This window comes from Heterodontus francisci, chromosome 46, assembly GCF_036365525.1.
Source record: "Heterodontus francisci isolate sHetFra1 chromosome 46, sHetFra1.hap1, whole genome shotgun sequence".
In the NCBI taxonomy this organism is placed as follows: Eukaryota; Metazoa; Chordata; class Chondrichthyes; order Heterodontiformes; family Heterodontidae; genus Heterodontus; species Heterodontus francisci.
In genome coordinates this window covers 12,520,373-12,664,551 of record NC_090416.1, presented here as the reverse complement: position 1 = coordinate 12,664,551, position 144,179 = coordinate 12,520,373, and the positions used below count along the sequence as shown (strand labels likewise).

General features: G+C 47.7%; 3 protein-coding genes across 4 annotated transcripts; all 3 read right to left on the bottom strand.

Annotated features, from left to right (window-relative positions):
- Positions 1-34,685: 34,685 nt before the first annotated feature.
- Positions 34,686-51,044, bottom strand: ensab (endosulfine alpha b). Of its 2 annotated transcripts, none has more exons than XM_068022685.1 (3): positions 50,779-51,044; positions 38,077-38,202; positions 34,686-36,771 (listed from the first exon to the last, which is right to left on the bottom strand). In XM_068022685.1, exons 1-3 carry the CDS (start codon positions 50,833-50,835, stop codon positions 36,601-36,603), a joined length of 354 nt encoding a protein of 117 aa, XP_067878786.1. In that variant the 5' UTR covers positions 50,836-51,044; the 3' UTR covers positions 34,686-36,600. The 2 variants fall into 2 exon arrangements, with proteins under 2 accessions (XP_067878786.1, XP_067878787.1); XM_068022686.1 differs by having other exon boundaries at positions 34,686-36,768; positions 50,779-51,043.
- A 4,051-nt stretch (positions 51,045-55,095) lies between these two features.
- Positions 55,096-55,387, bottom strand: LOC137356710 (large ribosomal subunit protein eL39). Its single transcript, XM_068022417.1, has one exon. It carries the CDS (start codon positions 55,376-55,378, stop codon positions 55,223-55,225), a length of 156 nt encoding a protein of 51 aa, XP_067878518.1. The 5' UTR covers positions 55,379-55,387; the 3' UTR covers positions 55,096-55,222.
- A 9,844-nt stretch (positions 55,388-65,231) lies between these two features.
- On the bottom strand, positions 65,232-110,081 carry LOC137357000 (one cut domain family member 2-like). Its single transcript, XM_068022928.1, has 2 exons — positions 109,032-110,081; positions 65,232-65,689 (listed from the first exon to the last, which is right to left on the bottom strand). The coding sequence occupies exons 1-2, from the start codon at positions 109,975-109,977 to the stop codon at positions 65,382-65,384; spliced, it is 1,254 nt and encodes a 417-aa protein (XP_067879029.1). The 5' UTR covers positions 109,978-110,081; the 3' UTR covers positions 65,232-65,381.
- Positions 110,082-144,179: the final 34,098 nt, after the last annotated feature.

Sequence of the window (144,179 nt, the reverse complement as noted above, 5' to 3'; positions counted from 1 at the left end):
GACTACTCTGCTGCACTTTGGAGCAATTTCAGTTTTTGTTTCAGAATGTATGTATGTTTGCTTTGAAATTACACACACCCAGGTTCCGGCTGACTATATATGGCTCGGGTAGATTTTGTTTTAAACTCTCTTTTCCTGCCCAGCTTCCGGTTTTTCCAGCTCCAGATCATCTTAGCACAAGGCCCTGCCAGCCCTGGCTTGCACCCCTATTGTCCCGCCTGGTTGGAGGTTGCCCGCTGCCGAGCTGTTTGACCATGGAAGTCGGCGCAGCTGAGTTTCCTCGCCTTGACCAGACCCCCTTCTCAGCCCCTAGTTGCTCAATGGGAGTCACGTGACAGTGATCAGGTGTCAGGGGCCATGAGGGCTGTTTTCAGCTATTGAGCAGCACCTCTTCTGACTCCAACTAGTGAATGCCTAGGTGTTTCGAACCTCCTCCAGTCCCTATAACCCTCTGAGAGCTCCTCCAATTCCGGCCTCTTGCGCACCCCCCCCGATTCCCATCGCTCCACCATTGGCGGCCGTGCCTTCAGCTGCCTGGGGGCACTAAACTCTGGAATTCCCTCCCTAAACCTCTCTGCCTCTCTCTCTCTCTTCCTTTGAGAGTGTGGGGCAGTGGGATTAGTTTGTGATTGATACAGGGCTATGGGGAGAGAGCGGGGCAGTGGGATTAGTTTGGGATTGATACAGGGCTATGGGGAGAGAGCGGGGCAGTGGGATTAGTTTGGGATTGATACAGGGCGGCGCAGTGGTTAGCACCGCAGCCTCACAGCTCCAGCGACCCGGGTTCGATTCTGGGTCCTGCCTGTGTGGAGTTTGCAAGTTCTCCCTGTGTCTGCGTGGGTTTCCTCCGGGTGCTCCGGTTTCCTCCCACATGCCAAAGCCTTGCAGGTTGATATGTAAATTGGCCATTAGCAATTGCCACTGGTATAGGTAGGTGGTAGGGAAATATAGGGACAGGTGGGGATGTGGTAGGAATATGGGATTAGTGTAGGATTAGTATAAATGGGTGGTTGATGGTCGGCACAGACTCGGTGGGCCGAAGGGCCTGTTTCAGTGCTTTATCACTAAACTAAACTTAAAACCAACCTCTTTGACCGAGCTTTTAGTCGCCTGTCCCCCTAATATCGCCTTATTTGGCTCGTGGTCAAATTCTTTCTAACAGTGCTGCTGTGAAGTGTCTTGAGGCAGTACAAGCTGCTAGTCCCCAGTATTCCCTCGCAGGCGTGAGGGACAGCTCCCACTCCAAGCTTCCGAGGAGATGGAAGCTGAGAATCGTGAGCGTCTCTCACGCCTGCCTCTCTCTGCCCTCTGCGGCCATTTTCTCCTGCGGCATTTCCGCTGCCAGCTCACAAACGGGGAAAGATTCAGGACCTTGGCTGGCGAGCAATTAAATATTTACGTTAAATATGCGTTAATCCTCCCGGGCGTGCAGTCATAAAGCTCAGGTAGATATTTTGACCTGAGGAACATTCAGGAACATTCCTTAGAGCTCCCCCTTCTGCTCAGAAGCTGCCCGAAGCAAAGGAAAGTGCCAGAAAAGTGTGGACGCTCAAAAGTGTGGCGGTGCCTGTGGGGTGTGCACTCTGCACACACAGGGACGCACAAATCTGACGCACCTTAAGACAGGGGGGAATTTGCGTGGAGGCTGCCAGTGGTTGTTTATAAAATTTGCACAGCTTCCTGTCCCGTGCCTGGCCAGACAGTTGGGGCATTTGCTCACCGGGTGACCTCACAGTCCAGGAGAGATTCTGCAGTCATATAGCGCCTTTTGCAAACTCAGGACATTCCAAATCTCTCTGTGGCCAATGACACATTTTTGAAGGATTGTAATGCAAGAGGTGCAGCAGCCAACTATGTACCCGACAAACAGCAATGTCATAATGACCAGATAATCCGTTTTAGTGAGGGATGTGCATTGACTATAGGAACCAGCTGCTGTAATTGAAAATAGTATCCCTGGGATCTTTTACATCCGCATCGGCTTTACATATGATTGGGAGCAGGATTAGGCCATTCAGCCCCTTCGAGCCTGCTCCGCCATTCAATAAGATCATGGCTGATCTGGTCGCGGCCTCAATTCTACTTTCCTGTCTGCCCCCCTGCCCCGATACCCTTTGACTCCCTCGTTCGTCAAGAATTTACCTGCCTCGGCCTTAAGAATATTCAAAGACCCTGCCTCCACCGCTCTCTGGGGAAGAGAGTTCTAAAGACTCACGACCCTCTGAGAGAAAACATTTCTCAAACCGTGTCCCCGAGTTGTAGTCTCCCCCACAAAGGGGGAAACATCCTTTCAGCATCCACCCTGTCCAGCCCCCTCAGGATCTTATATGTTTCAATAAGAAACTCTAATAGATACAGACCCAACCTGTCCAACCTTTATTCATAAAATAACCTCCCCGTCCGCCGCAGCCCAGGTATCAGCTGAGTGAACTTCCTCTGAACTGCCTCCAACACACTTATATCCTTTCTTAAATAAAGAGACCAAAACACAGAACTCCAGATGTGGTTTCACCAATGCCCTGTACAACTGCAGCAAACCATTCCTACTTTTACGTTCCATTCCCCTTGGCAATAAACGATAACATTCCATTTGCCGTCCCGCATTTCATCCGGAAGACGGCACCTCCGACAGTGCGGCACTCCCTCAGTACTGGCACTGGGAGTGTCAGCCTGGATTGTGGGGCTCGCAACCTTCTGAGAGACAACCCATCAAGGCACAGCACAAGTGTCTAAAATTGTCCCGGGGACCCCTGGAAATCTGTCATGAAATCAGAAGGGTCACTGTCCTGAAACGTTAACTCTGCTTCTCTCTCCACAGATGCTGCCAGACCTGCTGGGTATTTCCAGCAGTTCTTGTTTTTATTTCAGATTTCCAGCATCTGCAGTATTTTGCTTTTATCCTTCCTCGGGTATCTGCACAATACTCCAGGTGCGGTCTCACCCAGGCTCTATACATTTGCAGCAAGACATCTTTACTCCTGTACGCTATTCCCCTTGCAATGAAGGCCAGCATACCATTTACCTTCTTAATTGCTTGCTGCACCTGCATACTAGCTTTAAGTGACTCATGAACAAGGACACCCGGGTCTCTTTGGACATACAAACATACATCCATACTTCAAGTGTACTTCATTGGTTGGAAGGCACTTTGGGATGTCCTCAGGTTGTGAAAGGCGCTATAGACAAGCAATCCTCTGCTTCTCTTTCTGGCTCTCTCTCTCTTGTGGGACCCCATAAACCCTTTCCCCATTGTATAGAATGAAGTATGCCCACCATCAGCTGGTATAAAAGGGCGTGTTTTTATCCTTTCATGGATGTGGGCGTCGCTGGCCAGGCCAGCATTTATTGCCCATCCATAATTACCCCTTGAGAAGGTGGTGGTGAGCTGCCTTCTTGAACCGCTGCAGTCCATGTGGGGTAGGTACACCCACAGTGCTGTTAGGAAGGGAGTTCCAGGATTTTGACCCAGCGACAGTGAAGGAACGGCCGATATAGTTCCAAGTCAGGATGGTGTGAGACTTGGAGGGGAACTTGCAGGTGGTGGTGTCCCCATGCGTCTGCTGCCCTTGTCCTTCTAGTTGGTAGAGGCCGCGGGTTTGGAAGGTGCTGTCTAAGGAGCCTTGGTGCGTTGCTGCAGTGCATCTTGTAGATGGTACACACTGCTGCCACTGTGCGACAGTGGTGGAGGGAGTGAATGTTTGTAGATGGGGTGCCAATCAAGTGGGCTGCTTTGTCCTGGATGGTGTCGAGCTTCTTGAGTGTTGTTGGAGCTGCACCCATCCAGGCAAGTGGAGAGTATTCCATCACACTCCTGACTTGAGCCTTGTAGATGGCTTTGGGGAGTCAGGAGGTGAGTCACACTTCAGACTGTTCCCCAAGGGTGTTGCACAGTGTCAACTCCCCAGTTGCTTACTAAATGAAGACAGCGGGACTGAGCTGTACCAATCAGGAAGTTCCCATGATTAGTCTCTGCTTTGCACTGAGATCCCAGCCAGCAATTTATCACAGCATCCCCTGGGCTTTAGCTACTTTAAAATACTTGAAGGAAAGAAATTTGCAGGGCTATGAGGAAAGCACAGTGGGAGTAGGATTGAATGGGCCAATTGGCCTTTCTGCTGCTGTATAATTCTCTGATAATAAACACTGTGTAAAGCTGTGGACGAGTTGGAGATCCCCCTGATTTAAGTTCCAGTATTACGCCTCGTCAGCTGATATTGATAATTGCAGGGGTTTCTATACCAACATGATACCAACAGCCTGGGACTTATCTCAGGTAAGTACACGGCATTCCAAATGACTCCTGACAGTGGAATGCCCCTTTAATTAAAGGGCACCCCCCCCCTACCCTGCAGTCCAGAGACTTGAGCCCCAGAACTATGCCAGTATTGAGGGGCATGCTGCACTGTTGGAGGGGTCAGAGGTAGCACAGTGAGGTGTGGCGGAAGGAGGGAAGAGGAGAGATGTAGCTGACAGAGAGAATGAAAAGTCATGCATCCGAAACTGCTCCAAAGCTCAACCTGGTCGGCCAGTCACCCGTCCCCTATAAGCATGACCAACTCATGCTCAGGCGCCACGCAGCAGCCAGTTTCCACACAGCAAGATCCCACAAGCAGCAATGTGACAACGACCCAGAGAGCCTGTTGTTGAGTGATGTTGGTGGAGAGATAAATATCGTGACGGGCACCGGGGAGGATGCCCCCTGGTCTTTCTCCAGTAGTGGCCAAAGGATCTTTGGCATCGATCTGAGAGGGGCAGACAGGGCCTCGGTTTAATGTCTCATCCAAAAGATGGCACTTCCGACAGTACAGCACTCCCTCGGTACTGTCACTGGGAGAGTTGGTGTGGATTTTGTTCTTAAGTCTCTAGAGTGGGGCTCAAAACCACAACAGATGCAGAGGTTGGGGACGTGGGGCGGGGGGAAGAGGCTGAGAGGTTTAGGGAGGGAACTCCAGACAGCGGAAGGCATGGAGCGATGGGAATCGGGGGGGGGGGGGGGGGTGGGCAAGAGGCTGGAATTGGAGGAGCGCAGAGATCTCGGAGGGTTGTAGGGGCTGGAGGAAGTGACAGAGATGAGGGGAGGGGGAGGGGCGAGGACCATGGAGGGATTCGAAAACAAGGATGAGAATGGAGGCATTGGTAGACCGGGAGCCTGTGCAGGTCAGCGAGCACAGGGTGGGGGAATGGGTGAACGGAACTCGGTGCGTGTTAGGACACGGAGTTTTGTTTGAACATGAAGGATAAAGGCGTATGAAGGATAAAGGGACCAGGATGTTTTAACAGTTACCCACGACAAGGGTTTACACTCTCAATCACAAACCTAGAGGGCCAGGAGAATAATGTCAAATTATTATCCATCCCCCCCCAGTTCCTTCAGTAACCCTCTCCACCCACCGACCACCCCAACTCCACCCCCAGCTCTGAAATTCCCACTGGGACTTGGAAAGGCCACAGCTGGCAAATCTCCTCCAGCACAGGTTAAATCAGTGTTCGCAACAGAGACACTGATCTCATTCATCTGTTACTGAAAACCCACAGAGATGTGTAAAAAAAAAGCACAGTACTGCTTTTGTGATTACAGCCTTATAAGGACACAGCAAAGAACTTGGATTTCTACAGCGCCCTTCACAAGGTGCAGCACATCCCAAATCACTTCACGAGGCCTGTATTCCCTCGAGTGTAGAAGATTAAGGGGGTGATCTAATCGAGGGGGTTTAAGATGATTAAAGGATTCGATCGGGTTTTTAGGTGAGGGAGAGTCCAGAACAAGGGGGCAGAATCTATAAATATACAGGTAAATATTTATTCTGCTGCTTCGTGCTGCGTGTTGGCGACAAATTCTCACAGGTCCAGCCATGCCAAGTCAGTGTGACCACATCCGGCTGCAAAAACGATTTGTACCTTAAACCGGTCCCCGACATCATTCCCTCCTCCGGATGTTTGTGTACAACATTGCTCATCCTTTGCAAAACCACACAGATCCCATTCCACACTTGTCCCAGTGTCCTGCCGAAAGCCAGCGCGCCCACTAATAACCAAGGGTGACGTCGCCTGGAAGCCACTGAGGTTTTCACCCGTCCAATTACATTTTGTAAACTGAGCTCAGATGGGTACGGGACGCCCAGACATCCATGACGGAGCAGTCTGAGCCTCAAGGTCCCAAGGGTTGATTCCTGGGCTGCCCTGGAACGGGAGGTCTCAGTCACAACAGCTGTCACAATTGGCCCCTTCTGCGTCCCCCGGGGATTGGGAGGCTCGGGGGCGAGAGAGGATATCATAGTGGCGCAGTGGTTAGCACCGCAGCCTCACAGCTCCAGCAACCCGGGTTCAGTTCTGGGTACTGCCTGTGTGAAGTTTGCAAGTTCTCCCTGTGACCGCTCTGGTTTTCTCCCACAGCCAAAGACTTGCAGGTTGATAGGTAAATTGGCCATAGTAAATTGCCCATAGTGTAGGTAGGTGGAAGGAGAATTGAGGGGATGTGGTAGGGAATATGGGATTAATGGAGGATTAGTATAAATGGGTGGTTGATGGTCGGCACAGACTCAGTGGGCCGAAGGGCCTGTTTCAGTGCTGTATATCTCTAATCGAGATGTGGGATGATGCGAGCATGGCTGAAAAGCCAGCAGACATTCACAACCTCGGCTGACGAAGAAAAGCTGGCTAATTATGCGAGTCAGCAAAGAATGACTGGCGCCCTCAGAAACAAACCCAAAAAAAGACTTCAGGGAGACAACCAGTGGAACCTTCAATTAGATTCCAGTCTGCAACTCACTCCCAGGTATCTGTTATTCTATATATAAACCACCCGAACCCCTCGATTAGATTCCAGTCTGTAACTCACTCCCAGGTATCTGTTATTCTATATATAAACCCCCCCGAACCCCTCGATTAGATTCCAGTCTGTAACTCACTCCCGGGTATCTGTTATTCTATATATAAACCACCCGAACCCCTCGATTAGATTCCAGTCTGTAACTCAATCCCGGGTATCTGTTATTCTATATATAAACCACCCGAACCCCTCGATTAGATTCCAGTCTGTAACTCACTCCCGGGTATCTGTTATTCTATATATAAACCCCCCGAACCCCTCGATTAGATTCCAGTCTGTAACTCACTCCCGGGTATCTATTATTCTATATATAAACCACCCGAACCCCTCGATTAGATTCCAGTCTGTAACTCACTCCCAGGTATCTGTTATTCTATATATAAACCACCCGAACCCCTCGATTAGATTCCAGTCTGTAACTCACTCCCGGGTATCTGTTATTCCATATATAAACCCCCCGAGCCCCTCGATTAGATTCCAGTCTGTAACTCACTCCCGGGTATCTGTTATTCTATATATAAACCACCCGAACCCCTCGATTAGATTCCAGTCTGTAACTCACTCCCAGGTATCTGTTATTCAAAATATAAACCACCCGAACCCCTCGATTAGATTCCAGTCTGTAACTCACTCCCGGGTATCTGTTATTCTATATATAAACCACCCAAACCCCTCGATTAGATTCCAGTCTGTAACTCACTCCCGGGTATCTGTTATTCTATATATAAACCACCCGAACCCCTCGATTAGATTCCAGTCTGTAACTCACTCCCGGGTATCTGTTATTCTATATATAAACCACCTGAACCCCTCGATTAGATTCCAGTCTGTAACTCACTCCCGGGTATCTGTTATTCGATATAAACCCCCCGAACCCCTCGTTTAGATTCCAGCCTGTAACTCACTCCCAGGTATCTGTTATTCGATATATAAACCACCAGAACATCTCGATTAGATTCCAGTCTGTAACTCACTCCCGGGTATCTGTTATTCTATATATAAACCACCCGAACCCCTCGATTAGATTCCAGTCTGTAACTCACTCCCAGGTATCTGTTATTCTATATATAAACCCCCCCGAACCCCTCGTTTAGATTCCAGCCTGTAACTCACTCCCAGGTATCTGTTATTCTATATATAAACCACCCGAACATCTCGATTAGATTCCAGTCTGTAACTCACTCCCGGGTATCTGTTATTCTATATATAAACCACCCGAACCCCTCGATTAGATTCCAGTCTGTAACTCACTCCCGGGTATCTGTTATTCTATATATAAACCACCCGAACCCCTCGATTAGATTCCAGTCTGTAACTCACTCCCAGGTATCTGTTATTCTATATATAAACCACCTGAACCCCTTGATTAGATTCCAGCCTGTAACTCACTCACGGGTATCTGTTATTCTATATATAAACCCCCCGAACCCCTCGATTAGATTCCAGTCTGTAACTCACTCCCGGGTATCTGTTATTCTATATATAAACCCCCCGAACCCCACGATTAGATTCCAGTCTGTAACTCACTCCCGGGTATCTGTTATTCTATATATAAACCACCCGAACCCCTCGATTAGATTCCAGTCTGTAACTCACTCCCAGGTATCTGTTATTCTATATATAAACCACCCGAACCCCTCGATTAGATTCCAGTCTGTAACTCACTCCCGGGTATCTGTTATTCTATATATAAACCACCCAAACCCCTCGATTAGATTCCAGTCTGTAACTCACTCCCGGGTATCTGTTATTCTATATATAAACCACCCGAACCCCTCGATTAGATTCCAGTCTGTAACTCACTCCCGGGTATCTGTTATTCTATATATAAACCACCCGAACCCCTCGATTAGATTCCAGTCTGTAACTCACTCCCGGGTATCTGTTATTCTATATATAAACCACCCGAACCCCTCGATTAGATTCCAGTCCGCAACTCACTCCCAGGTATCTGTTATTCTATATATAAACGACCCGAACCCCTCGATTAGATTCCAGTCTGTAACTCACTCCCAGGTATCTGTTATTCTATATATAAACCACCCGAACCCCTCGATTAGATTCCAGCCTGTAACTCACTCCCAGGTATCTGTTATTCTATATATAAACCACCCGAACCCCTCGATTAGATTCCAGCCTGTAACTCACTCCCAGGTATCTGTTATTCTATATATAAAGCCCCCGAACCCCTCGATTAGATTCCAGTCCGCAACTCACTCCCAGGTATCTGTTATTCTATATATAAACCACCCGAACCCCTCGATTAGATTCCAGTCTGTAACTCACTCCCGGGTATCTGTTATTCTATATATAAACCACCCGAACCCCTCGATTAGAATCCAGTCCGCAACTCACTCCCGGGTATCTGTTATTCTATATATAAACCACCCGAACCCCTCGATTAGATTCCAGTCTGTAACTCACTCCCGGGTATCTGTTATTCTATATATAAACCACCCGAACCCCTCGATTAGATTCCAGTCCGCAACTCACTCCCGGGTATCTGTTATTCTATATATAAACCACCCGAACCCCTCGATTAGATTCCAGTCCGCAACTCACTCCCGGGTATCTGTTATTCTATATATAAACCACCCGAACCCCTCGATTAGATTCCAGTCCGCAACTCACTCCCGGGTATCTGTTATTCTATATATAAACCACCCGAACCCCTCGATTAGATTCCAGTCTGTAACTCACTCCCGGGTATCTGTTATTCTATATATAAACCACCCGAACCCCTCAATTAGATTCCAGTCTGTAACTCACTCCCGGGTACCTGTTATTCTATATATAAACCACCCGAACCCCTCGATTAGATTCCAGCCTTTAACTCACTCCCGGGTATCTGTTATTCTATATATAATCCCCCGAACCCCTGGATTAGATTCCAGTCTGTAACTCACTCCCGGGTACCTGTTATTCTATATATAAACCACCCCGAACCCCTCGATTAGATTCCAGTCTGTAACTCACTCCCGGGTACCTGTTATTCTATATATAAACCACCCCGAACCCCTCGATTAGATTCCAGTCTGTAACTCACTCCCGGGTACCTGTTATTCTATATATAAACCACCCCGAACCCCTCGATTAGATTCCAGTCTGTCACTCACTCCCGGGTACCTGTTATTCTATATATAAACCACCCGAACCACTCGATTAGATTCCAGTCTGGAACTCACTCCCGGGTATCTGTTATTCTATATAAAAAGCCCCCGAACCCCTCGATTAGATTCCAGTCTGTAACTCACTCCCGGGTACCTGTTATTCTACATATAAACCACCCAAACCCCTCGATTAGATTCCAGTCTGCAACTCACGCCCGGGTATCTGTTATTCTATATATAAACCACCCCGAACCCCTCGATTAGATTCCAGTCTGTAACTCACTCCCGGGTAGCTGTTATTCTATATATAAACCACCCCGAACCTCTCGATTAGATTCCAGTCTGTAACTCACTCCCGGGTAGCTGTTATTCTAGAAATAAACCACCCCGAACCCCTCGATTAGATTCCAGTCTGTAACTCACTCCCGGGTATCTGTTATTCTATATATAAACCACCCGAACCCCTCGATTAGATTCCAGTCCGTAACGCAGTCCCAGGTATCTGTCATTCTATATATAAACCCTCCGAACCTCTCGATTAGATTCCAGTCTGTAACTCGCTCCCGCGTATCTGTTATTCTATATATAAACCACATGAACCCCTCGATTAGATTCCAGTCTGTATCTCACTCCCGGGTATCTGTTATTCTATATATAAAACCCTCAAACCCCTTTATTAGATTGCAGCCTGTAACTCACACCCGGGTATCTGTTATTCTATATATAAACCCCCCGAACCCCTCGATTAGATTCCAGTCTGTAACCCACTCCCGGGTATCTGTTATTTGATCGATAAACCACCCGAACCCCTCGATTAGATTCCAGCCTGTAACTCACTCCCGGGTATCTGTTATTCTATATATAAACCACCCGAACCCCTCGATTAGATTCCAGTCTGTAATTCACTCCCGGGTATCGGTTATTCTATATATAAACCACCCGAACCCCTCGATTAGATTCCAGTCTGTAACTCACTCCCGGGTATCTGTTATTCTACATATAAACCACCCGAACCCCTCGATTAGATTCCAGCCTGTAACTCACTCCCGGGTATCTGTTATTCTATATATAATCCCCCGAACCCCTCGATTAGATTCCAGTCTGTAACTCACTCCCGGGTATCTGTTCTTCTATATATGAACCACTCCGAACTGCTCGATTGGATTCCAGTCTGTAACTCAGTCCCGGGTACCTGTTATTCTATATGTAAACCACCCCGAACCCCTCGATTAGATTCCAGTCTGTACCTCACTCCCGGGTACCTGTTATTCTATATATAAACCACCCCGAACCCCTCGATTAGATTCCAGTCAGTAACTCACTCCCGGGTATCTGTTATTCTATCTATAAACCACCCGAACCCCTCGATTAGATTCCAGTCTGTAACTCACTCCCAGGTATCTGTTATTCTATATATAAAGCCCCCGAACCCCTCGATTAGATTCCAGTCTGTAACTCACTCCCGGGCAGCTGTTGTTCTGGAAATAAACCACCCCGAACCCCTCGATTAGATTCCAGTCTGTAACTCACTCCCGGGTATCTGTTATTCTATATATAAACCTCTCCATTAGATTCCAGTCTGTAACTCGCTCGCGGGTATCTGTTATTCTATACATAGACCACATGAACCCCTCGATTAGATTCCAGCTTGTAACTCACTCCCGGGTATCTGTTATTCCATATATAAACCCCCCGAACCCCTCGATTAGATTCCAGTCTGTAACTCACACCCGGGTATCTGTTATTCTATATATAATCCCCCGAACCCCTCGATTAGATTCCAGTCTGTAACTCACTCCCGGGTATCTGTTATTCTATATATAATCCCCCAAACCCCTCGATTAGATTCCAGTCTGTAACTCACTTCCAGGTATCTGTTATTCTATATATAAACCACCCCGAACCCCTCGATTAGATTGCAGCCTGTAACTCACTCCCGGGTATCTGTTATTCTATATATAATCCACCGAACCCCTCGATTAGATTCCAGTCTGTGACTCACTCCCGGGTATCTGTTATTCTATATATCAACCACCTTAACCCCTCGATTAGATTCCAGCCTGTAACTCACTCCCGGGTATCTGTTATTCTATGTATAAAACCCCCAAACCCCTCTATGAGATTCCAATCTGTAACTCACTCCCGGGTATCTGTTATTCTATATATAAACCCCCCGAACCCCTCGATTAGATTCCAGTCTGTAACTCACTCCCGGGTATCTGTTATTCTATATATAAACCCCCCCGAACCCCTCAATTAGATTCCAGTCTGTAACTCACTCCCGGGTATCTGTTATTCTATATATAAACCACCCCGAACCCCTCGATTAGATTCCAGTCTGTAACTCACTCCCGGGTATCTGTTAATCTATATATAAACCACCCGAACCCCTCGATTAGATTCCAGTCTGTAACTCACTCCCAGGTATCTGTTATTCTATATATAAAGCCCCCGTACCCCTCGATTAGATTCCAGTCTGTAACCCACTCCCGGGTACCTGTTATTCTACATATAAACCACCCAAACCCCTCGATTAGATTCCAGTCTGTACCTCACTCCCGGGTATCTGTTATTCTATATCTAAACCACCCCGAACCCCTCGATTAGATTCCAGTCTGTAATTCACTCCCGGGTAGCTGTTATTCTATATATAAACCACCCCGAACCTCTCGATTAGATTCCAGTCTGTAACTCACTCCCGGGTAGCTGTTATTCTAGAAATAAACCACCCCGAACCCCTCGATTAGATTCCAGTCTGTAACTCACTCCCGGGTATCTGTTATTCTATATATAAACCACCCGAACCCCTCGATTAGATTCCAGTCCGTAACGCAGTCCCAGGTATCTGTCATTCTATATATAAACCCTCCGAACCTCTCGATTAGATTCCAGTCTGTAACTCGCTCCCGCGTATCTGTTATTCTATATATAAACCACATGAACCCCTCGATTAGATTCCAGTCTGTATCTCACTCCCGGGTATCTGTTATTCTATATATAAACCACCCGAACCCCTCGATTTGATTCCAGCCTGTAACTCACTCCCGGGTATCTGTTATTCTATATATAAAACCCCCAAACCCCTTTATTAGATTGCAGCCTGTAACTCACACCCGGGTATCTGTTATTCTATATATAAACCCCCCGAACCCCTCGATTAGATTCCAGTCTGTAACCCACTCCCGGGTATCTGTTATTCTATATATAAACCACCCGAACCCCTCGATTAGATTCCAGTCTGTAATTCACTCCCGGGTGTCTGTTATTCTATATATAAACTACCCCGAACCCCTCAATTAGATTCTAGTCTGTAACTCACTCCCGGGTATCTGTTATTCTATATATCAACCACCCGAACCCCTCGATTAGATTCCAGTCTGTCACTCACTCCCGGGTATCTGTTATTCTATATATAAACCACCCGAACCCTTTGATTAGATTCCAGTCTGTAACTCACTCCCGGGTATCTGTTATTCTATATATAAACCACCCGAACCCCTCGATTAGATTCCAGTCTGTCACTCACTCCCGGGTATCTGTTATTCTATATATAAACCACCCGAACCCCTCGATTAGATTCCAGCCTGTAACTCACTCCCGGGTATCTGTTATTCTATATATAAACCACCCGAACCCCTCGATTAGATTCCAGTCTGTAACTCACTCCCGGGTATCTGTTATTCTATATATAAACCACCCGAACCCCTCGATTAGATTCCAGTCTGTCACTCACTCCCGGGTATCTGTTATTCTATATATAAACCACCCGAACCCCTCGATTAGATTCTAGTCTGTAACTCACTCCCAGGTATCTGTAATTCTAGATATAAACCTTCTGAACCCCTCGATTAGATTCCAGTCTGTCACTCACTCCCAGGTATCTGTAATTCTAGATATAAACCACCCGAACCCCTCGATTAGATTCCAGCCTGTAACTCACTCCCGGGTATCTGTTATTCTAGATATAAACCACCCGAACCCCTCGATTAGATTCTAGTCTGTAACTCACTCCCGGGTATCTGTTATTCTATATATAAACCACCCCAAACCCCACGATTAGATTCCAGTCTGTAACTCACTCCCGGGTATCTGTTATTCTAGATATAAACCACCAGAACCCCTCGATTAGATTCTAGTCTGTAACTCACTCCCGGGTATCTGTTATTCTATATATAAACCACCCGAACCCCTCGATTAGATTCCAGTCTGTAACTCACTCCCGGGTATCTGTTATTCTATATATAAACCACCCGAACCCCTCGATTAGATTCCAGTCTGTAACTCACTCCCGGGTATCTGTTATTCTATATATAAACCACCCCAAACCCCTCGATTAGATTCTAGTCTGTAACTCACTCCCGGGTATCTGTTATTCTATATATAAACCCCCCGAACCCCTCGATTAGATTCCAGTCTGTCACTCACTCCCAGGTATCTGTAATTCTAGATATAAACCACCCGAACCCCTCGATTAGATTCCAGCCTGTAACTCACTCCCGGGTATCTGTTATTCTAGATATAAACCACCCGAACCCCTCGATTAGATTCCAGTCTGTAACTCACTCCCGGGTATCTGTTATTCTATATATAAACCACCCGAACCCCTCAATTAGATTCCAGTCTGTAACTCACTCCCAGGTATCTGTTATTCTATATATAAACCACCCGAACCCCTCGATTAGATTCCAGCCTGTAACTCACTCCCGGGTATCTGTTATTCTATATATAAACCACCCGAACCCCTCGATTAGATTCCAGCCTGTAACTCACTCCCAGGTATCTGTTATTCTATATATAAACCACCCGAACCCCTCGATTAGATTCTAGTCTGTAACTCACTCCCAGGTATCTGTTATTCTATATATAAACCACCCGAACCCCTCGATTAGATTCTAGTCTGTAACTCACTCCCAGGTATCTGTAATTCTAGATATAAACCCCCCCGAACCCCTCGATTAGATTCCAGTCTGTAACTCACTCCCAGGTATCTATTATTCTATATATAAACCACCCGAACCCCTCGATTAGATTCTAGTCTGTAACTCACTCCCAGGTATCTGTAATTCTAGATATAACCCCCGCCCCACCGCCGCACCATAAATTGGTTCATTCCCTATAACAGCAATTTGCATTTATTTAGCTCCTTCACCATTGTAAAAATTTCCCAAATGGTTTCACAGGAGCGTTATCGGTGACAAATGCAACAATGGGCCTTATCGGACGATATTGGCACAGCTTGGTCAAGCAGACTGGAGCATCTTAAAGGAGAGAGAGCGAGGTGGAGAGGTTTGGGGAGGGAATTCCAGAGTTTAGGGCCCCAGGCAGCTGAAGGCCGCCAGTGGTGGAGCGATGGGAATCGGAAGAAGCACGAGAGGCCGGAATTGGAGGATTGTAGGGTTGAGAGTGATGGACATGGAGGGATTTGAAAACGAGGCTGAGAAATTGAAGTGGGACTTTCCTTGTCTATTTGCTTCAACTGATCAGCAAGCCAACAATCCTGTCCCTTTCTTGTAGTAATGGGAGAGCTTGGAGTCAGATTACAGGGTGTGTTTCAGTTCCGGTGTCTGAGAACATAAGAAAACTCTCTCTCTCTTTCCTATTCTCTCTCTTTCTCTCCTCTTTTCCCAGTTGATTGTCTATTTTAGGGAGCACCAACTTCTGCCTCCATCCTCTGCTGTACTGAATCTAGCAGAGTTTCTGATATTTCTCTAACCCTCCCTTCATCCCCCTTCTCAACACAAAATGATCCAGCTCCTTTTTCAAATGGGCCTAATCCAGCCAAATGAGGTGCTTTCTCGGGGAGTCTGTTCCATACCTCTTTGAGGAGGATTACAAGGAATAGTCAAGAAATAGCTGTGTCTGTTACACCTTTTTAAAGGGGCATGCCCCCCCCCCCCCCCACCAACCCAACCCCTGCTCCATTTGTCGAACCCTGCCCGACACGGGTCACCTTCAAAACAAAAACGCCGCCCCTCGCCGCGCGGCAGAAGCGTTGCCGCAGAGACGTGAGGAGAGAGGCCGGCCGGGCTGCGATGCCCCCCGAGGGCGAGCAGCCTGCTGTAAGTGACCGGGCTGAGGGACCAGCCCCAGTCAGCATGAAGCCGCAACTTCAAAGGTACCGGGGGGAGAAGCACTGGCAGCGGAGTGGGAAATAATTCACGAGTTTGAGGGAGACGGACTCGGAGATGAAACACCTTGAGGAATCAACGCAATGCTCCTGCAACTGGTGTTGGTTGAAGGACTATTTGTGTGGTCAATGGCAGGACAGCGGAGTAACGGATGCCTTGGGAGTGAGTTTACAGGAAGTAATCCCATTGAATAGTTTCCGGTGGTTTAAAAGCAGAACAATGGATTTGGGGAGCAAGCCACTAACATTTACAAGCATTCCAAATTCAGTCTATCCAACTGAATTCTGCAGACAGGGAGGGGCGGGGGGGGGGGGGGGTTGCGTGCCCAGGCTGCAATTCAAACTCACGACACTGAAGTTAAGAACCTTAAATCAGTGTCCTCCATTTCTCGACCATCTCCCCATGTAAATACTAACCAGGCCCCATCTCCTTCTCCGACTATCGCCACAAGATCAGACATTTTTCGAGTGCTTTGGACATAGGTGTTGCTTGCCCTCCTTCGAACTGGTTTAGCCTCAACACCACTGGAATGTGTCGTGAATGTACAGGATGCAATCCTGTAACGCCCTGGAGATCTAAAGGCGGAAGAATAGTTACCGGGGGAGTGAGTTACAGCCTGTAATTAAATCAGTAGTTTCATTGAGTATCGGGAGACGCTAATCCAGGAACAAGGTGATTGGCAAAAGCCAAAGTTCAGGTGCTCCAAAGTGTCAGCAGCATGTGCCACCCACTGTGCTCACTGACCGACATTCTCATCCTTGTTTACAAATCCCTCCCTATCTCTGTCACCTCCAGGGGCTACACGAATGCAAGTTGTTGTCGGAAGGGTCAGTAAGCTCGGTGGAATAGCCCTCAGTGCGTGGGGTTAAACTGGGTTAAATCACATTCTGCACTATACTTCAGTGGCAAATAGCTAAGTGTAGGGTGTTTTGAGAATGGAATTCTAGTTGTCTGGACTAGCGCCAAAGAGTCTGCTGGGAGGTAGGGCGTGCGATTAAAGGCTAGGCCTCAGTGTAATTGTGTCTAGAAGCACAAGGAAGTGAAGGTCAAGAAGGCTAACTTAGCTGGTCATTATCACTCACTGTGTCCAAAGAAGAATCAATTCATAATGTAACCAGTGAGCATGCATGAGGGGGTGTGGGGAAATGTGATTTGTTAATGCATATGTTTACTCACCAAGGGACTAGAAAATTGTGTGCCCCGTCTCTCAGGCATGGGGAAGGGGTGACAGGTTGTGATTCGTGATTCCCCCTCCCTGCCCGCGGCCTTTCAACTCAAGGTGGGCACAGTTTTGGTGTACCCGGTTCCCGAATTGCGCCGAGCGGCCGCCTGGCTGCTCCTCTCGTCTGGAAGCTGCCTCTGCGCGCAGCAGGAGGGCCCGGCAGCGTTGCCTTGCCGAGCACGGGATCGAGGCAGCCCACCTCTCTTAAAGGCCCCCACTGCCTATTGTTAAAGGAGGACTGCCACGCCTGAAATCACGCCTGACGCCACGTTGTTTTCGCCCTTTTCAAGGAGGGCTCCGCAGGCACGGGAGAGGGCTCCCCGGTTCACCGACACCGCTCTCGAGGCTCTCGTCAGCACGGTGGAGTCCAGGCGAGGTGCAACGTTCCCCCGGGGCAGAAGGAAGCCCTCAAGGCTCAGCCGGAGGAGGGAATGGGAGCTCGTCGCCCGGGAGGTGAATGCCCGCAGCCTGGCACCACGAACGTGGCAGCAGTGCTGGAAGAAATACAATGACCTGACACGGGCAGTCAAGGTGAGTGAATGCAAACCTCCCGGTACATCTCAAACCCCCACACCACACCAGCAAGCTCTCACCCCCATCCCTCACCCAGCGGCACTCGCTGGCACTCAGGAACCCCCCCCCCCCACCCCCCGGCCAAACGTTCACCTACTCCACCTCACGGGCCGCCACATCACCCGGACACTTCCCAACACAAACGCTGACACTCTGGCCCCTCTCTTGCAGGAGAAGGTGGCCCGTAACAATAGAGAGAGGCAGCGGGCCGGTGCTTGGGACTCGCGACTACATCCGCTGAGCTCCCTGGAGGAGATGGTGCGGAGCATCATGGGACAGGAGGCAACTCAGCCAGTAGTGTCTGCTTTCAGATACAGAAGGACAAGACCAGCAGACGCAGGGAGAAGGGGAGCTGGCGCCCGCAGGTGACGCCGGGGACTCCGATGAAGGTATCGACGGGGTGGCATACAGGAGTGCCCTGATGGTGATGCACGCCAAGCTGCTTGGGGCATTGGCCAGCCTGCCAGAGAACCTCCTGTCGCTGTCCAGGAGCACGGAGCAGTCGGGCTCCATCATGGCAGAGGGCATCGCCCAGAGCCTGGGCCCCATCCTATCCCACACTACGGCAACGCTGCCGGGCCCGCCCAGCATGGAGAGGCTGGTACCTGCCGCCGCGGCTGGCACCGCAGCACGGGCGGAAACCCCGGGGTGTCTGAGCGCTGCGGTGGAAGCCCAGGCGGAGGTCATGAGAGCCATGGTTGCTGCCCATCAGCGCTCAAAGGGGAATCCCAGCTCCCACAGCACTCGGGCAGTCCTTGCTCCGACAGATTATTGGGATTGCTGAGGCACCGCAATGGGGCGACAGCATTCGTGCTGCCTCTGCTGCCACTCCGCTCGGACCCTTGCCTTTCAGCCATGCCGGAGGTGGGGCAGTTCCAAGCCGGGCACCCTGCAGCTGCACGGCCCAGTCCTTCGGGGTTCTGCGTACCGGATTCGCGGGCCGGATGCCCCGTCAGCGAGGGTTCGAATCCAGCCTCTCCGTCCGCGCGACGTCAGGATAGTGGCGGATCGAGCTGCGCCCTTCTCCTGACCCCGCGCCGCGTGGGCCACGTAGGAAGTCGCCGGCATCACAGGCCGCTCCCGTCCAAACAGCGCGGTGCAAACGAATTTCTACCGCAGATTAACCCCACATTATTTACCTCTTGTAATTATAGAATACACGTCCCCAGGGTGGGGATACAGAGGTTGAAGCAGAGGCTTGACTCCGCTCCCGTCTTTCGGAACCCGGTGTCACCTTTCCGGAGTTGCCTTGACCCTAAAAGCATTCTCAAAGCACTCGTTAATCTATTTGTGGAATATCTCTTAACCACAGTGTGTGGTATGACAGCATCTTCAGCTGTGAATCCACAAACACAACTGCTGCAAAGTTCAGAAGCTCGATACCATCAGCTACTTTCAGGTTAGTTGCTGATTGGTTTCTGTTGGCTATTGCCACGATTATACAAGGGTTTGTTGCTTTCTAGAGTCCTATAAAGTTGCAAAAGACGACAGGGAGGGTGTGTGGAAGGACTTGGTCCCAACTTCAAGGCTTCTGCACAAACCAGTTGCTGCCAGACATGGGTGCATCAGTAGGCATTCCTCTTGGAATGCAGCTCGCCTGGGAGAATGGACAGAGGCCACACAGAGCAGGACAAGCTGCTGGAAGAGGGAGGAGGACGAGGAGGAGGAGGGCTCTCAGCAGGAGTCCATATCCACCCAGTGTGTTCGGGGAGTGGCTGTCCTACCTGAACCTCGGCGAGGATTAACATCCTGACTGAAATCTGCCTCCAACTGCAGCCCCGAAGCAGAGCGAGGACGGCGTTGCCAGTGGCTGTGAAGGTGACCCGGGCCGGGAAACTCCTACGTGTCGGGCTCCCTCCAGGCCGGAGCTGGAGGCATTTCCAATATCTCGCGGTTTGCCGCCCGCTGTTGCAGAAGGGCGGTCCCCCGAGGCCCTCGATTTAACGAGAGCGTTTTCGAGCAGCAGGCGGAGCGAGCGTGCGGCTCCACGGAGAAACGCAGCCGTCCCCGTGGTGCTACCGACGGCACGCACACCGCGCGGCGACTCTGGGGGGATGTACCGCTGCAACCGGAGGGGATTACAGTCCCTCATCGTCCAGCTGGTGGGCGACCACAGGCAGCGAATCACGCGGGTCAATGCCCGGACGTCGCGATGCCTTCTTTCCGCCGCTGTCCGCTGTGCCAGCTGTGTTTGAGCCACCGGGACAAACCGGAGGGCGGCTACTGGGCGACGAGGGCTGACCACGCGGCTGATGACTCCGGTGCACGACCCATGCACACGTGAGAAACCAGGCTGCCGCAACAAATGCGATTGAGCTGACCAGCAAGGTGCGGGGAGAATGCTTCTGCTGCCTGGACCCCCCCCCACCCCCTCAGCAGAGTGGGTGTCAAGATAGGCAGCGGTCTGCTACGTGCTGCACAATCTCGCCATCATGAGGGCACAGCCCTCACTGCCAGCTACACAGCGAGCAGCTAAGGAGCAGGAGGAGACAACCTAGACTGCCCGTGATCGATTCATCCAACTGTGGTACCAGGGGTTTATTCCTGCATCACAGTCCCTGTGCGTGTGCCTGTTTTTGGGGTCTATCAGATTTAACCCCAATATCTAATCACATCGAATTTCCAGCACAGAAACAGGCCATTCGGCCCATCTGCTCCGTGCTGGTGATTCTGCTCCGCACCGAGCCTCCTCCCACCCCCTCTTCATCTCTGTGAGAGAAGCAAGAATGTTAAGCACGTCAGTGTCTCAGAACAGAATGTACTGGCGGTGGTTGCCAGGCACCCCGGATTAAACAGGCATGTACTTGCAAATATTTCCTGCTTGAATTGAGATTTTCAGTGGAATTCATTCTCTTGTTGTGGACGGCACCCATCCTCTGCTTGCCCCCTCGAGAAGGTGGCGGTGAGCCGCCTTCTTGAACCGCTGCAGTCCATGTGGGGTAGGCACACCCCACAGTGCTGTTAGGGAGGGGGTTCCAGAGCTTAGGGGCCCCCAGGCAGCTGAAGGCACGACCGCCAATGGTGGAGCGATGGGAATCGGGGGGGGGGGGAACGGGCGAGAGAGGCCGGAATTGGAGGAGGGCAGAGATCTCGGAGAGGTGTCGGGGCTGGAGGAGCCCCAGGTAAATCTAGTGAAGGAGAAAGCTTCAGATGCAGTTCGATGCAGCAAAAGGGAGGTAGGATCTGTCTGGATGGCGGTACTCAGAGAGGGCTGAATGGCCTGCCTTAGCTGTAATCATCTCGCCGAAAACGATGCTGACATTGGTTGAAAAGACTGCCAAGTAAAGGGATGAGAGCACAGAGCCGACTGCTCATTCCTCCTGAGGACCTGACTCTTTGCCCTACTGTGAGCCTGACGTGTTCTCAGCCCAGATATTTTGCGGCTTTTCGAGCTGTCTGTGAGAAGCAGACCCGAGTATTTTTTTTTAATGTGAAAGACAAACAAGCGAGCCACAGACGGGATTGGCTGCCAGGCTGTACCGCAAGCCGTCAGCTAAGTAACAATCAACAGCTGGCATTTGTGCAGACGCAGAGTTGTGCAAAAACCTTTTTTTTTTTAAAAAACAAAAATTAAAGAGGCTTTGCTGCTTCTGCCCGCTCCTCTTCCACCGGGGCATTGTCCCCCTCACCCGACCCGGCTGTTGTCCACGCCCGTGCTGTGGTCTGAAATTCGACCGGGTGGGGCATCGCAGCCATTCCCTGAGACACGTGCACATGGGTGCACTGTCCGACAGGGGGCTGTAGATGTGGCAAACCTGCCTCTCCTCCCTACCACCCCCTCCTCCCTACCACGCCCCCCCCCCATTCTCTCCCCCCCACCCCCCCTCGATTGTTCTTGCCTAGCTGCATTGAGAAAGTTGGCAGAGCCCCACCTAGTTGAGCAACACAGGCCACGAGGGCGTGCCATCTGATGTGTCCTCTTGACCCTCATTTCACTATCAGCCGGCTTGAAGCTGCTTCTGCGGTCAGTTTTGCAAGGAGGATCTTGCATTTCCGTAGCGCCTTTCACCACCCCGGGACCTCCCAGAGTGCTTTACAGCCGGTGAGCTACGTCTTTGAACTGTTGTGGGAAACACGGCAGCCAATTTGTGCACAGCACGCTCCCGCAAACAGCGGGGCGAGAATGACCAGTAATCTGTTTCAGCCACAGGGCGAGGCCCTTCAACCATCGTGTACGTGCCAGCTCCCCGCCAGAGAAACGCAACTAGTCTCACTCCCCGCTGCCTTTTCCTCAAAGCCCTGCAAATTTTATCTGTTCAGCTGTTTATCCAGTTCCCCCTTTTGAAGGCCTGGATTGAACCTGCCTCCACCTCACTCTCAGGCGGTGCATTCCACATCCTCACCACTTGCTGTGTGGAAACATCTTTCCGCAAATCACCTTGGGCTGTATTGCCAGTTGCCTTCAACCAGTGTCCTCAGGTTCTCGACCCTTCTGCCAATGGGAACGTTCCTCTCGATTGAGACCCCTCATGATTTTGAGGGAGGGCTAAATATCAGCTGCCCTTCTTCCAACAGCGCCCGCGGGATCTTTCACATTTGTCCGAGAGGGCCTCGGTTCAACATCGCATCCAGAAGGCAGCCCCCCCCCCCACCATCCCCGCAACACGAGAGTGTCAGCCTTGACTTCTGCACTTCAGTCAGCGAGTGGGACTTGAACCCAGAACCTGATGATGGAAAGGCAGCAGCATGACCCCACTGAGCCACGTCTGACACCTTGAGCAGCCCGCGCTGAAGACAGACCGTTAACCCATTCCTTTGCCCGTTTCCTCTCCGCAGAGAGCAAACCGGGTTTAAATAACCAGCCAAGGAATGATCATGGATGGCCATGGACAGACCATCCCATGATCAGAGCAAGGAGGAACGAATGCAGCTTTAAATGTGCCTGAGACAGGGCAAACAGTTCCCGCAGCATCTCATCACTGGCTCAGCTGTATAGTCTTGTGACACCCGCCCCCCCTGCCTCCCCCACCACCAGGCAAAACTGCTGACTACATTGATGTGGTGACTTGTTCCGGAGGTAAGGCCCAATGGAAATACACCACCGGAGCCAGTATCTGCAGCTTGTGTGGACTGAATAATCCTCATATCCTTTTTTCTAACCGAGAGAACTTGCATTTCTGTAGTGCCTTTCACAACCTCAGGACTTTTTGACACGTAATCACTGTAGTGCGTACTGCGTGCGGTTTTGGTCTCCTTATCTAAGGAAGGATACATTTGCCACAGAGGGAGTGCAACGGAGGTTCACCAGACTAATCCCGGGGGATGGCGGGATCGTCTTATGAGCAGAGATTGCGGGCCTGTATTCTCTCGCGTTTCAAAGAATGAGGTGATCTCATTGAGACTTACAAATTCTTACAGGGAGTGACAGGGTGTGGATGGGATGTTTCCCCTGGTTGGTGAATCTAGCACCAGGGGACACAGTCTCAGAATAAAGGGGTAGGCCGTTTAAGACTGAGGTGAGGAGGAATTTCTTCACTCAGAGGGTGTTTGGAATTCTCTACCCCAGAGGGCTGTGGAAGTTTAATCATTGAGCATGTGCAAGACAGAAATCTGGATACTAATCAGATCAAGGGATCTGGGGGATCGTGGTTGATGATCAGTTATGATCTGTTTGAATGACAGAGCAGGCTCGACGGGCTGAATGGCCCACTCCTGCACCTATTTCCGACGTAATGTTGGAGACACAGCAGTTGATCTGCGCACAGCAAGCTCCCACAAACAGCAAGGCTGATAATGACCGGGATAGATCAATATCAGGGCAGTATCAATATCAGCACTCCCTCACTCAGGTTTAGGGAGGGAATTCCAGGGGTGCCTTCAGCTGCTTAGGGGGCATGACTCGTGCGGAGCAGGAACACCAGCACGGAGCCATGTGGGGCCGAATGGCCTGTTCTGTGCTGGAAAGGTCCATGTAAATCTATTTAAAAGCGTCGGGAGCAAATTATTTTCAACCCCGCCCCCCCCCCCCCCCCCCCCCCCCACCGCCTCCGATGACTTTACTCCTGTTGCTTACAGTGTCCATGAGATTAGGAAGCGTGCAGGGAAAGGGTTAACTTTCACTCTGTTCCCTGCTTTTTGAGTCAAAGGCAGACTCTAAGTATGAGATCATTCTTGGCTCTGGGACCTGCGATCATAGGACAGCCATTTCTTGTAAATCAGCTGATTTCTGTGGGCGGGTATTGAGCCCCACCACTCTGGGACAGAGGAACAGGAGGAGGCCATTCAGCCCCTCGAGCCTGCTCCGCCACTCAGGTGAATCATGGCCGCTTTGTCCCTCCTTTGCCCCCATCTCACTCGCTACTGTCAGCCAACGGAATCTATCCCTCTCAGTTCTGATTGACCCACGCGGACTTTTATTTTTGGGGTGGGGGGGGGGGGGGCGGGGGGAGAGTTCCAGATTTCCGCTCCCCTTTGTGTGATAGTTTCTCCCTTTCCACTCCATCGAATCATTTCAACATTTTCATAAGAGCAGCGCCCTGGTAACAGGAGGAGGTCAAAGGTCGGGGGGAGAGAGCGAGAGAGAGAGAGAGACTGAAAACCTCAACCTCCATTGAGCAGAAAGCTTTGCCAAGTACTGTCCTGTTTTGAGTCACAAACTTCCTGTGCCTGTGGTCAGGGAACACTTGCAGCCACAGACTCTATTGTGGCTCATTCAAGGATTTGCGCTATTTGGAAACAGCTGGCCGCTCTTAAAGGGGCCTCGCCGCTCGTAGCCTCTGCCTAGCTGCCAGCTGATCGCCTGTGGCATTGCCCGCAGTCACGGCACCTGCTTGGCAGCAGGGTGAGCCTGGGTGAGGAGGTGGGGTGGGTTGGGGTGGGCATGATGGGGATCGTGTGACTTGCATCTCTCTAGCGCCTTTCACAGCCTCATACATCCCAAAGCGCCTCGCAGCCAATGAAGCACGTTTGGTGAGGTGCGGTCACTGTCGTCATTGTCGGAAACGCTGCAGCCAATTTGCGCCCAGCAAGATCCCACAAACAGCAATGTGATCATGACCCAGATCGTCTGTTTTTTTTTAGTGATGTTGGTTAGAGATAAATATTGGGCCCCAGGACACCGGGGAGAACTCCCCCTTCCCCCCCCGCCCCCCCTCACTCTTCTTCCAATAGCGGCCGTGGGATCTTTTACATCCACCTGAGAGAGGCCCCTCCGACAGTGCAGCACTCCCTCAGTACTGGCACTGGGAGCGTCGGCCTGGATTATGGGCTCAAGTCTCTGGAGTGGGGGCTCCAACACACAACTTTCGGACTCAGAGGCGAGAGAGTAAACCAATGTCATCTGATGTACTTGTTTTGTTTACTGTGATTAAAACAGGCAGTTGTGGAGTCAACAAGCCAAACCGTCTCTTTAAATATTGACCAACTCAGGACAGAATGTTCTTTGTGGCCTTAGGAACAGGAAATAGCCATTCGGCCCCTCGAGCCTGTTCCGTAATTCAGTGAGATCATTGCTGTTCTGTATCTTAGCTCCGTATCCCCGCCTTGGTTCCTTAACCCTTAATCCTCTTAACCCAACAAAAATCTATCAATCTCCATCCCCCCCAGCCTCGATAGCCAGCACAGGCTCGATGGGCCGAAAGGCCTCTATGAATTAATAGGCTGTAAAGCACTCTGGCACATGCTGAGGACACTAAAGGTTGACAAGTCTCCAACTTTTCTTTTAAGCTATTTTGCGGGCCATTCGGCCCATTTATTTAAAGAAAAACTCCCTCTTGCTGATCTCCTTCCCCATCTCCGTTCTTTAACTCCTCGTTTTTGGAGCCATTGAGGAAGGGTTGGGCTCCACGGCTCGGCCCACCGGCGGGGAATTCCCAGAGTTTTCCGATTCACCTTCCCAGCGCCTTTTCCTTTCCCACACTCATTCACTGCCCCAAACCCCCCATCCCAAAGAAGTGCACATTTTAGCCCCGCTCCACGACGCTGTTTTTCGCACTCTCTTCCGCGACGAATGGCCCTCCTGCCACTGGAAACAGTTTCTCCTTATTCACTCCATCAAAACCCTTCCTGATTTTGAACGCCCCGATTAAATCTCCCCCTTAACCTTCTCTGCTCTAAGGAGAACAATCGCAGCTTCTCCCAGTCACCCAGTTAAGGAGGAAACTGAGGAGGAGGAAGTGGAACTGCAAAGGGTTAATGTTGGGGGTCCCAATGAGGTTTTAAGGAGGTTCCTGGAAGACCTAGGGGACATAGCGAAGTAGCTGGGATTTGGCAGAGAGCAACAGTGTTGTACTCCTGGCCTGCCATATTAATACAGATTTTAAACAGCACCAACAACAACTTGCATTTACATAGCGCCTTTGATGTCGTAAAACCTCCCAAGGTGCTTCACAGGAGCGTTATCAGACAAAATTTGACCCCGAGCCACATAAGGAGATATTAGGGGACAGGCGACCAAAAGCTCGGTCAAAGAGGTCACTTTTAAGGAGTGTCTTAAAGGAGGAGAGAGAGAGAGAGAGAGAGGCGGAGAGGTTTAGGGAGGGAATTCCAGGGGTGCCTTCAGCTGCTTAGGGGGCACTGGAGTAACAGCAAGTGGGCTATCAGCACGGTTGCAGACTGCGTCAACACGGTGTTCTGTCTGAGGGACCCCACCAATTTCCTTTCTCCCCCTACCCCCGCCGACACACCCATCCACTGCGCCCACACTTCCCAACAAACATTGAGCGGCAGCTGCAGTCAGGGTCTCTTAAAAAAAAAACACGGGGATATTCCGACTCGTGTTCGTACTGATTGCCCCAGGCACCGGTGTATCAGAGCGGGCTGCTCTGTAAGGAAAGACTGCATCACCATCCCCTGGCTGGGTTCTCCCTCTGGGTGCTGAGGGCACTGGGACCCTGAAAGTCAGAGGCCTGCTGCCCTCTGCTGGTTTCAGAAATGATCATCAGGGGTCCAGCTGACGGAGAGGAAACAGGGTGGGGAAGTTCTGCTCAGGGCTGGGGAACAGACAAGTAGAAATGGAATACAAACCAAAGCCACTGGCCCCAGCTAGTTATTGAGCCCATCTCAATTCACCCCAAAGCACCCCATTGCTGAATTGTCATTTCTCCCTTGTTTTCTCATGCCCAGCTCCCTCTGGGAGTCCGTTTCCATGTGTTGCTCATCCATGCAGTGTCAAGGACGTCCTGGTAATCAGTCCTAAATTTACCTTTTACCGGTTTGACCCCGTGTCACCTTGCCCCCACACTCCCACCGTTTAATATCCCAGATTAATCTTTATCATGTCCCTCACTCTCGAATGCCCCTCGATCACCCCTCAGGACCCTCCATTCCAGGATGCATGTTCTAACTGCACTTTCCCACAACTCCCAGAGTAGCAGAGATACATTTAAGGGGGAAGCTGGATAAACACACGAGGGAGAAAGGAATAGAAGGATGTGTTGATAGGGTGAGATGAAGGGGGGGGGGGGGGTGAAAGAGAGGAGGCTCGTGTGGGGCAGAAACACCAGCACGGAGCAGATGGGCCGAATGGCCTGTTTCTGCACTGTACAGCCTGTGTACCTTACTGTCCTCATGATATGCTTCTACATCCATTGTTCAGTCCACTCCAGTATTTTGTTCAGCTCATTCTGTAGTCCCGGGGTTGCCTCTTTCTGTCCCTCTGCACTTCCTAATTTGACACCATCTAAGTTTGACCCAGATAGCATCGAGTTTCAGAAACCAATTCACTGATGTAGGATTGGAAACAGTCATGAACTCTGAGGCATCACACTCAGTCTGTTCCCCTATCCCGACGTCACCCCCTTTAACCAGATTCTTATCCATACCCCAGTTTACATTGAATCTTCCATTGAGTGCCAGCTGTGGCTCAATGAATAGCATGCACTGCCCCTCTCTGAGTCAGGAGTGGCGCAGTGGTTAGCACCGCAGCCTCACAGCTCCAGCGACCCGGGTTCAATTCTGGGTACTGCCTGTGTGGAGTTTGCATGTTCTCCCTGTGTCTGCGTGGGTTTTCTCCGGGTGCTCCGGTTTCCTCCCACAAGCCAAAAGACTTGCAGGTTGGTAGGTAAATTGGCCATTATAAATTGCCCCTGGTATAGGTAGGTGGTAGGGAAATATAGGGACAGGTGGGGATGTGGTAGGAATATGGGATTAGTGTAGGATTAGTATAAATGGGTGGTTGATGGTCGGCGCGGACTCAGTGGGCCGAAGGGCCTGTTTCAGTGCTGTATCTCTAAACTAAACTAAACAAGACCCACCCAAAGACCTGCATAATGCAGGCTGACACTCCCGGTGCCAGTATTGAGGGAGTGCCGCACTGTCAGCGGTGCTGTCTTTTAGATGAGACCTTAAACTAAGGCCCCTTCTGAGGTGGATGTAAAACAGATGATCTGAGACATGCTGAGGTGATGATAGTCACTATATAAATGCAATTCCTTTTCTTTATCGCAGCATTGAGATTAATTAGTAACCTTTGGTGTGGGCCGTCTATCGATGTTTTTTGGAAATTCACAATGCCATCAGAGTTTTCCACAGTCCACTTGGGCTGGCAGTGCCTAAATCAAAGCAGGGAAGTTGGTGAGGTTGGAAATTCACCCATAAAGCTGGGTTGGCTACTGTTTACTGCCTTGTTATTATACAGATAATCCACTTTACTCCTAATCAGCCATTGCATTTTTTTTTTTTACACGGGATTGTAGCCCTCAGTATTTTCCCAAATGTGGGCGCTACCTCAGCTTGTTTCCAACCTATTGATACCCCCTCCTGCCCTTGTCCAGCGACTCCCTAATAATGAGCCAACAACAACTTGTATTTATATGGCGCTGTTACGACCAGGTGAGCAATGTGTCTAGGGGTCGTTTGCTGTCTTTACCTGGTCTTATTGTGACAGGGTTTAATGTTAAACACACTGTGTTTTGAGCTCCCCCTTTGTGAATCCCAGTTCACAACTTTTGGAATGGGACAATAAATGCTGGCCTTGCCAGTGATGCCCACATCCCATAAATGGATAAAAACAATTCGAGCCAGGCCGTTCAGGGATGATGTCAGGAAGCACTGCTTCACACAAAGGGGAGCGGAAATCTGGAATTCTCTCCCCCCGAAAAGCTGTCGAGGCTGGAGGGTGGTCAGTCAGAAATTTCAAAACTGAGATTGATATACATTTGTTGGGTTAAGAGGATTAAGGGTTACAGAATCAAGGCGGGGAGATGGAGTTAAGATACAGATCAGCCATGATCTCATTGAATGGTGGAACAGGCTCGAGGGGCTGAATGACCTCCTCATGTTCCTGGATATATTTACCAGGGAAACTGCTGATTTGTGATGTTTTCATTCTCACAGCAGAGACCAGATTAATTTTTTAAAATTCATTCATGGGATGTGGGCGTCACTGGCCAGGCCAGCATTTATTGCCCATCCCTAATTGCCCTCGAGAAGGTGGTGGTGAGCTGCCTTCTTGAACCGCTGCAGTCCATTTGGGGTAGGTACACCCACAGTGCTGTTAGGGAGGGAGTTCCAGGATTTTGACCCAGCGACAGCGAAGGAACGGTGATATCGTTCCAAGTCAGGATGGCGTGTGACTTGGAGGGGAACTTGCAGGTGGTGGTGTTCCCATGCGTCTGCTGCCCTTGTCCTTCTAGTTGGTAGAGGTCGCGGTTTGGGAGGTGTTGTCTAAGGAGCCTTGGTGCGTTGCTGCAGTGCATCTTGTAGATGGTACACACTGCTGCCACTGTGCGTCGGTGGTGGAGGGAGTGAATGTTTGTGGATGGGGGTGCCAGTCAAGCGGGCTGCTTTGTCCTGGATGGTGTCGAGCTTCTTGAGTGTTGTTGGAGCTGCATCCATCCAGGCAAGTGGAGAGTATTCCATCACACTCCTGACTTGTGCCTTGTAGATGGTGGACAGGCTTTGTGGAGTCAGGAGATGAGTTACTCACCGCAGAATTCCTAGTCTCTGAACTGCTCTTGCAGCCATGGTATTTATATGGCTACTCCAGTTCAGTTTCTGGTCAATGGTAGCCCCTAGGATGTTGATAGTGGGGGATTCAGCGATGGTAATGCTGTTGAATGTCAAAGGGAGATGGTTAGATTCTCTCTTGGAGATGGTCATTGCCTGGCACTTGTGTGGCGCGAATGTTACTTGCCATTTATCAGCCCAAGCCTGGATATTGTCCAGGTCTTGCTGCATTTCTACACGGACTGCTTCAGTATCTGAGTAGTAGCGAATGGTGCTGAACATTGTGCAATCATCAGCGAACATCCCCACTTCTGACCTTATGATTGAAGGAAGGTCATTGATGAAGCAGCTGAAGGGAATCATGAAGGGAATTAAGAGTGAAGCTTGATCCAATTACTTCCGCCACCCTAATCTCCCCATTCGCCCCCCCCCCCCCCTCTCCTCCTGCAGCCTCTTACGCCAATTGATTCTCCTCCCGAAGTGCGGGGATGCTGAGGCCTGCAGCCTCATCAAGTCCAAATCCTGGTGAGTGTGGGACTTCTGCACGCGAGGGTCACTGGAGTCAGGGAAGATTTTACAGCCATTTTAAATCAGCTCAGTTCATCCCAGAGCACTTCAGGAACAATGAAGCTGTTCTGAAGTGTGAGCACCACTGATGTAGGCAAACATGGCAGGCATGTTGTGCACAGCAAGCTCCCACAAAACATTAAATGACAAAAATTGAGCATTGCTTTTTAAAAAAAAAATACTGGTTGGGGGATAAATATTGGGTCCCCAGGACACTGGGGTGAATTCTTGCCCCTTCTCTCCTTCCAGTCGTGGCCTTAGAATCCTTTACATCCACCCGAGAGGGCAGATGGGGGCTACGGTTTAACGCCTCACCCCAAAAGACGACCCCCCCCGCCCCCCATGCAACATCCCCCCTGGCCTACAGGGCTCGAGTCTCTGTGGGGTGCCAACTCGAACCCACAACCTTCCAACTCCAAAGCGAGTGCGCTATCTAGCTGTGACTTCATACCCCCCACCTCAGGCGAGAAAGAACAATCGGTCTTCAGTCCTGGGGAAGCACCGACCGTATCAGGAACACACACTGGATTACCAGTAAAAGGATGTAAAATTTATTTAAAATACTGACAAAAAAAATTATACTCGCAGGTTCTAATCCTAACCTATGAAACAAGTCATTTTACATTATTATCAATGATATTAAGTCACATGAAACTCCAGAGCTCGAGTTTTCTTCGCATTTACCCCTGTGGGGGTCCTTCTGCATTACTTCCTCGCTCAGACCTCTTGGTACAGGAGCTTGGCTTCTGAGATTCATTGCTCTTTGAGCACCCACCCTTCTCCTCCTCACCATGGGTCCCTGCTGGCTCATTCTAACCTAATTCTTACCAACAGATGCACACGCACACACCTACCCACCCACTCCACCAGTCAGTGGGCAGAGATGAGGGCAGTCTGGGTTCGAATGGTTGCCTGGGATGGGATGGAGCCAGTAAACAGGCTGGTCGCGCAAGGACTGAACAGCGGACGGGATTCCCAACGGCAAGTTGCTGTCGGAAGGCAGGAGACAGAAAAGTAGGCCTGATGCTAACCTCAATTGGTTCGATGGGAGGGTAGACCCTGCCCAGTCTCTCCAACCTTCCGCCTAATGTCAAAGAGCCCTTTCACCCTTCAGCCTAGGTACCCATCTCGCCATAGAAAGATATGGCACTGTAGGAATCCATTTGGCCCATCGTGCCTGTACTGGCTCTTTGAAAGAGTTATCCCATTAGTCTCACTCCCCCCACTGCTTTCCCTTCAAGTATTTATCAATCTCTTCACACCTTGTTGCAAACTAGGCAACACTCGATCCATGCAAATTAATTCATAGCAGCATTTCCAATCTTCACCATCCATCCTTCAAATTGGACCAACAATGGGACTGCCAGCAAGGTAGGCAAAGCACACCCACTTACTCCTCTTAATCATCTTTGAAGAGCGCTGGTAGATCATCCTTGTGATACGAAGAAATATCCTGCTTTCGGGCTCCTGTACTAGATAGGGGTTATTTCTGGAGCAGGTCTAACTGGTTGGATGCCTTCGTCGTGGGCTCGCCCGACCCCTGTGGAGAAGCCTCTCTGTAGCCCTGTGCAAGTGGACACCTGAGGTGACACCCCAAAATGCCCACGGTTGTTAATCCCACCCCCCACCCACCCCAAGAGTCTCCAATCCACCATCAATTGACTTGTCACACTGAGCGGCAGGGAGCAGATTCATTCCACTCACCCCAATGCCAGACCATGGGGCAGAAAGGAATGTGTGATTTAAGTTTATGTGCAGTATTAGATTGCCAGGATTGAGGTTCAAGTGAATGGAGTGTCAGTTTAAAAGACGAGCATCTGCATTGTGAAATATCACTCGGAGAACAGTTCTAACTGTGTCTCTCTGTGAAACACTGCAACACAGTAAAGTGCTCCTGCCTCACTGTGCGATCAAGGAGTGTTGAGCATGATTAGTGTCTCGCTCTCGCGCTCTCTCGCGCTCTCTCTCTCCCCCCCCCCCCCCCCCCCACAAACAGTATTGACGCTCTGTCTGTCGAGTAGTGCAGAAGACAAGCTCCTGGTACCAGAGAGGTCACAAACAACCAGCCACAACCTTCCGACCTAAACTCAGCTTCTTCTCAGCAGCAGGTTTGTCTGGCTGACTGGCCCTTGAGGCAGTCAGTGGTGCAGTAGTGTAAAACACAACAAAATGGGACAGGAGGGAAGGGTGGGTGGGTGGGTGGGGGGGGTTTAAAACCAAGACAGAATCAAAGCTTTAATATATTTACAATGCGACCAAGACGAGTACTGCAACCTTCGGAGTGCTTACAGATGGAGTCAGCCAGCGGGAGGGAGGGAAGTGTGAGAGACATGCAGCAAGTGCTTTGTTTTTGCACCAAGGGGGCACTGCATGCGGAAGTGAAATGCTGTCGAGTCAAGTTTTGCAGAGCGGCTCATGGGCCACTGGAATAGGTGGAGCTGCCGTTCATGGGCAAGGTGGTGGGGGGAGACCAGCTATCGGAAAGCACAAACAAACGGTGCGGAGCTCATACAATCCCAGATAGGCCACTGACTCGAAATGGGCCCACCGATTCCAGACCTCCACATTAACCAAGGCTACAGACTATGAGTAAGAGTAAGCAGGTGGGATTCACAACCCTCCCTCGCCCTCACTGGGTACACTGCCTTTACAGGCCCCTGGATACAAACCCACACTTCAGCACCTGTCCAACTGCTGCAAATCGCCACCCTTCTGCCACCAGTTACATCCCTCTACTAATCACTTGGGGGTGAACTTAGTCATCAAGGTGGTCAGTGCCAGGGAATAAAGCACTTCTCTCCATCAAACACTGCCAGGACAGGTACAGCACAGGGGTTAGATAAAAAAAAAACGAAAAAAAAAAAAAAACGGGGGTTAGATACAGAGTAAAGCTCCCTCTACACTGTCCCCATCAAACATTCCCAGGACAGGTACAGCACGGGGGTTAGATACAGAGTAAAGCTCCCTCTACACTGTCCCCATCAAACACTCCCCAGGACAGAACAGCACGGGGGTTAGATACAGAGTAAAGCTCCCTCGACACTGTCCCCATCAAACACTCCCAGGACAGGTACAGCACGGGGTTAGATACAGAGTAAAGCTCCAGAAAAAAAAAAAAAAAAAAAACGGGGTTAGATACAGAGTAAAGCTCCCTCTACACTGTCCCCATCAAACACTCCCAGGACAGGTACAGCACGGGGTTAGATACAGAGTAAAGCTCCAGAAAAAAGAAAAAAAAAAAAAACGGGGTTACATACAGCCACATTGAGCAAAGGAAAGCTTCAAAGAGAAAAACAAAATGAAAATAAAACAGGGTTAGATGCAGGGTAAAGCTCCCTGTGGTCTACCCAATGTGCCCTTGCCCCAACCTCAGAAAAATGCTGCCAACTGCAATATTTATTCCAGATGCCACATGGGCCATCCTGTGCTGGCAGACTCTGCCAGTTGAGTGCTGAATGAGAAGGTCTGTGCAGTGGGTCCAGGCAGAGTGGGGACTCATCCTCTTGGTCTGAGCTGGGTTTGAAGCCAGGCCTGAGGCCAATCTCCCCCCCCCCCCAACCAACTCCATTGGCAGCAGTTACCCCAAAATCAGGCAGAACCAAATACACCATTGGCAGAGCTCCAAAGGCTCTGTCACTCCAATCACCTCCCATTCCTTACGGATGGTCAAGCAATGCAGTGAATCACAGCTCCCAGCAGCATATTAACAAAGCGACAAAAGATCTCCACAAGATCACACACATGAAGGGCCTCCGAAGGTTGAACCATATCTGACAGAGTTTTTAAAAAGAAAAGCCATCCCCTCGCACAAACACTCCCTGTCCCTGCAGGTTACAGGGGCAGGGCTAGTGCCGAAAGCGGGAGGCCAGTGTGGGTTTAACCCCAACCTCGTACGCACTCGTTTGCTGACCAGCAACTTCTCGCCAACCCATAAAGCAAGTTTGAAGCGGCAGAGAAACACGAAAACAAACTCTGGATGGAATTTAGTTTGGGTGTGGTCTACTCCCGCACACATGCTGCAAAGAACCTCCCGATTTTACTTGCGGAGGAAATAAAACGTCACAGCAGCAGTGGGGAGGGGGTGGTGGTGGGATGGTCAGAGTGCAGCCCGAGGGGCGGGGCTGGGGAACACTCAAACCGCAGCGGCTGAGCACTAGCACTGGAGGCCAAGCTACAAGTAGGAAAACTGCCTGAGGCAAAGCCAGCAGCTCATCCCCAGAACTTGACCAACAAGAGCCGGGCTACAAATACAGCCCCGTCGGGATCCTCATTTCAGAGGCCGATGCCACCTCCCCTCCCCCCTGTCCCACAAACACCCCCCCTCCCCCCACAACTGTAAACCTCCCTTAATCACAAAAATTCATCCAAAGTTTGTGCGTATCTTTTTTTTAATATAAATATCTGCAGCTTCAAAGGGGAGCAATTTTACGGTGGGGGGTTTGAATAAATAAATACAGTGATTGCTCATGCAACAACTTCTGCGCGTTGCACGTCTCCCCAGGGAAAAGAATTAAACCACCGCAAAAGGTTTTTGAGAGAGAAGAGCAAAGATCCGACCGTGGCGGAAGTGAAACGGAAGCCGTTCTCTCCCCCCCTCCTCCCCTCCCACCACCATAAAGCTTCTCGTCACCAGATTTATCGCACCTACTTTCCACTCCGCCGCCGCCACCCAGTGCAAGCCATCAACTCCCAAATGGAAGGGCCTTTCCTCTCCCCGCCGCCGTCAAAAATACTTGCAGACAGAATTCAAGTCGCACTTTCGAGGCGTCACTCGCCGCCCCAGCTCGCTGCAGGGCCAGGGCTTAAAAAGGGATGAAACCCACTGGGTTAAAACCGGCAGCTTCTCCGTGCCCACAGCTCACCTGGTCACGGGCTGCCAACTTGGGGAAGGCTCACGAAATCTGCACCCAAGCCGAGGCCTTCTACAAGAATTTTTTTTTTAAAAAGGCGGGGTGGGAATTAATTAAACCAACAGGACCAATAGGCTTTCAGTTTCTGGACTCCTTTAACAGCTTGCAACCGGTGCCATCTTTACTTGACTGGGCCTCTAAACGGACATGAACTCTCAACACCATCTATTAAAGCTAAAAGCACCCAACAGGGTTAACTGCTTCAGTGTATTATATGTCAACAGTCACGCTGTAGTTGCAGGCTCCAGCCACTAGGTGGAGTAAGATCCCCTCTTCCCCCAACTCCCTTGCTACGCTGTATACACTGACTGTGTCTGAGGCCAAGGGCAACGTACTAGCAGAATTCTTCTGCACCACCATTAGCCTCCGGCTAAAATGTTGAGGGCGGGATGAATTTGCCGCCAACGCGTTCATCGCGGCTCGGCAACGGGAAAGCAGGCGGCAAAGCTCGCATCTCATTTTCACTGGGGCCTGTGCCAGATGGGGCCGGGAGCAGGCAGCAAGTCCATCCCCGTTTTCCCTTTAACAGACGACACACGGCTGGGTCCGCGCGAGGTGCTGTCTCTAAAGGGAGGGGACACGGGTCCGTGCACCAAAGTGGTAACACAGACACAGGGCGGCGGGAGAAGCCATCACAGGCGGGCTATTTTTTAAAACGATGTGAGCCTTGGCCACCGTCTTCCGGGAGAGTCTTCCGGCAGATGCCCTCTTGCACCCCCCCCCCGGTGCCAGCGCGCGACCCTCGGCCCTTCCGAAGCAGGAGTCAAAAGGCTTATGCACCAAAACAAAACGAGCAGCAACCGCGGAAATCTAATAGGTTTCAACAGGCTAAACAAGTTACTATAATAAAAAAAAAACACATCAGAAGTACACATCATGGGAGAGAAGTTCCCAGATGCCCGTCACTCTCTCAAATACCCCTTGGGGTTATGTTTAACTGAGCTCTCAAGCCTTTAAAAAATAAAAGAGCTGGCGGCAATTTCTAGATGTAGGGATTGTTTTTTTTTGATGCAGGCGATGGGGAGGGAAAGGAGGAGAGGTGTAACAACTTATTGTGGCCATCAGTTCCAACCCCTACCCCACTCCACAACCGAGCATCTTTGCGAGGACTGGAGATCAGCGCCTCTGGAAGCTGCTAAGGGCGTCGGATGGGGGCGGTGGGAATGGAGTAAAGCCCGAGTGGTTCTGTTGGTTCACGAGTGAGGCGGCTGGGATTCTTTCCTTCTCCCCCACCCCTGCCCCCTTTTTCCTTACATAGGTACATAAAAAAAAAAAACACAATTATTTAGATCGAACTTAATTTTCTCCCCTCCTCCATCAGATATGGTAGAAAAGCGTCCATCCCAGCCGGGAGTGCGCAATGGTCTAGCTCCTGTCAGCCCGCTAGCTTGCTGGTGACCAGCGAGGACTTCCTCTGTGGCAGGTCTTCGGGCGTTGGAATGTGGTCTCCCGTCACCAGGTTCTTGTCTGTCCCGCTGTTTGGTGGCGGCTTATTCTTCATCTTGGCTTTAGCCATGTTGTAATCCCCGGAGTCAAAGTACTTCTGCTACAGAGCAAACAAAAAAAGGGGGAAGGGGGGGGGGGGGGGGGGTTGTGGTGGTGGTGAGAAGAGAATAGATGATGAGAGGCTTAGCACAAATGCTGCCTGACCCGCTGAGTATTTCCAGCATCCACAGTATTTTGTGCACGCTGCCTGAAAAGGCAGTGAAACAGATTCAATAGTAACTTTCAAATTGGATAAATAGATGGGGGGGGGAGGGAGGAATATTTGCAGGGTTATGGCATGAGTGAGACTAGTTGGACAGTTCCTTCAAAGAGCTGGCACAGACACGATGGGCCGAATGGTATCATTCTATGCTAGGACAGCAGATGCTGGCAATGGTTTCAGTGCTCTTGGGTTGGGGGTGGGGGGGAATATCAGTCAGGATTCTGCTCCTTCTCACCATCTAAGGATTCCTCCTGCAGAGTTACATCGAATGTACACCACAGAAACAGGCCATTCAGCCCATCTGCTCCGTGGTGTTTCTGCCCCACCCCCTCTTCATCTCACCCTACCAACATACCCTTCCATTCCTTTCTCCCTCATGTGTTTATTCAGCTTCCCCTTAAATGGATCATTAATAAAGGTCATAAAAAAGCAAATTAAGCATTGGGATTCATTTCTAGAGGACAACATTGAGAAGCAAAGAAGTGATGTTAAACTTGTACTGAAACTTGGTTAAGCCACACTTGGACCATAGCCCTGGTCCCCATATTACAAAAAGGATCTCGAGGCACTGGCGAAGGAGCAAAAAAGATTCACAAGGATGATATCAGAACTGAGAGGTTATAACTATCAGGAAAGACTGAACAGGCCGGGGGCTCTTTTTTCTCTCGAAAAGAGAAGGCTGAGGGGTGACCTGGTAGATAAAATTATGAAAGGGTTTTCGATAGGGTAGACGTAGAGAAGATGTTTCCACTTGTGTGGGAGAGACCGGAACTAGGGGGCCATCAATATAAGACAGTCACTAATAAATCCAATGGGGAATTCAGGAGAAACCTCTTTCCCCAGAGAGTGGTGAGAATGTGGAACTCACTACCACAGGGAGTGGTTGAGGGGAATCGCAGTGATCACTAGCCAATAAACCATGCTACAGTAGCAAGTGCGTGGGCCGAGGGTCACAGTCCCTCCCCAGGCTCAATAGCAGGCAGCTGTCCAAAGGGCTCCCTGGGATCAGACCCTAGCAAGTCAGCACTGGGGGGGGGAAGAGGTGGCGAGTAACCGTTCGACTGGTGGGTGATGGGGGTGATCTCCCCACTGGGTTACAGCTTCACCTGACAAAAAAAAAGGTCTGTAGTGCGCTCTCCTTACCCCTTTCTGCAGCCTCTTCATTAGGAACTCCGAGCCTCCAGGTCTTAGCCCCAAAACGGGATACTTGGCTTTTAGCTTGACTTCCTCTGCTTTCTCGGGGCTCATCGCCCCTTTCTCCTGCGTGTCCTGTAAATTGGTGCAAGAGAGTTAATGAAAGAAGCATTTTTTTTTTCACATCCGTGAAACAGTAAATACTAGCCACAATGCTTGTGCGCGCTCCAACTGATTATGTGTCTCCAGCTGCTTTCACTTTGGTAGCTACGTGTTGGGAGGCTCAGTGACTGAATGAACACAATCATAAAGAACACAAGAAATAGGAGAAGTCGGCCATTCAGCCCCTCGAGCCTGCTCCACCATTCAATAAGATCATGGCTGATCTGATTGTGACCTTAACTCCACTTTCCTGTCTGCCCCATAACCCTCGACTCCCTTGTCGATCAAAAATCAGTCTAACTCAGCCTCCACTGCTCTCTGGGAAAAAGAATTCCAAAGGTTAACAACCCTCAGAGAAGAAATTCCTCCTCATCTCCGTCTTAAAAAGGAGATGCCTTATTCTGAAACTGTGCCCCGAGTTCTAGATTCCCCTACAAAGGGAAACATCCTCCCAGTATCCATTCTATCAAGTCCCCTCAGAATCTTATACATTCAATAAGATCACCTCTCACTCTTCTAAACTCGAATGAGTACAGGCCCAATCTGCTCAACTTTTCCTCATAAGACAGGAATCAGCCAAGTGAACCTTCTCTGAACTGCTTCCAATGCATGTATATCGCTCCTTAAGTGAGACCAAAACCGTACACTGTACTCTAGGTGCAGTTTCACCAAGGCCCTGTACAGATATAGCAGGACTTCCCTACTGTTATACTCCATTCCCCCTTGCAATAAAGGCCACCTGCAGCTCAAGAGATGTTCTTCCTCTTCAATCTTGTTGCATGCCCCACTGGAGGGCCAATGGGATGAAGATTCATGTTTTGCACTGATTCCGACTGCTCCCGTGAAAATCCAAGACATCAGGAATCTCGTGTACACCGACAATGTGCTGCCCGCACCTTGCGTGGCCACCAATGGCACGTTAATGTACAAGGGCTGATCAGCCGCTATGAATTATTAGGGGACATCCTGAAAATGTGGACGGATTCCATGCCAATGTATCAAGAGTCCAGTTAGATATTACGAGGTATACAGGGACAGGAGGAGGCCATTCAGCCCCTCACGCTTGTTCCGTGATTAGATCATGGCTGATCTGTATCTTAGCTCCATCCACCCGCCTTGGTTCAGTCACCCTTAACCCAAAAATTTATCACTCTCATTCTTGAAATTTCCAATTTCCCCCCCAACTTCGACAGCTTTTTTTTTTGGGGGGGGGAGAAAAAGAGTTGCAGATTCCCACTCCCCTTTGTGTGAAGAAGTGCTTCCTGACATCACCCCTGAACGGCCTGGCTTGAATTTTAAGGTTCTGCCCCCTTGTTCTGGGCTCCTCCCCCACCAGAGGAAATAGTTTCCATGAAATTCTCAATGAGATCAACCCTAATCTTCTATACTCCAGGGAATACAAGCCTCATCTGTGCAACCTGTCCTCGTAATTCAACCCTGTTAGCGCCCCCCCCCCCCCCCCTTCACTTGGTAGATTTTCCTCTTCAGTGCTAGGTAAATAGCTTAGTTGAGAAAACGCCCTCAAGATGGATGGAAAATCATGAGCCCAAGGAGCTTCCTGCGGTAAATAAGACTGTACAGATTCAAGCTGACTGCAAAACACGGTCGACAGGACCCCAGAGAATTCAGGCCTTCCCGTGTGTGCGGCACCTAAAACTCTCAACAGTTTTGTAAACAGCAGTGAACAAGAGCACAGCAGGTAAATGCACTGCGCAGTGCCACAGCAAACCATACAGAGTAGAAGGTTCAAGCCTTCAGCCTGTGCTGTCATCTCAGTCAGGGAAGCAGATGGGGATTGAAGGGGGGGGGGGGGGGGTGGAAAGGAGTAAGAATGTCAGGGTTCCTGCCCAATTCTTACCGCGAGCCCTGCTAAAAGGTGCATGAGAGAACAGGGTAGAACTTGGCTGTGAGGCTACCACTCACTAGTGATCAGAAATCCCGCCCATTCTGCTGCCCGCAGGCTCACACGATGAAATAAACCTTGCATTTCTATAGCGCCTTTCACGACCTCAGGACGTCCGAAAACAATTTAAAACCAATGACATTTATTCTGAAGCGTGTTGTAATGTGGAAAACACGGCAGACAAATTGTGCACAGCAAGCTCCCATGACCTGGCAAAACAACCCAGATCATCCTTTTTTTTTAAAAATAAGTTGGTTGAGGGATAAATATTGGGCCCCAGGACACCGAGGAGAACCTCCACCCCCCCCCTCTCCCCCTCCCCCTCCCCCAGTCTGCCCCCGTTCTTCTTCCAAAAGTGGCCATGGGATCTTTTCCACCCACCCGAGTGGGCAGACGGTTCCTCAGTTTAATGTTCCTACAGACATACACGCAAACTCCTTTGCCGCAAGGTCTTGGCTAGCTACACAAATGACAGCTTTCCCTCAGCCAGTTGCATAATATTTGCTTTAAAAGAGGGGCCAGAGTTCTGTAGTTCTCTATCCGGAGACAGACTGTAATGCAATATATCCAAAAATGTACAGTACAATTACTATAACTTCCGTTGCCCTGTCATAATCACAAACCACAGACATGCCAACAAATTAATTGATGCATCAGTTTAGCTCAGACTAGGTCCATTATGCACTATGAAAATTTCTGATCGAATATTCTATCTTGCTGTATCTACTCTAGACAGAGACCGACTGATCTCCCTCTGAGCTGTGCTGGGAGTGTCGGCCTAGATTACGGGGCCTAAGTCTCTGGAGTGGGGTCCTGAACCCAGGGCCGCTGACTGAGGGACAATGTGCTACCAGCCAAGCAAATGTGGAAATCTGAAACAGAACCGGAAAAGGCAGGAAACAAAGCCGGCCAGGGAGCACCTGCCGAAGGAAGAGACAGGGTTCAAATGTCAGCAGCTCTGGCCTGCTGCATATTCCCACCATTTTCTGGTTTTCATTACTGTGCATTACTCCCACGTACGCGACACAAAAACGTAGGCCACTGGAAGTGGTGGCAGTAATGGGTGGGTGTTATTTTATACGCAGGCCATTGTGGAGTACGACCTGCCCTCCAGTCTGGATTCCTACTGCCAAACCCCTGCACCAGTGCAGTTCAGAGGTTTCTTTGCAAATGAGAAGAGGAATTTTCCCTGTAGTTCCCACTCGAGTCAAATCTGGATCTATGGACCAGCAAGCGTGTGTATCCTGTTGAAAGAACAGTGGTCAGAACACCAACACCTCAATTTTAAATTCCCTCCATTGCCCTGGACCCCCCCCTCCCTATCTCTGTCACCTCCTTCAGTCCCTACAACCTTCCAAAATCTCAGCCCTCCTCTAATTCCAGCTTCTTGCCCATCCCCCTCCGATTCCCATCGCTCCACCATTGGCGGCCGTGCCTTCAGCTGCCCGGGAGCCCTAAGTTCTGGAATTCCCTCCCTAAACTTCTCCGCCTCTCTCTCTCTCTCCCCTCCTTTGAGAGGCACCTTAAAACCGACTTCTGACCGAGCTTTCGGTCACCTGTCTTAAGATTGCCTTATGCGGTGCAGTGTTAAACTGCAGATAATGCTCCAGTGAAGTGCCTTTTACTGCGTTATGCAGGACATTGTTGCAGAACTGAAATGTCAGCTTGCAAATCCAAAGCCAGAGACATTTTGCCAAACTGCAACTGCCCACCCTCCTCCCCAGATAGAGTCTCCATTTTTAATCCCAATCTTGACCGAGGTGTGGGAAGCCTGGGAGCTGCATGGGCACCAACCCCTCCAACACCTGCCCCTCGGTGAACGAGATCCAGGCTCACTCCGTCTCAAGCCAGATTCTTAGCCCGGAAAAAATCAGGTAAACATAAAAATCACACAATGGGGATCAACAGCCAGATAAAAGGGACAGCGCCATCAACAATACACTGAAGTGTCATTTTAGATCATGAGGTCAGATTCCTGATTTGGATCAAGAAATCAAAACAAGCAGAGACAGAGGGGAAAGCTCGCCACCCATTACAAAGACAGTAATCACCAGCCTGCAAAAACACTCTCTTGATATCCTCCCCACCCCACCCCCTCACTTCTCATAACGCTGATGCCCTTTCATCACGACACACACTTAACCAAAGGTTAGAAACCATAAAAACAGAGCAGTAAAAATGCGTGGAGTTAGGCTGTGGGCGGGCTGGAGCAGCAGCTAAACAGGGAAAGCAAACAACAGAGGATTGGAGACCTGAAGGGGAACACACTGATCTAACATCAGTGCTATTAGTAACATAATCTAGGAGCTATTTGGGGCCTGCTAGGTCCTTCACCTGTGACCCTGAGTGGACTTGCTGCTCCCTGTGTCTCTATTCACAGCCTGCCTGCGTACGGGAACATAAGAACGTAAGGAATAGGAGTAGACCATATGGCCCGTCGAGCCTGCTCCGCCATTCAATACGATCATGGCTGATCTTCGATCTCAACTCCACCTTCCTGCCCGCTCCCCATATCACCCTGATTCCCTGAGACACCAAAAATCTGATTATATTTAAGGCTGGGATAGACAATGATGGAGCATCCACAGCCCTGTGGGGCACAGAATTCCAAAAACACTCACTCCTTTGAGTGAAGAAGTTTCCCCTCGTCCCAGTCCTAAATGATCGGCCCCTCATCCGGAGACTGTGTCCCCGTGTTCTAGATTCCCCAGCCAGGGGAAACAACTTCTCAGTGTCTACCCTGTCAAACCCCTTCAGAATCTTGTCTGTTTCAAATCATCTTTCATTGTTTTAAACTCCAGAGAATATAGGCCCGATTTACTCAGCCTATCATAGGACAACCCTCTCATCCCACAGACCAATCTAGTGAACCTTCACTGTACCACCGTCAAAGCAAGTATATCCTTCCCAAGATATGGAGACCAAAACTGCATACCAGGTGCGGTCTCACTAAAGTCTTGTACCACTGTAGCAAGACTTCCATATTCTTGTACTCCAATCTCCTTGCAATAAAGAGCAACATGCCATTTGCCTTCCTAATTGGGACGCTGACTGCACGAGGGCTCTCCTCATCCCTTCTTCTCATTCCTCCATGTGTTTTCTGTTCCGTTTCTTTCTCATCAAAATGGAAGGGAGTGGCATTAGGAGGCATTGCTATCCCTACTTCCATATTTACAATTACAGCACAGAAACAGGCCGTTCGGCCCATCTGCTCTGTGCTGGTGTTTCTGCTCCACACGAGTCTCCTCCCACCCCTGTTCATCTCACCCTGTCAACATATCCTTCTGTTCTTTTCTCCATCATGTGTTTATCCAGCATCCCCTTAAATGTTTCTCTGCTATTCACCTAAACCACTCTTACGTATTAAACTCTGAAGCGGGTTTGACTGGGTAGATGCTGAAAGGCGGCTTCCCCCCTTGGCTGGAGAGTCTAGAACTAGGGGTCACAGTCTCAGGATCAGTGGTCGGATATTTCGGACTGAGATGAGGAGAAATGTCTTCACTCAGAGGGTTGTGGATCTTTGGAATTCTCTACCCCAGAGAGCTGTGGATGCTCAGTCATTGAATATATTCGAGCGAGAGATAGAGAAGGAGAGTGACAGAATATTGGATACGAAGGGAATTAAGGGATATGAGGATAGTGTGGGAAGGTGAGTTGAGACACATCGGCCATGTCTTATTGAATGGCGGAACAGGCTCAGGGCTGAATGGCCTCTTCCTGCTCCGGTAACAAGCTCCACATCCTCACCACTCAGGTGAAACGCAGCCACTGGTCCTGGAGTCTCTCCTTCCCTCGCTTGCAGTTGCCAATACAGTGATTCAACCAGAACAAAGAGCTCACGGCACGGAGAAACAGTAGGCGCAAAAGTGCACCCTGCCATTCAAAAGCGCAGTATGGTTGAGAGTGGCTATCAAACCGGGTACCAGCTGGGCTTCCAACTGAACACTAGTGATGATCACAGAGTTGGCCGCACACTGGAGCCGTAGAGTGATCCTTTCCAAGCTCAGAATCATTTACAGCCACGACCCTGCGCAAAGATATAACAAGCACCACCCCACCCCGCAAAAAAAACAGCAAGAGAGCGCAGAAGGCACTTCCTCTGCTCACCCCAGTTACTGCCACCCGCACCGTTTCCTGGCCTACAAGAGTAGCTCTGGTTCCAAAGAAGGGTCACTGACCCGAAACGTTAACTCTGCTTCTCTTTCCACAGATGCTGCCAGACCTGCTGAGTGGTTCCACCATTTCTTGTTTTTATTTCAGATTTCCAGCATCTGCAGTATTTTGCTTTTATTTTAGTTCAACTTCAGATTCTGTCCTGTGGACTAGCTGTGGAGAGCACGGTCAGCTTTACGTCCATACAGTCTCCACTGTATCACAGCGATTGCTGGTCCAATACAGAGACTTCTATTAAGACAAAGACAGCTAAGAGGAGGTCTCTTAGAGGTGCTTAAAATGAGCAGTTTTCAGAAGATGAATGGGGGAGAACTATCCCCGTCGACTTCGACAGCACAAGAATGGACAGTTTAGGAGAACATCTTGAAGAACAGGGCCTACCAGCAACAGTGATGGCAGCAGAACCCATTACCGCCTTTATAAAGGGAAGGGTAAATATTGAAACTGGTACCAAGGAGAAAGACTTCAGAAATGGGTCTATGTGGAGTGCTCTTTTGGGGAACTGTCCCCGGTTAGATGCGGCAAATAGCTCTTTTTCCCCCAACACCCCAACCCTGCCGCTGTGCCTTCACATTCGGTCACTAAACCCAGATTACCTGGTGATGGTTACCTTGTTGCACTTCGTGGGAGCTTGCTGTGCGCAAATTGGCTACCGCGTCTCCTACATTACAACAGTGACTACACTTCAAAAAAAAAAGTACTTCATTCATTGGCTGTAAAGGCATTATGTAAATAATGGGGTGTAGGATAGTTATAGTGGTTATGTCACTGGACTAGTAATCCAGAGACCTGGACTAATGATCCAGAGACACAAGTTCAAATCCCACCACGGCAGCTGGGGAATTTAAATTCACTTATTTCAATTAATCTGGAATAAAATGGTGACCATGAAACTACTGGGTTGTCCTAAAAAGCCACCTGGTTCACTAACGCCCTTTAGGGAAGGAAATCCGCCATCCTTACCCGAGCTGGCCTACGTGACTCCAGACCCACAGCAATATGGCTGACTCTGAAGGCCCTTTGAAATGGCCCAGCAAGCCACTTTTATATTCAAGAAGGCAGCTCACCACCACCTTCTCAAGGGGCAAATACGGATGGGCAATAAATGCTGGCCTGGCCAACGATGCCCACATCCCATGAATTAGTGTATGTAGTCAGTAGTTAGCTGGTGCCCACCTTGCAAAAGAACGTGCAGGACTTGGCACAGTGAGAATGCAGAGAGGAGGAAACTTGGGAGATCTGGGGCGCAAGGAGGATAAAAGGAGACAGTTCAGACATGGGGTAGTGGTCACAGAAGACCAATGGTGACAGCAGTACTGAGAAACTAAAGGGATAGCCAAGGAAGGTTAGAGGCTGACGTGCTACTCTTCTGTCTGATCGTCCATTAGTGCAGGAAATAAGGACAGCAATTTGAGGGTGATGTGTTCAAAGAATCAGACAGGAAGTGAGCTACATCCTCTCAGCATCTACCTCTCAGAATCTTGCATGTTTCAATGAGATCACCTGTACTAGTCATACTAATGCTGAAGTACTACTGCTGAGCAGTCTCACTGGCCAAAGTTAACACCTCGTCATCACTTCCTCACACGTGGCACAGCTGGTCAAGTCTGACATTTCCTTCTCTATCCCAGTGACCTATGGCTTCTTCACCAACCTCAAAGGATCTGAACGAACACTGTGAAGCAGCAGTTTTCATTAATGCCTCATCAGAATACAGTGCTCCCTCATCGTGCATCGTGCCTGTGCTGATCCCTTTGGTAGAGCTACCAATTCGTCACCTTCCCCACCGCCCTGTAATTCTTTTTCTCCCTTCAACTATTTCAAGGTTTTGTGCTCACAACTGTCGGACTCAGAGGCAACAGCACTACCCACTGAGCTGCAGCTGTCTCTGAATGACTGACACAATGGACACCATGGCAAGCTCTGCAGCAACACACCGTGTCAAAGCCAGGCAGCGTACAGGGATGGTGAGCGAGGTAAAGAATGGGCCCGGCTGTCGGTGTAATCCTGGCAGCTAACCCTGTAGCTAATTAGCGCGACAGCTTGCCTTCGAGTCCTCAGCACAAACCGTGGGTCCCAGAAGGAAGAGAAACAGCGCTCATATAATGAACTGATGGCATTATCCAGGTCCTGCCAGCCAAAAGTTTATAGTGCCCCAATACATGAATATCAAACCAAGAAATTGAGTTAATGTTTATTGAGGGATCAAAAGGAGCAAAGACCTCACTTCAGACTGTATTTGTTCTAACAGCACAATTCTCAGAATTCAGGTCAAACACATTCTCAGCTCAGAGAAGCTTACACTGGGCTGCAAATACCTGCAGCCTCGACGAGAGCTCCCAACATTGATAGGTAACTCTTTGAAAGAGTATATAGCGGCCTTTCCATCAGCACAACTGAGCAGTTTAAAAGATTCAGAGAAGCTGGGATTGTTTGCCTTAGAGCGGAGAAGGTTAAAGGGAAATTTAATAGAGGTGTTCAAAATTATGAGGGAGACTTATATACTGTTTCCAGTGACAGGAGGGTCAGTAACCAGAGGGACACAGATTTAAGATAATTGGTAAGAGAACCAGAGGGGAGGGGGGAGGAGATGAGAATTTTTTTTTTTTAACGCAGTGAGTTGTTGTGATCTGGAACGAGCTGCCTAAAAGGGTGGTGGAAGCAGATTCAATAGTAACTTTCAAAAGGGAATTGGATAAATACTCGAAGGGAAAAAATCTGCAGGGGTGTGGGGAAAAGAGCAGGGGGAAGAGTGGGACTAATTAGCTCTTTCAAAGAGCCAGCACAGGCACAATGGGCCAGATGGCCTCCTCCTGTGTTGTATGATTCTATAAGCGAAAGCACCTTTCTCTGACCATCGTCTCTCCTTTCTTAATGCAGACTCTTGTGAAGGAACAGTTCCACGGGCACCCAGCAGCCCTCTGCTATCTACATGTGCAAGTCTAGACAGTATGGCAGCCAGTTACTCCACCATGAGGGTTACACTGAGAGCCCAGCCCAATCCTATCCCCATCCAATATCCATACATGTACAGCATAGACTGGAGAGTCACATCAAGAATCTTCCCAGTCCAGATGGACTAGCTTCTTGGGAACTTGACCAGGACCCCTAATCTGAAACAAAGGATGAACCATCAACATCTCTGTGTTCACTGATCTACAACAGCTCCTGCACTGGCAACATTTCAATTGTAAAATCCTCATCTCTGTTTTTTTTGCAACCCCTCCCCAAATGTCACCTGCTCCAGCCCCTACAACCCTCCGAGATCTCTGTGCTTTCCACCCCCACACGATTTTCATCGTTCCACCATTGGCAGCCGTGCCTTCAGCTGCCTGGAGCCCTAAGCTCTGGAATTCCCTCTCAAAACCTCTCCACCTCTCCTCCTTTCAGGCGCTCCTTAAAACCGACCTCTTTGACTGAGCTTTTGTGCGCCTGTCCCCAACACCTCCTGATGTGGATCAGCGTTAACTTTTGTTGGGTAACGCGCCTGTGAAGCATCTTGGGACATTTTCCAAAATTAAAAGGTGCTATATAAATGCAAGTTTTGTATATGCATGGCCGTTCACAGCTGCGTGACATCCCAAAGTGGTTCACAGTCAAAATTCTGACAAGCTGTGTCACAAACAGAGGTCACACCAGTCAGTCTGATTTTCTTTTTGGTGATGTTGGTTAGAGAGGAATGTTGGCCAGGACTCCCCCCATTCCCCTTCCAATCATTGCCATGGGATTGTCAACATCCACTCCGAGCGGCTGACTAAAATAGGGCACCTCTGACAGTGCAGCACTGCCTTGCTGGGGCACTGGTGAGGGATTGCAGAGCTCTGAGATGCAGAGGGATCTGGGTGTCCTTGTGCATGAATCACAAAAGGTCAGAATGCAGGCACAGCAAGTAATTAGGAAAGCTAGTGGAATGTTATCGTTTATTGCAAGGGGAATTGAACACAAAAGTAGGGAGATTATGCTTCATCTATACAGGACATTGGTGAGACCACATTTGGAGTACTGTGTACAGTATAGGCCTCCTTAGAAGATTTGAGTACAGGAGTAGTGAAGTCAATTGTATAAAATCTCGGTTAGACCGCACTTGCAGAACTGTGCACAGTTTTGGTCCCCTTACCTTAGGAAGGATATTATTGCCATAGAGGGAGTGCAACGAAGGTTCATCAGACTTGTTCCCGGGATGGCAGGACTGTCCTATGAAGAGAGATTGGGGAAACTGGGCCTGTATTCTCTAGAGTTTCAAAGAATGAGAGGTGATCTCATTGAAACCTAAAGGGACAGGACAGGGTAGATGCAGCTAAGATGTACCCCCTGGTTGGGGAGTCTAGAACCAGGGGACACAATTTCAAAATAAGGGGGAAGCCACTTAGGACAGAGATGAGGAGAAATTTCTTTACTCAGAGGGATGTGAATCTTTGAAATTCTCTACCCCAGAGGGCTGTGGAAGCTCAGTCATTGAGTATGTTTAAGCAGAGATTGACAGCTTTCTAAATACAAATGACATAAGGGGATAGAAGGATAGTGTGGGGAAAAAGGCATTGAAGTGGATGATCAGCCATGATTATACTGAATGGTGGAGCAGGCTCAACGGGCTGAATGGCCTACTCCTGCTCCTATGTTCCTTATTCAAGCTACGAAGTAAATGCATTGGAAACAGTTCAGAGAAGGTTTACTAGACTAATACCTGGAATGGGCGGGCTGTCTTGTGAGGAAAGATTGGACAGGCTAGGCTTGTATCCGGCTGGAATTTAGAAGAGTAAGAGGCGACTTGATTGAAACATATGAGATCCTGAGGGGTCTTGACAGGGTGGATGTGGAAAGGATGTTTCCCCTTGTGGGAGAATCTAGAATTAGGAGTCACTGTTTAAAAATAAGGGGTCGCCCATTTAAGAAATTTTTTCTCTGAGGGTCGTGAGTCTTTGGAATTCTCTTCCTCAAAAGGCAGTGGAAGCAGAGTCTTTGAACATTTTTATGGCAGAGATAAATAGATTCTTGATAAACAAAGGGGTGAAAGGATATCGGGCGTAGGCGGGAATGTGGAGTCGAGGGTACAATCGGACCAGCCATAATTTTGTTGAATGGCGGAGCAGGTTCGAGGGGCCGACTCCTGCTCCTAACTTGGATGCTCACAGGGAGAGTCAGCCTGGATTATGGGCTCCAAGCCTCCGGAGTGCGGAAGGTGAACTTTCAACCTTCTAACTCAGAGTGCTACTGAGTGAATTTTACCATTCAAACACTGTAGGGAGAAGAGTAAATTTTAAATTATTTGTCATAGAACGATACAGAGGAAGCCATTCTGCCCATTGTGTCTGTGCTGGCTCTTCGAAAGAGCTATCTAATTAGTCCCACTGCACGCAGCTGCCTGTCCACACAGCCTTGCAAATTTATCGAATTCCCTTTTGAAAGTTACCACTGAATCTGCTTTCCTTTCAAATCGTAGCACGCTGCCTTAAAAAAAATTGTAACTACCCCTTCACCCCAGTATTTCAGCCATTCACTGCAAAATTTTAATGCACACAATTTACAACAAAAACCTGTATTTACATAACGCTTTTCAAACAACTAAACACCCCAAGGCACTTCGCAGGGGTGTCATAAGGCAAACTCCAACACCAAGCCACATAAGGAGATACTAGGACAGGTGACCAAATGCCGAGGGAGAGAATTCCAGAGCTTAGGACCCCAGGCAGCTGAAGGCACAGCCGCAACGACGGGAATCGGCGAGAGAGCGGAATTGAGGGGTGCAGAGATCTCGGAGGGTTGTCAGGGCTGGAGGGGGCGCGGGCCACGGAGGGATTTGAAAGCGAGGATGAGAATTTTAAAATGGAGCCAATGTAGGTAAGTGAGCATAGGGGGGGCGATGGGTGAACGGGACTGGGTGTGAGTTAGGACGTGGGGACGGTGCTATTTTGGATGAACTGAAGTTTACAGAGTGCAGAATGTGGGTGGGTGGGAAATGACCAGGAGCGCATTGTAATAGTCAAGTCTAGAGGTAACAAAGGCATGGATGATGTTTCAGATGATGAGCTGAGGCTGTTCAACGTATTCTCTCCATTTAGATTTATATTTTTAAAAAAAGCCATGGGGGCTTTTCTTTCCCCCAGGCCCGCCCGCACAACACACCCACCGGGGCGCCCCTGCGACCCACTCAATTTAAGTGGGAATTTCTTGCTCCTGACGCCCGCCCGCCGCCTCCGCGCCGATTGACGGCCACGGCCGGCCAATGGCAGAGCGCCGCCCGCCCCAGCCGCGGGGCGGCTTCGCCAATCAGCGGCGCGGCCAGGGAGGCGGGACCTCCGGAAGGCAACGACGTCGCCCGCCCACCCGCCCCCCTCCTTGTGCAGCGTCTTCAAAAGACGAATTTAAAAGACGCCCTGAAGTTAAAACCGCTCTTTAAAAAAACACACACACACACGAAGCTCCGGTATTTTCGGCTGAAAAGGCTCAAATGTAAGATTATATTTTTTTTTTACCTGCTTCTCTTCGCCGGTTTCCTCCGCTTGCGTCTCCAGCTCGCGATTTTCCGACATGCTGAGGGCGATTTGATTTATTTTAATGATAACCCCTCGCCGCCTTTTTTTTTCTTCCCCCCCCCCTTTAATCCAACCGATTCCGCGATTTTTTGTTCAGGTTATTTAATAATTTTAAAGGGGGGGAAGAGTGAGAAGCGCTAACCCGACCTCTGGGCGCTGCTAACCGACCGCCAAGATGGCCGCCGCTGTCACTCGACGTGACCGCCCAACTGGGCGCAACCCAACGCGTTGGCGCCCGCCCCCTGATTGACAGCCCTCCTGGCCAATCGGGCGCGGGTTCTGAGCGAGTGCCCTGGTTTCCCCCCTTTGACCAATTGCTTGGAGGGGTGGGCGGGACTTGTTAGCCATGCTTGGTTGACGTGCACTGCGGCAATCAAGGGGGAGGGGGAAGCTGGTGGGATATGGAAGGGTTTTTTTTTCCAATTTCCCTGTCCCTCCATTTCTTTTCCACCTCCCCTCCCAAATAAAGAGCTGCAGGGGAAATCCACCATTCCCCCCCACCCCTTGCAACATGCAATTAGAGTCATACAGCACAGAAACAGGCCCTTCGGCCCATCGTGTCCGTCCCTGCCATCAACTACCTAACTATTCTAATCCCATTTTCCAGCACTTGGCCTTGTATGCTATGGCGTTTCGAGTGCTCATCTAAATACTTCTTAAGAGTTTCAAGAAAAAAAACTTGCACTTGTGTTATTCTGACAGGCCACCAACCTGATAACCTTCACTCTGCACGGGATCCACCTGCTGCGCCGAAACTTTTTCCAGCAAATTTTTTTTCCTGGTTCTTATTTCGAACTCCGGGCATCCGCATCCGTCGAGCGCCTTTCACGACCTCAGGAGCGCAGTCGCTGTTGTAAAAAACGTACAAAACGCGGCAGCCGACTTGCAGGTAGCAAGAGGCTGAATGGCCTCCTGCTGCGTCGTGTTATTATATAGCAATCATAGAATCCCACTACACACATGCCGACTTTTTGAGAGAGGTAGCCAATTAGTTCCACTCTTGGCCCATAGCCTCGCACAATTTTCTGCTCTTCGGGTATTTATCCAGTTCCCTTTCTAAAGTTACTGTTGAAACTGCTTCCACTGCCCTTGCAGGCATCCAATCAGGAAATGAGGAGAAATCTCTTCACTGGGAGCGTGATGAGAATGCAGAACTCGCTACCACAGGAAGCGGTTGGGGTGAATAGCAGAGATGCTTTCAAAAAGGAAATTAAACGAGTACATGAGAGAAAGGGGGATAGAAAGATATGCTGAATGGCTGAGATGAAGCAGATGGAATGGGAGGAGACTGGTGTGGAGTTTAAACAGCAGCACAGACTAGTTGGGCTGTTTGTCAATTCAGTGTATTTCTAGTTGGTCTTCCACAATGGGCAGTGAATTCTCCCTGATGGGAACACCCACTGTCAGATCACTGTTGCGATGTAAACTTCTGCCAGACAGTATAGGAAGAGTCGTTATTAAGAATTTTATATCCCAGTTGGCACAGAGCTTTTTAAATCCTACCTGCCCTACATACGACTGAAATTATGTCAGATTCACAGGCACACAAAACAGCTGCAAAATCAGCCTAAATCTGCCTTGGTTTTTGCAGTCATTCAGCTTTCAGTTGTGTTCTAGATCATGTAGCTAATGCTTTCCTCCTTACTAGCTTCCATCCTCTTCCCTCCTCTAACTCTCCCCCTCTAAATTTGATCCATGGCCAATTCTTCCTCTCCCTCTCTAACTCTCTCTCCCTCACTCTTTCTCCTCTATCTTTCTCCCTTTCTCTGCTCTGTCTCCCTCTCTAACTCCCTCTCTCTCTGACCCTCACTCTTTTTCTCTTTTTCTCTTTCCCTCTTCTCTTCCCTCAGTCTTTTTCTCTCTCTCTTTCCCTCTATCTCTCTCTCTAACTCTGTCTCTCTCTTGTCTCTCCCTCCCCCTCCAACTCTTTCTGTCCCTTTCTCTATCTGTCTCTATCTCTCTCCCGCCCCTCTCTCTTCCCCTCTAAGTCTCTTCCTCCTCTAACTCTCTCTCTAGCCGCCTCTATCTCTCTCCTCTCTCTCTCTCTCTCTCTCTAACTCACTCTTGCCCTTGCTGTAGCTCTCCCTCTGTAACTCTGTCTCCCCCTTTAACTTGGTTCTTCCCTGTTCCTTCCTAAACACTCCCTTTCCATCTTTCTCTTCTGAAGCCCACCCTGCCCAATTTCTCTCGAAATCTCACCCTGACCCGTACCGTCTTCCTCCTCCCTGTATCCGGATTCACTGCACCCATCTCCTACTCTAGCTCATCCTTTCCCAGGACCTCAAAACTGTGGAGCCGCCTCACCTCCCTCGGTCTCCCCTTGGTACAATTTTCAGGCAGGCTCGGTACAATCCCACAGCCAATTGTTTCCTACTCTTTTCAATCCCAGCAGTATGCAGCGTGTCAAGGCTGGGCAGTGGTAAAGATGGCTGATTTTCCCCCTCCCTAACTTCAAGGTCATTGGGAGCATTCCTATTGCCCTTCCCAGGCTGCGATCAGCACCAATCAGGGGTCAAGCCTGGGTGCTCTCGCCTGCGGCTATAAGGGTTAATTAAGAGGCGACTCAGCTTGTATTCATTCCCTCGAGTGTAGAAGATTAAGGGGGTGATCTAATCGAGGGGGTTTAAGATGATTAAAGGATTCGATCGGGTCGATAGAGAGAAACTATTCCCTCTGGTGGGGGGAGGGGAGTCCAGAACAAGGGGGCAGAACCTTAACATTGGAGCCAGGCCGTTCAGGGGGTGATGTCAGGAAGCACTTCTTCACACAAAGGGGGAGTGGGAATCTGGAACTCGCTCCCCCCAAAAAGCCATTGAGTGGTGGGGGGGGGGGGGAGGTGAATTGGAAATTTCAAACCAGTTCGTGTTGGTTAAGGGGATTAAGGATTACAGAGCCAAGTTGGATAGATGGAGTTACGATACAGATCAGCCGTGATCTGATTGCGTGGCGGAACAGGCTGGAGGGGCTGAATGGCCTTCTCCTGTTCCTATCTTCCTTTTTAGCCGATGTGGCTGAGTGGGAGCAGCATCACAACTTGACTACCGTGCTTCCCCCTCTTCCCCCCCCCCCCCCACCCCCCTCCTCTCGGCCTCCCCCCAACCCCACAATCAGCCACTATGCACCCCACGGCTGAATAGTCTGCACTCTTATCTACTCTCGCACGCACAGAGTGGCCATTCAGGTGAACAGCCAATCCCCCATTAACTCAGCAAAGTTTTCAGGAGAGGAGAAAAAAAAGAGGGATGTTGCATAACGCTTCCACCTCTGCTTTCACACCCACCGCATCAGCCCTTCGAATTCACAACACCTCAGACATCACATAGAAAATATTTACTTATCTGTATTTACTCAGCCAGAGCTGATAGCATTGTAAAACAAAGTTGACTAATTCTTTCGCAGTGGCCCATTGCCAGCATTGAAACTTGCCGGTATTGATCGGGAACCCTGCCACCCCCACACAAAGAAACAATGGCACTTGCTCATAATCTTCCATCTTGCCTGGATCTAAGGAAGTGTCGGGATCGTTAAGTTAATAACTGACGGGCAGATTGCGTTGGTACCCTGGCACATCCCAGCACGAGAAGGGTGATGTCGCCGGTGAGCACGCTGGCCTTTCACCGCTTGAGGGACTCATTCCTTTAAATTCAACTTGAGAGGGGAGTCCGAACGTCGCCTCCCTTCTGCTGGCTGCAATGAGTTTGCGATTGCCTCAATGCAGTTCCGAGCGGAAGAGGGGCTCACAGCACTGAATGGCCCATAATTTGATTTGGAAATGGAGGATCGCAGTGAAAATGGCCATAACACGGCTGGTTCGGGGGGGAAAAATAAGAAATGTCACACGATGCAGTAACGTCATATTGGAGGCTTAAAAGAGGAAGCGTTCAGAGGGGCTTATTCTGCATCAAACTCCTGTTGTACCTGCTGGCTGGGTACCTGTCTAGCTCCCTGCAGAGTTATACTCCCACTGCATTATTGCATCAGATACTTCCAGGGCATTTTGTGTTTGATGGGGACAGTGTAGAGGGAGCTTTACTCTGTATCTAACCCCTGTGCTGTACCTGTCCTGGGAGTGTTTGATGGGGACAGTGTAGAGGGAGCTTTACTCTGTATCTAACCCCGTGCTGTACCTGTCCTGGGAGTGTTTGATGAGGACAGTGTAGAGGGAGCTTTACTCTGTATCTAACCCCGTGCTGTACCTGTCCTGGGAGTGTTTGATGAGGACAGTGTAGAGGGAGCTTTACTCTGTATCTAACCCCGTTTTTTTTTTTAAGTTGATAAATCTAATTTATTTTCCACAATAGAAAACAAAAAAAATGTCTTTTGCCCCACATGGTCCATTGAGAAATAGCTGTTGATGGTAGTGTGCCAATGGTGATGAATCCCTTTACAAGCCCAGCTTAGTCCTTCTCCAGTGTCTCCTCTTGGAGTTGTACCTGATCTTGTTGCCAGTTTTCATGCGGATCCACTGTGGAATCGGCCTGTTTTGCTTCATCTTCTTGGCTAGGAAGCGCTTTATCCTGAAGGTTTTGTGGGATGGCATGGCCAAAACTCCCCCGTGCTGTACCTGTCCTGGGAGTGTTTGATGGGGACAATGTAGAGGGAGCTTTACTCTGCAGGGAGCTATACAGCACATTGAATCATAGTAAAACATCCCAAGGCACTTCACAGGGGTGTAACCAAACAAAATTTAACACCGAGCCACATAAGGAGATATTAGAACAGGTGACCAAAAGCTCGGTTTAAGATGTAGACGTCTAAATGGAGAGAGAGGTGAAGAGGTTTAGGGAGGGAATTCCAGAGCTTAGGGCCCCCAGGCAGCTGAAGGCACGGCCGCCAATGGTGGAGCGATGGGAGTTGGGGTGCACAGGAGGCCAGAATTGGTGGAACGCAGAGATCTGAGAGAATTGAAGGGCTGGAGGAGTTTTCAGAGATAGGGAGGGGGCTAAGACATGGATCAGAAGTTTAAAATCGAGGCGTTGGTGCAGTAATCATTATCTTCCTGTTCACAAGGGAGAGTAAGATTAAAGAAATGTTAGTGAGCCATCTGTGTAGCTTTGAAAAGCGAGCTTGTCACATTTACATAAAGCCTTTCTTTAGGGGTCATCAGGTCTCCTAATGTTCTATAAACTTATCAGGAAGTCAGGAGAGGGTGCTGATAAGTTTGTCAATTTTAGATAGCAGGCAGCTGTTTTGAACCTTTGAACAATGCAACAGTGCCAGGCGAGAGTGTTGTACAGCACATTTTGAGCCAAGGATCTGTACAATGCATGACTTGATACCAAGCTGTAAAATACACAGGGAGATCAGGACCAGTAGGCTAAAGAGCCAGTCAAAGCTGTATAGAATAGTGAATTCAAGAACCCGTATTCCAGGACAACAACAAGAACTATATTTATGTAGCACCTAAAACATCCCAAGGTGCTTCACAGGAGCATTATATAAAACAAAGTATGACAATGAGCCACATAAGGAGAAATTAGGACAGGCAACCAAAAGCTCAGTCGAAGAGGTCAGTTTTAAAGGAGGAGAGAGAGAGGCGGAGAGGTTTAGGGAGGGAATTCCAGAGCTTAGGGCCCCCAGGCAGCTGAAGGCACGGCTGCCAATGGTGGAGCGATGGGAATCGGGGGATGTGCAAGGGAATTGGAGGAGGGAAGAGATCTCGGAGGCTGGAGGAGGTTACAGAGATTGGGGGGGAGCCAGAGGAGGGTGAGGACCAATGGAGAGATTTGAAAAGAAGGGTGAGAAGTGTTGCCGTACCAGAAGCCAGTGTCGTTGGGCGAGCACAGGGGACGAACGGGACTTGGTTCGAGTTAGGATATGGGTAGCGATGCTTTGAATGAGCTGGGTTATATAGAAGATAGGAAGAGATGGCCAGGAGAGCATTGGAATGGACGAGTCTGGAGGAAACAAAGGCATGGATGTGTGGTTCAGGAGCCGATGAGCTGAGGGGGGGGGGAGGGGGCAAAGACGGGTGGTGTTGGAGAAGCTTTAAGGTATTAGAATGCCCGTGATTGTTTTTGGGATGTAGAGCAGACACCACGCTGGCAGGTTTAACATTGGAACATCCTGTGTCCGATCTGCACAAGCTTTCTGGCCACTGCTAGATTTGTTACACTCATATCTGCAGGCACCCGGGTTGCCTCGAAACAGGCTTCAGGCCCCTTCCATACATTAATCAGGGGTCTAGTGAAGGGTTGCAAAATTTGCTCAGAATTCTACAGTGACCACTTCCGAAAGACGGCACCTCCGGCAGTGCTGCACTCCACCAGTACTGGCACTGGGGAGTGTCGGCCTGGATTATGGACTCAAGCCGAGTCAGGGGCAGAATGGGCAGCAAGCGCTCCCGCTGAAAGCAGCGCGTATTCGAAGGCCGGGACGAGGACAGAGTTCGGCCTCAGCACTGTGAAGGCCCACACGGTCAAATAGTCCGCTGCTGATGGGAAGCAAAACTGCTGAGAAAAAGTAGTATTAAAGACATAAATTCCAAATTAAAAGCCCTAATTATGATGGTCCTAAGGGGGAAATCAATCTATTATTTTAATCACTCTGCTCATTCATCAAATTTAATTGACTGAAAAATATCATTAAAATACCCTAACAGCTAATTGACTTGCCCATGCCAGTGTGTGTCGGTCACATTGTTGCCTTGAGCCATCTCGGTCAGGAAGATCCCGGGACTGTGCTGAGCTAGGAGGGAGCAGTGCTACAATTGGTCTCAGTTACCTCGGGTTAGATGAGGCATTGGGAGCGGGAGGGGAGCCCACCAGGGTTGCTGGTCCTGATTTACCATCCAATGACTCCCACTGAGAGGTGGATGTGAGGGTGGCTGCAATGCGATGCCTTCCAGGGCCAGGTAGCCAGCCAATGCTCAGTGCCCGGGAAGGTGGGGGGGGGGCGTTCACACTAAATGAATGGGGCACTTGCAGGCATATCTGCATTTCCCTACTCGGCATCTTGGGAGGCCATCGAGTGGGTAGCCAAACTGGACATCCCATAATAAGCTCCCCCCCGTCACAGGAGAATAGTGGCGGTGTCCCCCAGAACATCATTTTATTGGTGGCACTCAGGAACTCCGCAGCTTGCTCTTAGGAATGTAGAAACCAGAGTATGTCATTCAGTGTTAATTGTATATTAACCGTGTTTAATTGTATGCAGGTATTAAGTGGGGCTTCTCTTGAGCCCCCTCTAAATAGACGTAGACGGAAACTGTGGTTGTTGGGTTCGGAGGTGCATGCTTGTAATGCATAACTTTGTAATTACATATAAAAGTGTGTAAAGGTTGACTCCAGTTCTACCCTTCCCTAGCTGTCTTCCTGGAGTATAACATACACCATCTTGAGCCTGTTCCGTAAATAAATTAGATTCTGTCTGATCTGCATTTTAACTCCATCTAGCTGCCTTGCTTTCGTAATCCTTAATACCTTTAGCCAACAAAAATCTATCCATCCCAATCTTGAAATTTCCAATTGACCCCATTCCCCCACTCCCACCAAGCCCCACAGCCTCATAAGCTTTTTGGGGGTGGGAGTTCCCGATTTCCACCACCCTTTGTATGAAGAAGTGCTTCCTGCATCACCCCTGAATCTTCCGATTCATTCCAATCTCTCGGGGTTTGTTTATCGGAATGATTAGTGACACTGTCTGGCCGCTTCCAGGTTCTGGGCCTTGGGTGAGGTTAGATTCCCTGGAGTTCAGAAGAATGAGAGGTGATCCAGTCGGAACATATGACATTCTTATATCTGGTTCAGCCTCAGGCAGTGGCCTGGGAGTGGGACTGAGTCAGTGGCCAGGATGCGGTGTTTGTGGCAGGAACTGCAGACAATGGCTTCTATCCACCCAATATTTAGTTGGAGGAACTTTCTGCTCATCCAATATTGGAGGTTGGATAACCCGTCAGCCAACTTAGAGACAAAGGAAGGGTCGACAGAGGCTGTGGTGAGGTAGAGATGGGTGTCGTCAGCCTACACATAAAAGCTGACCCCATTCTTTCTGATGATGTCGCTGAGGGGCAGCATGTGGACTTATTATATTACAAATCCATTATATAGTGTTATGTCGTATATACAGTACAGAAATTGGCTATTCGGTCTATGCTGGCGTTTCTGCTCCACACGAGCCTCCTCCCACCCCATCTTCATCTCACCCTATCCCCATATCCTTCTATTCCTTTCTCCCTCATGTGTTTATCCAGCTTCCCCTTAAATGTATCTCTGCTATTCCCCCTCAACCACTCCCTGTGGTAGCGAGTTCCACATTCTCACCACTCTCTGGGGAAAGAAGTTTCTCCTGAATTCCCCATTGGATTTATTAGTGACTGTCTTATATTAATGCCCCCCCCCCCCCCTAGTTCTCATCTCCCTCCACAGTGAATCATAGAATGGTTATAGCACAGAAGGAGGCCATTCGGCCCATCATGTCTGTGCTGGCTTGCAAGAGCAACTCACCTAGTCCCACTCCCCTGCCTTTTCCTCATAGCCCTGCAGATTTTTCCCTTCAGATAATTATCCAATTCCCTTTTGAGTGCCTCGATTGAACCTGCCTCCACCACACTCTCAGGCAGTGCATTCCAGATCCAAGCCACTCGCTGAGGAAAAAGGTTTTTCCTCATATCGCTGTTGCTTCTTTTGCCAATCAGTTTAAACCGGTGCCCTCTGGTTCTCGATCCTTCCGCCAATGGGAACAGTTCCTCTCTATCTACTCTGCCCAGACCCCTCGTGATTTTGAATCAAATCTCCTCTCAACCTTCTCTTTTCCAAGGACAACAGCCCCAGCTTCTCAAACCTATCCTCGTAACCTGTCAGTTCTGGTATCATTCTAGTGAGTCTTTTTTGTCACCTTCTCTAATGCCTCTGTATCCTTTATATAATGAGACCAGAACAGTTCACAGTACTCCCAAGTATTGTCTAACTGAGGTTCAACATAACTTCTCACAGATCAGTGGATGAGGGCGTAGTTCAGTGTCCTGGTCTTCAATGTCCTCGCTGGTCTCTGCCAGGGCAGTTATCGAGCTGTTACAGTCAGCATCATTAGGCGAGGAAAGAGGACACACAACATAGGAATCTTACTTGTGACTTCTGTCTGTTGAATGTATGTAGGTCCCAAACCCGCAGCCATTTAGAAGGACAAGGGCAGCCGGTACATGGGAACACCACCGCCTTCACGTTCTCCTCCCGAGTCACACCTGACTTTGAAATATATCGGTCATCGTCACCGGGCCAAAATCCTAACCCCGTTTTTTTTTGTTTTGTTTTTTAGTGTAGAGGGAGCTTTATTGTGTATCTAAACCTCCCTTCCTCACTTATCTGAAGGCCAGTGGGACACCAGATCCTTAATCAGACCTTAGTTGCAAGCTAACTGTTGCTTGTGGCAGCTCAATGTAATTGAGGCCCAATATTAGGTGGGAATGGGGGGGGGGGGGTGTCTCTCAGGTGCAGATGCTGTCCTTTGCCCCAGGCCACCCAATTTTCTAGGCCTATAAGGTCCAAAGCAGCCATCAAAGAAACAACCATCAGCTCCAGATTCAGGAGTGGCACCAAGCAAGCCAAGCTGCCATTCTGAAGGGACGGCCTTGAGGGAAAAAGGTTAGTGAGAAAGCACAGCTGAATCTTGAATCACATTTATTGTTTCTTTTTGGCATGATGTCACCGCAAACGGATACAGCCATGAGGTATTACAAAGATCTGATTGGAGAAAAGAAAATAACACTCACACACACACTTATACACTCACTCACTCATACACACACTATTATACACTGACTCTTACACTCACTCTCACACACTCATTCTCACACACTCACTCTCACACTTACACACTCACTCACTCACTCATACGCACACTCTTATACACTGACTCTTACACTCACTCATACTTACACACTCACTCACTCACACACACACTCTCATACACTGACTCTTACATTCACACTCTCACACTCACACTTACTCACTCACTCACACACACACTCTCATACACTGACTCTTACACTCACTCTCACACACTCACTCACAAACTCACTCACTCACACACACACACACTCTCATACATTGACTCTTACACTCACTCTCACACACTCACTCACACACTTACACACTCACTCACACACTTACACACTCTCATACACTGACTCTTACATTCACTCACACACACTTACACACTCACTCACTCACACACACACTCTCATACACTGACTCTTACACTCACTCTCACACACTCATTCACACACACGCATTCTCACACAGACACACTCACTCACACACCCACACTCACTCACACACCCACACTCACTCACACACCCACACTCACTCACACACCCACACTCACTCACACACCCACACTCACTCACACACCCACACTCACTCACACATACACTCACTCACACATACACTCACTCACACATACACTCACTCACACATACACTCACTCACACATACACTCACACACACATACACTCACACACACATACACTCACACACACATACACTCACACACACATACACTCACTCTCACACAGACACACTCACTCGCCCACATACACTCACACTCTCTCACACACACACACACTCACATACACTCACTCACTCACTCTCCCACTCACACATACCCACACACACACACACTAACTCACAAACTCACTCACTCACACGCATACACACATGCTCACTCAGACACCCTCGCACACTTGCACACGCTCGCACACACACACACTTACTCTCACTCACCCACTCACACTCTCACTCGCACTCACACACACTTTGCGTTCAAAATCTGTGCAGGTCCCATTAGCAATGTGTTCAACAATTGGATCAAATAAACTAACCCCTCCCCACCCCGCCAAAAATAACATTTCTTTGGTATCAAATGTTGATTAATTTTCTTTGGTCGAGTTATGTGTTGCCAGAAAGCTTCCCTCAATAAAACTTGGCCTTCCAATGTTGTGTTTTCGCTTTGCACCTCCTTCCCTCGTTTTCTTTCATTCTCTTAAAGGTGTTGGGGTCCAGTTCCAAAGGCATCATCAGCCCTCCCAGTTAGCTTGAAGCCCAGACGCTGAGAATCGGTGGACTATTCAACTGAGGAGGGCGTCGCCGAACGGGCCACCCCACCTCCCCCCCCCCCCCCCCATCCGCATTGGCAGGAGGCACTCTTGCCAGCAAGGCTCACTGGATTGTGGTCGGGAGTGGGACAGCAGGAGTCTGGAGCAGTTGGCTAGGCCACTACATTGCCAACGTTCCCAATCTAGTCATCTTTGAACTTTGACCCTTTCATTGTTCTGTTCCATCTGACCACAGGACCTTCCATTGCTCTGGCTGGCAAGGAAGAAAATTAACAGTGGAAACGGCTCCCTTTTACGAAAGAACATCCCTTAAGCGCTAAATGGCGCAGAGACGTAAAACATACAGTAAAATCTCTTTGGTATAGTGTCGCGTGTGTCAGGAATGACAAGAGAAGAGACGAGGTAGTGTCTTCCTTTCACACGCTGACCAGAATCGACTTCAGCATCAGATACCTCAGCGACAATTGTTTCTTCAATGAAACTTTTTTTTTCTTTTCTCTAAAAAGCTGTTCCAAGGAAAACGCAACGAAACCCACCTCCAAAAGAACAGTAACCGTGACGGTCTACTTACTGAGTGAATGAGGCCGCCCGGAATAAATTGTGACGGGAGCCAATGAGGAAAAGGAGGAATGCTGCATTCCTTACAGCACCTTTGCGTGTCCCAAAATATTTCATTATGGTTTACATTTGAAGTGTAGTCGCTGTTTCTACGTAGCGATTAATGACCTGTTAATCTGGTGATGATTGGTTGAGGGATAAATATCGGTCCCAAGACACCGGGGAGAACTCTGCCCCCCCCACCACTACCGGCACCACCCCCCCCCCCCCCCGCCCACTGCTCTCCTTCCAATAACGGCTGTGGGATCTTTTACATCTACCTGAGAGGGGGCAGATGGGGGGGCCTCGGTTTGACATCTTGTCCGAAGGGCTAGCACCTCAGGATTATGCGGCACTCCCCCGGTCCCAGCAGCCAGGACTGGGGGCTGGTCTGCCTGGACCTTGGCGGGGGTTCCCTAGTGGACCAGAGTTGGAGCTTTCACATTCCGCTTGACCATTCCAGCACTCGTCCTTGTGTTTTTCCCCTTTAGGATGCCTGATGGTCAATTTCACCCAGTAGAAAAAGGACCGAGATTTAACAAGACTTTAGAAACACTCCCACACCAGTCAGGTAGTGAGATGCAATAGAAACGCCAAGATTTGCTTCCTCCATAGGAGGAGGCCATTCAGTCCCTCGAGCCTGTTCTCCCAGTTACACCCTGGCCGATCTGTATCTGAACTCCATCTCCCTGCCTTGGTTCCGTATCTCTTAATCCCCTTTAACCCAACAAAAATCAGCAGTTCTGAAATTTTCAACCTTTTGGGGGAGAGTGTTCTAGATTTTCTCCGTCCTTTGCGTTGAGGAGTGAAATTAGGAAACACTTCTACACGCAAAGGGTGCTAAAAGTTTGGAAATCTCTTCCACAAATGGCAACTGATGTTGGATCAATTATTAGTAGATTTTTGTTAACCAAAGGTATTTTGTTTTTAAACTATTCATTCTCGGGATGTGGGCGTCGCTGGCCAGGCCAGCATTTATTACCCATCCCTAATTGCCCTTGAGAAGGTGGTGGTGAGCTGCCTTCTTGAACGGCTGCAGTCCATGTGGGGTAGGTATACCCACAGTGCTGTTAGGAAGGGAGTTGCAGGATTTTGACCCAGCGACAGTGAAGGAACGGCCGATATAGTTCCAAGTCAGGATGGTGTGTGACTTGGAGGGGAACTTGCAGGTGGTGGTGTTCCCATGCATCTGCTGCCCTTGTCCTTCTAGTTGGTAGAGGTCGCGGGTTTGGAAGGTGCTGTCTAATGAGCCTTGGTGCGTTGCTGCAGTGCATCTTGTAGATGGTACACACTGCTGCCACTGTGCATCGGTGGTGGAGGGAGTGAAAGTTTGTGAATGGGGTGCCAATCAAGCGGGCTGCTTTGTCCTTGATGGTGTCGAGCTTCTTGAGTGTTGTTGGAGCTGCACCCATCCAGGCAAGTGGAGAGTATTCCATCACACTCCTGACTTGTGCCTTGTAGATGGTGGACAGGCTTTGGGGATTCAGGAGGTGAGTTACTCACCGCAGGTCCAGGTCTTGCCTCAAAGGTATTAAGGGATATGGGGGCAAAGGTGGGTAGATGGGGTTAGGTCACAGATCAACCATGATCTCTTGGTGCTACTCCTGTTCCTATAGTCCCAGGAAGTGTTGTCTGACTTTGCTCCTGAATAGACTAACTCTAATTTAAGGTTATTCTCCCTTCATTCTGGTCTGTTTACCCACCCACCCCCCTCAACCCCTGCCAAAGGAAATGGTTCCTCAGTATCATTGGCAAAAGAGGCTGAAACTGGAACAGTTGAGGTGACACATTTGCACAACGGGCTAGAGGTGATCACGGGAACTTGGCAGGCTGTGGGGAGAAGGATTCCGAATTCAGTCAGGTTGGGGTTGACTAGAGAGGGGGCCAGTGAGAGTTGGGTTGGACAGATTTTTGGGGAAAGAGATCTCACCGTGGCTGTGGTGGAACCTGGTGGGCTTCAAGCTATGTTAGGCACTCACACTAACTAGGTGGCACCTGACCTTTTCTTCTTGCTTTGACGCAGACTTCCCTCCCATTCTCTTCACCCGAGGTAGTGTCTCAGACCTGTGGGCCTTAGCAAAGTTCCATAAAAAGATGCACGGAAACAATGGACTTGACGTCGCCAATCTGTGATGGTGTCGGGTGGTTTTTTTTTTTGTCAGGGCCTGCACTGTTCCACAGCCGACTCTGGTTCAGCTGAACTGTCTTGAACCCGTGCATCCCAGAACCACACGTAGGAAATGAACGTCGGACTCTCCACCGTCCACTGGTGGGCTCATTCATCTTTAATGAATGATCACATTACCTTTGCATGGCCCCCTTAATTTCTTCTGCCTCTCTCACTGAATGACAAGCAGGGTCCATTGTTCCCAGTGACATGCCGACGTCACAAAATGACCATCCCACGAGGTTGCAAAATGGCTGCCCCACTGAAGCCACAAAATGGCTGTCACACGAGGCCAGAAAATGGCCACCCCCGTCGTACACATTCTCCCTCCAGGTAGAGCAGATTCGGAAGCTGGAATGGACAAGACTGATGCACGATCCCATCTCCCGCCCACGCTGGATGAGACATATCCACCAGGCAGTAGAGGACCTCCCTCGCCTAACTGTTGGAGAACTGAGGTGAAAATGTTATTGGGGATGAAGAATTTTACCTCGCGAATTTCCACCCAACCCCTCCCCCTCCAAGACCCCATCCTCCCCACCCACCAACCCACCCAATTAATAAAAGCCAGGCTGAATAAAAGTGGACGGAAATCTTGCTGGAAGTACAGAAAAGAATATCTTTGGTGCTCAGTTTCAACATAGTTCTTTTGTTGCTTTTTTTTGCGGGTGGGTTGTTATCTCGCCCTCTCTCCTCTCCCCTCCCCGCCCCCGCCCTTCCCTCGGCTCACGAGTTGGCGTAGGTGCTCGCTGATGACGAGGTTGAGGTGGCGGAGCCTGTGGAGCAAGGCCCACCCTCCACCAGCCACTTGTCCAGGCTCCGGCGGCGCGAGTTCATGAAAAAGTTGCCGACGGTGGAGATCTCCAGGCCCAGCTGCTGGGCGATGGTCACCTGCAGCTCCCTGTTGGGGCGGGGGTTCTCCTTGAAGATGGCGAGGAGCGTCCTGCGCTGGACGTCGGTGAAGACCAGCCGGTGTTTCTTGGGCAGGTGGTTGCGGTCACCGCTGGCCTGCTCGTGCTCTTTTCTTCTGCATGCTGTGAAGAGGCAGGGAGGAGAGAGAGAGAGAGAGGAAGAGAAGAGAAGAGATGTTGAGCAATAGAATTGCAAACCCGTTCAAGGAGTTCTGACCCATTCCTCCCCCTCCTCCCCACTCACAACAAGACATGACTTTCGGTCATGGGGTAGAACTCTCTGCCGCCTCTGAGTCAAGGTTCGGCCTGGAAAAACAGGCGCAAGTATCTGGAGTGGGGACTCGCACCCACGATATTTTGACACGAGACCCACTGAGCCATGGCTAACTCCGCAAGAATTCCCATGCCGAGTCACACTCAGATGTTCTGTCCTCTCTCGCTGTCCATCTACCAGTCCTTTCATAATACATCCTTGAGAGGTGGGCAAGGCGGGCATTTATTGCCCATTTCTAGTTGCACTGAGCAGGTGCTGGCAGTCGTTGAAATTGTTTCTACAGCTAAATGGCATGCTCGGCCTCGACGAGAAGTTCAAAGTCAGAATAGGACAGAGTTAAGAACCTTTGAGAGATACAGAAAGGTTATCTGACAGAATCAAATGAGAAAAATATGTGGATTAATGGAATTAAAGGTGGCCAGTAGATGGAGCTGAGTACCTTCTACTGCGGAAAGGTACATTTCCACACTGAGTAACCCTTACACTGCTGAATAAACAGTGACTCTGTACAGTTACACTGAGTAACCCTTACCCTGCTGAATAAACAGTGACTCTGTCAGTTACACTGAGTAACCCTTACCCTGCTGAATAAACAGTGACTCCACACAGTTACACTGAGTAACCCTTACCCTGCTGAATAAACAGTGACTCTGTACAGTTACACTGAGTAACCCTTACCCTGCTGAATAAACAGTGACTCTGTACAGTTACACTGAGTAACCCTTACCCTGCTGAATAAACAGTGACTCCACACAGTTACACTGAGTAACCCTTACCCTGCTGAATAAACAGTACTCTGTACAGTTACACTGAGTAACCCTTACACTGCTGAATAAACAGTGACTCCGCACAGTTACACTGAGTAACCCTTACCCTGTGAATAAACAGTGACTCTGTACAGTTACACTGAGTAACCCTTACCCTGCTGAATAAACAGTGACTCTGCACAGTTACACTGAGTAACCCTTACACTGCTGAATAAACAGTGACTCTGCACAGTTGCACTGAGTAACCCTTACCCTGCTTAATAAACAGTGACCACGCAGTTACACTGAGTAACCCTTACCCTGCTGAATAAACAATGACTCTGTACAGTTACACTGAGTTACCCTTACCCTGCTGAATAAACAATGACTCTGTACAGTTACACTGAGTAACCCTTACCCTGCTGAACAGTGATTCTGTACAGTTACACTGAGTAACCCTTACACTGCTGAATAAACAGTGACTCTGTACAGTTACACTGAGTAACCCTTACCCTGCTGAATAAACAGTGACTCCGTACAGTTACACTGAGTAACCCTTACCCTGCTGAATAAACAGTGACTCTGCACAGTAACACTGAGTAACCCTTACCCTGCTGAATAAACAGTGACTCCGTACAGTTACACTGAGTAACCCTTACCCTGCTGAATAAACAGTGACTCTGTACAGTTACACTGAGTAACCCTTACCCTGCTGAATAAACAGTCACTCTGTACAGTTACACTGAGTAACCCTTACCCTGCTGAATAAACAGTGACTCCATACAGTTACACTGAGTAACCCTTACCCTGCTGAATAAACAGTGACTCTGCACAGTTACACTGAGTAACCCTTACACTGCTGAATAAACAGTGACTCTGCACAGTTACACTGAGTAACCCTTACCCTGCTGAATAAACAGTGACTCCGTACAGTTACACTGAGTAACCCTTACCCTGCTGAATAAACAGTGACTCCGTACAGTTACACGGAGTAACCCTTACACTGCTGAATAAACAGTGACTCTGCACAGTTACACTGAGTAACCCTTACCCTGCTGAATAAACAGTCACTCTGTACAGTTACACTGAGTAACCCTTACCCTGCTGAATAAACAGTGATTCTGTACAGTTACACTGAGTAACCCTTACCCTGCTGAATAAACAGTGACTCTGTACAGTTACACTGAGTAACCCTGACCCTGCTGAATAAACAGTGACTCTGTACAGTTACACTGAGTAACCCTTACACTGCTGAATAAACAGTGACTCTGCACAGTTACACTGAGTAACCCTTACCCTGCTGAATAAACAGTGATTCTGTACAGTTACACTGAGTAACCCTTACCCTGCTGAATAAACAGTGACTCTGCACAGTTACACTGAGTAACCCTCACCCTGCTGAATAAACAGTGACTCTGTACAGTTACACTGAGTAACCCTTACCCTGCTGAATAAACAGTGACTCTGTACAGTTACACTGAGTAACCCTTACCCTGCTGAATAAACAGTGATTCTGTACAGTTACACTGAGTAACCCTTACCCTGCTGAATAAACAGTGACTCTGTACAGTTACACTGAGTAACCCTTACCCTGCTGAATAAACAGTGACTCTGTACAGTTACACTGAGTAACCCTTACCCTGCTGAATAAACAGTGACTCTGCACAGTTACACTGAGTAACCCTTACCCTGCTGAATAACCAGTGACTCTGTACAGTTACACTGAGTAACCCTTACCCTGCTGAATAAACAGTGACTCCGTACAGTTACACTGAGTAACCCTTACCCTGCTGAATAAACAGTGACTCTGCACAATAACACTGAGTAACCCTTACCCTGCTGAATAAACAGTGACTCCGTACAGTTACACTGAGTAACCCTTACCCTGCTGAATAAACAGTGACTCTGTACAGTTACACTGAGTAACCCTTACCCTGCTGAATAAACAGTCACTCTGTACAGTTACACTGAGTAACCCTTACCCTGCTGAATAAACAGTGACTCCGTACAGTTACACTGAGTAACCCTTACCCTGCTGAATAAACAGTGACTCTGCACAGTTACACTGAGTAACCCTTACACTGCTGAATAAACAGTGACTCTGCACAGTTACACTGAGTAACCCTTACCCTGCTGAATAAACAGTGACTCCGTACAGTTACACTGAGTAACCCTTACCCTGCTGAATAAACAGTGACTCTGCACAGTTACACTGAGTAACCCTTACACTGCTGAATAAACAGTGACTCTGCACAGTTACACTGAGTAACCCTTACCCTGCTGAATAAACAGTCACTCTGTACAGTTACACTGAGTAACCCTTACCCTGCTGAATAAACAGTGATTCTGTACAGTTACACTGAGTAACCCTTACCCTGCTGAATAAACAGTGACTCTGTACAGTTACACTGAGTAACCCTGACCCTGCTGAATAAACAGTGACTCTGTACAGTTACACTGAGTAACCCTTACACTGCTGAATAAACAGTGACTCTGCACAGTTACACTGAGTAACCCTTACCCTGCTGAATAAACAGTGATTCTGTACAGTTACACTGAGTAACCCTTACCCTGCTGAATAAACAGTGACTCTGCACAGTTACACTGAGTAACCCTCACCCTGCTGAATAAACAGTGACTCTGTACAGTTACACTGAGTAACCCTTACCCTGCTGAATAAACAGTGACTCTGTACAGTTACACGGAGTAACCCTTACCCTGCTGAATAAACAGTGACTCTGTACAGTTACACTGAGTAACCCTTACACTGCTGAATAAACAGTGACTCTGTACAGTTACACTGAGTAACCCTTACCCTGCTGAATAAACAGTGACTCTGTACAGTTACACTGAGTAACCCTTACCCTGCTGAATAAACAGTGACTCTGCACAGTTACACTGAGTAACCCTTACCCTGCTGAATAACCAGTGACTCTGTACAGTTACACTGAGTAACCCTTACCCTGCTGAATAAACAGTGACTCTGCACAGTTACACTGAGTAACCCTTACCCTGCTGAATAAACAGTGACTCTGTACAGTTACACTGAGTAACCCTTACACTGCTGAATAAACAGTGACTCTGCACAGTTACACTGAGTAACCCTTACACTGCTGAATAAACAGTGACTCTGTACAGTTACACTGAGTAACCCTTACCCTGCTGAATAAACAGTCACTCTGTACAGTTACACTGAGTAACCCTTACACTGCTGAATAAACAGTGACTCTGTCAGTTACACTGAGTAACCCTTACCATGCTGAATAAACAGTGACTCTGTACAGTTACACTGAGTAACCCTTACCCTGCTGAATAAACAGTGACTCTGTACAGTTACACTGAGTAACCCTGACACTGCTGAATAAACAGTGACTCTGTCAGTTACACTGAGTAACCCTTACCCTGCTGAATAAACAGTGACTCTGTCAGTTACACTGAGTAACCCTAACCCTGCTGAATAAACAGTGACTCTGTACAGTTACACTGAGTAACCCTTACCCTGCTGAATAAACAGTGACTCTGTACAGTTACACTGAGTAACCCTTACCCTGCTGAATAAACAGTGACTCTGTACAGTTACACTGAGTAACCCTTACCCTGCTGAATAAACAGTGATTCTGTACAGTTACACTGAGTAACCCTTACCCTGCTGAATAAACAGTGACTCTGTACAGTTACACTGAGTAACCCTTACCCTGCTGAATAAACAGTGACTCCGTACAGTTACACTGAGTAACCCTTACCCTGCTGAATAAACAGTGACTCCACACAGTTACACTGAGTAACCCTTACCCTGCTGAATAAACAGTGACCACACAGTCACGCTGAGTAACCCTTACCCTGCTGAATAAACAGTGAATCTGTACAGTTACACTGAGTAACCCTTACCCTGCTGAATAAACAGTGACTCCACACAGTTACACTGAGTAACCCTTACCCTGCTGAATAAACAGTGACTCCACACAGTTACACTGAATAACCCTTACCCTGCTGAATAAACAGTGAATCTGCACAGTTACACTGAGTAACCCTTACCCTGCTGAATAAACAGTGACTCTGTACAGTTACACTGAGTAACCCTTACCCTGCTGAATAAACAGTGACTGTGTCCAGTTACAGAGTAACCCTTACCCTGCTGAATAAACAGTGACTCTGTACAGTTACACTGAGTAACCCTTACCCTGCTGAATAAACAGTGACTCCGTACAGTTACACTGAGTAACCCTTACCCTGCTGAATAAACAGTGACTCTGTCAGTTACACTGAGTAACCATTACCCTGCTGAATAAACAGTGACTCCACACAGTTACACTGAGTAACCCTTACCCTGCTGAATAAACAGTGACTCCACACAGTTACACTGAGTAACCCTTACCCTGCTGAATAAACAGTGACTCTGTACAGTTACACTGAGTAACCCTTACCCTGCTGAATAAACAGTGACTCTGTACAGTTACGCTGAGTAAACCTTACCCTGCTGAATAAACAGTGCCTCTGTACAGTTACACTGAGTAACCCTTACCCTGCTGAATAAACAGTGACTCTGTACAGCTACACTGAGTAACCCTTACCCTGCTGAATAAACAGTGACTCTGTACAGTTACACTGAGTAACCCTTACCCTGCTGAATAAACAGTGACTCTGCACAGTTACACTGAGTAACCCTTACCCTGCTGAATAAACAGTGACTCCACACAGTTACACTGAGTAACCTTTACCCTGCTGAATAAACAGTGACTCCGTACAGTTACACTGAGTAACCCTTACCCTGCTGAATAAACAGTGACTCTGTGCAGTTACACTGAGTAACCCTTACCCTGCTGAATAAACAGTGACTCTGTACAGTTACACTGAGTAACCCTCACCCTACTGAATAAACAGTGACTCTGTACAGTTACACTGAGTAACCCTCACCCTGCTGAATAAACAGTGACTCTGTACAGTTACACTGAGTAACCCTTACCCTGCTGAATAAACAGTGACTCTGTGCAGTTACACTGAGTAACCCTTACCCTGCTGAATAAACAGTGACTCTGTGCAGTTACACTGAGTAACCCTTACCCTGCTGAATAAACAGTGACTCTGTGCAGTTACACTGAGTAACCCTTACCCTGCTGAATAAACAGTGACTCTGTACAGTTACACTGAGTAACCCTTACCCTGCTGAATAAACAGTGACTCTGCACAGTTACACTGAGTAACCCTTACCCTGCTGAATAAACAGTGACTCTGCACAGTTACACTGAGTAACCCTTACCCTGCTGAATAAACAGTGACTCTGTACAGTTACACTGAGTAACCCTTACCCTGCTGAATAAACAGTGACTCTGTACAGTTACACTGAGTAACCCTTACCCTGCTGAATAAACAGTGACTCTGTACAGTTGCACTGAGTAACCCTTACCCTGCTGAATAAACAGTGACTCTGTACAGTTACACTGAGTAACTCTTACCCTGCTGAATAAACAGTAACTCTGTACAGTTACACTGAGTAACCCTTACCCTGCTGAATAAACAGTGACTCTGTACAGTTACACTGAGTAACCCTTACCCTGCTGAATAAACAGTGACTCTGTACAGTTACGCTGAGTAACCCTTACCCTGCTGAATAAACAGTGACTCTGTACAGTTACACTGAGTAACCCTTACCCTGCTGAATAAGCAGTGACTCTGTACAGTTACACTGAGTAACCCTTACCCTGCTGAATAAACAGTGACTCTGTACAGTTACACTGAGTAACCCTTACCCTGCTGAATAAACAGTGACTCTGTACAGTTACACTGAGTAACCCTTACCCTGCTGAATAAACAGTGACCACACAGTTACACTGAGTAACCCTTACCCTGCTGAATAAACAGTGATTCTGTACAGTTACACTGAGTAACCCTTACCCTGCTGAATAAACAGTGACTCTGTACAGTTACACTGAGTAACCCTTACCCTGCTGAATAAACAGTGACTCCGTACCGTTACACTGAGTAACCCTTACCCTGCTGAATAAACAGTGACCACACAGTTACACTGATTAACCCTTACCCTGCTGAATAAACAGTGACTCTGTACCGTTACACTGAGTAACCATTACCCTGCTGAATAAACAGTGACTCCGTACAGTTACACTGAGTAACCCTTACCCTGCTGAATAAACAGTGACTCTGTACAGTTACACTGAGTAACCCTTCCCCTGCTGAATAAACAGTGACTCTGTACAGTTACACTGAGTAACCCTTACCCTGCTGAATAAACAGTGACTCTGTACAGTTACACTGAGTAACCCTTACCCTGCTGAATAAACAGTGACTCTGTACAGTTACACTGAGTAACCCTTACCCTGCTGAATAAACAGTGACTCCACACAGTTACACTGAGTAACCCTTACCCTGCTGTATAAACAGTGACTCTGTACAGTTACACTGAGTAACCCTTACCCTGCTGAATAAACAGTGACTCTGTACAGTTACACTGAGTAACCCTTACCCTGCTGAATAAACAGTGACTCTGTACAGTTACACTGAGTAACCCTTACCCTGCTGAATAAACAGTGACTCTGTACAGTTGCACTGAGTAACCCTTACCCTGCTGAATAAACAGTGACTCTGTCAGTTACACTGAGTAACCCTTACCCTGCTGAATAAACAGTGACTCTGTCAGTTACACTGAGTAACCCTAACCCTGCTGAATAAACAGTGACTCTGTACAGTTACACTGAGTAACCCTTACCCTGCTGAATAAACAGTGACTCTGTACAGTTACACTGAGTAACCCTTACACTGCTGAATAAACAGTGACTCTGTCAGTTAAACTGAGTAACCCTTACCCTGCTGAATAAACAGTGACTCTGTACAGTTACACTGAGTAACCCTTACCCTGCTGAATAAACAGTGATTCTGTACAGTTACACTGAGTAACCCTTACCCTGCTGAATAAACAGTGACTCTGTACAGTTACACTGAGTAACCCTTACCCTGCTGAATAAACAGTGACTCCGTACAGTTACACTGAGTAACCCTTACCCTGCTGAATAAACAGTGACTCCACACAGTTACACTGAGTAACCCTTACCCTGCTGAATAAACAGTGACCACACAGTCACGCTGAGTAACCCTTACCCTGCTGAATAAACAGTGACTCTGTACAGTTACACTGAGTAACCCTTACCCTGCTGAATAAACAGTGACTCCACACAGTTACACTGAGTAACCCTTACCCTGCTGAATAAACAGTGACTCCACACAGTTACACTGAATAACCCTTACCCTGCTGAATAAACAGTGACTCTGCACAGTTACACTGAGTAACCCTTACCCTGCTGAATAAACAGTGACTCTGTACAGTTACACTGAGTAACCCTTACCCTGCTGAATAAACAGTGACTCTGTCCAGTTACAGAGTAACCCTTACCCTGCTGAATAAACAGTGACTCTGTACAGTTACACTGAGTAACCCTTACCCTGCTGAATAAACAGTGACTCCGTACAGTTACACTGAGTAACCCTTACCCTGCTGAATAAACAGTGACTCTGTCAGTTACACTGAGTAACCCTTACCCTGCTGAATAAACAGTGACTCCACACAGTTACACTGAGTAACCCTTACCCTGCTGAATAAACAGTGACTCCACACAGTTACACTGAGTAACCCTTACCCTGCTGAATAAACAGTGACTCTGTACAGTTACACTGAGTAACCCTTACCCTGCTGAATAAACAGTGACTCTGTACAGTTACGCTGAGTAACCCTTACCCTGCTGAATAAACAGTGACTCTGTACAGTTACACTGAGTAACCCTTACCCTGCTGAATAAACAGTGACTCTGTACAGTTACACTGAGTAACCCTTACCCTGCTGAATAAACAGTGACTCTGCACATTTACACTGAGTAACCCTTACCCTGCTGAATAAACAGTGACTCCACACAGTTACACTGAGTAACCTTTACCCTGCTGAATAAACAGTGACTCCGTACAGTTACACTGAGTAACCCTTACCCTGCTGAATAAACAGTGACTCTGTGCAGTTACACTGAGTAACCCTTACCCTGCTGAATAAACAGTGACTCTGTACAGTTACACTGAGTAACCCTCACCCTACTGAATAAACAGTGACTCCACACAGTTACACTGAGTAACCCTCACCCTGCTGAATAAACAGTGACTCCGTACAGTTACACTGAGTAACCCTTACCCTGCTGAATAAACAGTGACTCTGTGCAGTTACACTGAGTAACCCTTACCCTGCTGAATAAACAGTGACTCTGTGCAGTTACACTGAGTAACCCTTACCCTGCTGAATAAACAGTGACTCTGTGCAGTTACACTGAGTAACCCTTACCCTGCTGAATAAACAGTGACTCTGTACAGTTACACTGAGTAACCCTTACCCTGCTGAATAAACAGTGACTCTGCACAGTTACACTGAGTAACCCTTACCCTGCTGAATAAACAGTGACTCTGCACAGTTACACTGAGTAACCCTTACCCTGCTGAATAAACAGTGACTCTGTACAGTTACACTGAGTAACCCTTACCCTGCTGAATAAACAGTGACTCTGTACAGTTACACTGAGTAACCCTTACCCTGCTGAATAAACAGTGACTCTGTACAGTTGCACTGAGTAACCCTTACCCTGCTGAATAAACAGTGACTCTGTACAGTTACACTGAGTAACTCTTACCCTGCTGAATAAACAGTGACTCTGTACAGTTACACTGAGTAACCCTTACCCTGCTGAATAAACAGTGACTCTGTACAGTTACACTGAGTAACCCTTACCCTGCTGAATAAACAGTGACTCTGTACAGTTACGCTGAGTAACCCTTACCCTGCTGAATAAACAGTGACTCTGTACAGTTACACTGAGTAACCCTTACCCTGCTGAATAAACAGTGACTCTGTACAGTTACACTGAGTAACCCTTACCCTGCTGAATAAACAGTGACTCTGTACAGTTACACTGAGTAACCCTTACCCTGCTGAATAAACAGTGACTCTGTACAGTTACACTGAGTAACCCTTACCCTGCTGAATAAACAGTGACCACACAGTTCCACTGAGTCACCCTTACCCTGCTGAATAAACAGTGATTCTGTACAGTTACACTGAGTAACCCTTACCCTGCTGAATAAACAGTGACTCTGTACAGTTACACTGAGTAACCCTTACCCTGCTGAATAAACAGTGACTCCGTACCGTTACACTGAGTAACCCTTACCCTGCTGAATAAACAGTGACCACACAGTTACACTGATTAACCCTTACCCTGCTGAATAAACAGTGACTCTGTACCGTTACACTGAGTAACCATTACCCTGCTGAATAAACAGTGACTCCGTACAGTTACACTGAGTAACCCTTACCCTGCTGAATAAACAGTGACTCTGTACAGTTACACTGAGTAACCCTTACCCTGCTGAATAAACAGTGACTCTGTACAGTTACACTGAGTAACCCTTACCCTGCTGAATAAACAGTGACTCTGTACAGTTACACTGAGTAACCCTTACCCTGCTGAATAAACAGTGACTCTGTACAGTTACACTGAGTAACCCTTACCCTGCTGAATAAACAGTGACTCCACACAGTTACACTGAGTAACCCTTACCCTGCTGTATAAACAGTGACTCTGTACAGTTACACTGAGTAACCCTTACCCTGCTGAATAAACAGTGACTCCACACAGTTACACTGAGTAACCCTTACCTTGCTGAATAAACAGTGACTCCACACAGTTACACTGAGTAACCCTTACCCTGCTAAATAAACAGTGACTCTGTACAGTTACACTGAGTAACCCTTACCCTGCTGAATAAACAGTGACTCTGTACAGTTACGCTGAGTAACCCTTACCCTGCTGAATAAACAGTGACTCTGTACAGTTACACTGAGTAACCCTTACCCTGCTGAATAAACAGTGACTCTGTACAGCTACACTGAGTAACCCTTACCCTGCTGAATAAACAGTGACTCTGTGCAGTTACACTGAGTAACCCTTCCCCTGCAGAATAAACAGTGACTCTGTACAGTTACACTGAGTAACCCTTACCCTGCTGAATAAACAGTGACTCTGCACAGTTACACTGAGTAACCCTTACCCTGCTGAATAAACAGTGACTCTGCACAGTTACACTGAGTAACCCTTACCCTGCTGAATAAACAGTGACTCTGTACAGTTACACTGAGTAACCCTTACCCTGCTGAATAAACAGTGACTCTGTACAGTTACACTGAGTAACCCTTACCCTGCTGAATAAACAGTGACTCTGTACAGTTGCACTGAGTAACCCTTACCCTGCTGAATAAACAGTGACTCTGTACAGTTACACTGAGTAACTCTTACCCTGCTGAATAAACAGTGACTCTGTACAGTTACACTGAGTAACCCTTACCCTGCTGAATAAACAGTGACTCTGTACAGTTACACTGAGTAACCCTTACCCTGCTGAATAAACAGTGACTCTGTACAGTTACGCTGAGTAACCCTTACCCTGCTGAATAAACAGTGACTCTGTACAGTTACACTGAGTAACCCTTACCCTGCTGAATAAACAGTGACTCTGCACAGTTACACTGAGTAACCCTTACCCTGCTGAATAAACAGTGACTCTGTACAGTTACACTGAGTAACCCTTACCCTGCTGAATAAACAGTGACCACACAGTTACACTGATTAACCCTTACCCTGCTGAATAAACAGTGACTCTGTACCGTTACACTGAGTAACCATTACCCTGCTGAATAAACAGTGACTCCGTACAGTTACACTGAGTAACCCTTACCCTGCTGAATAAACAGTGACTCTGTACAGTTACACTGAGTAACCCTTACCCTGCTGAATAAACAGTGACTCTGTACAGTTACACTGAGTAACCCTTACCCTGCTGAATAAACAGTGACTCTGTACAGTTACACTGAGTAACCCTTACCCTGCTGAATAAACAGTGACTCTGTACAGTTACACTGTGTAACCCTTACCCTGCTGAATAAACAGTGACTCCACACAGTTACACTGAGTAACCCTTACCCTGCTGTATAAACAGTGACTCTGTACAGTTACACTGAGTAACCCTTACCCTGCTGAATAAACAGTGACTCTGTACAGGTACACTGAGTAACCCTTACCCTGCTGAATAAACAGTGACTCTGTACAGTTACACTGAGTAACCCTTACCCTGCTGAATAAACAGTGACTCTGTACAGTTGCACTGAGTAACCCTTACCCTGCTGAATAAACAGTGACTCCGCACAGTTACACTGAGTAACCCTTACCCTGCTGAATAAACAGTGACTCTGTACAGTTACACTGAGTAACCCTTACCCTGCTGAATAAACAGTGACTCTGTACAGTTACACTGAGTAACCCTTACCCTGCTGAATAAACAGTGACTCTGTACAGTTACACTGAGTAACCCTTACACTGCTGAATAAACAGTGACTCTGTACAGTTACACTGAGTAACCCTTACCCTGCTGAATAAACAGTGACTCTGTACAGTTACACTGAGTAACCCTTACCCTGCTGAATAAACAGTGACTCTGTACAGTTACACTGAGTAACCCTTAACCTGCTGAATAAACAGGGACTCCGTACAGTTACACTGAGTAACCCTTACCCTGCTGAATAAACAGTGACTCCACACAGTTACACTGAGTAACCCTGACCCTGCTGAATAAACAGTGACCACACAGTTACACGGAGTAACCCTCACCCTGCTGTATAAACAGTGACTCTGGACAGTTACACTGAGTAACCCTTACCCTGCTGAATAAACAGTGACTCTGTACAGTTACACTGAGTAACCCTTACCCTGCTGAATAAACAGTGACTCCGTACAGTTACACTGAGTATCCCTTACCCTGCTGAATAAACAGTGACTCTGTACAGTTACACTGAGTAACCCTTACCCTGCTGAATAAACAGTGACTCTGTACAGTTACACTGAGTAACCCTTACCCTGCTGAATAAACAGTGACTCCACACAGTTACACTGAGTAACCCTTACCCTGCTGAATAAACAGTGACCACACAGTTACACTGAGTAACCCTTACCCTGCTGAATAAACAGTGACTCTGTACAGTTACACTGACTAACCCTTACCCTGCTGAATAAACAGTGACTCCACACAGTTACACTGAGTAACCCTTACCCTGCTCAATAAACAGTGACCACACAGTTACACTGAGTAACCCTTACCCTGCTGAATAAACAGTGACTCTGTACAGTTACACTGAGTAACCCTTACCCTGCTGAATAAACAGTGACCACACAGTTACGCTGAGTAACCCTTACCCTGCTGAATAAACAGTGACTCTGTACAGTTACACTGAGTAACCCTTACCCTGCTGAATAAAAAGTGACTCCACACAGTTACACTGAGTAACCCTTACCCTGCTGAATAAACAGTGACTCCACACAGTTACACTGAGTAACCCTTACCCTGCTGAATAAACAGTGACTCTGTACAGTTACACTGAGTAACCCTTACCCTGCTGAATAAACAGTGACTCTGCACAGTTACACTGAGTAACCCTTCCCCTGCTGAATAAACAGTCACTCTGTACAGTTACACTGAGTAACCCTTACCCTGCTGAATAAACAGTGACTCTGTACAGTTACACTGAGTAACCCTTACACTGCTGAATAAACAGTGACTCTGTACAGTTACACTGAGTAACTCTTAGTCTGCTGAATAAACAGTGAATCCACACAGTTACACTGAGTAACCCTTAGCCTGCTGAATAAACAGTGACTCTGTACAGTTACACTGAGTAACCCTCACCCTGCTGAATAAACAGTGACTCTGTACAGTTACACTGAGTAACCCTTACCCTGCTGAATAAACAGTGACTCTGTACAGTTACACTGAGTAACCCTTACCCTGCTGAATAAACAGTGACTCTGTACAGTTACACTGAGTAACCCTTACCCTGCTGAATAAACAGTGACTCTGTACAGTTACACTGAGTAACACTTACCCTGCTGAATAAACAGTGACTCTGTACAGTTACACTGAGTAACCCTTATCCTGCTGAATAAACAGTGACTCTGTACAGTTACGCTGAGTAACCCTTACCCTGCTGAATAAACAGTGACTCTGTACAGTTACACTGAGTAACCCTTACCCTGCTGAATAAACAGTGACTCTGTACAGTTACACTGAGTAACCCTTACCCTGCTGAATAAACAGTGACTCCACACAGTTACACTGAGTAACCCTTACCCTGCTGAATAAACAGTGACTCTGTACAGTTACACTGAGTAACCCTTACCCTGCTGAATAAACAGTGACTCCACACAGTTACACTGAGTAACCCTTACCCTGCTGAATAAACAGTGACCACACAGTTACGCTGAGTAACCCTTACCCTGCTGAATAAACAGTGACTCTGTACAGTTACACTGAGTAACCCTTACCCTGCTGAATAAACAGTGACTCCACACAGTTACACTGAGTAACCCTTACCCTGCTGAATAAAAAGTGACTCTGTACAGTTACACTGAGTAACCCTTATCCTGCTGAATAAACAGTGACAACACAGTTACACTGAGTAACACTTTCCCTGCTGAATAATCAGTGACTCTGTACAGTTACACTGAGTAACCCTTACCCTGCTGAATAAACAGTGACTCCGCACAGTTACACTGAGTAACCCTTACCCTGCTGAATAAACAGTGACTCTGTACAGTTACACTGAGTAACCCTTACCCTGCTGAATAAACAGTGACTCGGTACAGTTACACTGAGTAACCCTTACCCTGCTGAATAAACAGTGACTCCGTACAGTTACACTGAGTAACCCTTACCCTGCTGAATAAACAGTGACTCTGTACAGTTACACTGAGTAACCCTTACCCTGCTGAATAAACAGTGACTCTGTACAGTTACACTGAGTAACCCTTACCCTGCTGAATAAACAGTGACTCCGTACAGTTACACTGAGTAACCCTTACCCTGCTGAATAAACAGTGACCACACAGTTACTCTGAGTAACCCTTTTCCTGCTGAATAAACAGTGACTCTGTACAGTTACACTGAGTAACCCTTACCCTGCTGAATAAACAGTGACTCCGTACAGTTACACTGAGTAACCCTTACTCTGCTGAATAAACAGTGACTCTGCACAGTTACACTGAGTAACCCTTACCCTGCTGAATAAACAGTGACTCTGTACAGTTACACTGAGTAACCCTTACCCTGCTGAATAAACAGTGACTCCACACAGTTACACTGAGTAACCCTTACCCTGCTGAATAAACAGTGACCACACAGTCACGCTGAGTAACCCTTACCCTGCTGAATAAACAGTGACTCTGTACAGTTACACTGAGTAACCCTTACCCTGCTGAATAAACAGTGACTCCACACAGTTACACTGAGTAACGCTTACCCTGCTGAATAAACAGTGACTCCACACAGTTACACTGAATAACCCTTACCCTGATGAATAAACAGTGACTCTGTACAGTTACACTGAGTAACCCTTACCCTGCTGAATAAACAGTGACTCTGTCCAGTTACAGAGTAACCCTTACCCTGCTGAATAAACAGTGACTCTGTACAGTTACACTGAGTAACCCTTACCCTGCTGAATAAACAGTGACTCCGTACAGTTACACTGAGTAACCCTTACCCTGCTGAATAAACAGTGACTCTGTCAGTTACACTGAGTAACCCTTACCCTGCTGAATAAACAGTGACTCCACACAGTTACACTGAGTAACCCTTACCCTGCTGAATAAACAGTGACTCCACACAGTTACACTGAGTAACCCTTACCCTGCTGAATAAACAGTGACTCTGTACAGTTACACTGAGTAACCCTTATCCTGCTGAATAAACAGTGACTCTGTACAGTTACGCTGAGTAACCCTTACCCTGCTGAATAAACAGTGACTCTGTACAGTTACACTGAGTAACCCTTACCCTGCTGAATAAACAGTGACTCCGCACAGTTACACTGAGTAACCCTTACCCTGCTGAATAAACAGTGACTCCACACAGTTACACTGAGTAACCTTTACCCTGCTGAATAAACAGTGACTCCGTACAGTTACACTGAGTAACCCTTACCCTGCTGAATAAACAGTGACTCTGTGCAGTTACACTGAGTAACCCTTACCCTGCTGAATAAACAGTGACTCTGTACAGTTACACTGAGTAACCCTCACCCTACTGAATAAACAGTGACTCCACACAGTTACACTGAGTAACCCTTACCCTGCTGAATAAACAGTGACTCTGTACAGTTACACTGAGTAACCCTTACCCTGCTGAATAAACAGTGACTCTGTGCAGTTACACTGAGTAACCCTTACCCTGCTGAATAAACAGTGACTCTGTGCAGTTACACTGAGTAACCCTTACCCTGCTGAATAAACAGTGACTCTGTGCAGTTACACTGAGTAACCCTTACCCTGCTGAATAAACAGTGACTCTGTACAGTTACACTGAGTAACCCTTACCCTGCTGAATAAACAGTGACTCTGCACAGTTACACTGAGTAACCCTTACCCTGCTGAATAAACAGTGACTCTGCACAGTTACACTGAGTAACCCTTACCCTGCTGAATAAACAGTGACTCTGTACAGTTACACTGAGTAACCCTTACCCTGCTGAATAAACAGTGACTCTGTACAGTTACACTGAGTAACCCTTACCCTGCTGAATAAACAGTGACTCTGTACAGTTACACTGAGTAACCCTTACCCTGCTGAATAAACAGTGACTCTGTACAGTTACACTGAGTAACTCTTACCCTGCTGAATAAACAGTGACTCTGTACAGTTACACTGAGTAACCCTTACCCTGCTGAATAAACAGTGACTCTGTACAGTTACACTGAGTAACCCTTACCCTGCTGAATAAACAGTGACTCTGTACAGTTACGCTGAGTAACCCTTACCCTTCTGAATAAACAGTGACTCTGTACAGTTACACTGAGTAACCCTTACCCTGCTGAATAAACAGTGACTCTGTACAGTTACACTGAGTAACCCTTACCCTGCTGAATAAACAGTGACTCTGTACATTTACACTGAGTAACCCTTACCCTGCTGAATAAACAGTGACTCTGTACAGTTACACTGAGTAACCCTTACCCTGCTGAATAAACAGTGACCACACAGTTACACTGAGTAACCCTTACCCTGCTGAATAAACAGTGATTCTGTACAGTTACACTGAGTAACCCTTACCCTGCTGAATAAACAGTGACTCTGTACAGTTACACTGAGTAACCCTTACCCTGCTGAATAAACAGTGACTCCGTACCGTTACACTGAGTAACCCTTACCCTGCTGAATAAACAGTGACCACACAGTTACACTGATTAACCCTTACCCTGCTGAATAAACAGTGACTCTGTACCGTTACACTGAGTAACCATTACCCTGCTGAATAAACATAGACTCCGCACAGTTACACTGAGTAACCCTTACCCTGCTGAATAAACAGTGACTCTGTACAGTTACACTGAGTAACCCTTACCCTGCTGAATAAACAGTGACTCTGTACAGTTACACTGAGTAACCCTTACCCTGCTGAATAAACAGTGACTCTGTACAGTTACACTGAGTAACCCTTACCCTGCTGAATAAACAGTGACTCTGTACAGTTACACTGAGTAACCCTTACCCTGCTGAATAAACAGTGACTCCACACAGTTACACTGAGTAACCCTTACCCTGCTGTATAAACAGTGACTCTGTACAGTTACACTGAGTAACCCTTACCCTGCTGAATAAACAGTGACTCCACACAGTTACACTGAGTAACCCTTACCCTGCTGAATAAACAGTGACTCTGTACAGTTACACTGAGTAACCCTTACCCTGCTGAATAAACAGTGACTCTGTACAGTTGCACTGAGTAACCCTTACCCTGCTGAATAAACAGTGACTCCGCACAGTTACACTGAGTAACCCTTACCCTGCTGAATAAACAGTGACTCTGTACAGTTACACTGAGTAACCCTTACCCTGCTGAATAAACAGTGACTCTGTACAGTTGCACTGAGTAACCCTTACCCTGCTGAATAAACAGTGACTCTGTACAGTTACACTGAGTAACCCTTACCCTGCTGAATAAACAGTGACTCTGTACAGTTACACTGAGTAACCCTTACACTGCTGAATAAACAGTGACTCTGTACAGTTACACTGAGTAACCCTTACCCTGCTGAATAAACAGTGACTCTGTACAGTTACACTGAGTAACCCTTACCCTGCTGAATAAACAGTGACTCTGTACAGTTACACTGAGTAACCCTTAACCTGCTGAATAAACAGGGACTCCGTACAGTTACACTGAGTAACCCTTACCCTGCTGAATATACAGTGACTCCACACAGTTACACTGAGTAACCCTGACCCTGCTGAATAAACAGTGACTCTGTCCAGTTACAGAGTAACCCTTACCCTGCTGAATAAACAGTGACTCTGTACAGTTACACTGAGTAACCCTTACCCTGCTGAATAAACAGTGACTCCGTACAGTTACACTGAGTAACCCTTACCCTGCTGAATAAACAGTGACTCTGTCAGTTACACTGAGTAACCCTTACCCTGCTGAATAAACAGTGACTCCACACAGTTACACTGAGTAACCCTTACCCTGCTGAATAAACAGTGACTCCACACAGTTACACTGAGTAACCCTTACCCTGCTGAATAAACAGTGACTCTGTACAGTTACACTGAGTAACCCTTATCCTGCTGAATAAACAGTGACTCTGTACAGTTACGCTGAGTAACCCTTACCCTGCTGAATAAACAGTGACTCTGTACAGTTACACTGAGTAACCCTTACCCTGCTGAATAAACAGTGACTCCGCACAGTTACACTGAGTAACCCTTACCCTGCTGAATAAACAGTGACTCCACACAGTTACACTGAGTAACCCTTACCCTGCTGAATAAACAGTGACTCTGTACAGTTACACTGAGTAACCTTTACCCTGCTGAATAAACAGTGACTCCGTACAGTTACACTGAGTAACCCTTACCCTGCTGAATAAACAGTGACTCTGTGCAGTTACACTGAGTAACCCTTACCCTGCTGAATAAACAGTGACTCTGTACAGTTACACTGAGTAACCCTCACCCTACTGAATAAACAGTGACTCCACACAGTTACACTGAGTAACCCTTACCCTGCTGAATAAACAGTGACTCTGTACAGTTACACTGAGTAACCCTTACCCTGCTGAATAAACAGTGACTCTGTGCAGTTACACTGAGTAACCCTTACCCTGCTGAATAAACAGTGACTCTGTGCAGTTACACTGAGTAACCCTTACCCTGCTGAATAAACAGTGACTCTGTGCAGTTACACTGAGTAACCCTTACCCTGCTGAATAAACAGTGACTCTGTACAGTTACACTGAGTAACCCTTACCCTGCTGAATAAACAGTGACTCTGCACAGTTACACTGAGTAACCCTTACCCTGCTGAATAAACAGTGACTCTGCACAGTTACACTGAGTAACCCTTACCCTGCTGAATAAACAGTGACTCTGTACAGTTACACTGAGTAACCCTTACCCTGCTGAATAAACAGTGACTCTGTACAGTTACACTGAGTAACCCTTACCCTGCTGAATAAACAGTGACTCTGTACAGTTACACTGAGTAACCCTTACCCTGCTGAATAAACAGTGACTCTGTACAGTTACACTGAGTAACTCTTACCCTGCTGAATAAACAGTGACTCTGTACAGTTACACTGAGTAACCCTTACCCTGCTGAATAAACAGTGACTCTGTACAGTTACACTGAGTAACCCTTACCCTGCTGAATAAACAGTGACTCTGTACAGTTACGCTGAGTAACCCTTACCCTTCTGAATAAACAGTGACTCTGTACAGTTACACTGAGTAACCCTTACCCTGCTGAATAAACAGTGACTCTGTACAGTTACACTGAGTAACCCTTACCCTGCTGAATAAACAGTGACTCTGTACATTTACACTGAGTAACCCTTACCCTGCTGAATAAACAGTGACTCTGTACAGTTACACTGAGTAACCCTTACCCTGCTGAATAAACAGTGACCACACAGTTACACTGAGTAACCCTTACCCTGCTGAATAAACAGTGATTCTGTACAGTTACACTGAGTAACCCTTACCCTGCTGAATAAACAGTGACTCTGTACAGTTACACTGAGTAACCCTTACCCTGCTGAATAAACAGTGACTCCGTACCGTTACACTGAGTAACCCTTACCCTGCTGAATAAACAGTGACCACACAGTTACACTGATTAACCCTTACCCTGCTGAATAAACAGTGACTCTGTACCGTTACACTGAGTAACCATTACCCTGCTGAATAAACATAGACTCCGCACAGTTACACTGAGTAACCCTTACCCTGCTGAATAAACAGTGACTCTGTACAGTTACACTGAGTAACCCTTACCCTGCTGAATAAACAGTGACTCTGTACAGTTACACTGAGTAACCCTTACCCTGCTGAATAAACAGTGACTCTGTACAGTTACACTGAGTAACCCTTACCCTGCTGAATAAACAGTGACTCTGTACAGTTACACTGAGTAACCCTTACCCTGCTGAATAAACAGTGACTCCACACAGTTACACTGAGTAACCCTTACCCTGCTGTATAAACAGTGACTCTGTACAGTTACACTGAGTAACCCTTACCCTGCTGAATAAACAGTGACTCCACACAGTTACACTGAGTAACCCTTACCCTGCTGAATAAACAGTGACTCTGTACAGTTACACTGAGTAACCCTTACCCTGCTGAATAAACAGTGACTCTGTACAGTTGCACTGAGTAACCCTTACCCTGCTGAATAAACAGTGACTCCGCACAGTTACACTGAGTAACCCTTACCCTGCTGAATAAACAGTGACTCTGTACAGTTACACTGAGTAACCCTTACCCTGCTGAATAAACAGTGACTCTGTACAGTTGCACTGAGTAACCCTTACCCTGCTGAATAAACAGTGACTCTGTACAGTTACACTGAGTAACCCTTACCCTGCTGAATAAACAGTGACTCTGTACAGTTACACTGAGTAACCCTTACACTGCTGAATAAACAGTGACTCTGTACAGTTACACTGAGTAACCCTTACCCTGCTGAATAAACAGTGACTCTGTACAGTTACACTGAGTAACCCTTACCCTGCTGAATAAACAGTGACTCTGTACAGTTACACTGAGTAACCCTTAACCTGCTGAATAAACAGGGACTCCGTACAGTTACACTGAGTAACCCTTACCCTGCTGAATATACAGTGACTCCACACAGTTACACTGAGTAACCCTGACCCTGCTGAATAAACAGTGACCACACAGTTACACTGAGTAACCCTCACCCTGCTGTATAAACAGTGACTCTGGACAGTTACACTGAGTAACCCTTACCCTGCTGAATAAACAGTGACTCTGTACAGTTACACTGAGTAACCCTTACCCTGCTGAATAAACAGTGACTCCGTACAGTTACACTGAGTAACCCTTACCCTGCTGAATAAACAGTGACTCTGTGCAGTTACACTGAGTAACCCTTACCCTGCTGAATAAACAGTGACTCTGTACAGTTACACTGAGTAACCCTCACCCTACTGAATAAACAATGACTCCACACAGTTACACTGAGTAACCCTTACCCTGCTGAATAAACAGTGACTCTGTACAGTTACACTGAGTAACCCTTACCCTGCTGAATAAACAGTGACTCTGTGCAGTTACACTGAGTAACCCTTACCCTGCTGAATAAACAGTGACTCTGTGCAGTTACACTGAGTAACCCTTACCCTGCTGAATAAACAGTGACTCTGTGCAGTTACACTGAGTAACCCTTACCCTGCTGAATAAACAGTGACTCTGTACAGTTACACTGAGTAACCCTTACCCTGCTGAATAAACAGTGACTCTGCACAGTTACACTGAGTAACCCTTACCCTGCTGAATAAACAGTGACTCTGCACAGTTACACTGAGTAACCCTTACCCTGCTGAATAAACAGTGACTCTGTACAGTTACACTGAGTAACCCTTACCCTGCTGAATAAACAGTGACTCTGTACAGTTACACTGAGTAACCCTTACCCTGCTGAATAAACAGTGACTCTGTACAGTTGCACTGAGTAACCCTTACCCTGCTGAATAAACAGTGACTCTGTACAGTTACACTGAGTAACTCTTACCCTGCTGAATAAACAGTGACTCTGTACAGTTACACTGAGTAACCCTTACCCTGCTGAATAAACAGTGACTCTGTACTGTTACACTGAGTAACCCTTACACTGCTGAATAAACAGTGACTCTGTACAGTTACGCTGAGTAACCCTGACCCTGCTGAATAAACAGTGACTCTGTACAGTTACACTGAGTAACCCTTACCCTGCTGAATAAACAGTGACTCTGTACAGTTACACTGAGTAACCCTTACCCTGCTGAATAAACAGTGACTCTGTACAGTTACACTGAGTAACCCTTACCCTGCTGAATAAACAGTGACTCTGTACAGTTACACTGAGTAACCCTTACCCTGCTGAATAAACAGTGACCACACAGTTACACTGAGTAACCCTTACCCTGCTGAATAAACAGTGATTCTGTACAGTTACACTGAGTAACCCTTACCCTGCTGAATAAACAGTGACTCTGTACAGTTACACTGAGTAACCCTTACCCTGCTGAATAAACAGTGACTCCGTACCGTTACACTGAGTAACCCTTACCCTGCTGAATAAACAGTGACCACACAGTTACACTGATTAACCCTTACCCTGCTGAATAAACAGTGACTCTGTACCGTTACACTGAGTAACCATTACCCTGCTGAATAAACAGTGACTCCGTACAGTTACACTGAGTAACCCTTACCCTGCTGAATAAACAGTGACTCTGTACAGTTACACTGAGTAACCCTTACCCTGCTGAATAAACAGTGACTCTGTACAGTTACACTGAGTAACCCTTACCCTGCTGAATAAACAGTGACTCTGTACAGTTACACTGAGTAACCCTTACCCTGCTGAATAAACAGTGACTCTGCACAGTTACACTGAGTAACCCTTACCCTGCTGAATAAACAGTGACTCCACACAGTTACACTGAGTAACCCTTACCCTGCTGTATAAACAGTGACTCTGTACAGTTACACTGAGTAACCCTTACCCTGCTGAATAAACAGTGACTCTGTACAGTTACACTGAGTAACCCTTACCCTGCTGAATAAACAGTGACTCTGTACAGTTACACTGAGTAACCCTTACCCTGCTGAATAAACAGTGACTCTGTACAGTTGCACTGAGTAACCCTTACCCTGCTGAATAAACAGTGACTCCGCACAGTTACACTGAGTAACCCTTACCCTGCTGAATAAACAGTGACTCTGTACAGTTACACTGAGTAACCCTTACCCTGCTGAATAAACAGTGACTCTGTACAGTTACACTGAGTAACCCTTACCCTGCTGAATAAACAGTGACTCTGTACAGTTACACTGAGTAACCCTTACACTGCTGAATAAACAGTGACTCTGTACAGTTACACTGAGTAACCCTTACCCTGCTGAATAAACAGTGACTCTGTACAGTTACACTGAGTAACCCTTACCCTGCTGAATAAACAGTGACTCTGTACAGTTACACTGAGTAACCCTTAACCTGCTGAATAAACAGGGACTCCGTACAGTTACACTGAGTAACCCTGACCCTGCTGAATAAACAGTGACCACACAGTTACACTGAGTAACCCTCACCCTGCTGTATAAACAGTGACTCTGGACAGTTACACTGAGTAACCCTTACCCTGCTGAATAAACAGTGACTCTGTACAGTTACACTGAGTAACCCTTACCCTGCTGAATAAACAGTGACTCCGTACAGTTACACTGAGTAACCCTTACCCTGCTGAATAAACAGTGACTCTGTGCAGTTACACTGAGTAACCCTTACCCTGCTGAATAAACAGTGACTCTGTACAGTTACACTGAGTAACCCTTACCCTGCTGAATAAACAGTGACCACACAGTTACACTGAGTAACCCTTACCCTGCTGAATAAACAGTGACTCTGTACAGTTACACTGAGTAACCCTCACCCTACTGAATAAACAGTGACTCCACACAGTTACACTGAGTAACCCTTACCCTGCTGAATAAACAGTGACCACACAGTTACACTGAGTAACCCTTACCCTGCTGAATAAACAGTGACTCTGTACAGTTACACTGACTAACCCTTACCCTGCTGAATAAACAGTGACTCCACACAGTTACACTGAGTAACCCTTACCCTGCTGAATAAACAGTGACTCTGTACAGTTACACTGAGTAACCCTTACCCTGCTGAATAAACAGTGACCACACAGTTACGCTGAGTAACCCTTACCCTGCTGAATAAACAGTGACTCTGTACAGTTACACTGAGTAACCCTTACCCTGCTGAATAAAAAGTGACTCCACACAGTTACACTGAGTAACCCTTACCCTGCTGAATAAACAGTGACTCCACACAGTTACACTGAGTAACCCTTACCCTGCTGAATAAACAGTGACTCTGTACAGTTACACTGAGTAACCCTTACCCTGCTGAATAAACAGTGACTCTGCACAGTTACACTGAGTAACCCTTACCCTGCTGAATAAACAGTCACTCTGTACAGTTACACTGAGTAACCCTTACCCTGCTGAATAAACAGTGACTCTGTACAGTTACACTGAGTAACCCTTACCCTGCTGAATAAACAGTGACTCTGTACAGTTACACTGAGTAACCCTTACCCTGCTGAATAAACAGTGACTCTGTACAGTTACACTGAGTAACTCTTAGTCTGCTGAATAAACAGTGACTCCACACAGTTACACTGAGTAACCCTTACCCTGCTGAATAAACAGTGACTCTGTACAGTTACACTGAGTAACCCTCACCCTGCTGAATAAACAGTGACTCTGTACAGTTACACTGAGTAACCCTTACCCTGCTGAATAAACAGTGACTCTGTACAGTTACACTGAGTAACCCTTACCCTGCTGAATAAACAGTGACTCTGTACAGTTACACTGAGTAACACTTACCCTGCTGAATAAACAGTGACTCTGTACAGTTACACTGAGTAACCCTTATCCTGCTGAATAAACAGTGACTCTGTACAGTTACGCTGAGTAACCCTTACCCTGCTGAATAAACAGTGACTCTGTACAGTTACACTGAGTAACCCTTACCCTGCTGAATAAACAGTGACTCTGTACAGTTACACTGAGTAACCCTTACCCTGCTGAATAAACAGTGACTCCACACAGTTACACTGAGTAACCCTTACCCTGCTGAATAAACAGTGACTCCACACAGTTACACTGAGTAACCCTTACCCTGCTGAATAAACAGTGACTCTGTACAGTTACACTGAGTAACCCTTACCCTGCTGAATAAACAGTGACTCCACACAGTTACACTGAGTAACCCTTACCCTGCTGAATAAACAGTGACCAGACAGTTACGCTGAGTAACCCTTACCCTGCTGAATAAACAGTGACTCTGTACAGTTACACTGAGTAACCCTTACCCTGCTGAATAAAAAGTGACTCCACACAGTTACACTGAGTAACCCTTACCCTGCTGAATAAACAGTGACTCTGTACAGTTACACTGAGTAACCCTTACCCTGCTGAATAAACAGTGACTCTGTACAGTTACACTGAGTAACCCTTACCCTGCTGAATAAACAGTGACTCTGTACAGTTACACTGAGTAACCCTTATCCTGCTGAATAAACAGTGACTCCGCACAGTTACACTGAGTAACCCTTACCCTGCTGAATAAACAGTGACTCCGTACAGTTACACTGAGTAACTCTTACTCTGCTGAATAAACAGTGACTCTGTACAGTTACACTGAGTAACCCTTACCCTGCTGAATAAACAGTGACTCCACACAGTTACACTGAGTAACCCTTACCCTGCTGAATAAACAGTGACTCTGTACAGTTACACTGAGTAACCCTTACCCTGCTGAATAAACAGTCACTCTGTACAGTTACACTGAGTAACCCTTACCCTGCTGAATAAACAGTGACTCTGTACAGCTACACTGAGTAACCCTTACCCTGCTGAATAAACAGTGACTCTGTACAGTTACACTGAGTAACCCTTACCCTGCTGAATAAACAGTGACTCTGTACAGTTACACTGAGTAACCCTTACCCTGCTGAATAAACAGTGACTCTGTACAGTTACACTGAGTAACCCTTACCCTGCTGAATAAACAGTGACTCTGTACAGTTACACTGAGTAACCATTACCCTGCTGAATAAACAGTGACTCTGTACAGTTACACTGAGTAACCCTTACCCTGCTGAATAAACAGTGACTCTGTACAGTTACACTGAGTAACCCTTACCCTGCTGAATAAACAGTGACTCTGTACAGTTACACTGAGTAACCATTACCTTGCTGAATAAACAGTGACTCCGTACAGTTACACTGAGTAACCCTTACTCTGCTGAATAAACAGTGACTCTGCACAGTTACACTGAGTAACCCTTATCCTGCTGAATAAACAGTGACTCTGTCAGTTACACTGAGTAACCCTTACCCTGCTGAATAAACAGTGACCACACAGTTACACTGAGTAACACTTACCCTGCTGAATAAACAGTGACTCTGTACAGTTACACTGAGTAACCCTTACCCTGCTGAATAAACAGTGACTCTGTACAGTTACACTGAGTAACCCTTACCCTGCTGAATAAACAGTGACTCTGTACAGTTACACTGAGTAGCCCTTACCCTGCTGAATAAACAGTGACTCTGTACAGTTACACTGAGTAACCATTACCCTGCTGAATAAACAGTGACTCCGTACAGTTACACTGAGTAACCCTTACTCTGCTGAATAAACAGTGACTCTGCACAGTTACACTGAGTAACCCTTATCCTGCTGAATAAACAGTGACTCTGTACAGTTACACTGAGTAACCCTTACCCTGCTGAATAAACAGTGACCACACAGTTACACTGAGTAACACTTACCCTGCTGAATAAACAGTGACTCCGTACAGTTACACTGAGTAACCCTTACCCTGCTGAATAAACAGTGACTCTGTACAGTTACACTGAGTAACACTTACCCTGCTGAATAAACAGTGACCACACAGTTACACTGAGTAACCCTTACCCTGCTGAATAAACAGTGACTCTGTACAGTTACACTGAGTACCCCTTACTCTGCTGAATAAACAGTGACACTCAACAGTTACACTGAGTAACCCTTATCCTGCTGAATAAACAGTGACTCTGTGCAGTTACACTGAGTAACCCTTACCCTGCTGAATAAACAGTGACCACACAGTTACACTGAATAACACTTACCCTGCTGAATAAACAGTGACTCTGCACAGTTACACTGAGTAACCCTTATCCTGCTGAATAAACAGTGACTCTGCACAGTTACACTGAGTAACCCTTACCCTGCTGAATAAACAGTGACTCTGTACAGTTACACTGAGTAACCCTTACCCTGCTGAATAAACAGTGACTCTGCACAGTTACACTGTGTAACCCTTACCCTGCTGAATAAACAGTGACTCTGTACAGTTACACTGAGTAACCCTTACCCTGCTGAATAAACAGTGACTCCACACAGTTACACTGAGTAACCCTTACCCTGCTGAATAAACAGTGACTCTGTACAGTTACACTGAGTAACCCTTATCCTGCTGAATAAACAGTGACTCCACACAGTTACACTGAGTTATCCTTACCCTGCTGAATAAACAGTGACTCTGCACAGTTACACTGTGTAACCCTTACCCTGCTGAATAAACAGTGACTCTGTACAGTTACACTGAGTAACCCTTACCCTGCTGAATAAACAGTGACTCCGCACAGTTACGCTGAGTAACCCTTACATACGAACATACGAATTTGGAGCAGGTGTAGGCCACTTGGCCCCTCGAGCCTGCTCCACCATTCAATAAGATCATGGCTGATCTGATTGTAACCTCAACTCCACATTCCCGCTGACCCCCGATAACCTTTCACCCCCTTGCTTATCAAGGATCTATCTACCTCTGCCTTAAAATTATTCAAAGACCCTGCTTCCACTGCCTTTTGAGGAAGAGAGTTCCAACGACTCATGAGCCTCAGAGAGAAAAAATTTCTCCTCATCTCTGTCTTAAATGGGTGACCCCTTATTTTTAAACAGTGACCTCTAGTTTTAGATTCTCCCACAAGAGGAAACATCCTTTCCACATCCACCCTGTCAAGACCACTCAGGATCTTGTGTTTCAATCAAGTCGCCTCTTATTCTTCAGAACTCCAGCGGATACAAGCCTACCCTGTCCAATCTTTCCTCATAAGACAACCTGCCCATTCAAGATATTAGTCTAATAAACCTTCTCTGACCTGCTTCCAACGCATTTACATCCTTCCTTAAATGAGGAGACCTATACTGTACACAGTACTCCAGATGTGGTCTCACCAATGCCCTGTATAACTGAAGCATAACCACCCTACTTTTGTATTCAATTCCCCTCGCGATAAACCATAACATTCTATTAGCTTTCCTAGTTACGTGCTGCACCTGCATACTAATCTTTTGCGATTCATGCACTAGGACACCCAGATCCCTCTGCATCTCAGACCTCTACAATCTCTCACCATTTCGATAATATGCTTCTTTTTTACTCTTCCTGCCAAAATGAACAATTTCACATTTTCCCACATTATACTCCATTTGCCAGGTCTTTGCCCACTCACTTAAACTATCTATACGCCTTTGTACCTCCTTATGTCCTCTTCACAACTTACTTTCCTATCTATCTTTGTGTCAACAGCAAATTTAGCAACCATACCTTCAGTCCCTTCATCTAAGTCATTTATATAAATTGTAAAAAGTTGAAGTCGCAGCACTGATCCCTGTGACACACACTCGTTACATCTTGGCAACAGAAAGTGATCCATTTATGCCTACTCTCTGTTTCCTGTTAGCTAGCCAATCTTCTGTCCATGCCAAAATGTTACTCCCTACACCATGAGCCTTTATTTTCCACAATAACCTTATCAAATGCCTTCTGGAAATCGAAGTACAATACATCCACCAGTTATATCCACAGCACATGTTACTTCTTCAAAGAACTCCAATAAATTGGTTAAACATGATTTCCCTTTCATACAACTCTGACTCTGCCTGATTACTTTGAATTTTTCTAAGTGCCCTGCTATAATGTCTTTATTAATAGCTTCTAATATTTTCCCTAAGACTGACGTTAAGCTAACTGGCCTGTAGTTTCCTGCTTTCTGTCTCCCTCCCTTTTTGAATAAAGGAGTTACATTGGCTATTTTCCAATCTAATGGAACCTTTCCCGAATCTAGGGAATTTTGGAAAATTAAAACCAATGCATCAACTATCTCACTAACCACCCTAGGATGAAGTCCATCAGGACCCGGGGACTTGTCAGCCCGCAGTTTCAACAATTTGCTCAGTATCACTTCCCTGGTGATTGTAATTTTCTTGAGTTCCTCCCTCCCTTCCATTTCCTGATTTACAGCTATTTCTGGGATAGTATTGTATCCTCTATGACGAAGACCGATGCAAAATATCTGTTCAATTCATCTGCAATCTCCTTATTATCCATTATTAATTCCCCAGACTCACTTTCTATAGGACCAATGCTCACTTTGTTAACTCTTTTCTTTTGTAAATATCTATAGAAACTCTTACTATCTGTCTTTATACTTCTAGCCAGCTTTCTCTCGTACTCTAATTTTTCCCTCCTTATTAACCTTTTAGTCATTCTTTGCTGCATTTTATATTCTGTCCGATCTTCTGACCCGCCTCCCATCTTTGTGCAATTATGTGCTTTTTCTTTAAGTTTGATACTATCTTTAACTTTTTCAGTTCACCAGGATAGGGCATCCTCCCATTGGAATTTTTCTTTCTCATTGGAATGTATCTATTCTCTGTATTCTGAAATATCCCCTTAAATATCTGCCACTGCATCTCTATTGACCTATCCCTTAACCTACTTTGCCAGTTCACTTTTGCTAACTCAGCTTTCATGCCCTCATAATTGCCCTTATTTAAATTTAAAATACTAGTCTTAGACCCCCCTCTTCCCTTCCTCAAACTAAGTGTAAATTTCAATCATATTATGATCACTGCTGCCTAGGGGCGCCTTCACTATGAGGTCATTAATTAATCCCATCTCGTTGCACAATACCAGGTCTAGTATTGGAGGAAAGTATAGGTGGTCTGATTAGCAAGTTTGCAGACGACACTAAGATTGGTGGAGTAGCAGATACTGAAGGGGACTGTCAGAGAATACAGCAGAATATAGATAGACTGGAGAGTTGGGCAGAGAAATGGCAGATGGAGTTCAATCAGGGCAAATGCGAGGTGATGCATTTTGGAAGATCCAATTCAAGAGTGAACTATACAGTAAATGGAAAAGTCCTGGTGAAAATTGATGTACAGAGAGATTTGGGTGTTCAGGTCCATTGTTCCCTGAAGGTGGCAACGCAGGTCAATAGAGTGGTCAAGAAGGCATACGGCATGCTTTCCTTCATCGGACGGTGTATTGAGTACAAGAGTTGGCAGGTCATGTTACAGTTGTATAGGACTTTGGTTCGGCCACATTTGGAATACTGCGTGCAGTTCTGGTCGCCACATTACCAAAAGGATGTGGATGCTTTGGAGAGGGTGCAGAGGAGGTTCACCAGGATGTTGCCTGGTATGGAGGGCGCTAGCTATGAAGAGAGGTTGAGTAGATTAGGATTATTTTCATTAGAAAGACGGCGGTTGAGGGGAGACCTGATTGAGGTGTACAAAATCATGAGAGGTATAGACAGGGTGGATGGATAGCAAGAAGCTTTTTCCCAGAGTGGGGGATTCAATTACAAGGGGACACGAGTTTAAAGTGAAAGGGGAAAAGTTTAGGGGGGATATGCGTGGAAAGTTCTTTACGCAGAGGGTGGTGGGTGCATGGAACGCATTACCAGCGGAGGTGGTAGATGCAGGCACGATAGCGTCTTTTAAGATGTATCTAGACAGATACATGAATGGGCAGGAAGTAAAGAGATACACACCCTTAGAAAATAGGCGACAGGTATAGACAGAGGATTTGGATCGGCGTAGGCTTGGAGGGCCGAAGGGCCTGTTCCTGTGCTGTAATTTTCTTTGTTCTTTTGTTCTTTGTCTAGTATAGCCTGCTCTCTGGTTGCTCCAGAACATTCTGTTCCAAGAAACTATCCTGAAAACATTCTATGAACTACTCACCTACACTCCTTTGCACATCTGACTTTTCCAATCTATATGTAGATTAAAATCCCCCATGATTATCGCTTCGGACAAGCTCCCATTATTTCTTCCATATATAACCCGTCCTATCATGTGGTTAGGGGGCCTGTACACCACTCCCACTTCTTGCCTTCATCATTTCTCATCTCTACCCAATCTGCTTCTACATCCTGGTTTCAGTTACACAGTGAGTGACTCTGTACAGTTACACAGTGAGTGACCCTTACACTGAATAAACAGTGACTCTGTACAGTTACACAGTGAGTGATCCTTACCCTGAATAAACAGTGACTCTGTACAGATACAGAATGAGTGACCCTTACCCTGAATAAACAATGACTGCGTAAGCAGCATGCGATAGACAGAGCTAAGCGATCCCATAACCAACGGATCAGATCTAAGCTCTGCAGTCCTGCCACATCCAGCCATGAATGGTGGTGGACAATTAAACAACCAACTAATCCACAAATATCCCCATCCTCAATGATGGGGAAGCCCAGCACATCAGTGTGAAAGATAAGGCTGAAGCATTTGCAACAATCTTCAGCCAGAAGTGCCGAGTTGATGATCCATCTCAGCCTCCTCCTGAAGTCTCTAGCATCACAGATGTCAGACTTCAGCCAATTCGATTCACTCCGTGTGATATCAAGAAACGACTGAAGGCACTGGATACTGCAAAAGCTATGGGTCCTGACAATATTCCGGCAATAGTACTGAAGACCTGTGCTCCAGAACTTACCGCGCCCCTAGCCAAGCTGTTCCAGTACAGCTACAACACTGGCATCTACCCTGCAATGTGGAAAATTGCCCAGGTATGTCCTGTACAAAAAGCAGGACAAGTCCAACCCGGCCATTTACCGCCCCATCAGCCTACTCTCAATCATCAGTAAAGTGATGGAAGGTGTCATCAACAGTGCCATCAAGCAGCACTTGCTTAGCAATAACCTGCTCAGTGACGCTCAGTTTGGGTTCCGCCAGGGCCACTCAGCTCCTGACCTCATTACAGCCTTGGTTCAAACATGGACAAAAGAGCTGAACTCAAGAGGTGAGGTGAGAGTGACTGCTCTTGACATCAAGACAGCATTTGACCGAGTACGGCATCAAGGAGCCCTAGCAAAACTGAGGTCAATGGGAATAAGGGGGAAAACCCTCCACTGGCTGGAGTCATACCTAGCACAAAGGAAGATGGTTGTGGTTGTTGGAGGTCAATCATCTGAGCTCCAGGACATCACTGCAGGTGTTCCTCAGGGTAGTGTCCGAGGCCCAACCATCTTCAGCTGCTTCATCAATGACCTTCCTTCAGTCATAAGGTCAGAAGTGGGGATGTTCGCGGATGATTGCACAATGTTCAGCACCATTCGTGACACCTCAGATACTGAAGCAGTATATGTAGAAATGCAGCAAGACCTGGACAATATCCAGGCTACGGTTGATAAGTGGCAAGTAATATTCGCGCCACACAAGTGCCAGGCAATGACCATCTCAAAGAAGAGGAAATCTAACCATCTCCCCTTGACATTCAATGGCATTACCATCGCTGAATCCCCCACTATCAACATCCTAGGGCTACCATTGACCAGAAACTGAACTGGAGTAGCCATATAAATACCGTGGCTATAAGAGCAGGTCAGAGGCTAGGAATCCTGAGGTGAGTAACTCACCTCCTGACTCCCCAAAGCCTGTCCACCATCTACAAGGCACAAATCAGGAGTTTGATGGAATACTCTCCACTTGCCTGGATGGGTGCAACTCCAACAACACTCAAGAAGCTCGACACCATCCAGGACAAAGCAGCCTGCTTGATTGGCACCCCATCCACAAACATTCACTCCCTCCACCACCGACGCACAGTGGCAGCAGTGTGTACCATCTACAAGATGCACTGCAGCAACACACCAAGGCTCCTTAGACAGCACCTTCCAAACCCGCGACCTCTACCAACTAGAAGGACAAGAGCAGCAAATACATGGGAACACCATCTGCAAGTTCCCCTCCAAGTCACACACACCATCCCAACTTGGAACTATATCGGTCGTTCCTTCACTGTCGCTGGGTCAAATCCTGGAACTCCCTCCCTAACAGCACTGTGTCCCTACCCCGCATGGACTGCAGTGGTTCAAGAAGGCAGCTCACCACCACCTTCTCAAGGGCAACTAGGGATGGGCAATAAATGCTGGCATAGCCAGTGACGCCCACATCCCATGAATGAATAAAAAAAAAGTTACACAGCGAGTGACCCTTACCCTGCTGAATAAACAGTAACTCTGTACAGTTACACAGTGAGTGATCCTCACCCCTGTCAATAATCAACAACTCCGTGCAGTTATACAATGAGTAATTTGCGTTCACCAGCTTGTATATGGACTTCCAAAAGGTGTTTGATAAAGTGCCACATAAGAGGCTTGACAGCAAAGTTGAAGTCTGTGGCAGGATGGATATGAAATTGGCTGAGTGACAGGAAACCGAGAGTAGTGATGAACAGTTTATTTTACGGACTGGAGGAAGGTATACAGTGGGGTTCCCCGCTGCTTTTCTTGATACATATTAATGAACTAGACTTGGGTGTGTAGGGCACAATTTCAAAACTTGCAGGCGACACAAAACTTGTAAGTGTTGTGAACTGTGAGGAGGATAGTGATAAACTTCAAGAAGACAGGTGAAATTTAATGTAGGGAGGTGTGAAGTGATACATTTTGGTTGGAAGAACCTGGAAAAGCAATATAAAATAAAGGGTACAATTGTAAAAGGGGTTACAGGAGCAGTGGGATCTGGGGGTATATGTGTACAAACCATTGAAGGTGGCAGGGCAGGTTGAGAAAGTGGTTAATAAGGTATAACAGGATCCTGGGCTTTCTAAATAGAGGCAAAGAGTACAAAAGCAAGGCAGTTATGGTGAACCTTCATAGAACACTGGTTCAGCCTCAACTGGAGTATTGTGTCCAATTCTGGGCACCACTCTTTAGGAAGGATGTGAAGGCTTTCGAGAGGGTGTAGAAAAGATTTACAAGAATCGTTCCGGGGATGAGGGACTTAAGAGTCATAGATTCATTTACAGCATAGGAGGAGGCCATTCAGCCCATCAAGTCCAAACTGGTTCTCCACAGAGCAATCCAGTCAGCCCCACTCCCCCACTTAATCCCCGTATCCTTCAAGTGCCCATCCAATTTCCTTCTGAAATCACTAATCATCTCCGCTTCCACCACACTCGTGGGCGGTGAGTTCCCGGTCATTACCATTTGCTTAAAAATGGTCTTCCTCACATTCCCCCCGTATGTCTTACCCAAAACCTTCAATCTGTATCCCCTAATTCTTGTACCATCAGCTAATGGGAACAGTTTTTCTTTGTCTACTTTATCTAAACCCGTCATAATCTTGTACACCTCCATCAAATCGCCCCTCAATCTCCTTTGCTCCAAGGAGAACAACCCCAGCTTCTCCAACCTAACCTTGTAACTAAAATCCCCCATCCCTGGAACCATTCTGGTAAATCTCCTCTGCACCCTCTCAAGGACCCTCACATCCTTCCTAAAGTGTGGTGACCAGAACTGGACACAATACTCTAGTTGTGGCCTAACCAGAGCTTCATAAAGGTTCAGCATAACTTCCCTGCTATGCCAAGATCCCATATGCTTTACTAACCATTCTCTCAATATGTCCTGCCACCTTCAAAGATCGATGCACACGAACCCTTCTGTCCCTTCCACACTCTTTAGAACTGCGCCATTAAGTCTATATTGCCTCTCCCTATCCCATCTGCTAAAATGCATCACTGCATACTTGTCTGTATTAAATTCCATCTGCCTCTTGTCTGCCCATTCTGCTCGCCTGCCTATGTCCTGTTGCAGGCAGTTCATATCATCCTCACTGTTTGTCACTCCTCCAAGTTTGGTATCATTGACAAATTTTGAAATTCTACTCTGTATTCCAAGATCCAAGTCATTTACATCTTGCAAAAAAAGCAGTGGTCCCAGCACTGACCCTTGGGGAACGCCGGTGTCTACCATTCTCCAGTCTGAAAAAAAACAGCCATTTACCACGACTTGCTGTTTTCTGTCCGTGAGCCAATTTTTAAAATCTAATTGGACACTGACCTCAGTTACATGGATTGATTGGAGGAGCTGGGGTTGTTCTTCTTAGAGAGGAGATCTGATAGAGGTGTTCCAAATCATGAAGAGTCTGGAAAGGGCAGATAGGGAGAAACTGTTCCCATTGGCGGAAGGGTCGAGAACCAGAGGACACCGATTTAAGTGATTAGTGAAAGAAGCGACATGAGGGAAAACTTCTTCACACAGCGAGTGGTTAAGATCTGGAATGCACTGCCTGAGAGTGTGGTGGAGGCGGATTCAACCAAGGCACTCAAGAGAGAATTGGATAATTATTTGCAAGAGAAAAAAATTTGTGGGGTTTACCGGAAAAGGCAGGGAGAGTGGGACTAGCTGAGTTGCTCTCGCAGGGAGCCAGCATGGACACGATGGGCAGAATGGCCTCCTTCTGTGCTGTAAACGTTCTATGGATTCTATGATGCATTGGTGGGTAGTGTCTTTGGATGCTGTCCATTTAGACTTGGAGATGGCATTTGATAAGGTTGCCTATGACCGATTATGAACAAAAATGAAACCTCCCTAATTGCCCCTTGACAACCGAGTGGCCGGCTCGGCCATTTCCGAGGGCAGTTCAGAGTCCGTCTGGAGTCACATTAGTGAACCAGATGGGTTTTTACAACAATCGATGATGGTTTCATGGCCATCATTACTGAGACTAGCTTTCAATTCCAGATTTTTGTTAATTAATTGAATTGAATTCCACCAGCTGCCGTGTTGGTATTTGAACCTGTGACCCCCATTAGCCTGGGCCGCTGGATTACTAGTTCAGTTGCCTTACCACTCTGTCACTGTCTTCCCTAGAAGGAGGGCTATGTTGTGTGGATGCTAGGATCAAGTTACAAAGGGACAATAGCTGGATTGAGTAGGTGGGCAAATGTAAGGCAGATACAGTTTAATGTAGACTGGCGTGGCAGTCTGATTGAATGGCGGAACAGGCTCGAGGGGTCGAATGTCCTCTTCCCCCTCTGCTGGTTTGGTTCACCCCCAGCGGGAGGCAGTGTACTTCCCGAGGGGGCTGCCAGGTGGTGCTGTGGCCTCTCTTCTCGAAGCCACACAAGGGCCAAAGGTGGGACTCTATCTTTGCGAAGTGAAGCAACTCACACATTAACACAGCCTGGCACAGCAATGACACATTCCTTCAAGGAAGAAAATTCCAGGTGTCTCACCCTCCCACACAAGGTGGAACAACCTGGTACCAAGTTACACGGCAACACCCTCTATTGGTAAACTCCCAATGACAGCACTGAGAGCGTGAGAGACCATTTCCAAAGCAAACAGATACTACATGACCTCTTCCCTCAAGACCCAGCCACGCTTTCTCCCTTTTCCTGGCTGCGCTCGCCCTTCCTTAGTCCCTCTATCCGCCTTCGATCCCTCTGATATCACCGTTCCCCTTCTCCCCAACTTCCACCCTCTCCCGAAACCAACTCTGCATCAGCCTTGCCTCAGTGGGTCTCTCTCTCTCTCTCACCTCTGAGTCAGGAGGTCCTGGGTTCGAGCCCCCGCTCCAGAGAGCTCAGCCCAAAATCCAGGCCGACACTTCCAGTGCCAGTACTGAGGGAGCGCTGCACTGTCGGAGGTGCCCGACTTTCAGGATGTGACATTAAACCGAGGCCCCTGTATGCCCCTCTCATGTGGGTGTGAAAGATCCCACAGCCGCTATTGGAAGGGTGGGGGCAGTTCTCCCCTGGTGTTCCACCCAAAATTTATCACGCAAGCAACATCATTAAAACAGATTAAAGCAGAAAGCCGCTATATAAATGCAGATCATGTTTCTTTGGAATTCTCTTCCTCAAAAGGCGGTGGAAGCAGAGTCTTTGAATATTTTTAAGGCAGAGGTAGATAGATTCTTGATAAGCGAGGGGGTGAAGCCATGATCTTGTTGAACGGCGGAGCAGGCTCGAGGGGCCGAGTGGCCTACTCCTGTTCCCAATTCGTATGTGCCTGTGCCTTTTAGCTGTCTCTCAACACCTAAAAAAAAAAGACTTGCACAACCTCAATGAGTTTTTTTTTTGAAATATGGTCACTGTTGTAATGTAGGAAAGCAGCAGCCAATTTGCGCACAGCAAGATCCCACAAACAGCAATGCGATAATGACCCAGATCATTCGCTTCTCATGATGTTGGGTGAGGAATAAATATTGGCCCCAGGATATCCCACCGCCCCCCCGCTCTTCCGTGGAATCTTTTACATCCACCTGAGAGGGGCAGATGGGGGCCTCGGTTTAACGTCTCATTCTGAAAGACGGCACCTCCGACAGTGCGGCACTCCCTCAGTACTGGCACTGGGAGCGTCGGCCTGGATTATGGGGCTCAAGTCTCTGGAGCGGGGGAGGGGACTCGAACCCACAACCTCCGAGGCAAGCGCTACCCACTCAGGCACGGGCGACACTTAAAACGTTGGTCATTATCTGTCACTGGGGCCGTGCTTCACAGACACCTGGGCTGCTGTCTCCTGCACTGCTCACTTTTTTTTAATCGATTAGAGACATCGGACCCACTGGCCTAGTCGGAAGCGCCCTCCGTCCTCCAACCTTCTTCGATTGGTCTTCGTAAAAGTGCCTCGGGCCTCTCGTCAACCCGCCGCTCGTTGCCTCCTCCCAGAGCGAATAGGCTGGGGGCTCTACAAAAGAGACAGCTGAGGGGATGACCTGATTGGGGTCACGGGGGTGGGGTATGGGGGGGGGGGGGAGTGGCGGGGTTGATAGGATGAGCGCGAAGGTGTCCCCTTTAAAAGGTAAATTTCAGGATGATCTCAGGAGGGGTGCACAGAGAGTGACCAACAACTATTGCATTTATATACTGCCTTTTACTGTCGTAAAACATCCCAAAGTGTTTCACAGGGGCGCTATCAAAATTTGACCCCCTCCGCACCCCCCCCCACCACCTCCCACCGAGCTACATGAGGAGATATTAGGGAACAGGCGACCAAAAGCTCAAAGAGGTCGGTTTTAAGGAGCGTCCTAAAGGAGGAGAGAGAGGCGGAGAGGTTTAGGGAGGGAATTCCAGAGCTTAGGGCCCCCAGGCAGCTGAAGGCATGGCCGCCAATAGTGGAGAGATGGGAATCGGGGGGGATCCGCAAGAGGCCAGAATTGGAGGAGTGCAGAGATCTCGGAGGGTTGCAGGGGCTGGAGGAGGCGACAGAGATAGGGAGGGAGGCACAGGGAGGGGATTTGAAGGGAAGGGGGGGGTGGCGGTGAGTCAGCTACGATTTTGAGCTCAAGTCTCTGGACTCGAATTCATGAACCTTCGCACTCAGGGATGCAAGCGTTACTCCACTGAGCCACAGCGAGGCCCAGCCTGGGTGGGCTAGTTGACGCTCAGTAACGCCGACGGTTAGCCTGAGTGGCCCTGCAGGAGGGGTGGAAATCAGCCAGCGTTCCAGCCCGTGATCAGCGGACATCAAGAGAAATGGGGGCGGACAGCGGGAGACAGGGCTGAGCCTGGGCACGATGCCCCCCCCCCTTCCCCCCCACAGTCGAATAACCAAACGGGGGTTTGAGCAAGGTACGACCCCAGTGAGCACCTCAGTCGGATTAGGAAGGGTGGTGGAGGGAACCGGCGGGAGCCACAAATAAATGCACTCGACGGACGGGAGTTTGAATTTGCTGGAATCAGATCCGATCGCAGATATAAAAAGCCCTGCACTGCAACAGATCCATACTTGAGAGAGAGAGAGGAGGAGCGCCAATCGATCAATATCTGACTCCTGCAGCCTGAAAATGAGTCTTTTATTCCGCCACACCATCCCTTCTCCACCCCCAGCTCCCCTCCACCACCCCCCTGCAAACAATCTCCATTTTGATCTTATACTTTCTGAATTCAAGGCAAGGAGATTAACACTGGGAGATGTCACTTTCTAGAGTTCAAGGACAGACACAGCGGTATATGTCAATTTTGCTCACTAACCATCACTACTACCTCTGCTTGGGATGTCTTCCTGGAGATTCTGACCTATGACCTCTGACCAATCTCCAATAATGAATCAATGAAAATGCTTAAAGGAAGGAAACGAAGTGTCATTTTTCTTCTTCTTTCGCACCGGCTAGCAACCCCAATCGGTGCTTAATCCACCGACAGAGGGAGGAGTGAACCGGGCTTTGCTCAGTATTCTCTTAGACCGTCGTGGGTTCGAGTCCCCCCACTCTGCAGACTCAAGCCCGTAATCCAGGCTGACGCTGCCGGTGCCAGTACTGAGGGAGAGCTGCACTGTCGGAGGTGCCGTCTCTCGGACGAGACGTGACCCCGTGGACCCCGTCTGCCCCTCTCGGGTGATGGTTAAAGATCCCAAGGTCGCTACTGGAGGTGGAACAGTGGAATTTCTTACATCCCTCAACCAACCCCCATCACAATCAGACAGAAGTAGTCACACTTCCCACTGCTGTTGTGGGACCTTACTGTATGCAAATTGGCTGCTATGTTCCCTGCAAGGCAGATGTCATAATCCACGGTATTTGATGTATTTCGAAAGATTTGATGTGGCTCCACATGCATGCAAATCTTTATCTCTGTTATGTCATCTCCCGGACAGGTACAGCATGGGGGTTAGATACAGAGTAAAGCTCCCTCTACACTGTCCCCATCAAACACTCCCAGGACAGGTACAGCACGAGGTTAGATACAGAGTAAAGCTCCCTCTACACTGTCCCCATCAAACACTCCCAGGATAGGTACAGCACGGGGGTTAGATACAGAGTAAAGCTCCCTCTACACCGTCCCCCATCAAACACTCCCAGGATAGGTACAGCACGGGGGTTAGATACAGAGTAAAGCTCCCTCTACACTGTCCCCATCAAACACTCCCAGGACAGGTACAGCACAGAGTTAGATACAGAGTAAAGCTCCCTCTACACTGTCCCCATCAAACACTCCCAGGACAGGTACAGTACGGGGGTTAGATACAGAGTAAAGCTCCCTCTACACTGTCCCTTTCAAACACGCCCAAGGCAAAAAAAATGGGGTCAGATACAGAGAGTCAGCCTTTGATGTCTAGCCACTGTGACATTTTCATATTATCCTGAAACCAGCAGCCTTGTGCTATTCCAATCTGTAAATTAGTGCCAGTTCTATGTCACACAATGTATTATTCTGCTGCTGAAATCATGTCCCTTTAAGGCCACAATTGCTGTTAAGTAAACACAGGCTGAAAGCACTAAGAGTTGAGTTGCCCAGTCAAGGGAGTTTCCTGATTGGAAATTGCTTGTAAATTTCAGGCTCGGTTCCCCAGCAAACACTAACAACAGAAACGTAGAAGGTTTATGACACAGAAGGACACTATTTGGCCTATTGTGTCCACGCTGGCCGAGCAAGAGCCATCCAGTCTAAATGGAACTTTCCAGCTCATGGTCCATAGCGTATCCAAGTGTGTTTTCAATGCGACGAGGGGTTCTGCCTCTAATGCCCTTTAGTTCCAGACCCTCCACCAGCCTCTGGGCAAAAGAATTTCTCCTCAACACCTCAATTAAATCTCCTCTCAGCCTCCTCACATCCACAGAAAACAACCCCAGCCTGTCCAATCTACATATACTTAAGGAAAAGACCCGAGGATTTTGCCAAAGGCAATTAGCCCCTAACTGACCCAGAAAGGTACAGCAGCGACACCTTGTGGCCTTCGAGGGGTGCATTCATCGACAGTTGCATGTTAGCAGCAGAATAATACACTGTGTGTTACACGGTATAATGCTTCTGTCCACACTAGTGTACCATCCGACTTAGCGTGAACAATTCCACGGAATTGAAAAGGAAACCGAGGCCCCCGTCTGCCCTCTCGGGTAGCTGTAAGAGATCCCACGGCCGCTATTGGAAGGAGAGCAGGAGGGAGTTCTCCCCAGTGTCCTGGGGCCCGATATTTATCCCTCAACCAGCATCACTAAAAAAAAACCCAGATTATCTGGGTGAAGAAGTGCTTCCTGACATCACTCCCTGAATGGCCTGGCTCGAATTTTAAGCATCTGCCCCCTTGTTCTGGACTACCCTCCCCCCACCCCCTCCCACCAGAGGAAATAGTTTCTCTCTATTGACCCCATCGAATCCTTTAATTGTCTTAAACCCCCTCGATTAGATCACCCCCTTATCGAAGCCTTTCATCTTGCACTCATCAGGACAGTCCGCAAGAATACCCTTGTAAGGGAAAGCGACAAATTTATACTGTATGAGAAAAGAGTGCCGACTGGTTGGCAAGTGGGCAGTCTAAATTTGTCGCTTTCCCTTCCATGGGTATTCTTGGGGACTGTCCCGATGAGTGCAAGATGAAAAGGTTCGACAAAATGCCTCTGTTTTCAGCAACTGAAACTACATTTCCCCATCAGATTAACTAGCCGCAGTACTAAACCTATTAGTAAGTACTAAAGGACTGCAGTGACAGCACAATGTGTCCCACACAAACTCATTGACACAGTTTGAACGGCACCGCAGAACTTTTCGCACTGACTGCAACAAGGGTTTGGATTTTTAATCATACACACACCGACCTAATCGAGTAATCTAATTAGAATCAGCAATTGTGATAGTGCTGGGAAGTTTTATAAACGAGATGAGCTGTAGCGGGGCGAGAGAGTGCAGAGGAACACAAGGCTGCTGCTGGAACTGACTCCCCGAGCAAGCTGCAAAAACAAAAACGTGAATGTTGTTCTTTCAATTAAACATTGTGGCTATTTTTCTTTTACACTTGCCATTGTTTTTTTTTAAAAAAACAAGCAAAATGTTTTTTGTTTTTTCTCTCTCTGGGTTTTCGCTAAAGAGGATTCACATCCCGCCCCACGCAACCACTAATCGATAACCAGACTGTATGTAACATGTATTTAAAAAATTAATTAAACAAGCGTGTCCCCACAATAAACAATACACACAGAGACATACATTGGTCGGATTTATCATCCCTTCCCTGTTTAGGCAAGAGAAAATATTCCGAGACAAATTTCGGCTTTGTAAATTCGATTTATTTTCAAGATGAGTGATTCCGAGAAAATAATTGAGTCGGTGCAAGCAAAGGCGAGGGTGCTAATCCCGGCTGCAGGACTAATATAATGTATGGAAAAGCCAGGCATTAAAAAGTTAATTCGAACAGTTGTCAGGGGGACCGCATCAGGCCGGCTGCAACAAAAAAAAAGCAACGAACTGCATCTGCTGGGTGCTTGGACCACTTAGGGGGCATTTGTTTTTATAGATGAACGACTCATTCCCTCCTACAGATACACATAGAGACATACAGACACACACACAGATTGAGAGACCCATAACAGATAGAGAGAGACACACACATAGATAGAGACAGACAGACATACACAGGCACATACACAGAGACACATAACAGATAGAGAGGGAGAGAGACACACACATAGATAGAGACAGACAGACATACACAGGCACATACACAGAGACACATAACAGATAGAGATACACACACACTCACACACAGACATACAGACACACACATAGATACAAACACACACACACACACACATATACACACAGATAGAGAAACAAACAGATAGAGAGGGAGAGAGACACACACATAGATAGAGACAGACAGACACAGGCACATACACAGAGACACATAACAGATTGAGATACACACACACACACAGACATACAGACACACACATAGATACAAACACACACACACACACATATACACACAGATAGAGAAACACAAACAGATAGAGAGGGAGAGAGACACACACATAGATAGAGACAGACAGACACAGGCACATACACAGAGACACATAACAGATAGAGATACACACACACACACACACACAGACATACAGACACACACATAGATACAAACACACACACACACACACACACACACACACATACAGATAGAGAAACACAAACAGATAGAGAGGGAGAGAGACACACACATAGATAGAGACAGACAGACATACACAGGCACATACACAGAGACACATAACAGATAGAGATACACACACACACACAGATTGGATCCAGGATGTCATTTACAGCACAAGTAGACCTTTAAAATAAAATTCCCCCGCCAAAAAAAATAACAGAGAAAAGCTTTGAGGCTTAAAGAATGAAAATTGTGCCCAAAATCCCACCTTCTAACCTGAGTGTTGACATTCTCTGGTATTCCGGTTCCTGCAGCCAATTCCACATCCTCCTGAAAGTCTCTCTCCCAGATTTCAGCTTGCCCCAGGGTTTGGGGTTCCTCAGGAGATCGGATAAAGTCCCCTGGGACCGGCAGAGGACCCTCTGTGCGAAGATGGCCTGGGGAATGCTGTACTTTTTCAACTCTACCATGATCTGCTGGGCCACCTCCCGGGTGTTGATCTCCTCCAGTTGCCTGGGGCCGGCGCCCTGGCACCCCGCCAAGGGCGAGCGACGGGGCTGGGGGCAGTCGGGGGCCAGCTCGGTGCCCGGCGGCGCCCCGGGTGGTGGCTGGAGGGCGCCCAGGGGCAGCACCCCCGTGGGCGAGGGAGGGGTCAGCTCCCCGCCCCGGATGAAGATGGAGGGGTGGTGGTGGTGGTGGTGGCCGTTGAAGGAGCCCGGGGGGAGCAACATCTTCTCGCCGCCCACGTGGCCGTAGGGCGGCAGGGTCTGCTGGGCACTGGGCATGGCCAGGCTTGGGCTGCCCATGGAGGTCACGCCCGGGCACATCCCTAGATCCTTGTAAGGGCCGTAGAGACCATTCAAGTTGGGCAAGCTCCGATCGTCCCGCAGGAAGGCGAAGCTGCCGATGACACTGCTGGGTGCCAGGCGCTGCGGGGGGTACTTCTCCTTAAGGGGCTGGAGTGGGGTCAAGGTGGGGTAGGCACCGTTGGCAGAGTCGCAACCCAAGCCCATCCCGGGTACCATGGACAGCTCCGGGCGATAATCACAGGAGTCCAGGACTGAGGTGATGCCAGGCACCAGGGACTGCCGATGAGGTGGCACCAGCTCCCGGTGGGGCTGGCCATGACACTGACCGCCCAGCAGGTCCCTGGTGGGCAGCAGCTCAAAATCAGTCTGCCCCCCAGCCTGGCAGAGCCCCAGCTGCGAGTTCATCTCGATTTCTAGATGGTCCGAGGCAGGGCCATTGCACTTTGCAGACAAGACTCTCCAGCGACTTACACTCAGCTTGGATCCCCTTCTCTCATTGCTTTTCAATCTCTTCAGTCTCTCTCCTCTCTCTCTCTCTACACTGGAGCCTGCGCAGGGTTCTCAAATAGTAAACATCGATTTGTACAGGTTAGCTTCCGGGTTCCTACACGTCATTCCACCCCCCCCCCCCCCCCACACAAAAAAAACCTGACAGATTTGGGGTTGGTCCCTTATTCAAACTGATCGATACACACACAGGCACTGAAAACACACTGTTCAGCCCCCAACCCTACTCAAACTGCTGCATCTCTTTGCCTTGCAAAGAAAAAAAAAACTTAACAATTTCTATTGAAATAAATGCACCCTCCCTCCCTTCCTCCGGATAATTCGAACACATTCAGACCCTCCCTCCAGTCTGTGGACTGAAAGTTAGCACTGGGACTGGTTCACAATCTTAAGCCCTTTCTAGGGTTTCGTTTCTTTGTAATGCAGTGATACACGATCAATATTATCTCGCAGGCGAGTACATAGATCAGTCTCTCTCTCTGACTCTGTCTCTCTCCTTCATTCCTGTCTCTGGTCCTACCCATCCACCAACATATACTGTGTTCCCCCCCCCCCCCCCCACCTGCCCCCTACTCACAATTCTATGTCTCTCCCAGACTCATAAGACACACCAGAAATACGTACACACCCATACATTCATCAGGAATAGGAGCTAGGAGGCGGCCATTCGGCCCCTCCAGCCCGCTCCACCGTTCAATAAGACCATGGCTGATCTCCCCCCCCCCCCATCCCTCCAAACCCACAGACTGAGATGTGTTTCGTGTGTTCAATGGTCACCCCCCGCCCCCATTCTGTTTTGAGAAAGTCTTGCATTTGTGTAGCGCCTTCCCCCCACAACCTCAGGACGTCCAAAAGTACTTCTCCCCATAACCCTGCCAGTGGGAACAGTTTCCCCCCTATCTACTCTGTCCAGACCCCTCACGATTTTGAACACCGCCATCAAATCTCCTCTCAACCTTCTCTTCTTCAAAGAAAACCGTCCCAACTTCTCCAATCGATCCCTCACCACTGGACACAATACTCCAGCTGAGGCCGAACCAGTGTTCGATACAAGATTAACATAACTTCTGGTCTCAGTGATGTTGACCATGAAACTACCAGATTGTGTAAAAACCCATCTGTGTTCACTGATGTCCTTCAGGGGAGGGAAATCTGCCGTCCTTGCCCGGTCTGGCCTACATGTGACTCCAGACCCACAGCAGTGCGGTTGACTCTTAACTGCCCTCAGAAATGGCCTAGCGAGCTGCCTTCTCATGGGCGATGAATGCCAGCCTTGCGGGTGATGCCCACATCCCATGAATGAATTAAAAACAAAAGATGATTATACATATTTTGTAGAGGGCCTTTCTAACGTCCTGGTGCGGTGGGGGCAGATTCAATTGTGGCTGACGCAAGGGAGTTGGATGATTATCTGAAACGATTGGCAGGGCTACGGGGGGGGGGGGGGGGGGGAAGGCAGAGGGAGTGGGACTAGCTGAGACGCTCTTGCAGAGAGCCAGCACGGGCATGACGGGCCGAATGGACTCCTTCTGCGCTGTAACCATTTTCTGCTTTATTTTACAGAGCAGGGTAATATCATTGACATACATTCACTATTTTACCTGTGATTTAAATATCTGTGTGTTGACTCGGGTAAAGCAAGTGTTGGAGTGCACAGGGATGTCTACAGTGCAAGTGTTTCTGTGTGTGTGTGTGTGTGTGTGTGAGAGAGAGGGAAAGCAGTCAGATACTAGTCAATAGCCAATGGGCGAAATAAAACTGCGCCTAATAATCAATGACCTTTGACTCCTCTACATTATCATGTCGATCTAACCTTCATTTTCTGTGCTCGGCCCATGGGGACTAATTCCCCACGTGTCGCTCCCGCCCAGCCCAGGCTCTGAACGTTAACCCCTTCAGCCACAGCCACAGCCAGCAGCAGCCGCTTTGATGAATAAGCAGAAGGACATCTTCACAGCAGGAGCCCATTCTTCACAGTCATCGGGACTTGAACAGTTGATGGAAAGAAAAATAATTAGATATTGACCAGAAAGGGACAGATTTGTTAACACTTACCTGTGTGTCAACTCCCTGGATATACTGGCACACTCCCCAGGGACCCCCACTGTAAATACTGACACACTCCCCGGGGACCCCCCCTGTAAATACTGACACACTCCCCGGGGACCCCCCCTGTAAATACTGACACACTCTCCAGGGACCCCCCCTGTAAATACTGACACACTCTCCGGGGTCCCCTGTAAATACTGACACACTCCCCAGGGACCCCCCCTGTAAATACTGACACACTCCCCAGGGACCCCCCCTGTAAATACTGACACACTCCCCGGGGACCCCCACTGTAAATACTGGCACACTCCCCAGGGACCCCCCCTGTAAATACTGACACACTCCCCAGGGACCCCCACTGTAAATACTGACACACTCCCCAGGGACACCCTGTAAATACTGACACACTCCCCAGGGACACCCTGTAAATATTGACACACTCCCCAGGGACCCCTGTAAATACTGACACACTCCCCAGGGACCCCCCCTGTAAATACTGACACACTCCCCGGGGACCCCCCCTGTAAATACTGACACACTCCCCAGGGACCCCCCCTGTAAATACTGACACACTCCCCGGGGACCCCCCCTGTAAATACTGACACACTCCCCAGGGACCCCCACTGTAAATACTGACACACTCCCCAGGGACCCCCCCTGTAAATACTGGCACACTCCCCAGGGACCCCCTGTAAATACTGACACACTCCCCGGGGACCCCCCCTGTAAATACTGACACACTCCCCAGGGACCCCCCCTGTAAATACTGGCACACTCCCCAGGGACCCCCTGTAAATACTGACACACTCCCCAGGGACACCCTGTAAATACTAGCACACTCCCCAGGGACACCCTGTAAATACTAGCACACTCCCCAGGGACCCCTGTAAATACTGACACACTCCCCAGGGACCCCCACTGTAAATACTGACACACTCTCCAGGGACCCCCTGTAAATACTGACACACTCCCCAGGGACCCCCACTGTAAATACTGACACACTCCCCAGGGACCCCTTGTAAATACTGACACACTCCCCAGGGACGCCCACTGTAAATACTGACACACTCCCCAGGGACACCCTGTAAATACTGACACACTCCCCGGGGACCCCCCTGTAAATACTGACACACTCCCCAGGGACACCCTGTAAATATTGACACACTCCCCAGGGACCCCCCTGTAAATACTGACACACTCCCCAGGGACACCCTGTAAATACTGACACACTCCCCGGGGACCTCCCTGTAAATACTGACACACTCCCCAGGGACCCCCTGTAAATACTAGCACACTCCCCAGGGACCCCCACTGTAAATACTGACACACTCCCCAGGGACCCCCACTGTAAATACTGACACACTCCCCAGGGACACCCTGTAAATACTGACACACTCCCCAGGGACCCCCTGTAAATACTGACACACTCCACAGGGACCCCCCCTGGAAATACTGACACACTCCCCAGGGACACCCTGTAAATACTGACACACTCCCCAGGGACCCCTGTAAATACTGACACACTCCCCAGGGACCCCTGTAAATACTGACACACTCCCCAGGGACCCCCCCTGTAAATACTGACACACTCCCCAGGGACACCCTGTAAATACTGACACACTCCCCAGGGACCCCCTGTAAATACTGACACACTCCCCAGGGACCCCCTGTAAATACTAGCACACTCCCCAGGGACCCCCACTGTAAATACTGACACACTCCCCAGGGACCCCCACTGTAAATACTGACACACTCCCCAGGGACCCCCTGGAAATACTGACACACTCCCCAGGGACCCCCACTGTAAATACTGACACACTCCCCAGGGACCCCCCCTGGAAATACTGACACACTCCCCAGGGACACCCTGTAAATACTGACACACTCCCCAGGGACCCCCTGTAAATACTGACACACTCCCCAGGGACACCCTGTAAATACTGACACACTCCCCGGGGACCCCCCTGTAAATACTGACACACTCCCCAGGGACCCCCTGTAAATACTGACACACTCCCCAGGGACACCCTGTAAATACTGACACACTCCCCAGGGACCCCTGTAAATACTGACACACTCCCCAGGGACCCCTGTAAATACTGACACACTCCCCAGGGACCCCCCTGTAAATACTGACACACTCCCCAGGGACCCCCACTGTAAATACTGACACACTCCCCAGGGACCCCCTGTAAATACTGACACACTCCCCAGGGACACCCTGTAAATACTGACACACTCCCCGGGGACCCCCCTGTAAATACTGACACACTCCCCAGGGACCCCCTGTAAATACTGACACACTCCCCAGGGACCCCCTGTAAATACTGACACACTCCCCAGGGACACCCTGTAAATACTGACACACTCCCCGGGGACCCCCCTGTAAATACTGACACACTCCCCAGGGACACCCTGTAAATACTGACACACTCCCCGGGGACCTCCCTGTAAATACTGACACACTCCCCAGGGACACCCTGTAAATACTGACACACTCCCCAGGGACACCCTGTAAATACTAGCACACTCCCCAGGGACCTCCCACTGTAAATACTGACACACTCTCCAGGGACCCCCTGTAAATACTGACACACTCCCCAGGGACCCCCACTGTAAATACTGACACACTCCCCAGGGACCCCCTGTAAATACTGACACACTCCCCAGGGACACCCTGTAAATACTGACACACTCCCCGGGGACCCCCCTGTAAATACTGACACACTCCCCAGGGACCCCCCTGTAAATACTGACACACTCCCCAGGGACACCCTGTAAATACTGACACACTCCCCAGGGACCCCCCTGTAAATACTGACACACTCCCCAGGGACACCCTGTAAATACTAGCACACTCCCCAGGGACCCCCACTGTAAATACTGACACACTCCCCAGGGACCCCCACTGTAAATACTGACACACTCCCCAGGGACACCCCTGTAAATACTGACACACTCCCCAGGGACACCCTGTAAATACTAGCACACTCCCCAGGGACCCCCACTGTAAATACTGACACACTCCCCGGGGACCTCCCTGTAAATACTGACACACTCCCCAGGGACACCCCTGTAAATACTGACACACTCCCCAGGGACACCCTGTAAATACTAGCACACTCCCCAGGGACCCCCACTGTAAATACTGACACACTCCCCAGGGACCTCCCTGTAAATACTGACACACTCCCCAGGGACCTCCCTGTAAATACTGACACACTCCCCAGGGACCTCCCTGTAAATACTGACACACTCCCCAGGGACCTCCCTGTAAATACTGACACACTCCCCGGGAACCCCTGGAAATACTGACACACTCCCCAGGGACCTCCCTGTAAATACTGACACACTCCCCGGGGACCCCCCCCCGTAAATACTGACACACTCCCCGGGAACCCCACTGTAAATACTGACACACTCCCCAGGGACACCCTGTAAATACTGACACACTCCCCAGGGACCTCCCTGTAAATACTGACACACTCCCCGGGACCCCCTGTAAATACTGACACACTCCCCAGGGACACCCTGTAAATACTGACACACTCCCCAGGGACCTCCCTGTAAATACTGACACACTCCCCAGGGACCTCCCTGTAAATACTGACACACTCCCCGGGGACCCCCCCTGTAAATACTGACACACTCCCCAGGGACCCCCTGTAAATACTGACACACTCCCCAGGGACCCCCCCTGTAAATACTGACACACTCCCCGGGGACCCCCCCTGTAAATACTGACACACTCCCCAGGGACCCCCTGTAAATACTGACACACTCCCCAGGGACCCCCCCTGTAAATACTGACACACTCCCCAGGGACACCCTGTAAATACTGACACACTCCCCGGGAACCCCTGTAAATACTGACACACTCCCCAGGGACCTCCCTGTAAATACTGACACACTCCCCAGGGACCCCCTGTAAATACTGACACACTCCCCAGGGACACCCTGTAAATACTGACACACTCCCCAGGGACACCCTGTAAATACTGACACACTCCCCAGGGACCTCCCTGTAAATACTGACACACTCCCCAGGGACCCCCTGTAAATACTGACACACTCCCCAGGGACCCCCTGTAAATACTGACACACTCCCCGGGGACCTCCCTGTAAATACTGACACACTCCCCAGGGACCCCTGTAAATACTGACACACTCCCCGGGGACCCCCCTGTAAATACTGACACAAACCCCCGGGGACCCCCCTGTAAATACTGACACACACCCCCGGGGACCCCCCTGTAAATACTGACACACTCCCCGGGGACCCCCCTGTAAATACTGACACAAACCCCCGGGGACCCCCCTGTAAATACTGACACACTCCCCCGGGGACCCCCCCTGTAAATACTGACACACACTCCCGGGGACCCCCCTGTAAATACTGACACACACTCCCCGGGGGACCCCCTGTAAATACTGACACACTCCCCAGGGACTTCCTGTAAATACTTACACACACTCCCCGGGGGAACCCCTGTAAATACTGACACACTCCCCAGGGACACCCACTGTAAATACTGACACACTCCCCAGGGACCTCCCTGTAAATACTGACACACTCCCCGGGGACCCCCCCTGTAAATACTGACACACTCCCCAGGGACCCCCTGTAAATACTGACACACTCCCCAGGGACCCCCCTGTAAATACTGACACACTCCCCGGGGACCCCCCCTGTAAATACTGACACACTCCCCAGGGACCCCCTGTAAATACTGACACACTCCCCAGGGACCCCCCCTGTAAATACTGACACACTCCCCGGGGACCCCCCCTGTAAATACTGACACACTCCCCAGGGACACCCACTGTAAATACTGACACACTCCCCGGGGACCCCCCCTGTAAATACTGACACACTCCCCAGGGACCTCCCTGTAAATACTGACACACTCCCCGGGGACCCCCCCTGTAAATACTGACACACTCCCCGGGGACCCCCCCTGTAAATACTGACACACTCCCCAGGGACCCCCTGTAAATACTGACACACTCCCCAGGGACCCCCCCTGTAAATACTGACACACTCCCCGGGGACCCCCCCTGTAAATACTGACACACTCCCCAGGGACCCCCTGTAAATACTGACACACTCCCCAGGGACCCCCCCTGTAAATACTGACACACTCCCCAGGGACCCCCCCTGTAAATACTGACACACTCCCCAGGGACACCCTGTAAATACTGACACACTCCCCGGGAACCCCTGTAAATACTGACACACTCCCCAGGGACCTCCCTGTAAATACTGACACACTCCCCAGGGACCCCCTGTAAATACTGACACACTCCCCAGGGACACCCTGTAAATACTGACACACTCCCCAGGGACACCCTGTAAATACTGACACACTCCCCAGGGACCTCCCTGTAAATACTGACACACTCCCCAGGGACCCCCTGTAAATACTGACACACTCCCCAGGGACCCCCTGTAAATACTGACACACTCCCCGGGGACCTCCCTGTAAATACTGACACACTCCCCAGGGACCCCTGTAAATACTGACACACTCCCCGGGGACCCCCCTGTAAATACTGACACAAACCCCCGGGGACCCCCCTGTAAATACTGACACACACCCCCGGGGACCCCCCTGTAAATACTGACACACTCCCCGGGGACCCCCCTGTAAATACTGACACAAACCCCCGGGGACCCCCCTGTAAATACTGACACAAACCCCCGGGGACCCCCCTGTAAATACTGACACACACCCCCGGGGACCCCCCTGTAAATACTGACACACACTCCCGGGGACCCCCCTGTAAATACTGACACACACTCCCCGGGGGACCCCCTGTAAATACTGACACACTCCCCAGGGACTTCCTGTAAATACTTACACACACTCCCCGGGGGACCCCCTGTAAATACTGACACACTCCCCGGGGGACCCCCTGTAAATACTGACACACTCCCCGGGACCCCCCGTAAATACTGACACACTCCCCAGGGACACCCTGTAAATACTAGCACACTCCCCAGGGACCCCCCCCCTGTAAATACTGACACACTCCCCGGGACCCCCCGTAAATACTGACACACTCCCCAGGGACACCCTGTAAATACTAGCACACTCCCCAGGGACCCCCCCCTGTAAATACTGACACACTCCCTAGGGACCCCCTGTAAATACTGACACACTCCCCAGGGACCCCCCCTGTAAATACTGACACACTCCCCGGGACCCCCCGTAAATACTGACACACTCCCCAGGGACACCCTGTAAATACTAGCACACTCCCCAGGGACCCCCCCCTGTAAATACTGACACACTCCCCAGGGACCCCCTGTAAATACTGACACACTCCCCAGGGACCCCCTGGAAATACTGACACACTCCCCGGGGACCCCCCTGTAAATACTGACACAAACCCCCGGGGACCCCCCTGTAAATACTGACACAAACCCCCGGGGACCCCCTGTAAATACTGACACACTCCCCAGGGACCCCCCCCTGTAAATACTGACACACTCCCCAGGGACACCCTGTAAATACTAGCACACTCCCCAGGGACCCCCCCCTGTAAATACTGACACACTCCCCAGGGACCCCTGTAAATACTGACACACTCCCTAGGGACCCCCTGTAAATACTGACACACTCCCCAGGGACCCCCCCCTGTAAATACTGACACACTCCCCAGGGACCCCCTGTAAATACTGACACACTCCCCAGGGACCCCCCCCTGTAAATACTGACACACTCCCCAGGGACCCCCTGTAAATACTGACACACTCCCCAGGGACCCCCCCCTGTAAATACTGACACACTCCCTAGGGACCCCCTGTAAATACTGACACACTCCCCGGGGACCCCCCTGTAAATACTGACACACTCCCCGGGGACCCCCCCTGTAAATACTGACACACTCCCTAGGGACCCCTGTAAATACTGACACACTCCCCAGGGACCCCTGTAAATACTGACACACTCCCTAGGGACCCCCTGTAAATACTGACACACACCCCAGGGACCCCCTGTAAATACTGACACACTCCCCAGGGACCCCCTGTAAATAATGACACACACCCCCGGGGGACCCCCTGTAAATACTGACACACTCCCCAGGGACCCCCTGTAAATACTGACACACACCCCAGGGACCCCCTGTAAATACTGACACACACCCCCGGGGGACCCCCTGTAAATACTGACACACTCCCTAGGGACCCCTGTAAATACTGACACATTCCCCAGGGACCCCTGTAAATACTGACACACTCCCTAGGGACCCCCTGTAAATACTGACACACACTCCCGGGGACCCCCCTGTAAATACTGACACACACTCCCCGGGGGACCCCCTGTAAATACTGACACACTCCCCAGGGACTTCCTGTAAATACTTACACACACTCCCCGGGGGACCCCCTGTAAATACTGACACACTCCCCGGGGGACCCCCTGTAAATACTGACACACTCCCCGGGACCCCCCGTAAATACTGACACACTCCCCAGGGACACCCTGTAAATACTAGCACACTCCCCAGGGACCCCCCCCCTGTAAATACTGACACACTCCCCGGGACCCCCCGTAAATACTGACACACTCCCCAGGGACACCCTGTAAATACTAGCACACTCCCCAGGGACCCCCCCCTGTAAATACTGACACACTCCCTAGGGACCCCCTGTAAATACTGACACACTCCCCAGGGACCCCCCCTGTAAATACTGACACACTCCCCGGGACCCCCCGTAAATACTGACACACTCCCCAGGGACACCCTGTAAATACTAGCACACTCCCCAGGGACCCCCCCCTGTAAATACTGACACACTCCCCAGGGACCCCCTGTAAATACTGACACACTCCCCAGGGACCCCCTGGAAATACTGACACACTCCCCGGGGACCCCCCTGTAAATACTGACACAAACCCCCGGGGACCCCCCTGTAAATACTGACACAAACCCCCGGGGACCCCCTGTAAATACTGACACACTCCCCAGGGACCCCCCCTGTAAATACTGACACACTCCCCAGGGACACCCTGTAAATACTAGCACACTCCCCAGGGACCCCCCCCTGTAAATACTGACACACTCCCCAGGGACCCCTGTAAATACTGACACACTCCCTAGGGACCCCCTGTAAATACTGACACACTCCCCAGGGACCCCCCCCTGTAAATACTGACACACTCCCCAGGGACCCCCTGTAAATACTGACACACTCCCCAGGGACCCCCCCCTGTAAATACTGACACACTCCCCAGGGACCCCCTGTAAATACTGACACACTCCCCAGGGACCCCCCCCTGTAAATACTGACACACTCCCTAGGGACCCCCTGTAAATACTGACACACTCCCCGGGGACCCCCCTGTAAATACTGACACACTCCCCGGGGACCCCCCCTGTAAATACTGACACACTCCCTAGGGACCCCTGTAAATACTGACACACTCCCCAGGGACCCCTGTAAATACTGACACACTCCCTAGGGACCCCCTGTAAATACTGACACACACCCCAGGGACCCCCTGTAAATACTGACACACTCCCCAGGGACCCCCTGTAAATAATGACACACACCCCCGGGGGACCCCCTGTAAATACTGACACACTCCCCAGGGACCCCCTGTAAATACTGACACACACCCCAGGGACCCCCTGTAAATACTGACACACACCCCCGGGGGACCCCCTGTAAATACTGACACACTCCCTAGGGACCCCTGTAAATACTGACACACTCCCCAGGGACCCCTGTAAATACTGACACACTCCCTAGGGACCCCCTGTAAATACTGACACACTCCCTAGGGACCCCTGTAAATACTGACACACTCCCCAGGGACCCCTGTAAATACTGACACACTCCCCGGGGGACCCCCTGTAAATACTGACACACTCCCCAGGGACCCCCTGTAAATACTGACACACACCCCCGGGGGACCCCCTGTAAATACTGACACACTCCCTAGGGACCCCTGTAAATACTGACACACTCCCCAGGGACCCCTGTAAATACTGACACACTCCCCAGGGACCCCCTGTAAATACTGACACACTCCCCAGGGACTTCCTGTAAATACTTACACACACTCCCCGGGGGACCCCCTGTAAATACTGACACACTCCCTAGGGACCCCTGTAAATACTGACACACTCCCCAGGGACCCCCTGTAAATACTGACACACTCCCCAGGGACTTCCTGTAAATACTTACACACACTCCCCGGGGGACCCCCTGTAAATACTGACACACTCCCTAGGGACCCCTGTAAATACTGACACACTCCCTAGGGACCCCCTGTAAATACTGACACACTCCCCAGGGACTTCCTGTAAATACTTACACACACTCCCCGGGGGACCCCCTGTAAATACTGACACACTCCCTAGGGACCCCCTGTAAATACTGACACACTCCCCAGGGACCCCCCTGTAAATACTGACACACACCCCCGGGGACCTCCCTGTAAATACTGACACACTCCCCAGGGACCCCCTGTAAATACTGACACACTCCCCAGGGACCCCCCCCTGTAAATACTGACACACTCCCCGGGGGACCCCCTGTAAATACTGACACACTCCCCAGGGACCCCCCCCTGTAAATACTGACACAATCCCTAGGGACCCCTGTAAATACTGACACACTCCCTAGGGACCCCTGTAAATACTGACACACTCCCTAGGGACCCCCTGTAAATACTGACACACTCCCCAGGGACCCCCCTGTAAATACTGACACACACCCCCGGGGACCTCCCTGTAAATACTGACACACCCCCGGGGACCTCCCTGTAAATACTGACACAAACCCCCGGGGACCCCCCTGTAAATACTGACACACACCCCCGGGGACCCCCCCTGTAAATACTGACACACACTCCCCGGGGGACCCCCTGTAAATACTGACACACTCCCCAGGGACTTCCTGTAAATACTTACACACACTCCCCGGGGGACCCCCTGTAAATACTGACACACTCCCCGGGGGACCCCCTGTAAATACTGACACACTCCCCGGGACCCCCCGTAAATACTGACACACTCCCCAGGGACACCCTGTAAATACTAGCACACTCCCCAGGGACCCCCCCCTGTAAATACTGACACACTCCCCGGGGACCCCCCTGTAAATACTGACACACTCCCCGGGACCCCCCGTAAATACTGACACACTCCCCAGGGACACCCTGTAAATACTAGCACACTCCCCAGGGACCCCCCCCTGTAAATACTGACACACTCCCCGGGGGACCCCCTGTAAATACTGACACACTCCCCGGGACCCCCCGTAAATACTGACACACTCCCCAGGGACACCCTGTAAATACTAGCACACTCCCCAGGGACCCCCTGTAAATACTGACACACTCCCCAGGGACCCCCTGTAAATACTAGCACACTCCCCAGGGACCCCCCCCTGTAAATACTGACACACTCCCCGGGGGACCCCCTGTAAATACTGACACACTCCCCGGGACCCCCCGTAAATACTGACACACTCCCCAGGGACACCCTGTAAATACTAGCACACTCCCCAGGGACCCCCTGTAAATACTGACACACTCCCCAGGGACTCCTGTAAATACTGACACACTCCCCAGGGACCCCTGTAAATACTGACACACTCCCCAGGGACCCCCCCCTGTAAATACTGACACACTCCCCAGGGACACCCTGTAAATACTAGCACACTCCCCAGGGACCCCCCCCTGTAAATACTGACACACTCCCTAGGGACCCCCTGTAAATACTGACACACTCCCCAGGGACCCCTGTAAATACTGACACACTCCCCAGGGACCCCCCCCTGTAAATACTGACACACTCCCCAGGGACACCCTGTAAATACTAGCACACTCCCCAGGGACCCCCCCCTGTAAATACTGACACACTCCCCAGGGACCCCTGTAAATACTGACACACTCCCCAGGGACCCCCCCCTGTAAATACTGACACACTCCCTAGGGACCCCCTGTAAATACTGACACACTCCCCAGGGACCCCCCCTGTAAATACTGACACACTCCCCGGGACCCCCCGTAAATACTGACACACTCCCCAGGGACACCCTGTAAATACTAGCACACTCCCTAGGGACCCCCTGTAAATACTGACACACTCCCCGGGGACCTCCCTGTAAATACTGACACACTCCCCAGGGACACCCTGTAAATACTAGCACACTCCCTAGGGACCCCCTGTAAATACTGACACACTCCCCGGGACCCCCTGTAAATACTGACACACTCCCCGGGGACCCACTGTAAATACTGACACACTCCCCGGAGACCCCCTGTAAATACTGACACACTCCCCGGGGACCCCCCTGTAAATACTGACACACTCCCCGGGGGACCCCCTGTAAATACTGACACACTCCCCGGGACCCCCCGTAAATACTGACACACTCCCCAGGGACACCCTGTAAATACTAGCACACTCCCCAGGGACCCCCTGTAAATACTGACACACTCCCCAGGGACCCCCTGTAAATACTGACACACTCCCCAGGGACCCCTGTAAATATTGACACACTCCCCAGGGACCCCTGTAAATACTGACACACTCCCCAGGGACCCCTGTAAATACTGACACACTCCCCAGGGACCCCCCCCTGTAAATACTGACACACTCCCTAGGGACCCCCTGTAAATACTGACACACTCCCCAGGGACCCCCTGTAAATACTGACACACTCCCCAGGGACCCCTGTAAATATTGACACACTCCCCAGGGACCCCCTGTAAATACTGACACACTCCCCAGGGACCCCTGTAAATATTGACACACTCCCCAGGGACCCCTGTAAATACTGACACACTCCCCAGGGACCCCCCCCTGTAAATACTGACACACTCCCTAGGGACCCCCTGTAAATACTGACACACTCCCCAGGGACCCCTGTAAATACTGACACACTCCCCAGGGACCCCCCCCTGTAAATACTGACACACTCCCCAGGGACACCCTGTAAATACTAGCACACTCCCCAGGGACCCCCCCCTGTAAATACTGACACACTCCCCGGGACCCCCCGTAAATACTGACACACTCCCCAGGGACACCCTGTAAATACTAGCACACTCCCTAGGGACCCCCCCCTGTAAATACTGACACACTCCCCAGGGACCCCCTGTAAATACTGACACACTCCCCGGGGACCCCCACTGTAAATACTGACACACTCTCTGGGGTCCCCTGTAAATACTGACACACTCTCTGGGGTCCCCTGTAAATACTGACACACTCCCCGGGGACCCCCACTGTAAATACTGACACACTCTCTGGGGTCCCCTGTAAATACTGACACACTCTCTGGGGTCCCCTGTAAATACTGACACACTCCCCGGGGACCCCCACTGTAAATACTGACACACTCCCCGGGGACCCCCACTGTAAATACTGACACACTCCCCAGGGACCTCCTGTAAATACTGACACACTCCCCAGGGACCCCTGTAAATACTGACACACTCCCCGGGAACCCCCTGTAAATACTGACACACTCCCCGGGGACCCCCACTGTAAATACTGACACACTCCCCGGGGACCCCCCTGTAAATACTGACACACTCCCCAGGGACCCCTGTAAATACTGACACACTCCCCGGGGACCTCCCTGTAAATACTGACACACACCCCAGGGACCACCCTGTAAATACTGACACACTCCCCGGGGACCTCCCTGTAAATACTGACACACTCCCCGGGACCCCCTGTAAATACTGACACACTCCCCAGGGACCCCTGTAAATACCGACACACTCCCCAGGGACCCCCTGTAAATACTGACACACTCCCCAGGGACCCCCTGTAAATACTGACACACTCCCCAGGACCCCCTGTAAATACCGACACACTCCCCAGGGACCCCCTGTAAATACTGACACACTCCCCAGGGACCCCCTGTAAATACTGACACACTCCCCAGGGACCCCCCCCCCCCATGTAAATACTGACACACTCCCCGGGCCCCCCTGTAAGTACTGACACACTTCCTGGGGACTTCCTGTAAATACTGACACACTCCCCGGGACCCCCTGTAAAAACTGACACACTCCCCGGGGACTTCCTGTAAATACTGACACACTCCCCGGGGACTTCCTGTAAATACTGACACACTCCCCGGGGAACCCCCTGTAAATACTGACACGCTCCCTGACAGGTTTTTAGGAGCATCCTAAAGGAGGAGTGAGAGGGGGGCAGAGAGGTTTAGGGAGGGAATTCCAGAGCTCAGGGCCCCCCAGGCAGCTGAAGGCACGGCCGCCAATGGGGGAGCGATGGGAATCGGGGGGGATGGACGAGAGGCCGGAATTGGAGGAGGGCAGAGATCTCGGAGGGTTGTCGGGGCAGGAGGAGGTGACAGAGATAGGGAGGGGGATGAGCGGCCATGGAGGGATTTGAAAACAAAGATGAGGGTCAGAACTCTCAGTGCTGCAGCTGAGAGTACAGTCAATATGATGGTTTGAATCTCACAATTTACAAGCTGCAATTTACAGCTGAGATCAACAAAGCACCCAGATTGTTCTGCATCATCCAGTCAGTTCCATTTCCTCCCTCTTTCTCTCTGTTTTTCTCTGTCTGTGTGTGTGTGTGTCTTTCCCTCTTTGTCTCTCTCTCTCTGTCTCCCTCTCTCTGACTCTGTGTGTCTCTCTCTGTCTTTCTCTCTCTCTCTCCCTCTCTCTCTGTGTCTTTCTCTCTCTCTCTGTCTCACTCTTTCTCTCTGACTCTCTCTCTCTGTCCCTTTAAGAAACTTTGGCTGTAGAGATAACAGTTGGCAAGCTGCTAACAGCAAAACAAACTGAGTCACCAACAAACATAAAGAGGGCAGTCATGTTTTCATTACGGTTGAAAAAAAAGTGTTTGCATTTGCATGTGGGCCATTCATAAAAAAGAAAGCTCCATTCATAAATATTTCCATTCATCCCACAGACGTTGGAGAATTCCAACCTTGAAAAAAAAGACATTGTCAGACTTTTTTTTGTTGGGGAAACTTGGGCCAGATTCTCGATTTAATTCCGATGTTTAAAATCTGCTGGCCCAAGTTTTGTTTTGTGTGTGTGTGTGTGTGTGTGTGTGTGTGTGTGTGTGTGTGTGTGTGTGTGTGTGTGTGTGTGTGTGTGTGTGTGTGTGTGTGTGTGTGTGTGAGTGTGTGTGTGTGTGAATGGTCTTTTGTCAATTTCTGCATTTGAAACTGACATTTGGGTGAAGAGGAAAACAAATTTCTGCAACATTATCATTTCAAACAACACCCTCCCACCACACCATCAAACATGAGTAAAAAAACATGCAAGTTCACAACCTTTAATGGGTGAGGGTTTAAAAAGACTGCAATCTGTCCCGGGAGAATGCACAAAGCACTTCTCCTTGATCAATTGAGATGAAAAACAGGGCAGTCTATTTCTAACAATTTTGTAATGAGCTATTTCAGAGTTCAAAACACGCCTTTTGTACTGAGAGTAAATGCAAGTTAACGCTCGATTAGATCACCCCCTTAATCTTCTACACTCGAGGGGAATACAAGCCCAGTCTGTGCGACCTTGTCCTCGTAATTTAACCCCTTGATCCCCGGGATCATTCCGGTGTATCTGCTCTGCACCCTCTCCAAGGATAATATATCCGTCCTGAGATGTGGGGTCTGGACCTGAACCCACTCACTCCACATGGGGTCTGACTGAGACTCTGTACAACTGAAACATCACTTCCGACCCCTTTGTATTCCTACATTCCAACAAGGGTCACTGGGTAATGGACTGGGAGCGGGATGCCAAGCCATGTGCCCCCTTCCTGAGCCCAAAGGAGATGAGCTTCCAAGCACATGTCTGTGCCATCAATACGACCACCTATTTCCACCTCTCGTACCATCGCCCCTGTCTCAGCTCATCTGCTGCTGAAACCCTCATTCATACCTTTGTTACCTCTAGACTTGAATATTCCAACACACTCCTGGCTGGTCTCCCACATTTTACCCTCTAGAAATGTCAACTCATCCTAATTCGCACCCAGTCCTGTTCACCCATCACCCCCCCTGTGCTTGTTAACCTTCAATGGCTCCCATTCTGACAACGCCTCCATTTTTAAATTCTCATTGCCGCTTTCAAATCCCCTCCATGGCCTCACCACCCCCTCCCCATCTGTCACCTCCTCCAGCCCCTTACCACCCTCCGAGATCTCTGCGCTCCTCCAATTCCGGCCTCTCGCCTATCCCCCCGATTCCCATCGCTCCACCATTGGCGGCCGTGCCTTCAGCTGCCTGGGGGGGCCCTAACTTTGGGAATTCCCTCCCTAAACCTCTCTGTCTCTCTCTCTCCCGCCTTTAAGACGCTCCTTAAAACCGACCTCTTTGACCGAGCTTTTGGTCGCCCGTCCCCTAATATCTCCTCATGTGGCTCGGGGGTCAGATTTTGTTTCATAACGCTGCTGTGAAGCACCTTGGGGGAAGTTGTACTACATTGCAAGGCGCTACATAAATGCAAATCATTGTTGTTGTTGAGGCCAGGCACGGCTCCCAAAGAGGTTGACAGCTGAGGTTAGCACGGATTGGGGTTTCAAACCTGGGATCTTCCTGTGTAGCTCCGTACCGCAAGGGAACAGAACATTTAGCACACGGGAGTTGGAGGTGTTTACTCAAAATTCTATATTGGGTCAGAACTCAAAAGAAAGGTGAAACTTGCATTGCTGTAGCGCCTTTTCATTCTCAAACACATCCCAAAGCGCTACACAGCCGATGGAATACTTTTGAAGTGTGGTCACTGTTGTAACGTAGGAAATGCAGCAGCCAATTCGTGCACAGCAAGATCCCATAAACAGCAAGTTGATAAATGACCCAGATCATTTTTTGCTTCCAGTGATTTTGGTTGAGGGGTAAATATTGCGCCCCCAGGGACACCGGGGAAAACTACCCCCACCCACCCCCCCACCCCCCGCTCTTTTTCCAGCAGCACCCATGGGATGTTCTACACCCACCCAAGTTGGCAGACGGGGGCCTTGTGTCATCTGAAAGACGGCACCTCCGACAGTGCAGCACTCCCTCAGTACTGGCACTGGGAGTGTCAGCCCGGATTATGGGCACAAGCCTCTGGAGTAGAAATTTTCCACGGAATGCATTAAGAATGATCCAGACGAGAGCTTTTCTCCGCCCCCGTCCCCCTCCCAGTGACAGGGTACGGCGTTCCGGCTGGCAGGAACTGGAAAACATAGGTGTCCTTGTCCTTCCCTCTGATCCTCATTGTCCTGTTTAACCTGACACTAATTAATCACAAGCTCAGGGAGTCACGGATCCGATCGATCACCATTCAGGCAAAGGGAACAATACAAGTCCCTGACCCCTTATGTACTGAATGGGGCGGTGCCAGTCAGAGCTGGACACATTGCATTAACTAAACACGCTTTGTCCCAACACCTCACGTCTGTGTTTTCACATGCCCAAGTGTGCAGCCACATGTGAATGCCATCAGTCACACACACACTCACGTATGGCTGCTTTTTAAATTCATTTATGGGATGTGGGCGTCACTGGCCAGGCCAGCATTTATTGCCCATTCCTAATTGCCCCTTTGAGAAGGTGGTGGTGAGCTGCCTTCTTGAACCGCTGCAGTCCATGTGGGGTAGGTACACCCACAGTGCTGTTAGGGAGGGAGTTCCAGGATTTTGACCCAGCGACAGTGAAGGAACGGCCGATATAGTTCCAAGTCAGGACGGTGTGAGACTTGGAGGGGAACTTGCAGGTGGTGGTGTTCCCATGCATCTGCTGCCCTTGTCCTTCTAGTTGGTAGAGGTCGCAGGTTTGGAAGGTGCTGTCTAATGAGCCTTGGTGCGCTGCTGCAGTGCATCTTGTAGATGGTACACACTGCTGCCACTGTGTGTCGGTGGTGGAGGGAGTGAATCTTTGTGGACGGGGTGCCAATCAAGCGGGCTGCTTTGTCCTGGATGGTGTCGAGCTTCTTGAGTGTTGTTGGAGCCGCACCCATCCAGGCAAGTGGAGAGTATTCCATCACACTCCTGACTTGTGCCTTGTAGATGGTGGACAGGCTTTGGGGAGTCAGGAGGTGAGTTACTCGCCACAGGATTTGCAGCCTCTGACCTGCTCTTGTAGCCACGGTATTTATATGGCTACTCCAGTTCAGTTTCTGGTCAATGGTAACCCTTAGGATGTTGATAGTGGGGGATTCCGATAGAGAACAACAGCTTCAGTGTATATTATAGAGGATAGCAGCTCCTGTGTATGTTATAGAGAATAGCAGCTCCTGTGTGTATTATAGAAAATAGCAGCTCCTGTGTATATTATAGAGAATAGCAGCCCCTGTGTGTATTATAGAAAACAGCAGCCCGTGTATATTATAGAAAATAGCAGCTCCTGTGTATATTATAGAGAAAAGCAGCTCCTGTGTGTATTATAGAGAATAGCAGCCCGTGTATATTATAGAGAATAGCAGCAACTGTGTATATTATAGAGAATAGCAGCAACTGTGTATATTATAGAGAATAGCAGCAACTGTGTATATTATAGAGAATAGCAGCCCCTGTGTGTATTATAGAAAACAGCAGCCCGTGTATATTATAGAAAATAGCAGCTCCTGTGTATATTATAGAGAAAAGCAGCTCCTGTGTGTATTATAGAAAACAGCAGCCCGTGTATATTATAGAAAATAGCAGCTCCTGTGTATATTATAGAGAAAAGCAGCTCCTGTGTGTATTATAGAAAACAGCAGCCCGTGTATATTATAGAGAATAGCAGCAACTGTGTATATTATAGAGAATAGCAGCAACTGTGTATATTATAGAGAATAGCAGCCCCTGTGTGTATTATAGAGAATAGCAGCCCCTGTGTGTATTATAGAGAATAGCAGTTCCTGTGTGTATTAGAGAGAATAGCAGCCCCTGTGTATATTATAGAGAATAGCAGCCCCTGTGTATATTATAGAGAATAGCAGCTCCTGTGTATATTATAGAGAATAGCAGCTCCTGTGTATATTATAGTGAATAGCAGCCCCTGTGTATATTATAGAGAATAGCAGCCCCTGTGTATATTATAGAGAATAGCAGCTCCTGTGTATATTATAGAGAAGAGCAGCTCCTGTGTATATTATAGAGAATAGCAGCTCCTGTGTATATTATAGAGAATAGCAGCCCCTGTGTATATTATAGAAAATAGCAGCTCCTGTGCGTATTATAGCGAATAGCAGCTCCTGTGTGTATTCTAGAGAACAACAGCTTCTGTGTGTATTATAGAGAATAGCAGCCCCTGTGTATATTATAGAGAATAGCAGCTCCTGTGTATATTATAGTGAATAGCAGCCCCTGTGTATATTATAGAGAATAGCAGCCCCTGTGTATATTATAGAGAATAGCAGCTCCTGTGTATATTATAGAGAATAGCAGCTCCTGTGTATATTATAGAGAATAGCAGCTCCTGTGTATATTATAGAGAACAGCAGCTCCTGTGTATATTATAGAGAATAGCAGCTCCTGTGTATATTATAGAGAATAGCAGCTCCTGTTTATATTATAGGGAACAGCAGCTCCTGTGTATATTATAGAGAATAGCAGCCCCTGTGTATATTATAGAGAATAGCAGCCCCTGTGTATGTTATAGAGAATAGCAGCTCCTGTGTGTATTATAGAAAACAGCAGCTCCTGTGTGTATTGTAGAGAATAGCAGCTCCTGTGTGTATTATAGAGAATAGCAGCCCCTCTGTATATTCTACAGAATAGCAGCCCCTGTGTGTATTATAGTGAATAGCAGCCCCTGTGTGTATTATAGAGAATAGCAGCTCCTGTGTGTATTGTAGAGAATAGCAGCTCCTGTGTGTATTATAGAAAACAGCAGCTCCTGTGTGTATTGTAGAGAATAGCAGCTCCTGTGTGTATTATAGAGAATAGCAGCCCCTCTGTATATTCTACAGAATAGCAGCCCCTGTGTGTATTATAGTGAATAGCAGCCCCTGTGTGTATTATAGAGAATAGCAGCCCCTGTGTATATTATAGAGAATAGCAGCTCCTGTGTATATTATAGAGAATAGCAGCTCCTGTGTATATTATAGAGAATAGCAGTCCCTGTGTGTATTATAGTGAACAGCAGCCCCTGTGTGTATTATAGAGAATAGCAGCTCCTGTGTATATTATAGAGAATAGCAGTCCCTGTGTGTATTATAGTGAACAGCAGCCCCTGTGTGTATTATAGAGAATAGCAGCTCCTGTGTATATTATAGAGAATAGCAGCCCCTGTGTGTATTATAGAGAATAGCAGTCCCTGTGTATATTACAGAGAATAGCAGCCCCTGTGTGTATTATAGAGAAGAGCAGCTCCTGTGTATATTATAGAGAATAGCAGCTCCTGTGTATATTATGGAGAATAGCAGCCCCTGTGTATATTATAGAGAATAGCAGCCCCTGTGTATGTTATAGAGAATAGCAGCTCCTGTGTGTATTATAGAAAACAGCAGCTCCTGTGTGTATTGTAGAGAATAGCAGTCGCTGTGTATATTATAGAGAATAGCAGCCCCTGTGTGTATTATAGAGAATAGCAGCTCCTGTGTATATTATAGAGAATAGCAGCCCCTGTGTATATTATAGAGAATAGCAGCTCCTGTGTGTATTATAGAGAATTGCAGCCCCTGTGTATATTATAGAGAATAGCAGCTCCTGTGTGTATTATAGAGAACAGCAGCTCCTGTGGATATTATAGAGAATAGCAGCTCCTGTGTGTATTATAGAGAATAGCAGCCCCTGTGTATATTATAGAGAATAGCAGCTCCTGTGTATATTATGGTGAATAGCAGCTCCTGTGTATTTTATAGAGAATAGCAGCTCCTGTGTGTATTATAGAGAATAGCAGCTCCTGTGTATATTATGGTGAATAGCAGCCCCTGTGTATATTATGGAGAATAGCAGCTCCTGTGTGTATTATGGAGAATAGCAGCCCCTGTGTATATTATAGAGAATAGCAGCACCTGTGTATATTATAGTGAATAGCAGCCCCTGTGTATATTATAGAGAATAGCAGCACCTGTGTATATTATAGAGAATAGCAGCACCTGTGTATATTATAGTGAATAGCAGCCCCTGTGTATATTATAGTGAATAGCAGCTCCTGTGTGTATTTTCGAGAATAGCAGCCCCTGTGTATATTATAGAGAATAGCAGCCCCTGTGTATATTATAGTGAATAGCAGCCCCTGTGTATATTATAGAGAATAGCAGCTCCTGTGTATATTATAGTGAATAGCAGCCCCTGTGTATATTATAGAGAATAGTAGCTCCTGTGTATATTATAGAGAATAGCAGCTCCTGTGTATATTATAGTGAATAGCAGCTCCTGTGTATATTATAGAGAATAGCAGCTCCTGTGTATATTATAGAGAATAGCAGCTCCTGTGTATATTATAGAGAATAGCACCTCCTGTGTATATTATAGAGAATAGCAGCTCCTGTGTGTATTATAGAGAATAGCAGCTCCTGTGTGTATTATAGAGAATAGCAGCTCCTGTGTATATTATAGAGAATAGCAGCTCCTGTGTGTATTATAGAGAATAGCAGCTCCTGTGTGTATTATAGAGAATAGCAGCTCCTGTGTATATTATAGAGAATAGCAGCTCCTGTGTGTATTATAGAGAATAGCAGCTCCTGTGTATATTCTGGAGAATAGCAGCTCCTGTGTATATTATAGTGAATAGCAGCTCCTGTGTATATTATAGAGAATATCAGCTCCTGTGTGTATTGTAGAGAATAGCAGCCCCTGTGTATATTATAGAGAATATCAGCTCTGTGTGTATTATAGAGAATAGCAGCTCCTGTGTATATTATAGAGAATAGCAGCTCCTGTGTATATTATAGAGAATAGCAGCTCCTGTGTGTATTATAGAGAATAGCAGCTCCTGTGTATATTCTGGAGAATAGCAGCTCCTGTGTATATTATAGTGAATAGCAGCTCCTGTGTATATTATAGAGAATATCAGCTCCTGTGTGTATTATAGAGAATAGCAGCACCTGTGTATATTATAGAGAATAGCAGCACCTGTGTATATTATAGTGAATAGCAGCCCCTGTGTATATTATAGAGAATAGCAGCACCTGTGTATATTATAGTGAATAGCAGCTCCTGTGTGTATTTTTGAGAATAGCAGCCCCTGTGTATATTATAGAGAATAGCAGCCCCTGTGTATATTATAGTGAATAGCAGCCCCTGTGTATATTATAGAGAATAGCAGCTCCTGTGTATATTATAGTGAATAGCAGCCCCTGTGTATATTATAGAGAATAGCAGCTCCTGTGTATATTATAGTGAATAGCAGCTCCTGTGTATATTATAGAGAATAGCAGCTCCTGTGTATATTATAGAGAATAGTAGCTCCTGTGTATATTATAGAGAATAGCAGCTCCTGTGTATATTATAGTGAATAGCAGCTCCTGTGTATATTATAGAGAATAGCAGCTCCTGTGTATATTATAGAGAATAGCAGCTCCTGTGTGTATTATAGTGAATAGCAGCTCCTGTGTATATTATAGAGAATAGCAGCTCCTGTGTATATTATAGAGAATAGCAGCTCCTGTGTGTATTATAGAGAATAGCAGCTCCTGTGTATATTCTGGAGAATAGCAGCTCCTGTGTATATTATAGTGAATAGCAGCTCCTGTGTATATTATAGAGAATATCAGCTCCTGTGTGTATTGTAGAGAATAGCAGCCCCTGTGTATATTATAGAGAATATCAGCTCCTGTGTGTATTATAGAGAATAGCAGCTCCTGTGTATATTATAGAGAATAGCAGCTCCTGTGTATATTATAGAGAATAGCAGCTCCTGTGTGTATTATAGAGAATAGCAGCTCCTGTGTATATTCTGGAGAATAGCAGCTCCTGTGTATATTATAGTGAATAGCAGCTCCTGTGTATATTATAGAGAATATCAGCTCCTGTGTGTATTCTAGAGAATAGCAGCTCCTGTGTATATTATAGAGAATGGCAGCTCCTGTGTATATTATAGAGAATAGCAGCTCCTGTGTATATTCTAGAGAATAGCAGCTCCTGTGTATATTTTTGAGAATAGCAGCTCCTGTGTGTATTATAGAGAATAGCAGCTCCTGTGTATATTCTGGAGAATATCAGCTCCTGTGTGTATTATAGAGAATAGCAGCTCCTGTGTGTATTATAGAGAATAGCAGCTCCTGTGTGTATTATAGAGAATAGCAGCTCCTGTGTATATTATAGAGAATATCAGCTCCTGTGTGTATTGTAGAGAATAGCAGCCCCTGTGTATATTATAGAGAATATCAGCTCCTGTGTGTATTATAGAGACTAGCAGCCCCTGTGTATATTATAGAGAATAGCAGCTCCTGTGCATATTATAGAGAATAGCAGCTCCTGTGTATATTATAGAGAATAGCAGCCCCTGTGTATATTAGAGAATACTAGCTCCTGTGTGTATTATAGAGAATAGCAGCTCCTGTGTATATTCTGGAGAATAGCAGCTCCTGTGTATATTATAGAGAATAGCAGCTCCTGTGTATATTATAGAGAATAGCAGCTCCTGTGTATATTATAGAGAATAGCAGCTCCTGTGTATATTATAGAGAATAGCAGCCCCTGTGTATATTATAGAGAATAGCAGCTCCTGTGTATATTATAGAGAATAGCAGCTCCTGTGTATATTATAGAGAATAGCAGCCCCTGTGTATATTATAGAGAATAGCAGCTCCTGTGTATATTATAGAGAATAGCAGCTCCTGTGTATATTATAGAGAATAGCAGCTCCTGTGTATATTATAGAGAATAGCAGCTCCTGTGTATATTCTAGAGAATAGCAGCCCATGTGTATATTCTAGAGAATAGCAGCCCCTGTGTATATTCTAGAGAATAGCAGCCCCTGTGTGTATTATAGAGAATAGCAGCTCCTGTGTATATTCTGCAGAATAGCAGCTCCTGTGTATATTCTGGAGAATAGCAGCCCCTGTGTATATTCTAGAGAATAGCAGCTCCTGTGTATATTCTAGAGAATAGCAGCCCCTGTGTATATTCTAGAGAATAGCAGCTCCTGTGTATATTCTGGAGAATAGCAGCTCCTGTGTATATTATAGTGAATAGCAGCTCCTGTGTGTATTTTCGAGAATAGCAGCCCCTGTGTATATTATAGAGAATAGCAGCCCCTGTGTATATTATAGAGAATAGCAGCACCTGTGTATATTGTAGTGAATAGCAGCTCCTGTGTATATTGTAGTGAATAGCAGCTCCTGTGTATATTATAGTGAATAGCAGCTCCTGTGTATATTATAGAGAATAGCAGCTCCTGTGTATATTATAGAGAATAGCAGCCCCTGTGTATATTATAGAGAATAGCAGCACCTGTGTATATTGTAGTGAATAGCAGCTCCTGTGTATATTGTAGTGAATAGCAGCTCCTGTGTATATTATAGTGAATAGCAGCTCCTGTGTATATTATAGAGAATAGCAGCTCCTGTGTATATTATAGAGAATAGCAGCCCCTGTGTATATTATAGAGAATAGCAGCCCCTGTGTATATTATAGAGAATAGCAGCACCTGTGTATATTGTAGTGAATAGCAGCTCCTGTGTATATTGTAGTGAATAGCAGCTCCTGTGTATATTATCGTGAATAGCAGCTCCTGTGTATATTATAGAGAATAGCAGCTCCTGTGTATATTATAGAGAATAGCAGCCCCTGTGTATATTATAGAGAATAGCAGCACCTGTGTATATTATAGTGAATAGCAGCTCCTGTGTATATTATAGTGAATAGCAGCTCCTGTGTATATTATAGAGAATAGCAGCTCCTGTGTATATTATAGAGAATAGCAGCACCTGTGTATATTATAGAGAATAGCAGCTCCTGTGTATATTATAGTGAATAGCAGCTCCTGTGTATATTATAGTGAATAGCAGCTCCTGTGTGTATTATAGAGAATAGCAGCTCCTGTGTATATTATAGAGAATAGCAGCCCCTGTGTATATTATAGAGAATAGCAGCCCCTGTGTATATTATAGAGAATAGCAGCACCTGTGTATATTATAGTGAATAGCAGCTCCTGTGTATATTATAGTGAATAGCAGCCCCTGTGTATATTATAGAGAATAGTAGCTCCTGTGTATATTATAGAGAATAGCAGCTCCTGTGTATATTATAGAGAATAGCAGCTCCTGTGTGTATTATAGTGAATAGCAGCTCCTGTGTGTATTATAGAAAACAGCAGCTCCTGTGTGTATTGTAGAGAATAGCAGCTCCTGTGTGTATTATAGAGAATAGCAGCCCCTCTGTATATTCTACAGAATAGCAGCCCCTGTGTGTATTATAGTGAATAGCAGCCCCTGTGTGTATTATAGAGAATAGCAGCTCCTGTGTGTATTGTAGAGAATAGCAGCTCCTGTGTGTATTATAGAAAACAGCAGCTCCTGTGTGTATTGTAGAGAATAGCAGCTCCTGTGTGTATTATAGAGAATAGCAGCCCCTCTGTATATTCTACAGAATAGCAGCCCCTGTGTGTATTATAGTGAATAGCAGCCCCTGTGTGTATTATAGAGAATAGCAGCCCCTGTGTATATTATAGAGAATAGCAGCTCCTGTGTATATTATAGAGAATAGCAGCTCCTGTGTATATTATAGAGAATAGCAGTCCCTGTGTGTATTATAGTGAACAGCAGCCCCTGTGTGTATTATAGAGAATAGCAGCTCCTGTGTATATTATAGAGAATGGCAGTCCCTGTGTGTATTATCGTGAACAGCAGCCCCTGTGTGTATTATAGAGAATAGCAGCTCCTGTGTATATTATAGAGAATAGCAGCCCCTGTGTGTATTATAGAGAATAGCAGTCCCTGTGTATATTACAGAGAATAGCAGCCCCTGTGTGTATTATAGAGAATAGCAGCTCCTGTGTATATTATAGAGAATAGCAGCTCCTGTGTATATTATGGAGAATAGCAGCCCCTGTGTATATTATAGAGAATAGCAGCCCCTGTGTATGTTATAGAGAATAGCAGCTCCTGTGTGTATTATAGAAAACAGCAGCTCCTGTGTGTATTGTAGAGAATAGCAGTCGCTGTGTATATTATAGAGAATAGCAGCCCCTGTGTGTATTATAGAGAATAGCAGCTCCTGTGTATATTATAGAGAATAGCAGCCCCTGTGTATATTATAGAGAATAGCAGCTCCTGTGTGTATTATAGAGAATTGCAGCCCCTGTGTATATTATAGAGAATAGCAGCTCCTGTGTGTATTATAGAGAACAGCAGCTCCTGTGGATATTATAGAGAATAGCAGCTCCTGTGTGTATTATAGAGAATAGCAGCCCCTGTGTATATTATAGAGAATAGCAGCTCCTGTGTATATTATGGTGAATAGCAGCTCCTGTGTATTTTATAGAGAATAGCAGCTCCTGTGTGTATTATAGAGAATAGCAGCTCCTGTGTATATTATGGTGAATAGCAGCCCCTGTGTATATTATAGAGAATAGCAGCTCCTGTGTGTATTATGGAGAATAGCAGCCCCTGTGTATATTATAGAGAATAGCAGCACCTGTGTATATTATAGTGAATAGCAGCCCCTGTGTATATTATAGAGAATAGCAGCACCTGTGTATATTATAGAGAATAGCAGCCCCTGTGTATATTATAGTGAATAGCAGCCCCTGTGTATATTATAGTGAATAGCAGCTCCTGTGTGTATTTTCGAGAATAGCAGCCCCTGTGTATATTATAGAGAATAGCAGCCCCTGTGTATATTATAGTGAATAGCAGCCCCTGTGTATATTATAGAGAATAGCAGCTCCTGTGTATATTATAGTGAATAGCAGCCCCTGTGTATATTATAGAGAATAGTAGCTCCTGTGTATATTATAGAGAATAGCAGCTCCTGTGTATATTATAGTGAATAGCAGCTCCTGTGTATATTATGGAGAATAGCAGCTCCTGTGTATATTATAGAGAATAGCAGCTCCTGTGTATATTATAGAGAATAGCACCTCCTGTGTATATTATAGAGAATAGCAGCTCCTGTGTGTATTATAGAGAATAGCAGCTCCTGTGTGTATTATAGAGAATAGCAGCTCCTGTGTATATTATAGAGAATAGCAGCTCCTGTGTGTATTATAGAGAATAGCAGCTCCTGTGTGTATTATAGAGAATAGCAGCTCCTGTGTATATTATAGAGAATAGCAGCTCCTGTGTGTATTATAGAGAATAGCAGCTCCTGTGTATATTCTGGAGAATAGCAGCTCCTGTGTATATTATAGTGAATAGCAGCTCCTGTGTATATTATAGAGAATATCAGCTCCTGTGTGTATTGTAGAGAATAGCAGCCCCTGTGTATATTATAGAGAATATCAGCTCCTGTGTGTATTATAGAGAATAGCAGCTCCTGTGTATATTATAGAGAATAGCAGCTCCTGTGTATATTATAGAGAATAGCAGCTCCTGTGTGTATTATAGAGAATAGCAGCTCCTGTGTATATTCTGGAGAATAGCAGCTCCTGTGTATATTATAGTGAATAGCAGCTCCTGTGTATATTATAGAGAATATCAGCTCCTGTGTGTATTATAGAGAATAGCAGCACCTGTGTATATTATAGAGAATAGCAGCACCTGTGTATATTATAGTGAATAGCAGCCCCTGTGTATATTATAGAGAATAGCAGCACCTGTGTATATTATAGTGAATAGCAGCTCCTGTGTGTATTTTTGAGAATAGCAGCCCCTGTGTATATTATAGAGAATAGCAGCCCCTGTGTATATTATAGTGAATAGCAGCCCCTGTGTATATTATAGAGAATAGCAGCTCCTGTGTATATTATAGTGAATAGCAGCCCCTGTGTATATTATAGAGAATAGCAGCTCCTGTGTATATTATAGTGAATAGCAGCTCCTGTGTATATTATAGAGAATAGCAGCTCCTGTGTATATTATAGAGAATAGTAGCTCCTGTGTATATTATAGAGAATAGCAGCTCCTGTGTATATTATAGTGAATAGCAGCTCCTGTGTATATTATAGAGAATAGCAGCTCCTGTGTATATTATAGAGAATAGCAGCTCCTGTGTGTATTATAGTGAATAGCAGCTCCTGTGTATATTATAGAGAATAGCAGCTCCTGTGTATATTATAGAGAATAGCAGCTCCTGTGTGTATTATAGAGAATAGCAGCTCCTGTGTATATTCTGGAGAATAGCAGCTCCTGTGTGTATTATAGTGAATAGCAGCTCCTGTGTATATTATAGAGAATAGCAGCTCCTGTGTATATTATAGAGAATATCAGCTCCTGTGTGTATTATAGAGAATAGCAGCTCCTGTGTATATTATAGAGAATAGCAGCTCCTGTGTATATTATAGAGAATAGCAGCTCCTGTGTGTATTATAGAGAATAGCAGCTCCTGTGTATATTCTGGAGAATAGCAGCTCCTGTGTATATTATAGTGAATAGCAGCTCCTGTGTATATTATATAGAATATCAGCTCCTGTGTGTATTATAGAGAATAGCAGCACCTGTGTATATTATAGAGAATAGCAGCTCCTGTGTATATTATAGAGAATGGCAGCTCCTGTGTATATTATAGAGAATAGCAGCTCCTGTGTATATTCTAGAGAATAGCAGCTCCTGTGTATATTTTTGAGAATAGCAGCTCCTGTGTGTATTATAGAGAATAGCAGCTCCTGTGTATATTCTGGAGAATATCAGCTCCTGTGTGTATTATAGAGAATAGCAGCTCCTGTGTGTATTATAGAGAATAGCAGCTCCTGTGTGTATTATAGAGAATAGCAGCTCCTGTGTATATTCTGGGGAATAGCAGCTCCTGTGTATATTATAGAGAATAGCAGCTCCTGTGTATATTATCGAGAATAGCAGCTCCTGTGTATATTATAGAGACTAGCAGCCCCTGTGTATATTATAGAGAATAGCAGCTCCTGTGTATATTATAGAGAATAGCAGCTCCTGTGTATATTATAGAGAATAGCAGCCCCTGTGTATATTAGAGAATACTAGCTCCTGTGTGTATTATAGAGAATAGCAGCTCCTGTGTATATTCTGGAGAATAGCAGCTCCTGTGTATATTATAGAGAATAGCAGCTCCTGTGTATATTATAGAGAATAGCAGCTCCTGTGTATATTATAGAGAATAGCAGCTCCTGTGTATATTATAGAGAATAGCAGCCCCTGTGTATATTATAGAGAATAGCAGTTCCTGTGTATATTATAGAGAATAGCAGCTCCTGTGTATATTATAGAGAATAGCAGCCCCTGTGTATATTATAGAGAATAGCAGCTCCTGTGTATATTATAGAGAATAGCAGCTCCTGTGTATATTATAGAGAATAGCAGCTCCTGTGTATATTATAGAGAATAGCAGCTCCTGTGTATATTCTAGAGAATAGCAGCCCATGTGTATATTCTAGAGAATAGCAGCCCCTGTGTATATTCTAGAGAATAGCAGCCCCTGTGTGTATTATAGAGAATAGCAGCTCCTGTGTATATTCTGCAGAATAGCAGCTCCTGTGTATATTCTGGAGAATAGCAGCCCCTGTGTATATTCTAGAGAATAGCAGCTCCTGTGTATATTCTAGAGAATAGCAGCCCCTGTGTATATTCTAGAGAATAGCAGCTCCTGTGTATATTCTGGAGAATAGCAGCTCCTGTGTATATTATAGTGAATAGCAGCTCCTGTGTGTATTTTCGAGAATAGCAGCCCCTGTGTATATTATAGAGAATAGCAGCCCCTGTGTGTATTATAGAGAATAGCAGCTCCTGTGTATATTATAGAGAATAGCAGCCCCTGTGTATATTATAGAGAATAGCAGCTCCTGTGTATATTATAGAGAATAGCAGCTCCTGTGTATATTCTAGAGAATAGCAGCCCATGTGTATATTCTAGAGAATAGCAGCCCCTGTGTGTATTATAGAGAATAGCAGCTCCTGTGTATATTATAGAGAATAGCAGCCCCTGTGTATATTATAGAGAATAGCAGCTCCTGTGTATATTATAGAGAATAGCAGCTCCTGTGTATATTCTAGAGAATAGCAGCCCATGTGTATATTATAGAGAATAGCAGCTCCTGTGTATATTATAGAGAATAGCAGCTCCTGTGTATATTATAGAGAATAGCAGCTCCTGTGTATATTCTAGAGAATAGCAGCCCATGTGTATATTCTAGAGAATAGCAGCCCCTGTGTATATTCTAGAGAATAGCAGCCCCTGTGTGTATTATAGAGAATAGCAGCTCCTGTGTATATTCTGCAGAATAGCAGCTCCTGTGTATATTCTGGAGAATAGCAGCCCCTGTGTATATTCTAGAGAATAGCAGCTCCTGTGTATATTCTAGAGAATAGCAGCCCCTGTGTATATTCTAGAGAATAGCAGCTCCTGTGTATATTCTGGAGAATAGCAGCTCCTGTGTATATTATAGTGAATAGCAGCTCCTGTGTGTATTTTCGAGAATAGCAGCCCCTGTGTATATTATAGAGAATAGCAGCCCCTGTGTGTATTATAGAGAATAGCAGCTCCTGTGTATATTATAGAGAATAGCAGCCCCTGTGTGTATTATAGAGAATTGCAGCCCCTGTGTATATTATAGAGAATAGCTGCTCCTGTGTGTATTATAGAGAACAGCAGCTCCTGTGGATATTATAGAGAATAGCAGCTCCTGTGTGTATTATAGAGAATAGCAGCCCCTGTGTATATTATAGAGAATAGCAGCTCCTGTGTATATTATGGTGAATAGCAGCTCCTGTGTATTTTATAGAGAATAGCAGCTCCTGTGTGTATTATAGAGAATAGCAGCTCCTGTGTATATTATGGTGAATAGCAGCCCCTGTGTATATTATAGAGAATAGCAGCTCCTGTGTGTATTATGGAGAATAGCAGCCCCTGTGTATATTATAGAGAATAGCAGCACCTGTGTATATTATAGTGAATAGCAGCCCCTGTGTATATTATAGAGAATAGCAGCACCTGTGTATATTATAGAGAATAGCAGCCCCTGTGTATATTATAGTGAATAGCAGCCCCTGTGTATATTATAGTGAATAGCAGCTCCTGTGTGTATTTTCGAGAATAGCAGCCCCTGTGTATATTATAGAGAATAGCAGCCCCTGTGTATATTATAGTGAATAGCAGCCCCTGTGTATATTATAGAGAATAGCAGCTCCTGTGTATATTATAGTGAATAGCAGCCCCTGTGTATATTATAGAGAATAGTAGCTCCTGTGTATATTATAGAGAATAGCAGCTCCTGTGTATATTATAGTGAATAGCAGCTCCTGTGTATATTATAGAGAATAGCAGCTCCTGTGTATATTATAGAGAATAGCAGCTCCTGTGTATATTATAGAGAATAGCAGCTCCTGTGTATATTATAGAGAATAGCACCTCCTGTGTATATTATAGAGAATAGCAGCTCCTGTGTGTATTATAGAGAATAGCAGCTCCTGTGTGTATTATAGAGAATAGCAGCTCCTGTGTATATTATAGAGAATAGCAGCTCCTGTGTGTATTATAGAGAATAGCAGCTCCTGTGTGTATTATAGAGAATAGCAGCTCCTGTGTATATTATAGAGAATAGCAGCTCCTGTGTGTATTATAGAGAATAGCAGCTCCTGTGTATATTCTGGAGAATAGCAGCTCCTGTGTATATTATAGTGAATAGCAGCTCCTGTGTATATTATAGAGAATATCAGCTCCTGTGTGTATTGTAGAGAATAGCAGCCCCTGTGTATATTATAGAGAATATCAGCTCCTGTGTGTATTATAGAGAATAGCAGCTCCTGTGTATATTATAGAGAATAGCAGCTCCTGTGTATATTATAGAGAATAGCAGCTCCTGTGTGTATTATAGAGAATAGCAGCTCCTGTGTATATTCTGGAGAATAGCAGCTCCTGTGTATATTATAGTGAATAGCAGCTCCTGTGTATATTATAGAGAATATCAGCTCCTGTGTGTATTATAGAGAATAGCAGCACCTGTGTATATTATAGAGAATAGCAGCACCTGTGTATATTATAGTGAATAGCAGCCCCTGTGTATATTATAGAGAATAGCAGCACCTGTGTATATTATAGTGAATAGCAGCTCCTGTGTGTATTTTTGAGAATAGCAGCCCCTGTGTATATTATAGAGAATAGCAGCCCCTGTGTATATTATAGTGAATAGCAGCCCCTGTGTATATTATAGAGAATAGCAGCTCCTGTGTATATTATAGTGAATAGCAGCCCCTGTGTATATTATAGAGAATAGCAGCTCCTGTGTATATTATAGTGAATAGCAGCTCCTGTGTATATTATAGAGAATAGCAGCTCCTGTGTATATTATAGAGAATAGTAGCTCCTGTGTATATTATAGAGAATAGCAGCTCCTGTGTATATTATAGTGAATAGCAGCTCCTGTGTATATTATAGAGAATAGCAGCTCCTGTGTATATTATAGAGAATAGCAGCTCCTGTGTGTATTATAGTGAATAGCAGCTCCTGTGTATATTATAGAGAATAGCAGCTCCTGTGTATATTATAGAGAATAGCAGCTCCTGTGTGTATTATAGAGAATAGCAGCTCCTGTGTATATTCTGGAGAATAGCAGCTCCTGTGTGTATTATAGTGAATAGCAGCTCCTGTGTATATTATAGAGAATAGCAGCTCCTGTGTATATTATAGAGAATATCAGCTCCTGTGTGTATTATAGAGAATAGCAGCTCCTGTGTATATTATAGAGAATAGCAGCTCCTGTGTATATTATAGAGAATAGCAGCTCCTGTGTGTATTATAGAGAATAGCAGCTCCTGTGTATATTCTGGAGAATAGCAGCTCCTGTGTATATTATAGTGAATAGCAGCTCCTGTGTATATTATATAGAATATCAGCTCCTGTGTGTATTATAGAGAATAGCAGCACCTGTGTATATTATAGAGAATAGCAGCTCCTGTGTATATTATAGAGAATGGCAGCTCCTGTGTATATTATAGAGAATAGCAGCTCCTGTGTATATTCTAGAGAATAGCAGCTCCTGTGTATATTTTTGAGAATAGCAGCTCCTGTGTGTATTATAGAGAATAGCAGCTCCTGTGTATATTCTGGAGAAT

Excerpts from the sequence above, each read along its gene's own strand:
- LOC137357000 (XM_068022928.1), bottom strand. The coding sequence starts at position 109,977 with ATGAACTCGCAGCTGGGGCTCTGCCAGGCTGGGGGGCAGACTGATTTT. Across the intron at positions 65,690-109,031 it reads GTCAACACTCAGGTTAGAAG|CATGCAGAAGAAAAGAGCAC; the intron begins GTGGGATTTTGG and ends GCCTCTTCACAG.
- ensab (XM_068022685.1), bottom strand. The coding sequence starts at position 50,835 with ATGTCGGAAAATCGCGAGCTGGAGACGCAAGCGGAGGAAACCGGCGAA. Across the intron at positions 38,203-50,778 it reads AAACCGGCGAAGAGAAGCAG|GACACGCAGGAGAAAGGGGC; the intron begins GTAAAAAAAAAA and ends ACCAATTTACAG. Across the intron at positions 36,772-38,076 it reads TGAAGAGGCTGCAGAAAGGG|CAGAAGTACTTTGACTCCGG; the intron begins GTAAGGAGAGCG and ends TTTGCTCTGTAG.
- LOC137356710 (XM_068022417.1), bottom strand. The coding sequence starts at position 55,378 with ATGCCATCCCACAAAACCTTCAGGATAAAGCGCTTCCTAGCCAAGAAG.